General features: G+C 41.7%; 2 protein-coding genes across 5 annotated transcripts; one reads left to right on the top strand and one right to left on the bottom strand.

The window, feature by feature from the left end:
- Positions 1 to 84,021: 84,021 nt before the first annotated feature.
- Positions 84,022 to 100,717, top strand: a1cf (apobec1 complementation factor). Of its 2 annotated transcripts, none has more exons than XM_060938903.1 (11): positions 84,022 to 84,120; positions 85,541 to 85,675; positions 85,809 to 85,939; positions 86,020 to 86,258; positions 86,589 to 86,753; positions 87,352 to 87,449; positions 87,556 to 87,835; positions 88,396 to 88,589; positions 90,115 to 90,251; positions 94,658 to 94,809; positions 100,566 to 100,717. In XM_060938903.1, exons 1-11 carry the CDS (start codon positions 84,022 to 84,024, stop codon positions 100,715 to 100,717), a joined length of 1,782 nt encoding a protein of 593 aa, XP_060794886.1. The 2 variants fall into 2 exon arrangements, with proteins under 2 accessions (XP_060794886.1, XP_060794885.1); XM_060938902.1 differs by having other exon boundaries at positions 88,372 to 88,589.
- A 1,818-nt stretch (positions 100,718 to 102,535) lies between these two features.
- On the bottom strand, positions 102,536 to 143,770 carry asah2 (N-acylsphingosine amidohydrolase 2). 3 transcript variants are annotated; one of them, XM_060938900.1, is made up of 20 exons: positions 143,621 to 143,770; positions 141,685 to 141,786; positions 139,011 to 139,154; positions 138,749 to 138,925; positions 138,463 to 138,590; positions 136,840 to 136,917; positions 136,577 to 136,697; positions 136,305 to 136,430; positions 136,055 to 136,141; positions 135,879 to 135,983; positions 135,636 to 135,717; positions 123,894 to 124,009; positions 123,723 to 123,817; positions 123,587 to 123,626; positions 122,601 to 122,699; positions 121,766 to 121,861; positions 121,133 to 121,285; positions 120,979 to 121,035; positions 120,810 to 120,898; positions 102,536 to 102,926 (listed from the first exon to the last, which is right to left on the bottom strand). In XM_060938900.1, exons 1-20 carry the CDS (start codon positions 143,768 to 143,770, stop codon positions 102,728 to 102,730), a joined length of 2,244 nt encoding a protein of 747 aa, XP_060794883.1. In that variant the 3' UTR covers positions 102,536 to 102,727. The 3 variants fall into 3 exon arrangements, with proteins under 3 accessions (XP_060794883.1, XP_060794882.1, XP_060794884.1); XM_060938899.1 differs by having other exon boundaries at positions 141,685 to 141,788; positions 143,638 to 143,770; XM_060938901.1 differs by having other exon boundaries at positions 141,685 to 141,779; positions 143,638 to 143,770.
- Between the last annotated feature and the right edge of the window lie 409 nt (positions 143,771 to 144,179).

The raw sequence follows: 144,179 nt of genomic DNA, 5'->3' as shown, positions 1-144,179 counted from the left end.
GTCAAGAAGGGCAAAGATTAACTCAAGATTAATTCTCGATGTAATCACATATATGATCGTGAGGTGATAATGATCAAATATGATCCTAGGATTTGATAATAGTGATACTATTATCAAAGGGGGGGATTGTTAGGTTTATATAAGTATTATTCTTGACCAAGAAGGCAGTAATTTATTAAAATGGTGACAAAATTAAGGATTAACTTCGGTTCAGTTAAAATGACCTTCTGTCTCGGCTGGACATTGTTTGGGAACATTTTGTTTATTTTGATATGAAATGTGTATTTTTGATCAGAGATGTGTCTGAACGACGCCAAGGTCTGTTTTGATGTCAGATCGACCCACACACACTTTAATGTTAGATGTAATGGTAGCCTGAACAAAGAGTTAAGACTTTATATTTTTGGATTATTGCATATACTATGGCAGTGATTTAAATGTTTTATAGTTTTAAGTTAGTTTTATAATTACAGAATATAATTTAGGGTTGTTAAGACCTTATGATTCTAATGTTACTGTAAGACTTCATGAGTTTAATCCTGAATCCTGTTTGACCTTTCTCTGGTGAAGTAGCATTTCTTTGCTTTGCCAGACATATTCTTATTTTTTCGTATGACTGTCTTTTAGGTTTGTTCTTATTTACTTATAACATATCTTTGTTGAAAGATTCCGTATGTGCATAAGCAATGACCTTGCTATCATGTCATATGATCAAATATGTTATTATGTTATGATTATTTGACCTGCCCCAAGATCAAGCTGCTCACTTGCTCACAAGTCAACCACACACACATACATCTGAACATTTCATTAGAACAGTGATGTAATTAAGATGTGACCTGCTCTCACACACACACACACACACACACACACACACACACACACACACACACACACATAGACACAGATATCAAAATGATGTCACTCACTCACACCCTCCCATAGACACACACACACACCCCTCTCTGAGGTCACATACAAACACACACACACATTCGACAGACACAATAGCCGTTTGGAGAGATTATGATTTGTTATAAAAGGTGTTTGTAATCTTTCATCTTTGGCGAGAATACTGTGAATAAACAGCAGTTAAACCGATCTCTGCTTCTCTGTTTTTTTGCGGTGTTCCGTCCCAGACGTCTGGGTGGTACGAGGGCGGGGGTCCCGAGAAATAAGTTGACCGATTGACCGTTTCAGACTGGGTTGAACCCCAACAACAACAAAGGATAGTCATTTCAGGATTGCAACGTACACATTTTAGCCAGAGAGGATTGTGGGTATGAGTGAGGAGTTAAAGAAGCCATTTTTGTCAACCTGGAATGGCCATCACTGAACAGAGGTGGGGGTCTAAGACATCATTTATCAGCCACCTACAATGCAGTCCTTAGCACACTTCCCAGACAACTGAATGCACACCAAAACCCAGCTGTTTTCAGTGAATCACAGGAGGACAGAGGTGGTGTTTACATTAGACCGTATCAACGGATCATCAGATTAACGTTTTTAAAACGATTCGCGTGCACACAGCAACGCCAATACACGATTCGCGTGCACACAGCAACGCCAATACACGGATACGCTAATCACATGACTAATTAGACGGCATGTCACATGATCCCAGTGCATATCGGGCATGCGCAAGTCACTCACCACTTGCAAGTGGAAGGATGGCAAGTGAACACCTTCTCCAGCAGATAAACACACCTGGCTGTGATGTTCATGTTCTCACTGAGTTTAAGCGCCTGAAGGAGGTAAATAAGTTGAAATGTGTAAATAAACCTCAGTGAGGCTCAGCGCTTCCTCCTGCGCTCCAAATCACTCCGCCCTGAACAGCGAGTGCCCTCTGGAGGGTGCGCACTCCGGCCCTGCGCAGCTCACAGAGCGCGCGAGTGAAGCGCATGAGCAGTGATTCGGGACTGAGCCGCTGTGTGTGTGATCCCAACGCTAGCGAATCAGGAAGGTGGATGTCACAGTGACGTTGTCCAATGACGACGTCAGCTAGAGCTCAGCACAGCGTTTCCTCGTTCCTCAATGCTTACACAGCACCGGATCAGATACGAACTGGGTTGAATACGTGGGCCCTGGCGGATTCAAATTGTTCCGCCTGTGGAGTCGTTTCCCGGCGTTTTAATGTGCACGGACAGTGCATCCGCGACGAAAACGAGACGGATACGGTCTAATGTAAACACCACCTGAGAGAACCAGCAATCCATTGATCACCCTAACGACTCTCGAGGCCGTTCACACCCAGCCCCCAGTGACCCACACCAACAGGATGGCTCAACGACACCTTAGGATTGCTTTTCATCCATGGGAGGATAAATACCTGATACTCCCTATTAGTCAGACAGAACTGAAGAAGCCTTTCGGATGAGAGGCGAAACGTCTTCAAGAATCTTCAAGCAAGTCCAGTTGCTCTCTTTTACCACCCACAATCCTTCACTTGTGTTACTGTCTGTGTGCCATGTTAGTGGGTACACTGGCTAAACTAAACTGCACCTAGAAGTGAAGGTATGAATGTGTGTGCATTGGTGCCCTTTGATGGATTGGAGTTGCATCCAGGGTGTATTTCCACCTCATGCCCAATGTTCCCAGGAAAAGCTTCAGAGCCACAGGGACCTTGACCATAACAAAGCACCTGCTGAAAGTGAATGAGCTGTTTTCCAAGGTCTTCCGAAGCCAAAATGTTTTCACAGTTTTGTATATACCTTTTGGAATATAATGTTTTTTGAGCAATGATTTGTTCCCAACATAGAGGTCAGTTGTTTATTAATGACTACAATTGGAATTTTCATGTCCCAGTTCAAGATTGTAAGGAAATCTAAAAGTGCCTAGCCATATGAAAATATGCATTTCATGTAGCTATTCAGAGAATCATGTGATCCTGTTCATGCTGGAATATCAGATTGATTTGGTTTGATCTCAACTCCTCAGTCTTGGGCTCTATAGAGAACTCCTCAGTCTTGGGTTCTATACATTCTTCAGCAATCATATTAAATTAATTACTGGTATAGAAAAGACATTGATGCCCACCATTACTTTGCCTCTTTTGGTGTATGCTTTTCTTATGAAACTGGATCAATACATTTATAGATTATATGAGTTATAAGATAACCTATGTGGAACTTCCTCTAGTGTTTGAAGTGGCTGCTTATGTTCTACTGTTACCAACCAACCAACCCCAGGGTGAAACCCTAAACAGATGGAGTTTTAATGATCTTCAGCAAAGACACTGAGGATATGAAGTTCCCTGAAGCATGTGTGAGAACCAGCAAACCCACTAGGTTAATTTCATAGCCTTTCTGTGAAAGAGACTAAGCAATTATGACTTTCTGCATCAATACACTGAATAAACAATGACTACAGATTTATTGCAGCATGCTGAACATTTGAGCAGCACAGCGTTGTTTCACTTGTTGTACCTGAGTTTTGCATGTTCTCCCCAAGCACACGTGGGTTCTCTGGTTCCATCTCATCTCCCACAACAAGATTGTTGCTGGACTGGCTGCTTGAAATTTCCTCGAGGTGTGAATCTGTGTGTGTGTGTGTGTGTGTGTGTGTGTGTGTGTGTGTGTGTGTGTAAATAATTTACTTAATGCTATATATAGAACCATATAGAAATGATTTCTACCCTAAAGTAAAGACACAGTCCTGTAGAAAGTACTACATTACCATCTCTAGTAGACCACATCAAATCAGAATATATCGTTTGAAAAAAGGATCAAAGGCTCCCTCTTGGGGTATGAATAGAGTATGACAGCCTTACCGGATTAAAACAGTTCTCTTCGGGCCACCAAATATATATATATATATATATATATATATATATATATATATATATATATATATATATATATAAAATCTCATTATCTCTAGCCACTTTATCCTTCTACAGGGTCGCAGGCAAGCTGGAGCCTATCCCAGCTGACTACGGGCAAAAGGCGGGGTACACCCTGGATAAGTTGCCAGGTTATCGCAGGGCTGACACACAGAGACAAACAACCATTCACACTCACACCTACGGTCAATTTAGAGTCACCAGTTAACCTAACCTGCATGCCTTTGGACTGTGGGGGAAACCAGAGCACCCGAAGGAAACCCACACGGACACGGGGAGAACATGCAAACTCCACACAGAAAGGCCCTTGCCAGCTGCTGGGCTCGAACCCAGAACCTTCTTGTTGTGAGGCGACAGTGCTAAACACTGCACCACCGTGCCGCCTAAAATCTCATCTCATCTCATTATCTGTAGCCGCTTTATCCTGTTCTACAGGGTCGCAGGCAAGCTGGAGCCTATCCCAGCTGACAACGGGCGAAAGGCGGGGTACACCCTGGACAAGTCGCCAGGTCATCACAGGGCTGACACATAGACACAGACAACCATTCACACTCACATTCACACCTACGGTCAATTTAGAGTCACCAGTTAACCTAACCTGCATGTCTTTGGACTGTGGGGGAAACCAGAGCACCCGAAGGAAACCCACACAGACACGGGGAGAACATGCAAACTCCACACAAAAAGGCCCTCACCAGCTGCTGGGCTCGAACCCAGAACCTTCTTGTTGTGAGGCGACAGTGCTAAACACTGCACCACCGTGCCGCCTAAAATATTATATATATTCTAACAGATAGTTAAGCAAATCATATGAGGCATATATCAACATTACATTTTCAACTGATACTTTTTTGTATGAAAATATTATCATGATATTGTATTGTGCTGCCTTGTGCTATTATAAATTTTATCTCCAGAGCACAAACCTTTCGCTAATATGCTGCCTACCTGCTAAACCAACATCCTTGCAAATCTAACATGATTGATGTGGCAATTATTTGAAGTGTCAATTATAACAATTTTGTGCATGCAGGATAGCTTTATATATTAGCAATATTTCATTTTCTTTCCTAGCATATAGATGGCCTCTGTTTATCTCATTTCCATGAGAGCCCCAGTTTAATCTATCTCATTCATTACGGTGAATTACAGGCCCAATTAAGGTGCCGTGGCGTTCTCACTGAAGATGATCAAGGAGTCTGGGGAGCGCATCAAAGTGTTGTGGCAAGATGCAATTCAAATGCAGCAAGGGCTGGCATGACAAACCCAGGAGCCTTTTATCTGTCTCAGCAAGATAATGCCCTGTCCACACTCAGGTGCTTTTCAAGGAGCTTGTTGATTACTGTGTATAGGGAGTGTTAATTCAAACACTCAGGCCAAGTGTAGGAAGCAGACTCTCCTGAACTGCAAATATTGCCTTTTTTCTTTAGTGACAAGGCTGTGTTTACTTGGAAAATTACAGTTTATACTCAAGCTTTATTACCGTCGATCTCACTGAAGATTGAGAATATATTACATGTTTGTATGGGAAGTTAATACTTAAATAATATTGGCTGGCGTTGAGTGGTATATCAGATATATTCCATTCAGCTAGCATGATATTCAACTAATCGAAGACAAGTTAGCATGAAAAAAAGCCAGACAATATGACTATTATTATGCATACACACTCTCTCTCTTCCAGTTTTTCGATGTCCATTGGTATGTTTTTCTCTGGTAATCAAAGGCCTTTTAGGCCTTCAGGGAAGGCCCAAACATATCATCATTCTCCAAGGCCAACATGAGCTTGACTTGACTTGACTTGACTTAACTGCGAGTCGGCACTGTCAGCGCAGCAGTGAAGTCACCTTCCAGCTGGTGTAGCGTTCATCACTAGTGTTAGCAAACGCTAAAAAAGTGGTCAAGCCAGTGCTATCGAGACCAAGAAACTAAGATTTCTATCTCCAGACTCTTCTTCCACGCACACTCGCTACAGTATTTTTCACTCAGACTTAAGTATTCATTTCCCTGTGCAATTTACTTAGTTACTTTTAAACACTGGCGGCTCATTAATAGGGGCAATTTGGGCGACGCACTCCCAAACAGGGAGATTTTTTTATCTACTCCTACTACCACGGCAACAGTAATGTCATCATCCAATCAGGCTAAGGTCGCGCCTGGTGTAGCCACGCCCTTTTGGTGCGATTTCTGTCAGGTTCAGATTTGCCCCAAAATCTCCCATTGACAGTAATGGTACGTACGTTGTTTTGTTTTGTTTTTTTCAAAAAATCATGCTCCCAATGCATTTTCTATTAGGTTTTATGTGCTAGCACAAGCAGCGTGCTTTCGTCATACGCCTGTTACGCGGGAAATGTGTGAACATTCTATGAAGAAGATGGCGAGTGTTGAGTGCAACAATACGATAGCGTCTCTGAAAGAAGTTCCCTTTAGTCATCGTACCAATGAGGAGAAAACGGCAATCAAACAGCTAGGACCTCCTAGACCGAATTTAAACATCAAGCAAGTGTCTACGACGGGGGAGAAGACCTACTCAAGAGGTTTTAACAAGAACTGGTACCACCGGAAAACTTGGCTAGCTGGCTGTGATGTAGTCAGTGCTCTTTTTTGCTACCCTTGCATTCTCTTCCACCCTGGAAGTAGCACAGCAGACGGTACAGCGTGGACCATAAACGGAGTTACAGATATGCATCATCTATCCGAGAAAGTGAAGAAGCACAAGAATTTAAAGATTCACATGGACAGCTGTCTGAAATTTTCAGCCTTTGGGAGAGTAAACATTGCCACACAGCTGGATGAGGGGTATCGGCTAGCAGTTCGTCGTCACAATGATGAGGTGAGCAAGAACCGACACATATATATATATATTGTACAGCAGGGGCGATTTCTCAGAGACAACAAGGGAAGCCGAGCTTCCCCTAAAATTCTCTCCCCAAACTGCGGCATCTATGACGTTGAATTTGTTAGGGTTTTGCTGGGATTCGAACCTGGTTCGTTGGTGTGATAATCCAGCAAACCCCCACTAGGCCACCAGGGGGATGACTCAAATGCAGAGGCGTGAGGCGGAAGTAGAAAAAGAATCAAAAGGTTTATTTAAACTATATACACTATATACAGGGCAAAACAAAAGACAAAAAAAAACCAAAGAGTATAATCCAAAAGAAAAGCAAAGTGCAAAAATTCAAAAGCTAAGAAGATCAAAAAACACAGTACAAAGGAAACTGGAGATAAACATAACAGCACAAAGACTCCGTGACAAGAGGACTGAACTCAGGGGTATAAATAGACAAACTAATTAAGGACACAGGTGAAGATAATTAGGCAATTAACACAAACACAAAACACAGGAACAGTGGCGGCCTCTAGAGGCCAAAATAAACACGACATGAAAAGGAAATAACAGCGGCCTCTAGAGGCCAAAACAGTCCTAGTCCTAACAGGACCCCCCCCTCTAGGAGCGTCTCCTGACGTTCCCAGGGCGATCCGGATGGGCCGAATGGAAGTCCCGACATAGTTCTTTATCAAGGACATCCCGAGCAGGAACCCAGCAGCGCTCCTCAGGACCATAGCCCTCCCAGTCCACCAGATATTGCAACCCGCCGCGGACCCGGCGGGAGTCAAGCAGGCGATTCACAGTGAACACAGTCTGCCCCTGGAAGATGCGGGGGGGTGGGGGGTTCCTAGGGGCAGGGGCATACGTAGACGTCAGTACGGGCCGTAACAGGGAAACATGGAAAGTGGGGTTGATCCTCAGAGTCCGGGGCAACTGGAGCCGGTAGGAGACAGGGTTCACCCTGCGCACCACCTTGAAGGGGCCAATGTAGCGAGGAGCAAGCTTGCGGTTCTCCACCCGCAGCGGAAGGTCCTTAGTGGACAGCCAAACCCGCTGCCCAGGGCGGAAAGCATGTGCAGGTCTTCTATGGCGGTTGGCCTGAGTCTGGTTGGTTCTGGAGGTCTGTATGAGGGTCTTCCTGACCTTGCTCCAGGTCTTGCGACACCGTCTCACATATTGGTTGACCGAGGGCACCCCCGCGTCCTCCTCCTGGTCCGGGAACAGAGGTGGCTGGAACCCGAATTGGCACTGGAATGGCGACAGCTTGGTGGCCGATGACTGCAGGGTGTTGTGGGTGTACTCCGCCCATGGCAGCCAGGTGCTCCACGATGTCGGGTTATCCATAGCCAGGCCTCGCAGGGTGGTTTCCAGGTCCTGGTTGAGCCTCTCCGTCTGACCATTGGACTGTGGGTGAAACCCAGAGGAGAGGCTGGCAGTGGCTCCGATGACCTTGCAGAACCCGTGCCACACTCGGGAGGAGAACTGGGGCCCTCGGTCTGAGACGATGTCCTGTGGAAGACCAAAGACTCGGAAGACATGATTAAACAAAAGTTTCGCAGTTTCAAGAGCAGAGGGGAGTTTGCACAGTGGTATGAAGCGGCAGGCCTTGGAGAATCTGTCAACTAAGACCAAAATGACCGTGTTACCTTGTGACTCAGGGAGACCCGTGATAAAGTCGACTGCCACGTGGGACCAGGGACGCCGGGGAATGGTCAGAGGATGCAGGAGACCCTGGGGACGCTGTCGTGGGTTCTTGGTTCTGGTGCAAACCTCACAGGACAGGACAAATGACCTTACTTCCTTCTCCATGTTAGGCCACCAGAAGCGTCTTTTCAGGAAGTCCAGGGTCCTCCGAGCTCCCGGGTGGGCGGTGAGAGGGGAAGAGTGACCCCACTGGAGAACCTTGGCCCGGGCTTGATGTGGGACGTACAAGAGGCCTGGTGGCCCCGTCCCAGGACCGGGGTCCTGGCGTTGGGCTCGTCGGACAGCCTCCTCAATACCCCAGCGGACAGGGGCCACAATCCGGGACACAGGGATAATAGGCCCGACTTCATTCTCCCTGTTAGTGGCAGAGAACAGTCTGGACAGTGCGTCAGGTTTGGTGTTCTTGGAGCCGGGGCGGTATGAGAGGGTGAAGTCAAACCGACTGAAAAACAGGGCCCACCTAGCCTGTCGAGGGTTCAGTCTCTTGGCTTGCTGGAGGTACTCCAGGTTCTTGTGGTCAGTCCAAACCAGGAATGGATGTTGTGCTCCCTCCAGCCAGTGCCTCCACTCCTCAAGGGCCAGTTTGACCGCTAGCAGTTCTCGATCCCCCACATCGTACCGGGACTCAGCAGGACTCAGGCGGTGGGAGAAGTAAGCGCAGGGGTGCAGCTTTCCTTCCGAACGTTGAGAGAGCACCGCGCCGACACCACTGTCCGAGGCGTCCACCTCCACGATGAATGGTTGGGAGGTGTCCGGGAGAACCAGAATGGGTGCCGTGCAGAAGCGGTCCTTGAGGTCTTTGAACGCCTTTTCTGCCTGAGGAGACCAGCCATAAGATCCACCTGTCCCTTTGGTGAGGTCAGACATGGGTGCTGCCACAGAACTGAAGTTCCTGATGAACTTGCGGTAGAAGTTAGCGAATCCTAAGAACCGCTGAACCTCCTTAACAGACTTGGGAGTAGGCCAATCCCGGACGGCCAGGGTCTTGGCAGGGTCCATTTGGAGTTGGCCTGTCCGTACAATAAATCCCAGAAAGGAGACCTCGGGAACATGAAATTCGCATTTCTGGGCCTTGGCGAACAGATTGTTCTGTAGCAGCCTCTGGAGAACCTGGCGGACATGGTGGCGGTGCTCCTGCACGGTCTTGGAAAAGATAAGGATGTCGTCGAGGTAGACAAAAACGTATAGGTTAATCATGTCCCTTAAGACGTCGTTGATTAGGGCCTGAAAAACAGCTGGTGCGTTGGTGAGTCCGAAGGGCATCACCTGGTATTCGTAGTGCCCAGACGGGGTGTTAAAGGCAGTCTTCCACTCGTCTCCCTGTCGGATACGGATGAGGTGGTATGCGTTCCGTAGGTCCAACTTGGTGAAGACGGTGGCGCCTTGGAGCAGGTCGAAAGCTGTGGACATCAGCGGAAGGGGATATCGGTTGCGCACAGTGATCTTATTCAGGCCCCTGTAATCAATACATGGTCGGAGCCCCCCATCCTTCTTGCCGACAAAGAAGAAGCCGGCTCCAGCAGGTGAAGTGGAGGGTCGAATAAACCCAGAGACCAGGGCATCTTTGAGGTATTCCTCCATAGCCTTGCATTCTGGCTGAGAGAGGGAAAACAGTCTGCCACGAGGAGGGGTAGTCCCAGGGAGCAAGTCGATGGCACAGTCGTAGGCCCGGTGCGGAGGAAGAACGGCGGCCCTGCTCTTGCTGAATACCTCCTTGAGATCCCAGTACTCTGTGGGAACTTGAGATAACTCGGTGAGATCAGGGGGCTCGGCAGGAGACACAGGAGTGCTAGAGAGCAGACAAGAGGCATGGCATGCAGGGCCCCATTCCACAACCTGGCTAGTTACCCAGTCTATGCGAGGGTTGTGGCGAGTAAGCCAAGGAAGGCCTAGAATAACTGGGAACTCAGGTGAAGGAATCAGGTGCAGGGATATTTCTTCCTTGTGACCTTGAGACTGGAGGAAGACTGGAGAAGTAACTTGAGTGACTCTTCCATCACCTAACGCTTGGCCATCGAGGGCAGACACAGACAGAGGGACTTCAAGAGGTGCAGTAGGTATCTTGATGCTTTGGGCGAAGTGAATATCCATAAAGTTCCCAGCCGCCCCTGAGTCTATCAAAGCTTGACAAGAGTGGACAGACTCACCCCAGGAGATGGAGACCGGGATGTAGATTCCTTGGCCAGGGAGTCCGGGAGAGAGGGTAGGCCCCGTCACAACCCTCCCTCGGCTGGACGGGGCGGTCCTTTTCCCAAGAGTTCGGGACATGATGCTCGGAAGTGACCAGGCTTGCCACAGTAGATGCAGCACTTGTCCCTCCTTCTGCGCTCCCTCTCAGATGCGGAGAGGCGAGTACGACCCACTTGCATGGGTTCTGGACAGTCACTGAAGGAGGTAGACGGTCTCCAGGTAGAGGTAGGGAGGCTGGGGGGGCTCAAGGCTTGGTGGCGTTCTCTCATCCTGTTGTCCAGACGAATAGCATGTGAGATGAGGGTTTCGAGGTCACTTGGGCATCCAATAGAGGCCAGACCGTCCTTGATGGGGTCAGACAGACCATGGTGGAAGGCTGACACCAGGGCAGTCTCGTTCCATCCACTTACTGCTGCGAGTGTTCGGAACGAGATGGCGTAATCTGCGACGCTTCCTCCTTGCCGGATGGACATGAGCTTTTGGGCTGCGTCGGTACTGATGTCTGCCTGATCGAAGACCCGAAGCATCTCTTCAGAAAACAGCTGGAAATCAAAGCACTCAGGTCCCTGTCTTTGCCAGATAGCAGTAGCCCAGGCTCGCGCCTTACCAGCTAATAAGGTGATCACAAAGGCAATCTTGCGGCGATCCGTAGTGTAGGTGGTAGGCTGAAGCTCAAAGGTGAGTTGACACTGGGTAAGGAACTCTCGGCACTCACTGTGCTTGCCGTCATACCTCTGTGGTGCAGGAAGGCTGGGTTCGCGAGGTGAAGAAGGCAGCATTGCAGGAGGCACTGGAGCAGGAGTGGGAGCTGGATCAGGAGCAGGATCAGGAGCAGGAGATGCAGGCAGAGATGTCAGCTGTGCCAGGGTTTTCCCAATTTGCTGAAGCAGTTCCTCGTGGCGAGCGAGGGCCTCACGTTGGCTGGTGAGCGTACGTCCATGAGCGTCCATGGTCGCTCCGAAGCGTGTCAAAGCTGCCATAATTCCCTGAAGGTTGGCCGGGTAGACAGTTGAAGCAGCCTCTGCTGAGTCGGTCATGACGGAGTCTTTCTGTTAGGGTTTTGCTGGGATTCGAACCTGGTTCGTTGGTGTGATAATCCAGCAAACCCCCACTAGGCCACCAGGGGGATGACTCAAATGCAGAGGCGTGAGGCGGAAGTAGAAAAAGAATCAAAAGGTTTATTTAAACTATATACACTATATACAGGGCAAAACAAAAGACAAAAAAAAACCAAAGAGTATAATCCAAAAGAAAAGCAAAGTGCAAAAATTCAAAAGCTAAGAAGATCAAAAAACACAGTACAAAGGAAACTGGAGATAAACATAACAGCACAAAGACTCCGTGACAAGAGGACTGAACTCAGGGGTATAAATAGACAAACTAATTAAGGACACAGGTGAAGATAATTAGGCAATTAACACAAACACAAAACACAGGAACAGTGGCGGCCTCTAGAGGCCAAAATAAACACGACATGAAAAGGAAATAACAGCGGCCTCTAGAGGCCAAAACAGTCCTAGTCCTAACAGAATTCTCATTAAAACAATAACTTGCATAACATAATATATGCCCAAGATTGTATTTATGTTCATAACTATCCTGTAACTTATTTGAGTGATGTCTGACGAACTTGCAGTTCGCTACGAGAATCACCTTTGCTGCCAGGCTGTAACCAGCGTTGCCAGATACTGCTGACGTTTTCCAGCCAAAATATGTTCAAAACCCGCCAAAATGCACTTAAAACCGCCCAATCTGGCAACACTGGCTGTAACCTATTTCAATGGGCTCTATGGACTGGCAGCCGGGTATCCGTTGCAGTCTATGAGAGGGCTCTGAACAGCCAATTTTGGCTAGTTGTTATTGGTTAAAATCGACAAAATCGTCACTTCCAGGGAAGCCGGGCTTCTCTGGGACTAAACGAGACAGTGGGAGGGACAAGAAGCCGGGCTGATGAAGGATTATTGGAGGTGGTGTTTGAAAGATATGAGGAGGGCGGGCTCTGTACTTCGGCGTCGGCGAGGAACACGGTAAGCGCATGATCAGTCAGTCTCTAGCGGATGTCGAGAAAGTGTAGTCGTGTGCCAAAGTGCTGTCTGAATTTCTTTTCATATAAACGTTTCTTCTCATTGATGTCTCTGTACATTACTCTGTAAATAAATGTAAATATTACTCGTTGTGCTCCGTTAACTTTCATCCATTCTATCAGTTTGATCATTCGCGAATTCACTCGTTTATTTCATTTGTAGTTCAATCTGGTTGTAGGCTAGCTTGAGCCTTATTGGGATCTGCAGTGCTAGCTGCTAACAGAAATTGGTGAAGTCTCTGGAAAGCACAACCAGCTGGTATGACAGGGTCACAGACCATTTTCTGGAAAAGGAGCGGAGGGCAGAATTTGTGTATAAATAGTGTGCATCATATAATGTTCAGGGCGGCACGGTGGTGTAGTGGTTAGCGCTGTCGCCTCACAGCAAGAAGGTCCTGGGTTCGAACCCCGTGGCCGGCGAGGGCCTTTCTGTGCAGAGTTTGCATGTTGTCCCCGTGTCCACGTGGGTTTCTTCCGGGTGCTCCGGTTTCCCCCACAGTCCAAAAGACATGCAGGTTAGGTTAACTGGTGACTCTAAATTGACCGTAGGTGTGAATGTGAGTGTGAATGGTTGTCTGTGTCTACGTGTCAGCCCTGTGATGACCTGGTGACTTGTCCAGGGTGTACCCTGCCTTTTGCCCGTAGTCAGCTGGGATAGGCTCCAGCTTGCCTGCGACCCTGTAGAAGGATAAAGCGGCTAGAGATAATGAGATGAGATATAATGTTCATGAATCTGAAGTGTGTATATTGTTCAGTAATGTTAAGAGAATGGTGGGCTCTGTGTTATAGGTTATACCTGGGTATAATATTCAAGGTTCTGTGTGTTGCATAGCCTACCTGGTTATGAATTTCCAGACTGTGTTGCAGAAGATGTTCAAGGATGTGTTGCACAGCTGTGTTGCATATCAGGGTATGATGTTCAAGGCTCTTCGTTGAATAGCCAGTGATTTTTGGATGTTTGATATTTTTGATTAAGGATATGAGGCACTAGCCTGGCAAGCCAGACTATAACATGAAATGTACAAGCAAAAATACTTTCTGCCACTAGGTAGGGTTGTCTAGTTCACTATGCTAATGGGGCACACCTTTCTATGCTTTGATATCCGGCCTACAGGTTTTACAATGAATGTGTAAAATGGGCTTCCCCTGTTTTAAAAACCAGCAGCCGCCACTGTTGTACAGTATATCTGTGTTCATTGGAGCCAGCAGCACCTTACCTTTTTTCCAACTTGTTAAGCCAAGTTGCACTGACTACAAAACCTTGTGTAACCTTTTGTGTATATAGCTAAATAACTAAAGCCTTTTGTGTTCATTGACATGCTTGTAATACTTTAAATTTCCTTTTAAGGCATGGCTTTCTGGAGGAATTCTTGGGAAAAAAACTGCAGAATTTATTTAGAATTATTGATTATTTGTTGTTAAAATGGTGCAATTCCATATTTTAAAAAACACATAATTAAGCTGCACATGTTTGTTTGATGGTTATGCTTTTCTTCATCTTTTTCAAAACTTAAATAAACACTTGTTTTGGATTTATATCCTGCCACTTTAATTGCATTCTTTAGAATGAAGAAATTAGAATATGTTTATAATTAAGAATTTATGTGTCTACTTATTATAGAATACTGGAAAAATATGAGAAAATAAATAAGTAATGTATTATTAATTGATTGTGATGCCAAATATTTTGCTTTCAAGGCTTCACAATGAATCTTCCTTAGTTTGCCATCTTTAACTTGTTCAGTGTTGCCACCTAGTGGAGAGAAGAGATATTGTCTATATTGATATCTGAATTTACCAGGCAAAAAACAAGTTCGGCCAATTGACTTGCTACCTAGGTCAATTTACTTCAGTCCTGTGGGCATTTATGGTCCGTGTAGACATAACGGGGGAAAATCCCCCCCCCCCCGAAAAAAAATTCAGGAGCCGCCACTGCTTTTAAAATCAACATCTACAACAACACACAATGGAGCTATCTGGCACCCTGCCGCTAATCCCTTGCAAAATCCTTTGCCCTGTTTCTTTTTTGGTGTCTGGCTAAGTTTTGGCTGAGCTAAAGTCCCAGCTCTAAGAGTAACAGTCCGCCACTACTTGTAAATATGTGTGAAGAATATCCATACTTGCCAACCCTCCCGATTTCGACGGGAGGCTCCCAATTTTAGCCTCCGTCTCCCGCCTCCTGATCATATTTGTTAAAAACTGGATAATTTCCCGGTTTTGGGAAATCCATACTGCCCAGTTAAAAATACTCCCGATTATGTCCAATCAGAACCATATGAGAAACACTGCTGACGTCAACTGATTTTTAACCAATCGACAAACAGAACAGTCACTTCCGTAACGTAGGATTCACCCAGGCTGTCTGACATTTTTTTACAAGCATTCATTCATCATAGACACTAAACCAAATACCAAATGGCAAAAATATGAATGCAAATACCAGGTTGCATGGGAGAATGAATTTCCATGCAACCTGGTTCAACCAGCCAGACCAACGCATTTTGCAAGGTAAGCGATTCACTGACCGCACAGGTCAAAGTTTAGAAGTCTGTATGTTTACATCCAAGTCTCGTGAATTTATTTCAGTTGGAAAATTTTTAACGCTGGGTCGGGTGGCCGTAACTATCGAATTTGTTTGATGAGTGTATTTGAATAGTGTGGTAGTGTCTTCGTGCTATTTTGAATTTTTGTTTGAAAGTTTTAAGTGAAAGTTTACAAGTGAATTATCTGGAAAGTGATTGATTTTGATAGAGTTTTGAGGTTTTAAGTGAAAGATTACTAGTGAGTGTATTTTGGTAGTACTAAAATTTTGCATTCGAGTGAATTTCTTTGTGGAGTATATTTTGATAGTATGGTAGTATTTATAGTGCCATTTTTAAATTTTGTTTGAAAACTTTTAGTCAAAATTTGCAAATGAGCAAATTCCTTTGATGCATTCCGATAGGATTTTGATAGGATTTCTAGTGCATTTTAAACATTCTGTTGGAAAGTGTTTCGTGAGAGAGATGCATTTTAGTCGTACTAAGACAGTGCAGTATTTATTTAATTGAGTTGTTACTATTTTGGTCAAATCTTATTAAAATTTAATTTATATATGATATTATAGTTCTCTGTATTTTTACATGAGCTTACAGAAGGAAAACACATTTGATGCAATCCAATAATACTTTCATTCACTGTGACTATTTTAAGAAATTATAAACATTCTTCTAAAGCATCATTTGTGTTATTTTCTGTGGGTCTCTATATGTATACAATATTCAGGCAGGAGATTTTTCAGCTAAAAATCTGATTTAAGACTTCCCTTTCATTGTTATTATATTAAAATTCAAGATGAGTATCATTTCAGATTTTTCACTCTGAGCTATCTCATGCCTGATACATGAATCCCATAACCTAGAGTAATTTGAACAATATCAACAATTCAAAAACTCTTTAACTGTATACATTTCAAATGGTTTGCAATTAATTGGGATCCACCGTTTTTATTGTTTCAACCACGCATCATACCCTCGTCCAATTGAAAATGTTGTTCACGCACTTTTCTCCCCCATGAGAATTTTGAAAAGTTGGCAAGTATGAATATCTAATGAAGTTTTGGGAGCCTTTCAGGTGTTCAACGCATCTTTCTCTTTCCTGGCGAACAAAGAAATCCTTCTGCACATGCACAGCAGTAAACTATCTCATTGGATACTTGCATCAGCCCTGACGTGTGACGTCATGTTGTCTTGACAACGTGCAATATTGTAAACCATATTCAACGCTCATTCTCCATTGGATAGAGTGACATAATACACGTAGGATGAGCGATATGCTAACAATATTGCATGCTATCAAACCAAATGAATGAAACCCACTAGAAGGGAATAGAACACATGTTTTTATTCCATCAAAAAAGTGTCCTGTATGTATAATAATTAAATAATATTGGCTGGCTTTTTCATGGTCTATCAGATATATTCCATTCAGCTAGCATGATATGGAACAAGTCAAAGATGAGTTCAATATCATGCCAGCTCAATGGAATATATCTGATAGACCATGAAAAAAAGCCAGCCAATATTATTATTATAATACACACTCTCTTCATATCAGCATCCTCAAAGGCCAACGCTAGCTTACCCGCGACTCGGTGCTATTAGCACAGCAGAGCAGTTACCTTCCAGCCGGTGTAGTGTTCACGAAGGCTAACGTTAGCACAGTCAAGCCAAATATTATTATTATTTTCCCTGTGTAATTTACTTAGTCACTTTTAAAATCAACATCGACAGCTACACACAACGGAGCGACCCGGCAGCCAAAATTCTCTCAAAATCTTCCGCTTTTAATGAAGCAAACCTCGTGGCCATGCTTGTTTACAAACTGTCACAGTCACTTTCCAGCATGAAATTTTTACATCTCCGATGTGTCTCTTTTCCAGTTTCTCAAAGTCCATTGGTATGTTTTTCTCTTGTAAATATGCGTGAAGAATATATAATGAAGTTTTGGTAGCCTTTCGGGTGTTCAGCACGTTTTTAGTTTCAGTTTATTTATTTAGTGCTTAAATCTAGCACTGGATTAGCCTCGTCTTCTCTCTTTCCTGGCCGACAAAGAAATGATTGTGTGCATGTGCAGCAAAAACGTTTTGTCACTAGATCTTTGCATGAGCTCTGACGAGTGATGTCATGTTGTCTTGACAATGTGCAATATTATAACAATATTGCATGCTCATTCTCCATGGGGAGAGTGGTGTAATACACAGAGGATAAGCAATATGATAACAATAGTGCATGCCATTAATAAACCCGCTAGAAGGGAAAAGAATACATGTTTTTATTCCATGGAAAAAGTGTCCCGTATGTATAATAATTTACAATATTGCACATCAATGAATGAGCAGCACTATACAACATTAACACCTGAATCACTCCTCATAAATACTTAGTAATTACTCAGTAATTAATAATAGTAAAGCAAAGACTCGTTAGTTCATGATGAACTAAGCACTTATTATAGTATTATATCCTGTAACTCATATTATCTACTATAGAGCTACTAACTGATGCAAAGTAGTCTACATTTCACACTTATAATCTCAGGTGATGTTATCCATTATTATTATTATTATTATTATTATTATTATTATGAACATAAATAGATGTGCTCAGATTTCTTCTCACTGTCCTTTCTGAACTCTCTTTGAAACTTTATACAGTATGTGGCAGTATGAGTCAATTTGCACATTTGAGCTACAAATGAAACTCGAGTTATAACATTCGTGTCAAGGAGTAGGCTGGAACAGAGAAAAGCATGCACTAATTTTTCAGCAGCAGGTATTGATTACAGTGGTTTAATTTTAGCAATATTACAGAGATGGAAAATATAGTAGAGCAGCGGCTACAATTATCAACAGTCCATAATTATCGACACCTTTTCAGATTTACCAGTAGACAATTTTACCAAGGTGAGTTTCAGTTACAACAGTTATTATTGGTTAATTAATCAACCGGAAGATCCTCCTTGCCCTTTGATCTTGTCATCTGATGACACAGCTCGTTACCTGAGATGGAATTTTTTTAGCACAATCAGCAAGTTGATGAAAACCCGGACGTTATCATTGCAGGTAAACATAATGGAAAGATCATGGACGTGTTTTTACTGATCAAATTCACCGATATTTCATGGTCTCCTTGTCAAAACCTACTTTGTTTTTTACTCTTTCATTTGACAGTCACTATTTTGTATCTAAACACCCGTTTGAGAAGTTACGTGAGGTGTCGATAATAGTGATCACCTTCACTGGTGTCCACCATTATCGACATCCTGTGGAATTAAGTGACATTTACAACCCCGATTCCAAAAAAGTTGGGACAAAGTACAAATTGTAAATAAAAATGGAATGCAATGATGTGGAAGTTTCAAAATTCCATATTTTATTCAGAATAGAACATAGATGGCATATCAAATGTTTAAACTGAGAAAATGTATCATTTAAAAAGAAAAATTAGGTGATTTTAAATTTCATGACAACAACACATCTCAAAAAAGTTGGGACAAGGCCATGTTTACCACTGTGAGACATCCCCTTTTCTCTTTACAACAGTCTGTAAACGTCTGGGGACTGAGGAGACAAGTTGCTCAAGTTTAGGGATAGGAATGTTAACCCATTCTTGTCTAATGTAGGATTCTAGTTGCTCAGATATCTTAGGTCTTTTTTGTCGTATCTTCCGTTTTATGATGCGCCAAATGTTTTCTATGGGTGAAAGATCTGGACTGCAGGCTGGCCAGTTCAGTACCCGGACCCTTCTTCTACGCAGCCATGATGCTGTAATTGATGCAGTATGTGGTTTGGCATTGTCATGTTGGAAAATGCAAGGTCTTCCCTGAAAGAGACGTCATCTGGATGGGAGCATATGTTGCTCTAGAACCTGGATATACCTTTCAGCATTGATGGTGTCTTTCCAGATGTGTAAGCTGCCATGCCACACGCACTAATGCAACCCCATACCATCAGAGATGCAGGCTTCTGAACTGAGCACTGATAACAACTTGGGTCGTCCTTCTCCTCTTTAGTCCGAATGACACGGCGTCCCTGATTTCCATAAAGAACTTCAAATTTTGATTCGTCTGACCACAGAACAGTTTTCCACTTTGCCACAGTCCATTTTAAATGAGCCTTGGCCCAGAGAAGACGTCTGCGCTTCTGGATCATGTTTAGATACGGCTTCTTCTTTGAACTATAGAGTTTTAGCTGGCAACGGCGGATGGCATGGTGAATTGTGTTCACAGATAATGTTCTCTGGAAATATTCCTGAGCCCATTTTGTGATTTCCAATACAGAAGCATGCCTGTATGTGATGCAGTGCCGTCTAAGGGCCCGAAGATCACGGGCACCCAGTATGGTTTTCCGGCCTTGACCCTTACGCACAGAGATTCTTCCAGAGTCTCTGAATCTTTTGATGATATTATGCACTGTAGATGATGATATGTTCAAACTCTTTGCAATTTTACACTGTCGAACTCCTTTCTGATATTGCTCCACTATTTGTCGGTGCAGAATTAGGGGGATTGGTGATCCTCTTCCCATCTTTACTTCTGAGAGCCGCTGCCACTCCAAGATGCTCTTTTTTTACCCAGTCATGTTAATGACCTATTGCCAATTGACCTAATGAGTTGCAATTTGGTCCTCCAGCTGTTCCTTTTTTGTACCTTTAACTTTTCCAGCCTCTTATTGCCCCGTCCCAACTTTTTTGAGATGTGTTGCTGTCATGAAATTTCAAATGAGCCAATATTTGGCATGAAATTTCAAAATGTCTCACTTTCGACATTTGATATGTTGTCTATGTTCTATTGTGAGTACAATATCAGTTTTTGAGATTTGTAAATTATTGCATTCCGTTTTTATTTACAATTTGTTCTTTGTCCCAACTTTTTTGGAATCGGGGTTGTACAACTGTTATGGCTCGATCTTTGTGTAACATTGTTGAAGCAGATGAAATACTGAAAAAAATAAAAGTGCTGTGATTCATAATAACTTTTTTCTGATTCATAACAGAATGAAATGTTTATAGAGTATTTGGAATCCTACTGCAATAAATAGAATTAGACCAGAATTAAATTCCTAGCATATAAAAAATTACATGCTTGAAATATTCAAATGTTTCTATTCCATTCAGAATTTTTTTTTTTGCAGTTTCTTGTAAATATCTACCACATATTACATTATCAGTGGACATTTTATATTTTTAGATATAAAAATACAAAGTTTTGGTGCGAGGAATGACATGCGACCTTTGACCTGGATTTTCATGTGGTTACAATGTCAATTGCCTGTTGACATTTATTGGTAAACGACAAAACTACAAATTAATACAAACAACGAATGATTAACAAAATGTGAGCTATGAAAATACTTAGAAAGTGGTTAGAAAGTGGAACAAAAAGATTTTCTGACACAGGTTAAACATTATCAGTTCATTTGTTTACAAACATTCGAATTACTTCCTCATTTATGTAAGCACCGACATCGATATATTTATATAAAAAATATTTTGTATTAAATATAAGTCTATGTAAAACTAATTTTAAATAAAAACTATGTTTTTATAACTTAATACAACACACCATTTTTTTAAAAATAAATAATCATCTGGATGTCCATAATTGTGGAACAGTGTCGATAACTGTGGACAAAGGTGTCGATAATTGTGGAACGGTGTCACATGATCTGATACACTAAGTAATCGGGAATCAACTTATTTTTGTTCCAGTGGAAGTTTGAGTAATTATTCATGCACAATTTATGTACTGAAAGTCTTTTCTACTTTTGCAACGGCCAAAAAATTGTTAAGGTGTCGATAACTGTAGCTTTCGGTCTAGTGGAAAAATTTCTTGCCTTCTTAATGCGTTTGAGATCAAACAGTAAACAGTAAATAAATAGCCTGACAACTGGAATCCATATTATGTCAAGAACCGCTCAACTAAATAAAGAGAAACAGCCATCGTTACTTTAAGACATGACATGTCTTTTAATTAATAAAAATAAAGAAAAAACACTGAATTCAAAGGTGTGTTCAAACTTTTGGCTGGTGCTATATGTACCGTATGATTTCGGTATTGTCATGCATTACTTATGGGAAATGAAAACATGATTCGAAGAAGGTTTGTAAGACAAACTACTCCAAAGCCTGAGAAAAAGGCAAACTTTTTTATCATTATTTATCTCAGTCTACTAAACGCGCCCAGCTTTTTGTTCATATTGGAAGCAGGTTGATTGTTGTTCTGTGTGAAAGCCTCCCTGTATCACTTCTCTCCAGACTTACTGTAATTTGGTGCCATCTAGTGGGGCAAATATGAACTATCATGAACTGACTAGCTGATATTAATAAACATGTCCATGACTAAGGGCGGCACGGTGGTGTAGTGGTTAGCGCTGTCACCTCACAGCAAGAAGGTCGGGGTTCGAGCCCCGTGGCCGGCGAGGGCCTTTCTGTGCGGAGTTTGCATGTTCTCCCCGTGTCCGTGTGGGTTTCCTCCGGGTGCTCCGGTTTCCCCCACAGTCCAAAGACATGCAGGTTAGGTTAACTGGTGACTCTAAATTGACCGTAGGTGTGAATGTGAGTGTGAATGGTTGTCTGTGTCTATGTGTCAGCCCTGTGATGACCTGGCGACTTGTCCAGGGTGTACCCCGCCTTTCGCCCACAGTCAGCTGGGATAGGCTCCAGCTTGCCTGCGACCCTGTAGAACAGGATAAAGTGGCGAGAGATAATGAGACGAGATGAGATGTCCATGACTTTAATTCTGCATTTTTTTTCTCTGTCTTTCAAGGTCAAACAAGCAATTCATTATAGGTTCTTATATTTTATTATAGTTTAATAACTATTCTGGGGCAGCACGGTGGTGTAGTGGTTAGCGCTGTCGCCTCACAGCAAGAAGGTCCAGGTTCGAGCCCCATGGCCAGCGAGGGCCTTTCTGTGCGGAGTTTGCATGTTCTCCCCGTGTCTGCGTGGGTTTCCTCCGGGTGCTCCGGTTTCCCCCACAGTCCAAAGACATGCAGGTTAGGTTAACTGGTGACTCTAAATTGACCGTAGGTGTGAATGTGAGTGTGAATGGTTGTCTATGTGTCAGCCCTGTGATGACCTGGCGACTTGTCCAGGGTGTACCCCGCCTCTCACCCATAGTCAGCTGGGATAGGCTCCAGCTTGCCTGCGACCCTGTAGAACAGGATAAAGCGGCTAGAGATAACGAGATGAGATGAGAATAACTATTCTTCCAACAGACCTCACAACATGATACAGAATAGCAATTAAATAAAGAAACATATACACAGTATATATTTAATCTGTTAATTATTAACTGCTCGCCCTCAGATCCTAATGTGAAACTTTAATCAATGAATGCTTTAATAAAGGAAGGAATACTTGAAGAGTAAATGTAATAAGTTTATTGAGCACTCAATAACAGTGCTATTCACCGCGTTGCCTGTAAAACAAATGTTGTGCATGAAGAGCCTAATTAAAGTCATAAAGATTTTCACCTTTTTTTCTGTGTAGATTAGATGTAGATTATTCCAATAAAATTATTTCCAACATTTCTCAGTTCACTTAAGATCAAATCATAAACATGTCTCAAGTCAAAGTATCTTAAAGTCACTAAAATATAGTGTTCAAACAACTGGCAGTGTATGATGTGTAATTTCAATAACTGGAATCCAGGTTGCATATAAGGCTAAACCCGAACAAACTGCATGCCTGTATATAGCAGGAAGTTCATCTGACATTAAATATGTAACAGAACGCATTAAATATTCAGCAAGGTTAGGATCCAGGAGGTAAGCTGTGCGTGAGAGGGGAGGGAGGGAGGGGGAACTGCACAAAGATTGCTTTCACATCTGAAAGAGCATCCGTCTGTAATCTGTGGCCAGTAGCATCAGGCACTGAAGGAGATGAAGTGTTGATATTTTGCTAAAAATCATGCATTTTTCATATGGAAAATAAATGCGAGAGGGAGAGAACTTTATGTAAACACGTAAAGCAAATTTCCTGTATGGTCAGCTTGATACAATTGAATTGAATGTCAGGTATTTAAAACTTTCTCCAACAGTAGTAATGTTGCTGTGTATATGCGCCGCTCTCAGAAATAATGGTACCAAACTTGTACTTAATGGGTACCACCAATGGTGCCGGCTTAAAACGTGAATATAATGTACCTTTTAAAAAATATTAAAGTACATTATTAAAGGCCAACACCAGGGGTTCTCAACCTTTTCTACTTTAACACCCGCCTATTCATACTTGTAATGAGCCAAGGCCCATTAAAAAAGATCCCCAATTATTTTGGCTCATCTATTCTATTAGAATCTAATAATCTATTGTAAAGTGTATGAATGGGATCCAACATCACTCCCTGTTACAGATGGGAGCCCAGGAATTAAATAAATACAATAAAAACAAACCATTTTTAATTGTATGTATTGTATTTAAAACTGTATGGATGTGCCAGAAACCAAACCATGCATGCAGGGCATTCTCACTCAAAAGGGATTAATGATCCAAAAGTGGAGTCTGGTTGATTAACACAAGAACTTATTGCCATGTTTGTGCTTAGCAAACAAGCAAGTTATTAAAACCAAGAAGTACACTCAAAAGAAGTGGATATAGAAACCATTCAATGGGATTAGATCCTTACACGCTAACGCAGAGGGATTTTTCCTATGAGTTGGAAAATTATCCAGCTGTTGAGTTCCCCGACATCTCAAACTACCTGGTGCTGCAGACATCATTCTACACAGACACACAGATGAAAACCTGGAAGAGCATAGAGGCATACAACTTTTTATATGTGGCTGGGTTAAAGATCTGGGGATTAGGACACTACAAGATAGACGGCGGTAGACGGATCTGTAAGTGCAGGAAGAGTGTTTATTAGCAGGCGTGATATTTACAAAAACAAAAGCAAAACAGAAAGCAGAATCATAAAGCAGAGTATTTAAACAGCGTTATAAACATGGCTTGAAACAAACATGGCAGTGATAATGATGATACTTCGCAATGCCTCTGTGAAAACAACATATCTGCTGATTGTGCTCAAATCAGTATCAGGTGTTTCCCATAATGACTGGGTCCCAAGAGTACACACAATACGCTCCATGAGTGAGCGCAGCCGCTTGAGCTGCGCCAGGCTCAAGCTGTGCCAGACTCAAGCATGCAAAGGCATGACAGTCAAGTGTTCACCTACTGTGTGACCACAACTTTTAGCTCACATGTATATCACCACCAAAATGCCTCATTTTCATGGATAACCCATCTCAAAGCATCGCGAGCAGTAGTGTGACCATAACTTAATGAGGTGGATGTGACGTCGGATGCAACACAGCAATTGTACCCTACTACAAGTAAAAATTAGCTTCAACTTGGAAAAAAAATTAATGGCCCACTAGAAGGTGCTTCACGGCCCAGTGGTTGAAAAACACTGGCCTACACCACATGCACCTTCTTAATTAACTTTCAGCGTATCATTAGATACATTGTCAGAAATAGGGGTACGGTAGGAGTCCATTTCTGTCCCCCAAGGCACAATATACACTAATGTACCCCCTAGGGCTATGGTCACTATGTGTACCTTTCGTAGGGCCAAAACAGTACATAAATGTTGCTAAGCAGTATATAAAGGGTACAAATACATCAATCAGCCATACAATTAAAAACATAGACAGGTAAAGTGAATCACATTGATTATGTTGTTACGATGTCATCTGTCAAGGGGTGGGATATATACAGCAGCAAGACAACAGTCAGTTCTTGATGTGTTGCATGTGTTGCATTTGCATGGAGTACAAAGGCTAGCTCATATGGTCCAATCCCACAGAAGAGCTACTGTAGCCCAAACTGCTGTAAAAGTTAATGCTGACACCTTTCTGTTTTACAGTAAGTCTTCTGTGGGATTGAACCAAATGGGCTAGCCTTCGTGCTCCATGCGAATCAATGAGCCTTTGACATCCATGACCCTGTCATGACTGGTTCACTGGTTGTCCTTCCTTGGACCACTTTTGATAAGTTCCCACTGCATACTGGGAACACCCCACAAGATGTGTCATTTTGGAGATGCTCAGACCCAGCCATCGAGCCATCACAATTATCCCTTATCAAAGTCACTCAGATCCTTACGCTTGCCCATTTTTCCTGCTTCCAACACAACAACTTCAAGAACTGACTGTTCTTTTGCTGCCTAATATATCCCCCCCTTGACAGGTGCCATTGTAATGAGATAATCAAAGCTATTCACGTTATCTATCAGTGGTTTTAATTTTATGGTTGATCGGTGTAACTACCTTCAAGGGTCCTGCCCCAATGACAAGCCATTGTACCCCTAAAGGTACAATAATATACTTCAATAATATACTTTATATTCTGAGAGCGTACAAAGATGCTTCATTAGCCCCAGCCAGTCAGTGAAAGTGTATTTTTATACACAATAAAGGTAGAAATGATGTATCTTTGGTGGCATCACCCCAGGGACAAAGAAAAGTGCAGTTTGAGAAGTTTATTTTTGTAAGCTGAATCAATTAAGTGAAGTGAAGTGAAGTGAAGTGAAGTGGTGCAGGTCATGTTACTCACCCTTTTTACAGGAAGTGCAACTTATAGCCAATTTTCCTTAGTGGAAATAGCTATCAAGGTGTGAATATTTACCTGATGTGTTTCTTTGCAGTTTGTGCATAGAAATCTTAATTCAAAGTCTAAGAAACTGAGAAAACGTTACCTGAATTGAGGCGATAATTATGTATCTGTACCTTCATATGCATTCATATGAAGAGAAAAAACATGACCTCCTGGGTTTGAATTCTGAGAATTAAAAGGAGTCTTGGCAAATGAATGATAGTTGACAAGTCATCTAATGTTATATGCTTTTGTCAAGGCATTATGCTCACGTGACCTGAAGAAGTCACATTATTCTGCATTTATACACACTCCAAGGAATCTCCGAAAAGAAAAATGAACACTGTATAATTTAGAGCAATTTACTGGCAGTAAAGTTGGCAATAAAGTATTTTATATGTATTGTGAGTACTGTAAAATATACTCCTTGTATAAATACATTTATGATCATATTGTATAAACACTTGCACAAAATATGCTCAAGATCATTTGGCGACTGCAATACAACTGAGCAGAAGATTCAAGGTTTTGCTCAAGGACCCAGCTTGTCAGCGCTGGGATTTAAACACATGAGTTTCTGATCTGTCACTCAACACCTGGACCACTGAACCACCACAACTGAGGCAAGTTTTCTCAAGTTAAACTCAAGGTCAACACAGAGGAGCATTTTTACTATTCTCACCCTTGAAAACAAAACAAAACAAAACAAAAAACCCACCCAGATATCCCAGTATGTTTTGCATTTTCTGGTATTTGACTGTAAACCAATGCACTGATAATAATCCATCCATCCATCCATCCATCCATTATCCGTAACTGGTTATTATGTGCAGGGTCGCAGATGATAATAATAATAATAATAATGGGGCGGCACGGTGGTGTAGTGGTTAGCGCTGTCGCCTCACAGCAAGAAGATCCGGGTTCGAGCCCTGTGGCCGGCGAGGGTCTTTCTGTGCGGAGTCTGCATGTTCTCCCCATGTCCGCGTGGGTTTCCTCCGGGTGCTCCGGTTTCCCCCACAGTCCAAAGACATGCAGGTTAGGTTAACTGGTGACTCTAAATTGACCGTAGGTGTGAATGTGAGTGTGAATGGTTGTCTGTGTCTATGTGTCAGCCCTGTGATGACCTGGCGACTTGTCCAGGGTGTACCCCGCCTTTCGCCCGTAGTCAGCTGGGATAGGCTCCAGCTTGCCTGCGACCCTGTAGGACAGGATAAAGCGGCTAGAGATAATGAGATGAGATGAGATGAGATGAGATGAGAATGAATGTTATGAAATAAAAAAAAAAAGTCCTGTATGGAGACTTAGGCTTGTAGTGGATCATTTTCCTGTGCTCCTGATGCCACGACCCTGGTGTCAACTTTGTGGCTATGGACAGAGCCTCTAAAGTCCTGAAAGGTGATTTTTTTTTTTTTTTAAATCTTGTGTGCGCAAGTTATTATCTTGTGCGCGCGCGCGCGCGCAAGTTAAAATAATTATGTTGTGCGTCTTATCCACGCGCACAAGATAATAACTTATGCATACAAGATAAAAACATATACAGCAATTAGAGCAATGAGAATATTCTTGCCCTTGCCTGTCAGACTTGGGGATTTTGCGGAAAGCCTCTCCGGTGAGCTCGGTGAAGGAGGTGAAGCTTTGCGGCTCTGCTGAGATGCCCTGGGCTCGCCTGGTCCTCGGGCCGATCATCTGCGCGCTCGGTAACACCGACTGACATTTGTGCAGCTTCCTCTTCAGCTCCTGGATCTCCTCTTCCTTCTCGCCCAGGCGTCTTTCCATCTCCTTAATCCTCTCATCCTTCACCACAAGCAGCTTGGCCAGGTCCTCGTCCAGATCGCTCATCTTGGAACTTTGCGTTCGCGACGAAGAAAAGCCGAGTGCCAGTGATGCGTGCGTGTGTGCGCGCAGAGAGAGAGAGAGAGAGAGACGCGTCCTGATTCACCTCAAGCAAATGGAGCAAGGGTGAAAAGACGTGGTGCCCCCCCCCACACACACCTAGTTAATTAACAGTTGTGTGTCATATATTAAAAAAAAAAAACATCTGTCCAAAAAACAGCTTTACTATATACTGTACTGAGTGGTGAGTCTGGAGAAACACTAAACCTGCTTGAGCAGGCTTCCTGAAATAACTAGCATTAACATCAGCATATCTGGACTCCCTACATCATAGAATAGAATAGAATAGAATAGAATAGAATAGAGGGCGGCACGGTGGTGTAGTGGTTAGCGCTGTCGCCTCACAGCAAGAAGGTCCTGGGTTCGAGCCCCGGGGCCGGCGAGGGCCTTTCTGTGCGGAGTTTGCATGTTCTGTCCGTGTGGGTTTCCTCCGGGTGCTCCGGTTTCCCCCACAGTCCAAAGACATGCAGGTTAGGTTAACTGGTGACTCTAAATTGACCGTAGGTGTGAATGTGAGTGTGAATGGTTGTCTGTGTCTATGTGTCAGCCCTGTGATGACCTGGCGACTTGTCCAGGGTGTACCCCGCCTTTCGCCCATAGTCAGCTGGGATAGGCTCCAGCTTGCCTGCGACCCTGTAGAACAGGGGTCTTCAATCCTATCCGCAAAGGGCCGGTGTAGCTGCAGGCTTTCATTACAGCCAAATTGGAGGCTCACTTGATTGTTGACTGGAGACGAGGGTGAAATGATTAAACAAGTGAAATCAGGTGTAGCTCCTGCTTGGTTGGAATGAAAGTCTGCAGCCACACTGGCCCTTTGTGGATAGGATTGAAGACCCCTGCTGTAGAAGGATAAAGCGGCTAGAGATAATGAGAATAGAATAGAATAGAATGCCTTTACTGTCACTGCACAACAAAATTTACTTCATCACAGAAGAGCAAAGCCGCTGCGTACATGCGCGCTGCCACTCACTTCAGCCCAAGGCCGTCCCATGTTAACCTAACAACATGTCTTTGGACTGTGGGGGAAACCGGAGCACCCAGAGGAAACCCACACAGACAACATGCAAACTCCACACAGAAAGGCCCCGTCCGGCACTGGGCTCGAACCCAGAACCTTTTTGCTGTGAGGTGACAGTGCTAACCACTACACCGCCGTACATATATCATATATGTCACATGTACACTCAAGAGCAGTGAAACCCATCTGAAGCAGTGAACACACATACATACCCAGAGCAGTTAGGCTACAGCACCCAGGAAGCAGTTAAAGGTTAGGTGCCTTTCTCTAGGGCACTTCCATCATAGCCATGATACAGAGGAAGGGAAAAGTGCTGCTCACTCACTCACTCACTCACTCTTTTCCTGCCTGTCCCAGGAATTGAACTAGCAACTCTTTGATTCTAAGGCTGCTTCTCTAACCTTCAGGCCATGGCTGCCCTTAGCAAAAAGAAGTTTATTCAAGTGTACTATGAGTATACTTATTTTTTACTAAAACTGAGGACGTATACTTGAAGTTGACTTTTTATCTCATCTCATTATCTCTAGCCGCTTTATCCTGTCCTACAGGGTCGCAGGCAAGCTGGAGCCCATCCCAGCTGACTACGGGCGAAAGGTGGGGTACACCCTGGACAAGTCGCCAGGTCATCACAGGGCTGACACATAGACACAGACAACCATTCACACTCACATTCACACCTACGGTCAATTTAGAGTCACCAGTTAACCTAACCTGCATGTCTTTGGACTGTGGGGGAAACCGGAGCACCCAGAGGAAACCCATGTGGACAACATGCAAACTCCACACAGAAAGGCCCTCACCGGCCACGGGGCTCGAACCCGGACCTTCTTGCTGTGAGGTGACAGCGCTAACCACTACACCACCATGCTGCCCTGACTTTTTAAAAACTATATTTTATATACTTAAGAATAGTATAGTGAAGTATACTTGGCTTATACTGAAAAGTATAAACAAAAGTCTAAGACTAAGTACATTAATACTCAGACTTACACTTATACTTTAATACTAAAACTTATACTTTAGTATACTTTTTACGTTTTTCTGCCACAAAGTACTAATACTTAGTATAGCTTGCTCCAAGTGCATAATAAGGTCAAGTCATTGACTCATGCTTAACTTTTAATTTATATATTAATATAATATAATGCTGGAGTTTAAAACTTTACAGTATATAGTATGTGTGCTCAATTGCATTATCTTTATGTACCTTAAAATCATACACAAAAACAGAAAAACTTTTGACTTGACTTTATTGATCAAGCTAGTCCCTTTCATAAGGGTTTGGCAATGGTGTTATGTATGTACATAGCGTCAGCTGTTTCAACAAGAACACATTTTGTTTTGATCATGTCAGGCCAGACAGCATTAACAGTTTCAGTTTTTTTAACAACATATAGGAAAGTACTTTGTACATTGATTTGTGAATCTTTACATACAGGCCTGTCTGATCATAAAAGTACAGATTTTGTTTCTATCTAGTTATTTATTTTTGGTTCCAAAGGTGTGCACTTTTCTTTTACCTTTTTTGACAAGGAAGGACTTTAGTTCTCAGTTGAAGACGCTATGTTTACATTTTTACAAGCATATGCACAAGTTTTGCTTTACCACTTTTTACAAATGGACTTGATCTTGGAGAGACCATTATGTTTACATTTTTACATGCAAATGTGCACTTTTTTCTTTCATTTTCTCCCGTAAGGAAGGACATGATTTCATAGGTCTTTGTTTTTGAAATGTTTGAATTATATCAAACTTGTTTTCAACATTCTGTCTTGTGATTTTGTAAATGCATCACACTCTTGTGTACATACAGTATGAGTAAACTTTAAGAATACTTTAAGGAGTATATTTCCAGTATATAAATAATAAGCTACAAGTAATATGACAAGCAAACTTAAAGTATAACAAGTAAACTAGTGAAATAACCAACGTTTATAACAGTATACTTAAAGTATACAATAATAAACTAAAAATAGGGACTCGAAGTATATACAGTAACTAGTGCAATGGCAGTATATCAATAAGTGTACTTGTGGTATACTTTAAGCATACGAGAGGGATATACCAAGTACATTGATAGTATATAGATGAGTGTACTTGTTGTATACTTTAAAGTGTACTTTTGCAAACTTAAAATGAACTTTAAAGTATACTTTTATAAACTTGAAATGTTCCAATTTAGTCCGAAAAAGTATTAAATTTGTATACTTTCTAGTACACTAAAAGTACATGGTCTGTAGTATACTTGCTATACTTATACTGAAGCATACTTAATAAAATTAACTTTAAGTATACTACTTTTTGCTAAGGGTGCCCCGAGATGTTATGGATCTCTGATGCTGCTGTGGAGATGCTTCATGACCTCCAGCCTGTCAATGATCCAGACAAAATATCCTTCCTGAGAGCTTTGACACATCCAAGACTGGGGTAGAAATCAATACACAGCAAGCAAATTTCATCTTTGTTTTACACTCTGAGAAATAAAGCTAGCACAGTGTATCTTGTTTTCCTTGGCGCACCATCAAGGGTGTAACTGCACAGTAAAATTATTGGGGTCAGAGCACAGGGTCAGCTATAATACAGCGACCCTGGAGGAGAGAGGGTTGGCATCTCTGTATGCTGTAGCATTAAAACATTTCCTTCACTGGAACTAAGAGGCCCAAATCTGTTCCAGCATGACAATGCCCCTGTGCATAAAGTGAACTCAGTGAAGACATGGTTTGCCAAAGTTGGTGTGGAAGAATTCGAGTGTCCTGAACAGAGCCCTGACCTCAACTCAACCCGCTGAACACCTTTGGGATGAACTGGAACACTGATTGCACCCGAGACTAGAGGTCTGCGCGGGTCGGATTTTTCAGTCCCGCTCCCGCCCGCGCCCGCATTGTGCAGTCCCGCTCCCGCCCGCTCCCGCAAAGAATTATGATTTTCAGTCCCGCTCCCGCCCGTGCCTGCCTGCCATATTTTGTCCCGCTCCCGCCCGCAAATCCCGTATGATGCAGACGTTCGCGTTATTTCTCAGGAAAGTTCTTGTCTTGACACAGCGTGATGGTGCCCCGCCCCCTACTTTGAGTGGATTTGAGCATAAATATCTACAGCTCACGTTCACGTTTGTTATTATTTACCTTGTTTCTGAATTCGGAATGTTGAAATGGCAACATGTAGACCTAATAATAATAATTATTTAAGTAGGCTAATCATTTAAGTATGCGCTCTCCCGTGGTGCGTCTCCTATGAATAATTAGTGTGAAAGGAGAGATGGATCGCACTCTTGAACTTATTCTTTTAGTTACATTTCTTTTCAGTTGTTTTTAGCAGCAGAAGGAGACAAACGTTTCGGCTGTTGCCTTCGTCAGTGTCTCTAATAATAATAATAATAATAATAATAATAATAAACAATAAAAAAGACAGGTGAGCACGTAATTCCAAGTGGAAATTTGGTATTTTTATTGTTCAGCCATACAAAACATTAGGCTAACCCAGTTTACATTTGTAAAGCATTTCTAACTAGAATATCCGAGTATGTCAGAACCTTTTGGCACTTATCACAGCAAGCAAAGGGCAGCTGATTTCCCTCCGCGTCGTACACGAGTGGGAACGATTTCCGAATGTCCGATTTCAGGACTCTTGACTTTTTAATGGTAAATGTACCTTTTTTTAAAGCGGCACTTACTTTTGAAGCACTGTGAGCTTCAGTAGAGGAGCTCTGCTCTTCTGCCATGATCGGAGATCTCAAACATGGAAGAGGAAAGGAATCGGAAACGTACGAGAGATATTTATCCTCTCCTGGATCAGAATCAGAATTCTGATGACCAGCTCATCTAAAGTGTCATTGAGGCATCATGTTAGTGTGGGTCACTGGAGGCTGCACTGTAAAAAATGTCCGTAGAATTAACAGTGAATTTATGTAAAATCATGACATAAAAAAACTGTAAATACAAAAACAATGAAGCAGTGTGTAATTTACATCAATATACTGTAAAACTCCTCACCAAATACCACTGTTAATTTAACAGTAAGAATATGTTGAATTGATCATATTTTTTTGTAGAATTTACAAATTGTTGTAGTTTAAACACAGACAAACTGTAATACTAAAACAGAATGTGATAGTTAAAATTACATCATTGCCCTGTTAAAAAAATAAAAACATGCCCACCGTCATGGCTCAGTCGACTAAGGCATCATACCATGAATCTGGGGACCTAGGTTCGATTCTGACCTGAGGTCGTTTCCAGATCCCTCCCCGTCTCTCTCTCCAGCTCATTTCCTGTCTCTGCACTGTCCTATTCAATAAAGGTAAAAAAATTCTAAAAAAAATATATATCTGTCTATTAGATCATTGCTTGTAACCATCATTTTGAATCAGTTTATTGTACAATGAATATCCGTAAAATTAACAGTTATGTATTGATTATTGTACATTGAATACCTGTAAAATTGAACATTTTCAAACTGTTGTTTTTACAAGTGTTGATATACCTTACCGTAAAGCCATATACACTGTCACTGTATTTTTTACGGTGAAAAAATGGCAACCACAGCTGCCAGTTTTTCACTGTAAATTTGACAAGATTCTTTTTTACAGTGTGGGTGTGAACGGCGAGTCATTAGAGTGATCAAAGGATTGCCCGTTAGGGTGATCAATGGCAATCTGACTCTCTCTGCAAATTTAGGCATCTTAAAATGTTTTTATTAATGCCAAATAAAATATCCAGCACAAATTATATATGATAGACATAAATTAATAATTTATAAATTTTATTTTAAACACGTTTTTAGTTAGCGGGACTGCAGCTTATCACCGCTCCCGCCCGCGCCCGCATTGTGCACTCCCGCTCCTGCCCGCGCCCGCAATGAGCTTTCAAAATTTGTCCTGCGCCACACTGCTTTGCGTCGGGTCCCGCAGGTCCCGCGGGACTCCCGCGGGAGTGCAGGGCTCTACCCGAGACCTCCTGAGCTGATATCAGTGCCTGACCTCATTAATGCTCTTGTGGCTGAATGAACATAAATCCTCACAGCCACGCCCCAAAATCTAGTGGAAAGCCTTCCCAGAAAAGTGGAGTGAAATAATTATGTATGGGTGTGATGGCCAAGTGTCCACAGACTGTTGGCCGTAAAATTACAGCCAAATGACAACAGTATTATATGTTTTTTTTTTATTAAATAAGTATTTTTCTCAAACCCATCTCCAGCCCCGCCCCCCAGTCACACATGTCTGTGGAGAAAACGTTCATCAAAATTCATTTCATCATTAACACAGTAAGATGCCTCATTAAAATAAATTATTGTTGAATTATATGTGGACGTTTGGATTGACCGCCATATACATAATATTACGTAGCCAATACTATGTGAGTAAGCAAGCTAGTTTTAGCTTTGAATGTGAGCATACGAATAGGGTTGCCACTTTCTGTGTAGAGAAATAAGGGACGCCCCCAACCAACAACAAACCCACCCACCCACCCACCCACCCCAAAAAAGTGGGAGGTCTTTCTGATGTCAAAATTTTCACCACATCTTCCACTGCCTTTGGTGCAAGGACATATTTTACATGCTTCTGATTTTGTTCTCCCACAAGAAATTTTCTTGGCAATTTTTGAGTCTTGAAAGATTTTCTGGCTCAGCTTCTGTGCACAATTGGCACTGTTAACCCTAATCAGTACACTTGGGGTCCGCGCAGACCCCAGCACTACATATTTTGTAATATTTTTTATGCTACCAAATTTTTTTGTCTGCTATATTAGGTAGTTGTCACTCACCAGGTTGTCACTCCACATATAACAGATTATTGTGTTGCACGCATTTATAGAATTTCTATAATAGATTTTCATTTGAGGTCCATGTGGACCCCAGCTGGACTCTCAAATATTCAGCTATTTTCAGCCACACTTTATTCTAACAATATACTCATCAACATTAACAGGATTCATTTCACAATTTTTGTATATTTTGTTGCAGGTACCAAGGAGGTTAAAAAAAGGAGAGAGCTTGCAATTAGCACTCACCACGCGCCTTTGTTTTGCCCTGCTAGATCCTGCTGCATTCCACTGTCCGTGCGCCCCAGCGGCATCCCTTTGTATCCGATGCTCGCCGCCACCTTTCACCCCAAAACCTATGAAAATGACCCTGGCCGTGACATCATTAGCACGGATGGCATCCAAGCCCTCCCTGAGCTGTGACCGATATGCCTGGAGTTTCTGGGAATTTCCTTATTTGGGGTGCATAATTGAGCTGCGCAAAGATCGGAGTCAGATGCAGAAGAAAATGGCAGTCATTTAGACATATGAAACTGTTTGTTTGGGTTTTTTTCCCCCTGTTTTTGCTGTGGAGTTACAAGTTCACACATCATTCAAACAAATTTTGAGGCAGTTTGAATACATATACTGAATATACTGTAGATAAAAAGTATATGAAATAGTGTTGGGGTCCCTGTGGACCCCAGGTGTACAGATTAATCAGTCTGGGCATGTGTACTGGTGAGGGTTAAAGCTCAGGTTGTGCTTAACAGTGTGGTATACATGTGTCAACTCTGCAGCAGTTACTTGAAGAGGAGTCATTAATTAGATTAAAAATATGGATGGATCCTGGGTTCGAGCCCCATGGCCGGCGAGGGCCTTTCTGTGCGGAGTTTGCATGTTCTCCCCGTGTCCGCGTGGGTTTCCTCCGGGTGCTCCGGTTTCCCCCACAGTCCAAAGACATGCAGGTTAGGTTAACTGGTGACTCTAAATTGACCGTAGGTGTGAATGTGAGTGTGAATGGTTGTCTGTGTCTATGTGTCAGCCCTGTGATGACCTGGCGACTTGTCCAGGGTGTACCCCGCCTTTCGCCCATAGTCAGCTGGGATAGGCTCCAGCTTGCCTGCGACCTTGTAGAAGGATAAAGCAGCTAGTGATAATGAGATGAGATGAGATATGTATGGATTGGGCTATTAAATACTACAAGATAGTTTGAACTTTTTTTTTTTGGTCTTGAGCTAGGAAAAAAAGGTGTATTATGTTTATGGAGGATATAGAGTAGACTAAGGTTTAGATGTTTTAAATTGTACATTGTCATATTCACATATTGTATCATATTTATGAATTATAAAATAACTATCCTAACCTTATGAGAATGCATGGAATAGGGGCATAATCAATTTGCTGATTACTGCAAAGCCACCTATGTTGGATAATGTATAAGACTGGGTAACGTAGGTGAAAATATACAGTGGCGCTTGAAAGTTTGTGAACCCTTTAGAATTTTCTGTATTTCTGCTTAAATATGACCTAGGGCAGTACGATGGTGTAGTGGTTAGCACTGTCGCCTCACAGTAAGAAGGTCCGGGTTCGAGCCCCGTGGCCGGCGAGGGCCTTTCTGTGTGGAGTTTGCATGTTCTCCTCATGTCCAGTTGGGTTTCCTCTGGGTGCTCCGGTTTCCCCCAAAGACATGCAGGTTAGGTTAACTGGTGACTCTAAATTGACCGTGAGTGTGAATGGTTATCTGTGTCTATGTGTCGGCCCTGTGATGACCTGGCGACTTGTCCAGGGTGTACCCTGCCTTTCACCCATAGTCAGCTGGGATAGGCTCCAGCTTGCCTGTGACCCTGTAGAACAGGATAAAGTGGCTAGAGATAATGAGATGAGATGAAATATGACCTAAAACATCATCAGATTTTCACATAAGTCCTAAAAGTAGATAAAGAGAACTCAGTTAAACAAATGAGACAAAAATATTATACTTGGTCATTTATTTATTGAGGAAAATGATCCAATATTACATATCTGTGAGTGACAAAGGTATGTGAACCTTTGCTTTCAGTATCTGGTGTGACCCCCTTGTGCAGCAATAACTGGAACTAAACATTTCCGGTAACTGTTGATCAGTCCGGCACACCGGCTTGGAGAAATTTTTGCCCATTCCTCCGTAGAGAACAGCTTCAACTCTGGGATGTTGGTGGGTTTCCTCACATGAACTGCTTGCTTCAGGTCCTTCCACAACATTTTGATTGGATTAAGGTCAGGACTTTGACTTGGCCATTCCAGAACATTAACTTTATTCTTCTTTAACCATTCTTTGGTAGAATGACTTGTGTGCTTAGGGTCATTGTCTTGCTGCATGACCCACCTTCTCTTGAGATTCAGTTCATGGACAGATGTCCTGACATTTTCCTTTAGAATTCGCTGGTATAATTCAGAATTCATTGTTCCATCAATGCTGGCAAGCCGTCCTGGCCCAGATGCAGCAAAACAGGCCCAAACCATGTGTTAGGACTGGGACTGTTTTGGCCTCTAGAGGCCGCTGTTATTTCCTTTGTTTGGTCATGTTTGTTTTGGCCTCTAGAGGTCGCCACTGTGTTTTGTGTTTTGTTTTTGTCTTATTGCCTGTTTCCTGCCCCGCCCTGTCCTTAATTAGTTTGTGTATTTATACCCCTGAGTTCAGTCCTCTTGTCACGGAGTCTTTGTGCTGTTATGTTTAGCTTCAGTAATCTCTGTTCCGATTTCCTCGCCCGTGTCTTTGTGGGTTTTGTACTTTGCTTTCTTTTGGACTTTTTGGACTTTGTGTTTACCATTTTGGATCCCCTGAGCATTTGTATTTTTGCCTCTTCTTTTCTGGTTTTTTGGCTCGTTGTTTCTTTGAACTTTTTTTTTTCCTGGTTATCTTCTGAGCGTTTGGATTATACTTTTGTTTTAGCCTTGGATTGTAAATAGTGTAAATAAACCTTTTGATACTTTTTCTACTTCTGCCTCACGCCTCTGCATTTGAGTCATCCCCCTGGTGGCCTAGTTGGGGTTTGCTGGATTATCACACCAGTGAGCTAGGTTCGAATCCCAGCAAAACTCTAACACCATGATACTACCACCACCATGTTTCACAGATGGGATAAGGTTCTTATGCTGGAATGCAGTGTTTTCCTTTCTCCAAAAATTTGGTCCAATAGAACCAAAAAGTTCTATTTTGGTCTCATCCGTCCACAAAACATTTTTCCAATAGCCTTCTTGCTTGTCCACGTGATCTTTAGCAAACTGCAGACAGCAGCAGTGTTCTTTTTGGAGAGCAGTGGCTTTCTCCTTGCAACACTGCCATGCACACCATTGTTGCTCAGTGTTCTCCTGATGGTGGACTCATGAACATTAGCCAATGTGAGAGAGGCCTTCAGTTGCTTAGAAGTTACCCTGGGGTCCTTTGTGACCTCGCTGACTATTACACGCCTTGCTCTTGGAGTGATCTTTGTTGGTTGACCACTCCTGGGGAGGGTAACATCCATCTATCCATTATCTGTAGCCACTTATCCTGTCCTACAGGGTCGCAGGCAAGCTGGAGTCTATCCCAGCTGACCACAGGCGAGAGGCAGGGCACACCCCGGACAAGTTGCCTGGTCATCACAGGGCTAACACATAGACACAGTCAACCATTCATGCTCACATTCACACCTACGGTCAATTTAGAGCCACCAATTAGCCTAACCTGCATGCCTTCGGCCTGTGTGGGAAACCGGAGCACCCAGAGGAAACCCACGTGGACACAGGGAGAACATACAAACTCCACACAGAAAGGCCCTCGCCAGCCACTGGGCTCAAACCTAAGAACTTCTTGCTGTGAGGTGACAGTGCTAACCACTACACCACCGTGCCGGGGACGGTAACAATGGTCTTGAATTTCCTCCATTTGTATACATTTTGTAACCTTTTCCAGCCTGATGAGCATCAACAATGCTTTTTCTGAGGTCCTCAGAAATCTCCTTTGTTCGTGCCATGATACACTTCCACAAACATGTGTTGTGAAGATCAGACTTTGATAGATCCCTGTTCTTTAAATAAAACAGGGTGCCCACTCACACCTGATTGTCATCCCATTGATTGAAAACACCTGACCCTAATTTCACCTTCAAATTAACTGCTAATCCTAAAGGTTCACATACTTTTGCTACTCACAGATATGTAATATTGGATCATTTTCCTCAATAAATAAATTACCCAGTATAATATTTTTGTCTCATTTGTTTAACTGGGTTCTCTTTATCTACTTTTAGGACTTGTGTGAAAATCTGATGATGTTTTAGGTCATATGCAGAAATATAGAAAATTCTAAAGTGTTCACAAACTTTCAAGCACCACTGTACTTCTGAACCAATATACCATGTTCTTTTCAGGGAAAGTGTGAGGTGTAAGGAATTGGGTGATTCCACTCTGTGTTGTCCGCTCTTTAGCTGCTTGGACATGGGTAGCACCTGTAGCGTGCTGCTTAAGGTCACACACCCCTCCATGTGTGACTGAAAAAGCTTGAAGGCAAACTGTACAATTTGCCTTGTATTCATTGCCAGGGACAGAGCTGACCCACTGGTACTCTGCCTCCCTTTCAGCCCTATATCTTGATAGCCTCTTATATTTCATGGGCAGACTTGCAGACATAGTTTTAAAACAGCAACTGAGATGCTACTGCTATGTTTAACTGTACAGGGCAACCATGTTGATGCTGACCTCACGTGACGTGTAGTTTCACACAGCATGCAGAGCTTGTCGGTCAGGAGCTCACCACTGAAATTAAACACCTTCACTTTACTTGTAGGTTTGATTTTACTTGATAGTATGTTATTTTCAGTACTCTGAAGACAGAGTATAGGCTATGAAACCATGTGTCTGAAAATACGGGACAAATTGCGTCCCATATTGATTTGATATGGGACGCAGTATTTTATGTTCAAATACAGGACAATCCTGTATTATGTGGCAACCCTACATACGAATGTGACTGGCTTGCCTTCTTTAGTAGCCAGCTAATTCAAATCAACAAGTTTTACCATGTAGTACACTATTTTATCAATCATTGTACGACAGTTATTGAAAGCTAAAAATAATCTAAGAAATAGTGATAAGTTCCTTTCACTGTGCCTTGTGTGGGAGTCATTAATCACTGATAGAGCATACAGTGGGGCAAAAAAGTATTTAGTCAGTCAGTCACCAATTGTGCAAGTTCTCCCACTTAAAAAGATGAGAGGCCTGTAATTTTCATCATAGGTATACCTCAACTATGAGAGACAAAATGAGAAAAAAATCCAGAAAATCACATTGTCTGATTTTTAAAGACTTTATTTGCAAATTATGGTGGAAAATAAGTATTTGGTCAATAACAGAAGTTCATCTCAATACTTTGTTATATACCCTTTGTTGGCAATGACAGAGGTCAAACGTTTTCTGTAAGTCTTCACAAGGTTTTCACACACTGTTGCTGATATTTTGGCCCATTCCTCCATGCAGATCTCCTCTAGAGCAGTGATGTTTTGGGGCTGTCGCTGGGCAACACGGACTTTCAACTCCCTCCAAAGATTTTCTATGGGGTTGAGATCTGGAGACTGGCTAGGCCACTCCAGGACCTTGAAATGCTTCTTACGAAGCTACTCCTTCATTGCCCGGGTGGTGTGTTTGGGATCATTGTCATGCTGAAAGACCCAGCCATGTTTCATCTTCAATGCCCTTGCTGATGGAAGGAGGTTTTCACTCAAAATCTCACGATACATGGCCCCATTCATTCTTTCCTTTACACGGATCAGTCGTCCTGGTCCCTTTGCAGAAAAACAGCCCCAAAGCATGATGTTTCCACCCCCATTCTTCACAGTAGGTATGGTGTTCTTTGGATGCAACTCAGCATTCTTTCTCCTCCAAACACAAATAGTTGAGTTTTGACCAAAAAGTTCTATTTTGGTTTCATCTGACCATATGACATTCTCCCAATCCTCTTCTGGATCATCCAAATGCTCTCTAGCAAACTTCAAACGGGCCAGGACATGTACTGGCTTAAGCAGGGGGGACACGTCTGACACTGCAGGATTTGAGTCCCTGGCGGCGTAGTGTGTTACTGATGGTAGCCTTTGTTACTTTGGTCCCAGCTCTCTGCAGGTCATTCACTAGGTCCCCCCGTGTGGTTCTGGGATTTTTGCTCACCATTCTTGTGATCATTTCGGCTCCACGGGGTGAGCTCTTGCGTGGAGCCCCAGATCGAGGGAGATTATCAGTGCTCTTGTATGTCTTCCATTTTCTAATAATTGCTCCCACAGTTGATTTCTTCACACCAAGCTGCTTACCTATTGCAGATTCGGTCTTCCCAGCCTGGTGCAGGTCTACAATTTTGTTTCTGGTGTCCTTTGACAGCTCTTTGGTCTTGGCCATAGTGGAGTTTGGAGTGTGACTGTTTGAGGTTGTGGACAGGTGTCTTTTATACTGATAATGAGTTCAAACAGGTGCCATTAATACAGGTAACGAGTGGAGGACAGAGGAGCCTCTTAAAGAACTTGTTACAGGTCTGTGAGAGCCAGAAATCTTGCTTGTTTGTAGGTGATCAAATACTTATTTTACAGAGGAATTTACCAATTAATTCATTAAAAATCCTACAATGTGATTTCCTGGATTCTTTCCCCCCATTCTGTCTCTCATAGTTGAAGTGTACCTATGATGAAAATTACAGGCCTCTCTCATCTTTTTAAGTGGGAGAACTTGCACAATTGGTGGCTGACTAAATACTTTTTTGCCCCACTGTATCTAGCTAGCTTAAAAAAAATGCACAAGTAACAATCTTAAAGATTTTAGCTAGCTTGTTTTCATTTGCCTTTGCTAACCCATACACTTTATTGCTGCTATTAATGTGCAAATTGTTTGGTTGTTTAGGTTGGATACGTGACACGTCCTTCAAAATTATCTGCAAGGTTTGTGGACATGAAGCCTGTACAATCAAGTCACAGACATGTTGCTAATGTAGCGTTTAAGTGTGGTTTTGCTGACTGGAAAAGAACCTTCCAAAACATTCAGCATTTAAAATTCACACATATCGACACAAACACAAACCTTGTTGACTCCATTGTAATTCCTGACTCTTCCTTTCTGTCTGAGGAATCTGATATACAGATAGACACTCCTTCTAATGTTGATAAAAGTGTTGAAGTTTGCTCAGAAGTCACTGATGAAACTCTGTTCTTAAGGTGTCTAGCCCAGATTTATCTAAAATTGCGGGCCAAAGTTTTCCTTCCATTCACTGTTATACAAACAATTGTTGAACATAAGAAATACATGACATACGGGGTTCAGAAAGCTGACATAAGGACAGTTATCGATGTCTTGAAAACTGAAGATCTCTTTTAAACCTATGATTCTCACACATTGAAAACTGACCAGAAAAGGAAAACAGCTTTCGAAATAATTTCAGTTACACTGAGCCAGTTCCAGTTTGTCTGGGACAGAATAAGGCAGCCAAAGAATGTTCTGCACATTATATTGCAATTTATTTTTAATCTAAGGTTATGAATCTTTTTTTTTCTTTAGGCAAGTGCCACTGCTGCAGATGTTGAAAAGACCCTCATGCTCCCTACAAGTCGTCACCCGATCCTTCTTGGTACGTATACAATAACTTCTGTGTTTGAGAAGAACATTCATGACTGCCTGAGACTTTTAGATATTAATGTATTTGTTTTATTCAGCACAATAATGCAATCTATTAATAATGCAATATTTGAGTACAATTTAAGAAAAATACCTCATGTTCCTGGACATGTCACTCATACTTTTTTTGAGTCTCAGGTGGACCGGAGCTTGGTATTCAAGGCTGGATGATTAATCTTGAGGGTCACGCCATTTATGAGGGCATCCTACCAACATTCTTGACTGGGCTTACAACTTTGTTCGCAGTGTACTACATGCTCAGCTTACAGTATGAAGATTTCATATCACCTTTTTAGAAAAAGCCTTTATTTTGTCACATATACACTAGAGCACAGTGAAATTCCTCCTCTACGTTTAACCTATCTGAACAATGAACACATGCACACAAGTGAGCAGTGAACACGCACACATACCCAGAGCAGTGGGCAGCGATGCGACAGCACCTGGGAAGCAGTTGGGGGTTAGGTGCCTTGCTCAAGGGCACTTCAGCCATGGATACTGCAGGAGGGAAAAGTGCTGTTCATTCACTCAACTCCCCCCACATTTTTCCTGGTGGTCCAGGGACTCGAACCAGTGACCTTCTGGGCCCAAGGCTGCTTTTCTAACCCATGGCTGCCCCCAAAATAAATATTACCCCTTGCAGGATGTGAACCATCAACCTTCTAATCCAAAGTCAGACACCCAGTCTATTCAGCCACATTGCAGAATAGAGATGGTCTTGAAACCTAAACACAAGTTTGGGATGAGAGGAAAAACAATCAGCATGATGTTTTGTTTTACAGTGAGCAGCATATGCAAATGCAGTGCATATCAGTCATTATTTATCACTGTGAATGAGTCATGATGAGAATGAGAGCCATTTAAAAAAAAAAAGAGCCGAAGACGCCTACTGCATTTTGGTGTGGTGTGGCACGATTTCATCATGAAATTACGTGCAGTGATTTTCACTGAGGCGCATTCTCTTCACGTCACACAATGAAAAACAATGACTGATGCACATTACATTTCCACATGGCATGGGTTCTGCATGCTGCTCACTGTAAACAATGCATCAATGGTGAGTGTTTTTCCCCTCATCCCAAAGTTGTGTTTGCATTTCAAGTTTGCATGAAATGCTATCCATACTTTTCCCTACTCCAAAATTCACCCACTAATTGCTGTTGTATACGGCTGTGCTTCCAGTGTTTCAGTGGAATAAACCCAGACAGGAAATCAAAGACTACAGTGTCTTGCAAAAGTATTCATCCCCCTTGGTGTTTGTCCTGTTTTGTTGCATTACAAGATGGAATTAAAATGGATTTTATTTATTTATTTATTTATTTATTTACTTTTTTTTTTGGGGGGGGGGGGGGTAGCATGATTTGATTCACACAACATGCCTACCACTTTAAAGGTGCCAATTGTTTTATTGTGACACAAAAAGAGGTGGAAAAACTGGATTGACAAAGTAAAAGTCCTGCTTAGGTTTTCCTTCTGCCTGTGCTCTCAGCACAGGTGATTTCACCAATTAGCTCATCAACCTGGCTTAGGGGATGTGGTAATTAGGATCAGCTGGTTCATTGAATTGGCTGGAGCAAAAATGTGGCAGGGTTTTTACTTTCTGCACCCGGGTTTTTCCACCTCTGGACACAAACAATAATTAAGATGAAAAAACAGAAATCTGGAGTGTGCATATGTATTCACCCCCTTTTGTATGAAACCCCTAAATAAGAGCTGGTCCAACCAATTCACTTCATAAGTCACATAACTAGTTGATTAAGAGCCACCTGTGCGCAATCAAAGTGTCACATGATCTGGCACATAATGTCTGTATAACTCAACCTGTTCTGGAAGGACCCTGACTCTGCAACACTACTAAGCAAGCAACATGAAAACCAAGGAGCCTCCAAACAGGTCAGAGACAAAGTTGTGGAGAAGTGTAGATCAGGGTTGGGTTATAAAAAATATTCCCAAACTTTGAATATCCCAGGGAGCACCATTAAATCCATTATAGCAAAATGGAAAGAATATAGCACCACTACAAACCTGACAAGAGAAGGCCGCCCACCAAAAGTCATAGACTGAGCAAGGAGGGCATTAATCAGAGATGCAACAAAGACACCAAAGATAACAGTGAAGGAGCTGCAAAGATCCACAGTGGAGATGGGAGTATCTGTCCATAGGACCACTTTAAGCCATACACTCCACAGAGCGGGGCTTTATGGAAGAGTGTCCAGAAAAAAAGTCAATGCTTAAGAAACAAAATAAGAAAACACGCTTGGAGTTTGGCCAACAGCATGTGGCAAACTCCCCAAACACATGGAAGAAGATTGTCTGGTCAGATGAGACTAAAATTGAACTTTTTGGCCATCATGGGAAATGCCATGTGTGGCACAAGCCTAACACTCTGAGAACACCATTCTTACAGTGAAGCATGGTGGTGGCAGCATCATGCTGTGGGGATGTTTTTTTGTCTGCAGGGACAGGAAAGCTGGTCAGGACTGAAGGAAAGATGGCACTAAATACAGGGCAATTCTGGAGGAAAACCTGTTTGAGTCAGCCAGAGGTTTGAGACTGGGATGAAGGTTCACGTTCTAGCAGGACAATGACCCTAAACATACTGCTAAAGCTGCACTGGAGGGGTTTAAAGGGAAACATTTAAATGTCTTGGAATGACCTAATCAAAGCCCTCAATCAAATGACCTCAATCCAATTGAGAATCTGTGGCACAACTTGAAGATTGCTGTACACCAACGCACCCCGTCTAACTTGAAGGAGTTGGAGCAGTTTTGCTTTGAGGAATGGGCAAAAATCCCAGTGGCTAGATGTGCTAAGCTAATTGATACATACCCCAAGAGACTTGCAGCTGTAATTGCAGCTAAAGGTGGGTCTACAAAGTAGTGACTTTGGGGTGGGGTGGGGTAAATACCTATGCACACTCCAGATTTCTGTTTTTTCATCTTAATTATTGTTTGCGTCACAATAAAACAACAATTTTCACCTTTAAAGTTGTAGGTATGTTGTGTAAATCAAATGGTGCTAAACCCCCCATCCATTTTAATTCCATCTTGTAATGCAACAAAACAGGACAAACACCAAGGGGGATGAATACTTTTGCAAGACACTGTACCATCTCAATTTTTTTAAAATCCTTTAATATTTATTATATGTTGCCTGATGTGCATTATTTCCTCCACCAACTTTGTTGGAGGAGGTTATGTTTTCTCCCCCATTTGTTTGTTTCCAACATAAAAAGTACTGAACAGATGTTGATGAAATTTGGAGGAAAGGTGAGCCATGGACCAACAAACAGTTGATTAGATTTTCATGCAAATCCAGATATGGATGCTGATCCAGGATTTTTTTCCCCAACATCCCTCAAAAAGTAGTGAACGGATTTGGATGAAATTTGGTGGACAGCTTTAGTATTTTCCTAGGTTTAAGTGATTTGATTTTGATGTTAATGTTGATGGTGTGTGGCTTGATGGAGGTATGGACTCTACCATGTGTCCTTCTAGTTGTCACTGTGTAGCCTTTAATGCACTGTGAAATTGGCATTAGCATTTTTCATGTATTTTATTATAACTGGAAGTAACTGTAATTCATAATACAGTGTAGATGCTGTAAAAATTATGGCAAACAGCTGGAAACCCTACTTTTAATATTTTACTGTAATTTCACAGGAAAATGTTGACCTTGTAGTGTACCACAATCAGTCTTACATTCATTCATTCATTCATTCAGTTTATTACTATTCTTACAAGTATTTTTGTATTGCAAGAGTTTAAAAATTATGTGTTTATTTCTGCAAATGTGGCTTATTCTAATTCAATATGCAAATCTGCATACTTAATAAGACCAAAAATCCAGTCTTTGGGTGATGTTAATTAAGATAAAATGTTTATTTCACTGTGAAAACACTCCCAACAAAAATACTTTTACAGACCAGTGTTGGAAAATCTTTTTTTTTTTTTTATTGATGTACCATTAAAACACCACAGGCTGGTGTAAAGGTTTTGGTTATTTGTTCAGGATAAAATCTAACATCCATGAATGACCAATATTTTGGAAACTGTCATGATTGCAGATCATCTAGAAACAGGGACTTTTTGGTATTAAAATAATTTTAAATGTGGTTTAATTTGTTTCCACTATAGTATAAGGAGTTCCTAAGGCTTATTTCTGTCTGTATTTGTGTAGTGCTTAAAATATTTGCATCTGTATCCGGATTTGGATTTGAGCCTGAAGTGGGTGTGGCCTGAACTAGCCACAAGTATTTTTACTTGGATTTGAATGATGCGTTTTGATTTTTTTAAAATTAAATATGAACCATACTTCTATGCCTTTGGATACACTGAAAAACACAAGGAAAAAGAAAAACCTTTTTTTCTCTCAAAATATATACAAACTAGTGGCCTAATTTAAACTACCATAACCATGGCCAGGCAGTTACTACGTACATACAATGTCCAGCACATGATAGTAAAAACTGTTGGATCCAATGGGATCCTAGTTCTGATGCATACTTCTATCCTCAACTAGATAACCTGTGAACCTTTCTGGCAATTTCCCCATTGCCATCAAGGAAAATGCTAGTCTGATTATCACATATTACTATAATTGTATATTTCCTGGTGGCCAGCTTCTTTTAAAAACATATTTCTGCATATTTTGTTTTCCATAATTCATTCCACGAACACTGATGTGCCTGAAATTCCCTAAACATTGACTAAAGTTAATCTTTACAAAACCACTGGTATGGCAAAACCTTCCACTTCATTTCCCCATATGACCTCTGAAAAATAGCTCAGTGTAAAGCCTGGAGCTTGCTTTTATAACACCTTGTATCTGAGTTACTTTGTTCATGTTTGATGCTCCAATAATGGAGACTTGACCTTGCTTTTTTTTCTTCTGTCACACGACTCCGTCCTTACAAGCAGGTCACATTGGCTCCAATTCACAAAATTTGAGTGTCTCACATCCTGTGAATGTGTGTGTTCTCTGGGGAGTGAGCTCAGCTTTCATTGGCAACCTGGCAGACATTAGTCACCGGCCTTCCTGTAATGCATACAGTTTCTCTTGTCGGAACTGTGGAGGGTCTCTAATGCGAAGACAGGATGCTGCAAAATCGATAATGTTTATCTCAATCCAACCATCTAGATGGAGAGAGAGGAGGAGGGAGTGGAAGCATTAGCTGGTTGGATGCTGCTGAAAGGCTCTGTGTGTGTGTGTGTGTGTGTGTGTGTGTGTGTGTGTGTGTGTGTGTGTGTGTGTGTGTGTGTGTAGATTTACAGCTATGGGACAACAGCATGAATGGACATGCATTAGCTTACATCGTCATGGGTCTACAGTACAGAGAAAAGAAATGAGAGTTAAAGGAGAACTGAAGGCAAATTTTTTTTATTATCAAAATTCTATTTATCTCATTTTATTAAATATAGGAATGCATTTTTGATAGCTATTTTGTCACTGCTATAGTAAGTTATGAGTGTTTGAAATACGTTATGTAACATATCAGTCCATATGTCAAAGCAATGGCCATAAATGAGATTCGTTGAGACCTGTGCGAGATATCATAGGATGAAATTAAAATGTACAGCAGAAATCAAAGTGGCCAACATTTGCCAACGTTGTCAAAAGACGCACGCGCCTTCTTTTGAATGCTGATGTAATCAAGCCAGAAGTTTTGTTTGTTTTGATAGTAATCAGGAAAGTTTGAAAAAAGTAGGCAGTAATTATCATTTAAACTCATTTTTGTACAATATTTCATTTGGAAAACAGTTTTCAAAATGGCGGCACTGACACCTGGCTGACACGTCACGTTTTGAAGTCTCGCACAAGTCTCGTGAAGATCGCGCGGATAAGCGACGCCTGCCATGGACCAAATGAGCTAAATTCAACATGGCTAAAATCCGAATAGGCCAATAAGTATAATATTTAATTGCAATTAGTTGCCAATACGAGTCACAATATAAGGTTACTAAAACCAAAAACGTACAGTAATTGAATAACACATTAATTGAGAAATAAAACAAGTTTAAAAATTACTTAAGTTCTCCTTTAATGAGATGCTTGAGAAATAAAAAAGCCCCATTTAGAAGTATTTCTGTTATTATTATTATTATCTCATCTCATCTCCTCTAGCCGGTTTATCCTGTTCTACAGGGTCGCAGGCAAGCTAGAGCCTATCCCAGCTGACTACGGGCAAAAGGCAGGGTACACCCTGGACAAGTCGCCAGGTCATCACAGGGCTGACACACAGACAACCATTCACACTCACTTTAGAGCCACCAGTTAACCCAGCCTGCAAGTCTTTGGACTGTGGGGGAAACCGGAGCACCCGGAGGAAACCCACGCGGACATGGGGAGAACATGCAAACTCCGCACAGAAAGGCCCTCGCCGGCCACAGGGCTCGAACCTGGACCTTCTTGCTGTGAGGCAACAGCGCTAACCACTACACCACCATGCCGCCCCTATTATTGTTGTTATTATTATTATTGTTTAGATTTATTATAAGTTATTTCTTTTGATTTGTATCATTGCAGCATTGATAGTGGTTCATTATCATGTATACAGCATTTAATTATTTTCAGGCCCTCAAACACACTCAGGTGATGAGGAGGTGTTTATTTTTAGGGCTACTCTCTCATTCTCTTTTTGTTCTCCCTCCAGTATAATAGATTACTTCTGCACTTGCCACAATTACCAGGGGATCAGGTTCATATTTTCAACACCTCTCTTGTCTGCATGCATCACGTACAGGATTTTACACTTTGTGCCTGACTGTTGCTCCCCAGAGCTTTCCCAGCCAACTGATAGAGACAGAAAGCTGCTGACAGCCTGCACATGGGACAACACTGCACTGCACCATCTGCGTTGAATGAATCCATGTTGTGTTTCAGCTACTTGACTTGGGCAGCTTTAATATGCACATTCTTGCCTGACACCGCAAGTTGGCCTAGTGGTTTGCGTGTCCGCCTCTTGACCGGAAGATTGTGAGTTCTACTTGCGGTTGGATCATAACAAAGACCATCATAAAAATGGTACCTACTGCCATCTGGTGAGGCACACCACAATACAAATGTGAGTAGGGAATTAAATTCTTGTGGTTACCAGAAGACTAGCCCTTCACTGTAACCCCAGCTATATCATAGGCGAGATGCTGAGGGCTATAGAAACAGAGATCAGCACCACCCAATGCACCTTAAGGGCCTGGTTAGTACTGGGATGGGAGACTGCCTGGGAAGACCAGGTCCTGGCACAGGAGGGACTTTGACTTGCCTGACAGTAGAGGAGCTACGTGAACCAAATGGTGCCATTAATCTAAACACCTTAAGCGCAGCCTGCAATGTAACATAAAGCAACCCATCAAAGCTGTCCCCATTGGATTATTTTTGTTTAGACTTTGAGTTCTCCCAAATATTTGTCCCTCTGTCTGGTCCACCAACTCCTTCCTCTTAGTTTGTGTCTATCTTCCATTGTTCCACTTCTTGCAGGGGATAATGAAATGAGTGAAAAGGTCAAAACACTTGTGTCCCATGATATTCTATAGCAGAATCTGAATGAAACTTTCAGAGCAGATGAGTTGTCATCTGTTATTCTGGAGGAGAGAAGAAAAAGGCTGAGGAGGGGAAGATTGCCAGAGAGAGGGAAAGGGAGGGAGACATTTCTTGGATTTCATTTCAAATCAATAAAATCATTTTTAAGTCAATATTTTCACTGTACATTATCCCTAACATAATAGACTCATTTCATGGTGGTACAACCATAACATTTCCACCTCACAACTCCAGGGTCCCCATGAGATCGTAAGTTCAGGTCTTTGTTCTCTATGTGTCCCTGTGGGTTTCCTCAGGGTTCTCCGCTTTCCTTCCACCTCTCAGAAACATGTGGGGAGATCAATACATTTTCCAGATTGTCTCTTGTGGTGAAAGTGTATGTGCATGATGCCCTGCAATGGACTGGCATCCCATCCTACTGTATCCCCATATCACGCCCAGTGTTAATGGAATAAGCTCTAGGTCTAACATGACTCTGGCCAGGATAAAGCACTTACTGAAAAAAGGAGTGAATATAAGTGTAACCTGCTCATCTTTGCTCAGCTCAGTGCTAAGGAATAGAAATGAAATTGCTCAGCAAAACTCTTGATGTGGCTGCTTATCAATCAAAAAATTGGATGAGCTTTAGTCAGTCTGTCAGAACCTGATCTAAGAACTTGATAACTTTTTCCAATATCTCTTTAGCATGAGCCGTACTGTCTTGTGTTTCTTGGCAGGAGACTGAATTGCTTGGCTGCTCTTGCTGAAGCTCCCAAAGATGCAGCATGTATTTCTTGGCATGGTGAATACAGAAAATAGCACTTGACGTTAGTTATTCTGAGGTTAGTGATACATTTAACCCCCCCAAAACAAACAAACAAACAAAAAAAATTTCATCTTGAGAAAACTGATGCAGCAAGTCAAACTCTTTATGAATGAATTTTGACTGAAACTTAAAATGTAATGCTGTGAAAACCTTGCACAAATCTATTATGACACATCATAGTTTTGATCCATGGACGTTGTGGAATGTCCATGAAATTATTCTTCTTTCTCTCTCTTGAAATAAATAACATTTTTTAAAATGCTTGTCATGCTTCGCCAAAAAAAACACAAAGATATCTACCTGTTGGAAAGCGCTCACAATGGAGACTCATTCAAAAAATCCATCCATTATCTGTAATCGCTTATCCTGTGCAGGGTCACGGGCAAGCTGGAGCCTATCCCAGCTGACTATGGGCAAGAGTTAGGGTACACCCTCATTGTTTTTTTTAACCCTTCTTAATGAACTGCTTATAATAGAATAACCACAATAGCCATACATAACATGGCTAAAGTAATAACATCCAACTACATTACATCCTTATCCAGAACAACATACAACACACTCAGAGCAGCCTGGGGAGGTGCCTTTCTCAAGGGCAATTCAACTATTCTTGCTGATCCAGGTAATCAAACCAGCAACCTTTTGATCCCAAAGCTGATTCTCTAACCATTTGGCCATGGCATCCCCAAACTAATTTACAACTATTACACAAGACCCTGATGTGATACTGCATGTTTGTTTCTTTTTTGTAGTTTATGAAAAGCCATTTTATGTTCATGGCAATCAGTTCTGTATTTCATTTTTATTTGGTTATAAAGAGAGGCTAAGAATAAAATCTTGCCTGAAGCTGAACCTACAAAGCAAGGAGCCTTTAGAATTAAGTGCAATACCAATTATTCATATGGATGAGTAGAACAACACTTCAAACTCCTTGTTTTTTTCTAATTATTAATTATTCCTTGAATTATTATTCAAGGAAGGTAAAGCTGCTTTCACCAGAAAGCACAAATTACTGTTTTCCTCTTGTTCCTGGGTTATCAGGGTATATACTGAGTATCTATCATAAACACAAGTCAGGAGATGTAGCATTTATACTGAAGAGAAAGGGGAAAGGCGAAACACAGAGAAAAATACAGAGAGACTAAAAGCAAAAGTGGAACTCATCATGAAGCCTGGTCAGATCAATAAACTCAGCATGAAATGATGCACTCTGTGTAATTTGCTTTCTTGGATGTATGCAGCTGCAGTAGTGGTTTGCCTTCACAGCCTGAGACAGACTGAATCACTATCTACAATTTGATCTTTTCTCAGTGGTGAAAATTTACATTCAATATTAGTTTTTGGTAGTGTTGTAGTACTTGAGTCCAGTCTTGGTCTCAAGACCACTTTTTGAAGGTCTCGGTCTCGTCTCAGAATCGACCACATTTTTACTTGGTTTTGGACATAGAGACTGGGGATTTTATTTAAGACTAGTCACGACCCTAACTGTGTGGATTTCACGAAATTGCCTATGCATTGTCTGATTTATGTAATTGGATGTAAAACTTCATGCTTCAAATGTAACCAATAACATGACTCGTTGTGGATTTGAAATTTTCATTACTGTTAAAAGCCGTCACCCCTCTCTGCCCACTTCATGCACACTGACCTTGACTCGGTCTTGCCCTGGTTTGGTCTTGGCCTTGACTTGGTCTCAACCCCTCAGAGTCTTGGTCTTGTCTTGGTCTCGATACACTCTGGTCTTAGTCATGACTTGGTCTTGGTTTATGTGGTCTTGACTACAATACTAGATTTTGGTGTACAGTATATCCAGTGATAGCTGGTCAGATAGATTAGATAATACATATAATGTTTATCAAGCAAAGCTATTAAGTTTGAGCACTGTGTTATACCACAAGGACTTATTAGCAGTATAAAAAGAATGATGCAAGGCAAATAATGACACACAGACACACATTAAAGGATGATACATCGATTGGTGATTTGTAATTGTCTAAATGTTTCAAGACCATAATGTCTGACTGGGTGTATGCCATGTTTTCTCAGAATACCAATCAAAAGTTTTAACCAATTCATTCAAACAAACAAACAAACTCCAATAAACCTACATATTTCTGTCCTTTAATGTAATAAGTATTTTTGTATTTGTAATTTGTATCTACTTCATCAGTTTTGTTGTACTTAATGACTTGTCCAAAGACACTAGAGGGAAAAAGGACTGTAGAATAAATAATCCACATTGTTTGCTTTCATTACACCCTCAACTATATTTTGCATTCACCTACTCAAATGAAAAATACACATGAAATCTACAGGGAGTGTGGATATACAGGAAATGGGATTATTATCCATCCATCCATTATCTATACCACTTATCCATCAGGGTCACGGGGGAAACTGGAGCCAATCCCACCTGACTTCAGGCAAGAGGCGAAGTACACCCTGGGCAGGTCACCAATCTATTGCAGGGCTAACACAGAGACGAACACCATGAATGGAAATATCAATGTCTTTTTATTGTAAAAAGATGGGGTGAGCTTAAACCTGCTAGTACATTTATACCAGCCACCCCTGAATAGAAACTCTCTCTCTCTCTCTCTCTCTCTCTCTCACACACACACACACACACACACACACACACACACACAAAGATATGATTCAATAATGTGAACATACCAAAACATGAGACATATAAAAACAAACAAACAATAAAACATAAAGGAGTTTCAGTCTCCTGATATAAAGTTCTGATATATCAGATACTGTATGTGTACTGAAAACAAAATCCCACTTGGTCTGACCAGCTACCAAAACACAGGTAGAGATGGTCAAACTGGTAGACCAGCTTTACCACTGGGAAGTTATTTTGCTGCTTCCTTATTACTTGATTAAACTTATGATGTCAAGTCAAGTTCCTTCCCGTGCCAGGACCTGGTCTTCCCAGGCAGTCTCCTGTCCCAGTACTAACCAGTCTTTTGAGGCACACTGGACAGCACCGATCTCCGTTTCTATAGCTATCAGCCTCTCCCCTATTATATAGCTAGGGTGATGGGGGGGGGGCAGTCCTCTGATAACCACAAGAGTTTGACTCCTTACTTGCATCTGTATTGCAACATGCTTTGCCAGATGGCAGTAGGTACCATTTTTATGATGGTCTTTGGTATGACCCAACTGCAAGTAGAACTCACAATCTCCCAGTCGAAAGGCAGACACACAAACCACTAGGCTAGCTCACTGTAAGCTTATGATGTAGAACAAGTAATTCGGAACTGTCTACCAGCTAAAGCATCTTATCCTGTGTTTTAACAGCTTGTGGCAGCGGGGGCATGGCCAAGCGTCAGTTTGTGAATGGAGGGCGGGGTCGGGGAAGGTGAGTGGCCAAGTTGTTACACCTGTTGTCAATTAATGTGTGTGTGTGTGTTTGTTGCAGTGATGGGGGAGCATAAAAGGAGTAGAAGAGCAGAGAAGAGTGCCTGGGACCAGAACATGACTGTGTACCGGTATGTGTACATGCGTGACCTAGAGTGAGCCAAGTGAAGCTGAAAAGCTGCCAATAAACATGTATGCGAACTTTATCTCCTGCCTGCCATACTTCTGTACTCCACCCACATCAGGGAAACTATTACAGTGGTGCTGAAACCCAGGAGTACTGAAGGGAGCCAGCCCCATGGAGTCCTCGCTGTTCAAGGACCTCATCCATGCCCTCGCTACTGCTCAGCAGAACCAGAATCAAGTGCTGACTGCCCTCTGGAAGGAACAGGAACAATGCTTCGAAGCCTTGATGCTGGCCCAGCAGGAAGATCGCCAGGCATTCCGGTACCTGCTCGCGTCTGCGAGGTCCTCGACCACCACTGCAGCAGACCCTCCCCCCATCATCCTAATGAAGATGGGCCAGCAAGATGATCTGGAAGCCTTCCTAGTGCTCTTTGAGCAAGCAGCCGAAGCGTGGGGGTGGCCGGTTGAACAGCACGCAGCGCACCTACTTCCACTGTTGACTGGCGAGGCACAGCTCACAGCACTGCAGCTCTCCACTGACAGCCAGCTCACATATAACAACTTAAAGCGAGCAGTCCTACAGTGTGTTGGCCGCTCCCCGGAACAACAGCATCAGTGTTTCCGGATGCTGAAGTTGGAGGAGGTCGGTCGACTGTTCGCATTTGGCCAACAGCTCCGGGATGCCTGCCGACAGTGGCGGAGGGCAGGTTAGATTAGATTAGATTAGTTAAACTTTATTGATCCCTTTGGGAGGGTTCCCTCAGGGAAATTAAGATACCAGCAGCATCTCATCTCATCTCATTATCTCTAGCCGCTTTATCCTTCTACAGGGTCGCAGGCAAGCTGGAGCCTATCCCAGCTGACTATGGGCGAAAGGCGGGGTACACCCTGGACAAGTTGCCAGGTCATCACAGGGCTGACACATAGACACAGACAACCATTCACACTCACATTCACACCTACGGTCAATTTAGAGTCACCAGTTAACCTAACCTGCATGTCTTTGGACTGTGGGGGAAACCGGAGCACCCGGAGGAAACCCACGCGGACACGGGGAGAACATGCAAACTCCACACAGAAAGGCCCTCGCCAGCCCCAGGGCTCGAACCCAGGACCTTCTTGCTGTGAGGCGACAGCGCTAACCACTACACCACCGTGCCGCCCAGACCAGCAGCATCATTACAGATAAACAGAGAAAAGAAATAGAGGAAAACTTCTAGATAAATTAAAATAAATTAAGTATTTACATATACAAATATAAAAAGAATAAGATATGGGGAAGAGAGGAAGGGGGAGGAGGGAAAAAGGGGGGCAGGAGAGATATTGCACATTATATTGCACATTGTCCGGTATTGCTTATTGTTAGGCTAGGCTACTGCTCCTTCCCGTCCTCTGTCCTCCTGCTACCCCTACTCCCCCCCCAGAGAGGAGTTGTACAGTCTGATAGCATGAGGGACAAAGGAGTTTTTGAGTCTGTTCATCCTGCACTTGGGAAGGAGCATTCTGTCACTGAACAGGCTCCTCTGGTTGCTGATGACGGTGTGCAGAGGGTGACTGGCATCGTCCATGATGTTCAATAGTTTGTCCATAGACCTCTTCTCTGCCACTGTCACCAGAGAGTCCAGCTTCATGCCAACCACAGAGCTGGCCCACCTGATCAGTTTGTCCAGCCTGGATGTGTCCTTCTTGGATGTGCTGCCCCCCCAGCACACCATGGTGTAAAACAGGACACTGGGGACCACAGACTGATCGAACAGCCACAGGAGTTTCCTGCAGATGTTAAAGGACTGCAGCCTCCTAAGGAAGTATAGCCTGCTCTGTCCCTTCCTGTATAAGTGTTTGGTGTTGCAAGTCCAGTCCAACTTGCTGTCCAGCCACAGCCCGAGGTACTTGTAGGAATCCACAGCCTCCACCTCGACTCCCTCGATCAGAACTGGTTGTGGCCTTGGTCTGGACCTCCCAAAGTCAATGACCAGCTCCTCGGTCTTCGAGGTCCCTCACCAGGCTCCTATACTCCTCCTCTCTATTGTCACTGATACACCCAATGATGGCTGTGTCATTGGCAAACTTCTGAATGTGACACAGCTCCGAGTTGTAGCAGAAGTCCGTGGTGTACAGGGTGAAGAGAAGAGGGGCCAGCACCATGCCCTGGGGTGCTCTGGTGCTGCTAATCACAGTGTCAGACATGATGTCCTTCAGCCTGATGTACTGCGGCCTGTCAGTGAGGTAGCTGGAGATCCAGGTGACTATGCAGGGGTCCACTCACATTCTGTTCAGTTTGTCCTGAAGCAATAGGGGCTGGATGGTGTTGAAGGCACTCGAGAAGTCCAAGAAGAGGATCCTCACTGTGCCATTTCCCTTATCCAGATGCAAGTGGGCTTGGTGTAGCAGGTAGAGGATGGCGTCTTCCACACCGACACCTGCCCGGTACGCAAACTGCAGACAGTCCTGGGCATGTTGTACCTGGGGTCTGAGGAGGCTGAGGAAGAGCCGCTCCAATGTCTTCATCAGATGTGAAGTGAGTGCCACCGGTTGGAAGTCGTTCAGCTCACTGGGCTGATTCTTTTTGGGAACTGGAACGATACATGATGTCTTCCAGAGGGTGGGCACTCTCCCCAGCTGCAGGCTGAGGTTGAAGATGCATTGGAGTGGTTCACCCAGTTCAGCAGCGCAGGTCTTCAGTAGTCGGGGACACACCTTGTCCGGGCCTGCTGCTTTCCTGAGGTGAAGCTTCCTCAGTTGACCTCTGACCTGGTCTGCAGTAATGCATGGAGGAGTCTGTGTTGAGGTGGGAGATGAGGGGGAGGAGGGAGCTGCTGTGATGACTGGGGGGAGGTGTGTTGAGGGAAGAAGGAGAGATGGCTGCAGTGAGGGAGAGGGTGGGGGGGACGTGGGCTGGTTGAACTGATTGAAGAAGTCATTCAACTCGTTTGCCCTCTCCACTGTCCCCTCAATGACTCTGGTCTTTGTATTGTGGCCTGTGATGGTTTTCACACCTTCCCAGACCTCCCTCATGCTGTTCTCCTTCAGCTCCTGCTCCACCTTTCTCCTGTAGCTGTCCTTAGCTTCCCTCACGCAGTGTTTTACCTCCTGCTGTGCTGCTTTCATCGCCTCCCTATCCCTGGTCCTGAAGGTGGCCTTCTTCCTTTTGAGGATAGCTTTTGACTTCCTGTGTTACCCATGACTTGTTATTAGGGTAACACCATACAGTCTTAGTGGGGGAGACCACGTCTGCACAGAAGTTGAGGTAATCCGTCAGACAGTGTGTCAGCCCCTCTATGTCCTCACAGTGTGGGCTAAGCAGCACATCCCAGTCCATGATGTCATAGCAGTCCCTGAGGACATCTTCCATTTCAGGGGACCACCTCCTAATGGAGCTAGTTGTTGCAGGCTGCCTTTGAACCAGGGGGGTGTACTTCGGCTGTAGAAGAACCAGGTTGTGGTCAGACTTCCCTTGTGGGGGGAGGGGTGTGGCTCTGTATGCATCCCTCATATTAGCATACACCAAGTCAATTGTCCTGTTGTTCCTTGTTGGACAATCCACAGCCTGGTAAAAAGCAGCCAAAGTAGAGTCCAAAGTAGCATGATTAAAGTCACCAGAAATTATGATAAATGCCTCAGGGTGCTGTGTCTGCAGCCTTGCTGTGACAGAGTGAATCCTCTCACATGCAGAAGCTGCATCTGCCCTCGGAGGGATGTGAACACAGATGGTGATCACATGACTGAACTCCCTTGGCAGATAATATGGCCGCAGGCTAACGGCTAGCAGCTCCAAGTCCGGACAACATAAAACTGTCTTTACGGAGATATGTCCCGGGTTACACCAGCGGTTGTTAACATAAATGATGAGTCCTCCACCTTTGCTTTTCCCGCATGTGTTAGTGTCTCTGTCAGCTCTCACAGCAGTGAATCCCCACAGGTCCACGTTAGCATCCGGTACAAGGTGTGTTAGCCATGTCTCCGTAAAGATAAATAAGCTGCTCTCCCGGTAAATCCGCTGGTTGTTCAGAGCGGAAAGCTCATCGACTTTATTCGGCAGCAAGTTCACATTCCCCATGATAACGGAGGGAATGGATGGTTTGCAGTGCCGCCGTTTGTCTGCTAGCCTAGCCTTTAGCTTAGCTCCAGCTTTGCAGACCCTGGGTTTCCTCCTCAGCTCCGCTGGGATGGGGTGTCATATCCTGGCTCGTCCCATTGTTTTCAGGGCCAGCAGCTCCTCTCTCGAATAAGTGAGAAAACTGGCTCCTGGTTGCATGTTAAAGTTAAAAATATCCATGTTATATAAATAAAACACACTATGTCTTCATAAGGAGAGCAGAAAAGTAAAAAAGGTGGAAAAAAGAGGTTTAAAGAGCTAAAAACTACAGGGCTACTGGACACGCAGCCGTCTCACACAGCGCCCATTTGACCGCGATGCAGAGGGAATCATTGACCTGGTGACACTGGAGCAGTTCATAGTGTGACTTCCGAGAGGAACGGCAGAATGGGTCCAGTGTCATCGCCTGGCATTGCTGGAACAAGCCATCAAACTGGCGGAGGACCACCTGGCGGCAGTTCCAACAGCAGGAGGACATGTTGCCTCTTCTCCTTTTTTCTCTCCTTCCCCCTCCTTTTCTTCTTCCCTTCCCCACCCTGTTCCCCCACTGCGGAGGGATGGGCCAGCTCCCCCCCAGCTGGTCCGATGCACCCGTGGTGTCCTTCCATTTTTCCCTTCCATGTCTATGTCATCTCCCCCTCAGGTGAGTTACATCCATAACACCAATGCAGAGGGAAAGCCTGGGCTGGTGTGCTGGTGCTGCAGGGAGCCAGGACATCTTCAGGGTCAGTGCTCCCCAATGGAGGTGGGAGCAGTGGTCCGGATCCCTGATGCACCAGAGACTGCCCTCGATCAGGCCGGAACGTATTGTATACTGGTAAGTGTACAAGGGGATATGTATCAAGCATTGGTGGATTCCAGCTGTAACCAGACCTCAATCCACCAAAGCCTGGTGCAAGGTGAGGCATTGGGGAGAGCACAAGTGGTGAAGGTGCTGTGTGTGCACAGGGATGTTCACAACTACCTATTAGTGTATGTCCACATTCTATTTCATGGAGAAAAGCATAGAATAAAGGCAGCAGTTAATCCTCGTCTCACCCACTTGCTGATTTTGGGGATTAATTGGCCAGGGTTTAAAGAACTGATTGAACACATAATAAGAGGTGGGTCCTGCACTAGTATGTCATGGGAAGAGCCCGGTGTGGCATTGACTGAGGAAGCTGTCACAGGGCCATCTACGTCAGCACCGGGTCAGGGTGATACGAGGAGTGAGGAGCAGCTCACCCCTCCTCCCTCTCTCAGGGATTCCCTTGAGGATTTCCTGTTAGAGCAGTTGCGAGATGAGACTCTGCATCATGCTTTTGACCAAGTGAGAGTAATCGATGGTCAAACTCTCCAGCCAAGCGCAACACTGGCCTTCCCATATTTCGCTATTATTAAGGACAGATTGTACCGAGTGACACAGGACACTCAAACCGGTGAACAAATAACCCAGTTGTTAATCCCAAAGAGCCATAGGGAACTCGTATTCCATGCGGCTCACTTTAATCCCATGGCCAGACACTAAGGGCAGGATAAAACACTAGCCCGAATAATGGCCCGGTTCTGTTGGCCAGGGATTTGTGGGGATGTCCATCGGTGGTGTGCAGCATGCCGCAAATGCCAATTAGTAATCATGGTTTCCCTCTTGGCTCACACACGGCCTTGGGGTGCTCCTGACTAAGTACACAATGCAGCAGCTGCATAAACTTCACTCTATCCACTATGGTCCTTCTAGCCTGCTGTGCATCAATGCTCAGCAGCCTTTCTACTCTATTCCATATCCTTCTTGAATTTCTCATGTCGAACAGCACCTGCTTCTGGGGTTCGCCGTTTTCCAGCTGGCATACATGACCTATATATTTGAGATGTTGCAGATAGCAGAAGTCACGAATTGAGGGTGTTCTGGTTATATCCTGTTGCTGTTTATTGGATATCTTAAAGCTCCAGTTAATATCACCCTCCACTTTTGTGTTTGGATCCTTATCCTTTCTACGATCAACCCAACTCGGAGCATTCTTGCGCTCAAAACCTCCGTGGACCATTTTTCTAAGAAAGCCATGCCATATCACTTTCACTTTGCTGAGCTCATACTCTGACAGTTCCCACACTTGGACACTACAGAGCAGGCATGATCGTACACATGTTGTCAAAAATTTAATTCTAGTCACCAGCCATATGCTTTTGTTGGTCAACACATGCTTTAACTCATTCCATTTTTGGAATGCTGCCCTGATTCTTGCATGGACAGAGAATGAGGTGTGTTTAGAGTTCGTGATGGTTTACCCAAGATACTTGAAACTTCTGACATTCTTTATCCTGTTTTCTCCAAGAGTTATGAGACTCTCTCATTGCATCAGTTCTTCACCTATATTGAATGCCGTTGTCTCAGTCTTGTCATAGGATAACTGCATCCCAAATTGTTTGAAAGTGTTGTCATAGATCGAAAGAACGCTCTGAAGTTCCTCTGCTGAGTTTGCAAAAATATCCTAGTCATCAGCATAGAGTAGTTCAGTGATTTGACTGTGACCTGATTATGGTACTTTGTGACGTAGTTCTCATGGTGATACTTCATTTGGAATGCAGTATTTCAGCCTACAACCAGTCTCTGGGAACATTTTCAGTATTTCACTGTGGGCTACTCTCACCACAAAGTCCATGTAGATGTTAAAGAGCAGAGGGGACTCTAGAGCATCTTGTCGACATCCTACTAGAGCTTCAAAGAGGCTGGTGGTTCCTTTAATACACGTCTTGGTGCCAGTGTACAGGGCGTGTAGTATAGCTATCAAATGAGGACATCTGAGTTGAATCTCAAGGCAGCGAAATAAGGCATCCCTTGGAACCCTGTCGTATGTGGCCTTGAGGTCGATAAAGGCTACAAAAAGTGGGACTTTTGATTTCCTTGAGATTTCCAGTATTTGGCGTAGGATAAATATAGCATTGCTTGTCGATCTATTCGCTCAGAATCCAAACTGAGTAGGCAAAAGAAGTCATTTGTACGCTTCTCTGAATCTGTCATTGATGATCCCTGACACCACTTTGGAAGTTGCTGCAATTATGCTAAGGCCTCTATAGTTTTTAGTGAGTGATTTTAGCCCTTTCTTGTGCAGACAGGTTATACATGCCATTAACCATTTGGTGGGAACTTCTAAACCAGACCATATCATACACAATATATTTTGTGAGCTCCTCTGACCTCAAGTATTCAGCTGTTCTGAGCACACTTTGTCTGTGTCTTGACATCTTCCATTTTTCAGTCTTTTGATACTAGCTTCCACTTCCGCACGATCAGGGGTAGAGGCCTCAGTAATAGGTAAATCATCTGCCGGTAAGAGATGTGGGAAGTTCTCAGGATGTTCTAGTTCTGGTTGTGGGTCGTAAGGGTGTGCAGCAAAGTGCTTTGAAAAGTGTTCTTCCAACTTCTTTGGCTGAATCAGTGGCCTATTCGATCGTGACAATAACGTGTGTGCCTTCATCAATCTAAACTCCTCCTCAGTGTCACATTCTTCACTTGCAAGGTTGCCATGTATTTCCTTAGTAGATCTTGGTAATTGCTGCTTGCCCATGGTTTTTCTATGTCACCCTTTATTATCTGAGGAATTGCTTCTGTGGAGGCCTGCTGTATGGCATTTGTCACCAGCTCTTCAATTCCATCGACTGTTAGTGCTGATGGCTCTGTCGATAGCAATGCGTCAAACCTAGCACTGTATGACTCTTGAATGGAGGAGTCATCTCTGAGACAATGGAGATCTGGGTGCTTTGTAAGAGTTTTCTTTTTGCGAAAGATCTTTTTAACCATTTTTATTGTTGGGAAGTGTGCATCCATGATTACAATTTGATGGTCTGAGTCAAAGGGCTGGCTTTGCATAGGGTATGCTCAGCAGTTCTTGGTGGCTCGTTTGACATACCCTTCAGCCATTATATAATCCAGTCTTCTTTTGTATCCAAGATTTGATTTAAAAGACCATCTGTGCTCATCTGATCTTGTTGCAAACATTGTGTTTAAAATGTATAGTCCATTGCCTTCTGCAGTTTCAGTGAGCTTCATTCCATTAAAACTTGATGGATTTTCATCATGATATGGGCCCACAGCTTCCCAGCTATCAGGATCACAGTTGTGACCAATGGTTGCATTGAAATCTCCAGCAGCAATATGATGGGTGGTCTTTTTTCATCTTCTGCATGGTCTTACTGAATGTTCAGTAGAAGGCTTCCTTCCTTGAGGAGGAATGTTCCTCCGTTGGACAATAGCAGCTGTAGATTGCCAGCTTCACCCCCATTCACTTTCACTTTCACCATAGTTAGTCTGCCCTCGATAGTATGTTGCATGTCTGATAATATGACATGTGGGGTCAGGGCAATGGCAACTCCTGCCCATGCAACCTTCATACTGTTGTGCACTAAGCACCACCCTCTCAGAACATAATCGTTAAAGCAGATTTCTCCTTCACCTTTCTGTCGGACTTCCTGCATGCACATAATATCATGTCCCAGTCTCTTGCATTGTGTAACACAGTCTGCCAATTTACTTTCATGCTTGCAGGTTCTTACATTGATGGTCCCCAGTCAGAATGTGTGATATTTCTGCTCCATTAAAGTGTATCTCACTTATTTAATAAACCTTAAACCTTAAATCACTAAACAATATATCAAAACAGCCAATCACACATATCCTGCTAGTCAGGATCTCAGAACCAAACCAAGCTATAGAGTATCAGATCAGTTGCCTTTAATAACATTGAATTATTCCAGAGGCGACTTCACCTTCTGGCATCAGTGCTCCATTATATCACTCGACCGCAAGGTCAGGCTCCCTGAGATGTACCTGCCACACAAGGTGACAGAAGTGGAGCTGACTTGAGTGTGAGAGGTGATTAGGCTTATCAGGGCTTATAAATGCCTGTTTGAGTTATTATATAGGCGTAAGCCACATGGCATTTTGGACATGCTATGAGAAAACTGGGAGGAGGGCCCTTCACCTAGCAAGAATGAAATTCAATACGTTCTTGATCTGTGCGCAAAACTCCACACCCTCATGCACTTAACCCAGGAGAATTTACAGCAGGCACAAGAACATCAAGTCTGGCTATACAACAAGTGCATGCACCTTAGAGAGTTCACAACAGGAGACAAAGTGCTCATATTATTGCCCACGTCAAGCTCCAAATTAATTGCCAAGTGGCAAGGGCCCTTCAAGATCACATGGTGAGTCAGGGACATCGACTATGAGGTGAGGCAAACATATAGGGGTGGGTCATTGCAAATTTATCACCTCAACCTGTTAAAACGTTGGAATGAGGGGGTCCTGTGGCAATGGCGTCAGTAGTCCCAGAGAAGGCGGAACTGGGGCTGGAGGTAAAAAATAATAATAATAACATCTCAAGCCACTCTGGTCCCTTGTGGAAACCACCTCTCACCGGCCCAACTCACAGAGGTGGCCAAGTTGCAGAAGGAATTTTCCGATGTATTCTCACCCCTGCTCGTCCACACCCACTTCATAGAACACCATATTGAGATGCCCTGGGGGGGGTGGTGCATAGCTTACCACTTGCCCAAACACAAAAAAAGGTGGTTCAGGATGAACTCAAGGCCATGCTTGAAATGGGCATAATTGAGGAATCCCACAGTAACTGGAGCAGCCCGGTGGTCCTGGTTCCCAAGACCGACGGATTGGTCCAGTTCTGTGTGGACTATAGAAACGTCAATGCGGTGTCTAAATTTGATGCTTACCCAATGCCTCACATTGATGAGTTGCTCAATCAGTTAGGCGCTGCTCGCTTTTATTCGACACTGGATCTAACGAAGGGCTATTGGCAGATCCCCTTGACTCCTCTATTCTGAAAGAAAACAGCCTTTTCCACACTGTTTGGGTTACACCAATTTGTCACGCTTCCTTTTGGGTTATTTGGGGCTCCCGCTATGTTCCAGCATCTCATGGACAAGATCCTCTGCCCTCATGCCGCCTACGTGGCAGTGTACTTCGACGAAATCATTATTTATAGCAATGATTGGCTGTGACACCTGAAACACCTTAGGGCCACCCTAAAGTCACTGAGGCATGCGGGTCTCACAGCTAACCCAAAAAAGTGTGCAATCAGGCAGGTGGAAGTACGGTATCTGGGTTTCCACTTGAGTCATGGGCAGGTGCGTCCCCAAATTAACAAGATTGCAGTGATTGCAGCCTGCCTGAGGCCCAAGACCAAAAAGGGGGTGAGACAGTTCCTGGGGCTGGCTGGCTACTAATTAGGTTCTTACCTAATTATTCGGACGTCACCAACCTGCTAACTGATCTCACTAAAAAGGGAGCACCAGATCCGGTCCAGTGGACAGAGCAGTGTCAACAGACTTTCACTAAAGTAAAAGCTGCACTGTGTGAGGGGCCACTTTTACACTCTCCTGACTTCTCTCTCCCTTTTGTTTTACAGACAGATGCATTGGATAGGGGGCTGGGGGCCATTCTGTCCCAGAAGGTGGAAGGCAAGGAACGTCCCATGCTGTACATCAGCCACAAACTCTCGATGCATGAAAGCAAGTACAGCACTATCAAAAAGGAGTATCTGGCCATCAAGTGGGCAGTCCTCTCCCTCCGATACTACCTGTTGGGACACCCTTTCACCCTCTGTTCGGACCACGCACCCCTCCAGTGGCTCCACTGCATGAAGGATGCCAACGCGCAGATCACCCGTTGGTATCTCACCCTCCAGCCATTTAAATTTGAGGTGGTCCACAGGCGGGGAGCGCAGATGGTGGTGGCGGACTTCCTGTCCCGTCGGGGGGGGGAGTCTGCTGCAGGCTAGACGGCTCCCTGGTGGGGGTATGTGGCAGCTGGGGTGTGGCCAAGCATCAGTTTGTGAATGGAGGGTGGGGTTGGGGAAGGTGAGTGGCCAAGTCGTTGCACCTGTTGTCAATTAATGTGTGTGTGTGTGTGTGTTTGTTGCAGTGATAGGGGAGCATAAAAGGAGTAGGAGAGCAGAGAAGAGTACCTGGGATCAGAACACGACGGTGTGTGTGTGTGTGTGTGTGTGTGTGTGTGTGTGCGCACACGTACGTGTACGTACGTACGTATGTACATTCGTACGTACGTACGTGCATGACCGAGAGTGAGCCAAGTGAAGCTGAAAAACTGTCAATAAACGTGTGAACATTATCTCCCGCCTGCCATACTTCTGTACTCCACCCACATCAGTGAAACTATTACACAGCTGTTTGTTGTTTCTATCATATAACTTGCATCAATGTTCTCTGTTTCTCTCAGTGCCTGTGTAAAATCCATGTCAGGATTTCCAGAGGTCCAATCCATTGTAGTTCACCCTTTGCTTTGGTCCAACTTCCAGATTTTCCCTGTGGCTCAAGAGTTTATTTGAGTTGTTGGCATATTGGACTTGTTAATGCTCAAGACGCCATTGTTGCTTGCCTTGTGTGTAAACCCTGTGTTTGTTTTGGACCTCTTCCTCATTGTTTATGGTTGCTAGATCTTTGTAGCATTGTAAACTGTGTCGATATTCTGTATATAGTGTGTTCGTGTCACTGGATGTTGAATGTGACTTTATATGTGTTTTGTATTGAGAGAGGTTTTTTTTTTTTTTTTTTGGGGGGGGGGGGGGGTGTTGTATTGGGAAATCAGCTACTGCAAAATATTTTAGCATTTAATTGTGCACCAGATTTATAGTACCAGTAAAAAAGTTTGGGCACACCTTCTAATTCAAATGCTTTTCATTATTTTTATTCACTAAAAGACACATAATGTCTTAAAGTAATAATAGATGTCATTTCTCTTTACTTAGTTGAACGGTTCTTGACCTAATATGGATTACTACAGTTGGGCTATCCAAATAGGACTATTTACTGAATTTTTATTATTTCCTGTTTACTGTTTGATTTCAAACACATTAAGAAGGCAAGAAACTCGTCCACTAATTACCTTTTGACAAGACACACCTGTTAATTGAAAAGCATTCCAGGCAACTACTTCATGAAGGTATCCTTCATATAGGATGAACAATATCCTATATTTTTAGACATAGGTAATTATCTTGTAACAAATGCAAATATAATTGCACATACCTTGAATGTAAGTTATGACTCAACAAAACTGCATTTGAGATCTGACTAGTTTTGACTAATTTGATTTATGACTAGTCAAAAGTCATTTTATGATATCTCTAAAGAAATGCTGGATATTTTGAAAATATTGTTATCTAGAGAGCTCTCGTATTTCAAATATCTTGACTCCTCACTCTGACTAGTCAGAATGTGTTTGTGGAAATCTTGCGGAAATCATTCTGAATAACGAAAATGCAGATTTACTTATCAGCTTTTTGCATTCATGTTGATTCAAGCACTCGATCTTACTGATTGCTATTGCAAAAAAAAAAAGCTGTGTAGTGGCCATGCCAAGGCTGCAACTTAACAATGTTTCCATTCTTCACAAGTTCCATATTGATAAGCTTTTTCAAGATCATAGTATTTTCAAACATACAAGCATTTTTTTTCTGTAAGAACAGTGAATACGATTGTAGCCAATTAAAATTGTGCATGTTACAGTTTAGAAGCCCTGGATGAAATGTGTCACAGGATACACATGGCTTCTAATTCAAATATCTGAAAATTGTGAATTATTTTGACCAGATATAAGAGAATTAGAGCGAAATTGTCATTTAGGATTTTCGATGCTTCAAATTTTGATTCTGGTGATACAACTTAAAAGAACTTAAAAAGCTTTTTTTGACATGTCTAGATATAATTGCAGATCTTAATTACAATTCTCACTTGTAATTGCTAGTAAACTAGCAATCATTCTGAACCATCAAACTGTAATTCTTACTAGAGTGGCGGCTACAATTATCGACACCTTAACGATCTTTTGGCCATTGCAAAAGTAGAAAAGACTTTCAGTATGTAAATTGTGCCTGAATATTTATTCAAACTTCAACTGGAAAATAAGGAGTTGATTCCTGATTACTTATTAGATCACATGACAAATTATCGACACCTTTGTCCACAGTTATTGAAACCGTTCCACAATTATCGACACGCAGATGATTATTTATTAAAAAATTATTGGCATGTGGTAGTAAGTTAACAAAACAAAGTTTTTATTTAAAATTTGTTTTATATTGACTTATATTTAGTATAAAATATATTTTATATAAATATATCGATGTCGGTGCTTACGTAAATGAGGAAGTAATTCTAATGTTTGTAAACAAATGAACTGATAATGTTTAACCTGTGTCAGAAAACCTTTTTGTTCCACTTTCTACCCACTTTTTAAAGTATTTTTGTAGATCATGCTTTGTTAATCATTTAGTGTTGTTTGTATTAATTTCTAGTTTTGCAGTTTACCAATAAATGTCAACAGGCAATTGACATTGTAACCACATGAAAATCCAGGTCAAAGGTTGACTTTTTTAAAATGGGATTTTAAATTTACATCTAAAAATATGTCTACTGATATTGTAATATGTGGTAGATATTTACAACAAACTGCAAAAAAAAATTTTTGATGGAACAGAAAAATCTGAATATTTCAAGCATGTAATTTTTTTATATGCTAGGAATTTAATTCTGATCTAATTCTATTTATTGCAGTAGGATTCCAAATATTCTATAAACATTCTATTCTGTTATGAATCAGAAAAAAAGATTATAAATCACAGCACTTTTATTTTTTTTAAAGTACTTCATCTACTTCAACAATGTTACAGAAAGATCGATCCATAACAGTTGTAAATGTCACTTAATTCCATAGGGTGTCGATAATGGTGGACACTGGTGAAAGTGATCACTATTACTGACACCTCACGTGATTTCTCAAATGCATGTTTAGGTACAAAATGGCAACTGTCAAATGAAAGAGTAAGAAACAAAGTAGGTTTCGACAAGGAGATCATGAAATATTGGTGAATTTGATAAGTAAAAACATGTCCATGATCATTCCACCATGCTTACCGATGATAACGTCCCAGTTTTTCTCAACTTGCTGATTGTGCTAAAAAAAATTCCATCTCAGGTAACGAGTTGTGTCATCAAACGACAAGATCAAAGGGTGAAGGGGCACGGGCGCAGATAGAGGGGGGGCGGGGGGGATTCGTCCCACCCAGATTTAAATTCACTTCGTTCGGTCCCCCCCACTTATAGGGAGGAAAAAACGTCTATGCTGTCTTTCTTTGCATAAGGCAAACCTCACGGAAAAATCAAAAGACTAATTACCATTCGGTTTATTGAGGTGCACGGCAGTGTATACATAGTTGCAACAACTCACATAAAACAAAACAAAGACTGATACTCGGTTGGTTGAGCTGCGCAGACTGCACAGGTTGCGAGCTCGAGCTTGTTTGCTATGGTAACCCACAACAAGTTTGACAGGCATATCGGGGTTGGGGTTGGTTTGCTGGCAGCTTTATCCCCCCCAGTTTTTTGTCCCCCCCCCCCAGTTCAAAAAACATATCTGCGCCCCTGTGAAGGGGGTCTTCTGGTTGGTTGATTAATTAACCAGTGATAACTGTTGCAACTGAAACTCACCTTTGCAAAATTGTTTTTCACTGATAAATCTGAAAAGGTGTCCATAATTATGGACTGTGGATAATTGTAGCTGCCGCTCTAGTCAAAATCCATTTGCAGATGTTAAACTTAATTATTGGTTCTCCCATAATTAACCCATTTTACGTTAAAACATCTTGCCATACATCTTCTGATGTCTAATGATCCTTCAAATTATGGATAAGAATCCATACGCAGAATTCCATGAATGCAGCTCATTTAGAAACTGATATTTCTGTTTCTGAAAAAAATAAATAAAAATGAATCTGAGAACAAACATGAATATGATTTCACATATTTCCACACTAGAAAGTGTTGTTTACAAGGTTTATAAAAGAAATAGATGTTTGATATAATGACAAAGAATTCCTTTAATATCAAGAAATATGGTTTTCTAGGATACATGGTATGAGGTGAATGGGCCAAGTAAGCAGCGCTCAAGCCTTTTTCAAAGCTGAAGTTTTAGATTATGCAGTGGTTATGAGTGGGGAACAAATTTAAGTAAACAATTTACTACTGATTTTTTGAAATTTGTATAGCTTATGAGTGATTTTTTTTTTAATCAGAAAAATAACTGACATAACCAAAATCAATTTCTATTTTGCCTCTATGGCTTGCATTAAAATGAAAGAATCACCACATGGGAACAAGAGAATGATATTAATGCAGCTTGCTACTTGGTAATTTATGATGACAATGATTTGAGTTATATACCAATAATTCAAAAATAGGTCAAAAATATCTTCTCACAGTAAGATTCATTTGATATCCATTTCTCAACCATGTATACATTAATGGATGGTCTTATACTGTACCATTTTATGCCATCATAGACAGAGATCAGTTCAGGGAACCTTGAGTCTAAAGCAGATGAAACTGAGATATGAATCAGCGGAGTACAACTACAGCTCATAGCATATTAGTGATCTATCTTGTGGACGGGTCTTTCCTCTTAGTTGTAATTACTTATTGATGCCTGACCTTGAATCTATAATCTTACTATGGTTCCAAACCTCCTTCAACAGGATGCGACATTGTCAGGGCAACTAACATGAGTTTCCTCCGGTAGTGATATTTTTACGACTACTGTGAAAAATAGCCATTGTTTTGAAAGGAAACTCTCGCAAAGTTATCAGAATATAGTGTAGTTATCAAAATTGACTGGTGGGAATAAACCAAGTTCATTATTAGGCTCAAGGGTATGAACACATTCAATGATTTGTGTTATAATAGGAATTAATAAAGCTAGGATAAATTAGGTCTATTAGAATCAACATTTCAATTTCTTTGAGGCTTTGGGATATCAAATGATTTTGAAAATGGCATGATGAGATGGGAGAGTCCACTATACAAATAATTTCTGGTCCATGTGTTTCTATGGTGGTGTTTGTTCCACTGATGGTCGAGGAAGGCGAACAAGTAGTACATAATAACAGTTGGTACTTGCATAGCTATAAAAAGCCATCTGTATTGTAGATAAATCTGCAAAAGTGGCCAAGGTGAGTAGCTACAAACAAGGGCTGATCTTCAGAGATAGATGCAAATCCAAAATTGATATCAATATTGTGAGAAAAGTTACACATATTCAGAGATGTGTTACACAACTACTTCTGTGTGTGCCAATCATATTGTGCAAATCACCTGTACTTAGTTCATGCCTTTGAGTTCACTAGATTTTGCATCAGAGAGGGGTCCAAAACTCTGCCTTTAAAACCAAACCAGAAAAAAAAAAATCAGGAACAGAATAGAATACAATAAAAAGACTAATATGATGAGATATACAAATGAGACACACTGAAATAAACATCTAAGAAGCATATAAGGTCACTATATTGCTGCATGAAAAATGTTATTCAACAATTATGCACTGAGCCTGAGGTGGATCATTGTTTTAGTATGAATACACAGGTGATTATTTGAAAAAAAAAATATTTCAAACTTCAAAAGCAGCACACAAATATAATGTGCACAAAGTTGTGTCACTTATCTCTGCCTTAACTCACATACAATACTTTGTTTTGAAATAGACAAAATAAATTGTAATTCCACTTTACCTTTGAATAGTTTTAGACCAAACTTCGTAGCATCTTTAGTGCTTTTAGGAACAGCATTTTCTTTCATCATTTGTAATTCTTCCTCACTTACAGTGACAAAGCAATTGGCCACCATTTTGCCGAGTCGCTCATGGTGATTATCGAGAAATAGTCTGAATTTCTCAACCAATCAGCATGTGCGATTTTCTGTCATCACCTGCGTATTTATACTAATTATAATTATTCCATTAATCGCTTATAATTACATTTAATTTAAAAATACACTTGGCTTTCACAATCATTACCAGTAAACTGATAAAATAGCAGTTGATCCAGTACATCCTAATACTGTATTTTGCCTTTTCATGTGCCAACAGTTAATTATGATTTTATCATGAAATTGATTTGCTCTATAGAGATGTTGAATGAATAAAACAACACTGTAACAACTCTCTAACTTGTGGGAAACAGAGGAACTGGAAGCAGGCTTCAGAACATGTGTGTTCTTTTTATTTTTCACTTTTCAGTGACAACTAACACACATACATAAATACACACGTGGGGTGATGCAGCTCTCTCTGTTGTTCCTGGCTGTCTGAAAGACACACAGACACAGGTTAACAGACAGCCAGTAATTAGACACAGATATAACTCATCACATTACCTGCTGGTTCAACCTGCCTCCTCACCATTCACAGCCGACGTTCGACCACACCCCCACTATCACATACCCCCACTGCCCAACTCAGACCAGACAGCCATCTAGCCTGCAGCTGTCTCCCCTCACTGGTGGGAGAGGTAATCTGCCACCACCATCTGTGCCCCCAGCCTGTGGACCACTTCGAATTTAAAGGGTTGAAGGGCCAGATACCAACGAGTGATCCGTGTGTTGGCATTCTTCATGCAGTGGAACAACTGGAGTGGGGCATGGTTGGAACAGAGGGTGAATGGGCATCCTAGCAGGTAGTACCAGAGACTGAGGACCGCCCACTTGATGGCCAGACACTCTTTTTCTATCATGCTGTACTTTGACTCTCGCATGGAGAGTTTGCAGCTGATGTACAGCACTGGATGATCCTCCCCCTCCACCACCTGGGACAAAATGGCCCCCAGCCCTCTGTCCGATGGGTCAGTCTGTAAAATAAAAGGGAGAGAAAAGTCAGGAGAATGCAACAGCAGGCCCCCACACAAAACCGCCTTTACTTGAGCAAAAGCTTGTTTCCACTGGACCAGATCTGGTGCCCTCTTTTTGGTGAGGTCAGTCAGCAGGCTGGTGACATCTGAAAAGTTAGGCACGAACTGCTTATAATAGCCAGCCAGCCCCAGGAACTGCCTCACCTCCTTTTTGGTATTTGGTCTCAGGCAGGCCACAATCGCTGCAGTCTTATCAATTTGGGGACACACCTGCCCAAGACCCAAGTGGGAGCTCAGATACCATACTTTTGCACATCAAATTGCACACTTCTTTGGGTTTGCTGTGAGCCCAGCGCACCCCAGCGACCTCAAGACCACCCTATGATGCTGTAAATGCCACTCCCAATCATTACTATAAATGATTATGTCATCTAAGTAGGCCGCTGCATACAAATTGTGGGGACAGAGAATTTGGTCCATGAGACACTGAAAAACATCGCTGGAGCCACAAACAAGCTGAAAGGAAGGGTGACAAATTGGTGTAAGTCAAATGGAGTGGAAAAGGCCATTTTCTTGTGGGACAATGGAGTCAAGGGGATCTGCCAATATCCCTTTGTTAAATCCAGTGTCAAATAAAAGCAAGCCGTGCCTAACTGATCAAGCAGTTCATCAACACACAGCATCGGCTATGCGTTAAATTTAGATGCCGCGTTGACTTTTCTATCGCCCACACAGAACTGGACCGACCCATTGATCTGACTGCTCCAGTCACTGTGCAACCCCTCAATTACTCCCATCTTAAGCATAGCCTGGAGTTCATCCCAAACCACATTTTTCTTGTGTTTGGTGAGCTGATATGGGCAGTTGCGCACCACCACCCCTTGGGGAGTCTCAATGCGGTGTTCTATGAGGTCAGTACAAGCAAGAAGGGGTGAGAACACATTGGAGAATTCCTCCTGCAACCTAATCACCTGTGGTCTCTGGGACGGTGAGAGTTGGTCTCCATAGAGGACCGGGGTGAATTGTGCCACACTTTTTAGACTTACCTCTGGTTCCAGTTCCGCTCTCTCCGGAACTATCATCGCCAGAGCCACAGGAACTTCCTCTCTCCATGGTTTCAGGAGATTGAGGTAGTAAATTTGACATGTGTCACCCCATCTGGCCATTTGACCTCATAGTCGACCTTGCCAATTCGTCGTGTAACCTCAAAGGGCCCTTGCCACTTGGCAAGCAATTCTGAACTTGAGGTGGGCAGTAAAATGAGGATTTTATCTGTCAGTGCAAATTCCCTTAGCTGTGTCCCTCTGTTGTACAGGCGAGCTTGCATTCTTGGGCCTGTAGCAAAGTCTCCCGGGTTATGTGACTCAGTGTGTGGAATTTTGCTCTCAGGTCAAGAACATATTGAATTTCATTTTTGCTTTGAGAAGGCCCCACCTCCCAATTTTCTGTAATGATGTCTAAGGCATCATGAGGCTTGTTCAAATTCAAATGGGGAAAACCTGGTGGAGGCTTGTGGGACCTCATGCACTGCAAACAACAGAGGGTTGAGCCACCTGTCCCCATTTTTAGTATCCCCATGAATGAACTTATGAATCATGCTCTTAGGTGTTTGGTTAAATTGTTCGACCAGCCCATCCATTTGCAGATGGTAAACACTAGTAGGAATCAATTTAATCCCCAATAATTCATACAATTCATGCAGTGTGCGTAACATAAAAGTAGTGCTTTGATCAGTCATGATTTCTTTCGGAATCCCGATTTGGGAGATAACACTGAAGAGTGCCTCTGCAACAATGCGTGCTGAGATATTGCAGAGAGGCACTGCTTCCGGATATCGTGTAGCATAATCCACTATGACTAACACAAAGTGATATCCACATGCAGATCAATCTAATGGCCTGATGAAATCCATGCCAATTCTTTCAAAGGGGATCTCCATTAATGGCAATGGGCGCAATGGCACTTTTGGTGTGGCCACTGGATTTACCCGCTGACATTCGCAACATGCCACACACCACCTGCGAACATCGGCATGAAACCCTGGCCAATAGAAATGGGCCATGAAACGATTTAGTTGTATCCTGTCGCAAATTCCCAGCCATAGGATTATGATGAGCCGCATGGAATAAAAGTTCCCTATGATTCTTCAGGACCAACAACTGTGTCATCCTTTCTTTTGTTTGAGTGTCCTGCATCACTTAATATAGCCTATCCTTAATAACCCAAAAGTATGGGAAGGAAAGCACAATGTTAGGCTGGAGGATTTGGCCCTCAATTACAACCCCGATTCCAAAAAAGTTGGGACAAAGTACAAATTGTAAATAAAAACGGAATGCAATAATTTACAAATCTCAAAAACTGATATTGTATTCACAATAGAACATGGACAACATATTAAATGTCGAAAGTGAGACATTTTGAAATTTCATGCCAAATATTGGCTCATTTGAAATTTCATGACAGCAACACATCTCAAAAAAGTTGGGACAGAGGCAATAAGAGGCTGGAAAAGTTAAAGGTACAAAAAAGGAACAGCTGGAGGACCAAATTGCAACTCATTAGGTCAATTGGCAATAGGTCATTAACATGACTGGGTATAAAAAGAGCATCTTGGAGTGGCAGTGGCTCTCAGAAGTAAAGATGGGAAGAGGATCACCAATCCCCCTAATTCTGCACCGACAAATAGTGGAGCAATATCAGAAAGGAGTTCGACAGTGTAAAATTGCAAAGAGTTTGAACATATCATCATCTACAGTGCATAATATCATCAAAAGATTCAGAGAATCTGGAAGAATTCTCCAGGTCAAGGCCGGAAAACCATACTGGATACCCGTGATCTTCGGGCCCTTAGACGGCACTGCATCACATACAGGCATGCTTCTGTATTGGAAATCACAAAATGGGCTCAGGAATATTTCCAGAGAACATTATCTGTGAACACAATTCACCGTGCCATCCACCATTGCCAGCTAAAACTTTATAGTTCAAAGAAGAAGCCGTATCTAAACATGATCCAGAAGCGCAGACGTCTTCTCTGGGCCAAGGCTCATTTAAAATGGACTGTGGCAAAGTGGAAAACTGTCCTGTGGTCAGACGAATCAAAATTTAAAGTTCTTTATGGAAATCAGGGATGCCGTGTCATTCAGACTAAAGAGGAGAAGGACGACCCAAGTTCTTGTCAGCGCTCAGTTCAGAAGCCTGCATCTCTGATGGTATGGGGTTGCATTAGTGCGTGTGGCATGGGCAGCTTACACATCTGGAAAGACACCATCAATGCTGAAAGGTACATCCAGGTTCTAGAGCAACATATGCTCCCATGTAGACAACGTCTCTTTCAGGGAAGACCTTGCATTTTCCAACATGACAATGCCAAACCACATACTGCATCAGTTACAGCATCATGGCTGCGTAGAAGAAGGGTCCGGGTACTGAACTGGCCAGCCTGCAGTCCAGATCTTTCATCCATAGAAAACATTTGGTGCACCATAAAACGGAAGATATGACAAAAAAGACCTAAGACAGTTGAGCAACTAGAAGCCTACATTAGACAAGAATGGGTTAACATTCCTATCCCTAAACTTGAGCAACTTGTCTCCTCAGTCCCCAGACATTTACAGACTGTTGTAAAGAGAAAAGGGGATGTCTCACAGTGGTAAACATGGCCTTGTCCCAACTTTTTTGAGATGTGTTGTTGTCATGAAATTTAAAATCACCTAATTTTTCTCTTTAAATGATACATTTTCTTAGTTTAAACATTTGATATGTCATCTATGTTCTATTCTGAATAAAATATGGAATTTTGAAACTTCCACATCATTGCATTCTGTTTTTATTTACAATTTGTACTTTGTCCCAACTTTTTTGGAATCGGGGTTGTACTTTCACTTGGTCAAAAGCGTGTCTCAGAGACTCATCACACGTCTGCTCCAATGGGAAGTCCCCTAAGGGATTCCCCAGAGAGGGAGGAGGGCTTTCCCCACTCTCTGTGTCATCATGACAAGGAGCTGATGCAGACGGCCCTGGGACCGCCTCCCCAGCTAATGCTGCAGCGGGATTCCCCTGTACTGTACTACTGAAGGACCCACCAACTACCATCTGTTTCATTAAAGTTTTAAACCCTGGCCAATTGATTCCCAGGATCAGAGGGTGGGTGAGGCTCGGACTAACTGCCGTCTCCACACTTTGCTTTTCTCCCCAGAAATGAATAGTAATGGGCATTAGCAGATATTTGTGGATATCACTGTGCACACACTTAACCTTCACTAAACATGCATTTCCTAGTACCCCACATTGAATCAGGCTTTGATGTAGGGAGGTCTGATGACAACCTGAATCCACCAAAGCCTGATGTGTATCCCCTTGAATACTCACAACTATCCTGTACACCCCCGCTCAATCAGGGGAAGCCTGTGGTGCATCAGAGATGCAAATGAGTATCCCCGCCTCCTTGCAGAAACACTGATTCCCTGGCTTACCTCTGTTCCTACAGACCTCCCCGGGCTCACTCTCGGTTCTGGTGGGCATGGATGAGTTCACCTGTGGAGAGAGAGAGGGGGTTAATGGCGGCACAGACACAGAAGGAGATGGGAGAACAGAAACATGAGGACAGACACAAGTGCGGGGAGTGGGTTTCGGGGGAATTGGCCCCTGTTTCCATGGGGCTGGAGTAGGGGAGGGGTGAGGAGAGGGAAAAGAAGAAAGCGAAAGTGAGAGAGATAGCAGAGAAATTGTAATAGCACCTGTTCCCAGAAACACTGTCAGATGGTCCTCGGCCAGCCAGACCGCCTCCTCCAGTGACGCCATTCGGTGACACTGGATCCACGCTGATGTCTTGCTCAGCAGCTGGGCAACAAACTGCTCCAGTGCCACTCGCTCGATGATGGACTCAACATCACACTCACTGACCAGTAGCCACTGCCGGCAGGTGTTTTGGGGCTGTTGTGTGAACGCAAACAGCCGGCCCACTTTGCCGTATGCCAGTGAGCGGAAGTACTGGCACTGCTCTTCTGGGCTACAGCCGACCCGCTGTAGGATGGCTCACTTCAGGTGAGGGCACTCCAGCATGTTGGTGGCTGGGAGCTGCCGAGCCATGAGCTGGGCTTCCCCCAACAGAAGTGGCATTAGGTGATTTGCCCACTGCAAGGTTGGCCATGAGCTCACCTCTGCGACATGCTCGAACAGCTCAAGGAAGAAAGTGAGGTTGTCCTGTGGCCCCATCTTGACCAGCTGGATGGGCACGCTTGCCACAGGGACGACAGCTGGAGCACCTGTGGACTGGATCCAGTTCCGGATCACCTGCCGGTCTTCTGTTTGGGCTTCGAGCAGACCCTGGAAGCGCTGCCCTGGTCTACTGACAGTGTGACGAGTGTGTGCTGCTGGCGCTGGAGGTTGTTGGCGAGCATTTGGAGGAGCTCTCTGACTGGTTCGGACTCCATAGCAGCGTTCGTTCCTCAGTCCCGGGTTTCGGCACCAGTATAGCAACTCTCTAACTTGTGGGAAACAGAGGAACTGGAAGCAGGCTTCAGAACAGGTGCATTCTTTTTATTTTTCACTTTTCAGTGACAACTAACAGGCATACACAAACACACACATGGGGTGACACTGCTCTCTCTCTCATTCCTGGCTGTCTGAAAGCCACACAGACACAGGTTAATAGACAGCCAGTAATTTGACACAGGTGCATCTCATCACATGTTACCTGCTGGTTCAACCTGCCTCCGCGCCATTCACAGCTGACACTCAACCATGCCCCCACTGCCACAAGCACCATTCATGTTAAGCATCTTTATATAAAGAATATAAACATTTCCATGGTTTGAAGGATATGCTGACTAACTACTCATCTGTCATATTTATTTATGTAATATTGGCCTCAATTGGCACTACATTTTTTAAATTGTATTTATAACCCAAAACATACTTACATTACAGCATTACTGTACATATTACAATTAAATCAAACTGTTATATAATGGTACAGGGCTTAATAATAGTCCTCACTCTAGCTGATATCGTGCAAGAAAAATGTACCAAGTCCAAGGTCAGAATTGCAACTGACTGAGACATGGTTCTGTTTTCCTTAAACTCCACCCCACTCACAAATAACTTCTGCAAAGAGAATAGGTTTGTAGTTCTGTCTGAGGTCTAAATATGTACATAATTTCAGTATTAAATCTTCACTCCATGTGCTTAACTCAGCTCTGAATCTGTTGGTAACTGTAACTCATGTCATGGCCCCCAGACATATCTGATGCTATCAGTCGCGTTGCATTTCCCTATGTACTTTTGTTTACAATGTGTAAGCCTATATTTATGTAGTTAAAATTATTCCAAAGGTTTGTTTGTATGTATCTGCACTCGACAGGACCAATCAGAATAACAGAAAGAGAAGCTTTGGAATAAGAATCCCAGAAATGAATGAGAAATAAACTGTTGGATCTTTCAGCCAGATATGATGCATGTCTGCATGAAAACATGCAGCTCAGAGATAAAAACACAAGCTCTGTAATGTTTCAATTAGATCAGGTTATTAAAAGCCACCCAGTGTGTGTGTGTGTGTGTGTGTGTGTGTGTGTGAGACACTTTGTTCTGAAAAACATGCCTGTAATGTTTCAGAAAGACTGGTCTGCTCTATCCCATAGGCATTGCAGCTATAAATTATTTTTTTTCATAATCACTTATTTGTCTCATAAACAAATATATATATATATATATGCTTCTGTATTCCTGAGACTCCTCATATAATGACATTTTTTTAGCTGTGTCCTCATCAATGCATTTGCATTTTAAAGGGTGTCGAATGATGGGATTTGAGTCACTGATCAATCAACTCTTTTAAACTTTGAGTGTCATTTCAGTAAAATTGATGGTCCTTGTAAGCCTGTTAAAAACTGAGATAATTCCTCAGATAGGGGCACGACAGTTCACATCAAGTGTCACATGCATGGACCATTATTCTTTTACTGATATTACATTAGATAATACAGTATATTTCAACATTGTCTTCCAAGCAGTGAACCATTCAACAAATGGTAATCTATATAGTCCTGATTCAAGTCCTGATCCAGAACTTCATACCTTTTTAATTCTGTTCAAATATTAATTACGGGCGGCACGGTGGTGTAGTGGTTAGCTCTGTCGCCTCACAGCAAGAAGGTCCGGGTTCGAGCCCCGTGGCCGGCAAGGGCCTTTCTGTGTGGAGTTTGCATATTCTCCCCGTGTCCGCATGGGTTTCCTCCGGGTGCTCCGGTTTCCCCCACAGTCCAAAGACATGCAGGTTAGGTTAACTGGTGACTCTAAATTGACCGTAGGTGTGAGTGTGAATGGTTGTGTGTGTCTATGTGTCAGCCCTGTGATGACCTGGCGACTTGTCCAGGGTGTACCCCGCCTTTCGCCCGTAGTCAGCTGGGATAGGCTCCAGCTTGCCTGCGACCCTGTAGAACAGGATAAAGCCGCTAGAGATAATGAGATGAGATGAGAAATATTAATTACCTCTTTTGAGTTGCCAGTGACTTAAAAATGTTGTCATTTGACTTATATATAACCTGATTTTCCACTGATTTGCTTTCATTTCTAGATGATCGAGAGGGTCCTCATTGCAGCTTTTGGGATGGGGTGGGGTGGGATGTGGGCGGAGCAAAATGTCACACACTTACCATATAAGGACAATTACAGGATACACTCAAACTCTTACCATAACCCTTGTATGTCATAGCCCCCATATATAGTGAGTGTGCCACATCCCGCAGGCTGCAGCCAGGGGAACTTGAGATGTTGCGTGTTCATGGGGCAGAGCGCCCCTCCCCAGTTAACTTCCATAGACTTACAGTGTTATTAAACCTAGTGGTCAACAACAGCAACTACATCAAGTGCTATTAGACATCCATATGGGCAGACATTCATTTTTTTTCTGCCCCATGCTCTCTCTATGCACATTTTCAAACTAAGAGAAAGCACAATTGTTAATGACAGGGTTGCTAGATTGGGGCAGTTTTAAACACATCCTGGCCACCAATATCTTGTTTTCTAGCAAATAATCTGAATTAAATATAATACTCAAATAAATCATCAAAATGATATGCATAATGTAAACAGTGTTTTTATGTGCAATAGTGCTTTAAAGTGCAAAGATTGAAAGAGGGAATGGAGTGAATAATGTCTGCATGTCAAAAATGCATTTGAAATATTTGTTTCTTTGGAAGGCTAAGAAAAAGAAGAAATATTTCTATTTGCTGATGAACAAATTTTTAGGGCTGGTTACAGATATTCTGTGTGGGTTTTGCGCTGTAGTTGAGCTGGAAATATTGTTGAAACCTGTTAACCCTACTTGATGATAGTACTTCAAATACAGTGCATCTAAAACCACTCAAAACAAGCTGCTAGACTGCACACTGGATGACTGTACGGTATGTTGTCGACTCTTAACTGCCTATTACTTGGTTACTCACTCACTCACTTCTTCCAACTTGTCCCACTTATGCATGTGGGGTCGCTGCCATGTGGACTTTATTAATCTACATTTCATATTAATTGGAGCATAGTTTTATGCCAAAAGCCCTTCCTGCTGCAACCATCCCATTTCCAGGCTTAGGAAACAACCATTCACACCTTTAGAATAGCCAGTTAACCTAACTGCATGTGTTTGGACTGTGGGGGAAACAAGAGCACCTGGAGGAAACCCACACAGACACTGGGACAACATGCAAACTCCACACAGAATGCTCCCCATCAGCCACTGGGCTCAAATCCAGAACATTCTTGCTGTGAAGTGACAGTGCTAACCATTGCACCACCATGCCACCCCACTTGGTTACTGTAAAAATGAATTAAATAATTGTTTATAGCATAAGCCAACCATGATAGCCTCTCAAATGTCATCCTGCCCCACCAAAATATCTGACCACAAGCCGATGCTGCTCCCAAGCACAGATTCATTTAAACGCATTTTGATCTCTTTCTGTTTGGGGTAAGAGATGAGCTTTGGGGTCAACAACAGCTCAGTCAGTGGCTTGGGAATTCAGGAAAAAGAGCAAGTTCTGTTTCCTGGACCTCAGCAACTTGGAGGAACCCTTAGGAATTTCAATTCATTTGAATGTCTTTTGTATCGTATTATTAAATTGTCACAAAGCAGCTTTATTTGTATGTGGATTTATATTTAGGTCCCTAGTGAGCAAGCCTGAGATGACAGTGGCAAGGAAAAATTCCTTGAGATGACATGAGGAAGAAATGTTGAGACTCAAAAGAGATTGCAATTTTGTACTCTTTTTTACAACTGTAGAGTATAAAGTGAAAACAGTATTAAGTGTGTTGAAAGGATGTTTAGTATGAGCATTGCAGTCTTTATGATTAAAGCAAATATAAGTCAATAGTATCCAGTATCCACTAACCAAAGGCGGAGTCTTGGGAACAAACTGTTTTTTGGGAAGTGCAATCATAGGGCATCCTTATGAGTTTGTATCTCTGAGTAACTCTGCTCATAACAGAGCTCCTTTCCCTGAGATCAGGGGCCCTCAGGCTCAGACAGCTTGGCGTCACACAGCGCAACATCAGCAGTAGCATGTTTACCTGATCAATAATTACACTGACGTCACCGAAAAGAAAATCACATTGAGTCAGAAATTAACCTATATTGTGAAACTCTGCAAATAGGTCCTTGGTTGGTGCGACTGCTCCTAAGTAATACCATGACAATCTGATATTTTGTGATTAGTATTTACTATAGCTATTTTTGCTATAAATAAACACATAGACTCTAGCACATTTGCTATCAAGTACAACTATAAGAACAACGTAAAATCCACATCTGCCATTTAAAAGTTGCAACCAACCTTAACACCAAAGAAACTCTTTTTGAGTTCAGTCAAATGAGCAAGCAGGTAGAATATAAAGTGTTTGGAGACATCTTGCTAAAGGCCTTGGCTCCAAAGGATCACCATGCTGGAGGCACCAAGATCTTTCTGTTCTTGGACTAAGCGATTTGCATGGACAGAGAGAGAGAGAGAGAGAGAGAGAGAGAGGCAGGGAGATAGAGCTGGTTAACGTTTAACCCGCCCAGCTTGTAAAGTAGCTCCAGGACAGTGAACCTTTGGAGTTTGATATGATGTGATTACAGAATCACCCCAGTGACATGTTGCCCAGTTCACTAGAATGAAGATCTGAGTCTTCCATGTCGTGATCTCTGAAAATTGCTCAGGTAAGTCCCTACTTTCTTGCTTTCAGGCTTGGTACAATTCAGTGAGACAGCTTAGGAAGATGTTTGACTGACACACTTTCAGGATTGTGCTAGTATTTTGCTTTTGATTGTCACCTAATGCTGGGCTCCATTATGATTATTAAGATAGGACATAAGAGAGGGCTGAGGCCCTTGCATGGCCACCATAATGAATCAGCTGGACTCACGGTAACAGATTGGATGTAAAGAAAATGAATCAATACTTCGTTTATTATGGCTACCACTGACACATACACTGTCAATCACATATTTGCTTAGTCTAGCTGATAAAGGGGAGTATAGTTGTTCCTCATTGTGGATCTACACAGCTGAATCTGAAATACATCTAGTATCCATGTACATAGTAGCTATGTGTTCACTTGCTAATCAATTCTTGCTGATAAATTTTGTAATGGAAAAAGATAGGCGCACAACACAATGGTTGTGAAATTAATGGCTTGTTTATTACAGACATAATGCCATTAGGCATGGATTTAACTTCCTTGAAAATTAAATTTTCACAGACAAATAAATGAGTTACACAATTAAAAAAGAAAAGTCTTCATATCTTCATATCATTAAAATTGCACACTAAGCAGAGTAAGTGTTGTTTTCAGGCAGTACAGGACGTGCTGGCCTTCAGTTCAGTGTGTATTTAAGCTTTGGTCAACAAAGCCCCAAAAAGCAGGTACTGATCTAAGCCAGATAAGCTGCCGTCTAGTTATCTTGTTTATGCAAACAGTAACCAGGCTAGAGTGGAGAGCACCGCAGATAGCCCGGATTTCACTAATGGACCTTTCTCCTACTGTATTATGCCCATCTCTATAATGTGCAGCTTAATGCTTGGCCACAGAACAGATTCTATTATCAAAGGTGTTTGCCTTCATGGCTTTTTTTTTTTTTTGGTCAATAGAGTACAATCCTTGCAACAGTCATAATGATTTTTTTTCTGTTTGACTCAATTGCTATGGTTGCTAATTGCCAGCCCACAGTTTGTTTACCAGTTAGTCATCAGTGTTTGTTCTTTTTTACCAGCTTGAAAAGCCTATTTTCAGGATGCTTGAAGTATTCAGGATGGGCTCTCGTGTGTCTATTAGTGATGCGGGATTAATGCTTATGTTCAGGAGGATCAGTGAGGTAGCTGAAGTTTGTGTGTATCATGGCAAGGTGAAAGAAAAAAGAGCTTTTCCATATATTGGTGTGCCACGCACTCATGACATGTGAAATAATCATGACGCTTAAGTGCAAATATGAATTGACCATGAATGGCAGTCTTGTCTCATCTGACCTTTATGCTGGAGGAGTCTGCCTGGGTTTCATGTCCATGTACTTGCTTTGATCAAGTAAAGCTTAAAAGGGACAAAGACAAGCACTTCATTCATTGATTATTAGAAGTAGTCCATGTTCTTCATATGTGATTCAATAACGCTGGTTACACAACAGGCTCATCTGCAGTTTGGGTTTATAATGTTTGGCCTGATTGGCTGAATGAACATTTCTGGCAGTGATCACTAAGATATTTTATATTTTTATGGTTTATTTTCCAAATGCTAATTTTGGGGGTTGGGACAGAAACATGGTGTTATGCCATCAGTTTAAGCAAATACAGTCGTCCTGGTTGACTTCAGTTAATAATTAGACAGCAGTCCTTGACCTGGAGCTGAGAAAAATGTCTTTCTCTGCACTCATAATGCTAAAACTAGCCATTGGAAAGAGAATATACACAAGATATTCTTTTTCATAAATATCTGACAGGAAAAGTGAGACTGACATGGATACATGTACACATCCTACCAGATGTTGGTACATAGCTTTAACTGTTTGTAAGGTCGATTTTTCTGTTTATTTATTTATTTGCTGAATATACAACACGGATAGACAGTTCTGCAATATAACCTGATATCTGTTTCCTCGAAGTTAAAGTTAAAGAATTATCACTACTTGCATCCTGACAAGGCGAAATAAAGAGCTGGTATGGCTTCTGAGCATGGATCAGCATCTCTGCCTTGTCATTCACGTGTGTTTGAACTTTGATTTAATTTCAGTGAGCACCCCTAATTTTGCTGATTTATTGCTGATAATCACTCACAATGGAAACCAATCAAAAATGCGAGGATGGACTGACTGGCACGCAGAAAGAGGCTGTACTGCGCGCTCTCATCCAGAGCACAGGATATCAATTGCATCAGGTAGGAGCCACCACCGACAACAAACTACAATACCCAGCATGCCCTGCCTCAGGCCAAAGTCCAGAGAGAGAGAGAGAGAGAGAGAGAGAGAGAAGGAGATGGGTTTGGGATAAAGGCACTGTGAGATTATTCTCTTTTTATGCTTGTCCAGTTAAAAAAACAAACAAAAAAACAGTACCATAGAAAATAACATATGTTGGAAAAATGACCATCTTCAGGTTTTCCTGCATCAAATGAGATGGCAAAACTACCACTAATACAAAGACTTAATGTTATATTTTCATCTTATTTTAAAGAACAGAAAGAATTTAGTGTTACAACTCAGCTTTGTAGTCATTTCACCATAATGGTGTGTTATCGTATTGTACAAAAGTCTGTTTAATCTAAAGCAATTCAATAACATGAAGATGCCTTGAAAAAAGAAAAAAAGAACTATAAGCTTTTAGGTGTGAAAAATATTCAGTAACACATTCAAATAAAATTAGAAATTTAAATTGTAATCAAATCATATTATCACATTTGCTAAGGAAATGACTCAATAGGTTATTCCAGGTTTCTTGGAGAACTCATGATAGTTATTTATGATGTATATGAAAAACAAAATTGTTGGAAAGACCTGGGGTGTCTAAGATACACTTAGTCATAATTCATACTGAATCCATAATGTCATAAGAATGTTTCCATACTTGTAAATTTTGTAGAACATTGGAGATCTAATTTCAAGTGGAAACCTAGAGGAGGTAATTTTCTACCATGTTTTGCTTTGGAAGCACACATTTCACAAAAGAAAAGGAAAGAAAATTGCTTTAAAATACTGAAAGGATTTTTTTTTTCCTTTAAGGCATCCGAATTCAGAATTCTGTATTGTTCAGGAGCTTTGAGCATAAGAGGCTTGTCACCGATTATATTACTGGTGTAGAAATACCACTGGGAGATATTCAAGAGTACTTATAGTCATAGCACCACCCTGTGCTGAAAAATGAGCACTACGGTCCATATCTGTCAAATTAGTGAATCTAAATGTGTTCAATGCCAACATTACAATGACTACCAATACCTTCTCCACTGTATAGATTCTCAGTGGTTCCTATTTTTCTTATCACCATGTATTATTTGCTCATCTCACTTTACAGATTACACTGACTGTTCTTAAAAACAGGACAAAATCACAATAGTGATAGTAAGTAAGTGAATTATGTGAGCCATCAATGAGCTGGATGAGGTGTTATAAGTAGTACAGAGGGACTCTACTGGTGAGACGAAATCTCTCAGCTCAATAATCCTCCATCACTCCATCCTTGCAGTAACAAATGGTTTCTTTCAGAGCACTGTGGTAATGAGTTGATCTCTATCTGCTGATCTTTAGACGTTGGGTTTTGTTTACACGGCTGTCTGTCACAGTTCTTATTCTGTCCTATAGGAAAACGGCCAGAGGAGATATGGAGGTCCACCGCCTGGTTGGGAAGGCCCACCACCAGAGAGAGGCAGCGAGATCTTTGTGGGCAAATTACCTCGAGACCTCTTTGAAGATGAGCTGGTACCACTTTGTGAAAAAGTAAGACATTTTTAAAGCCATTAAACCACATTTGATGGTAGACCACACCTGGCCAAATAACCTTTGGGTTATCTGAACATCTTCTGAAAGGCTATGGTGCTGGTAGTTATTATTTCTTTTTTCATTTTTACAGTTTGGCAAAATATATGAAATACGGATGATGATGGACTTCAATGGGAACAACCGAGGTTATGCTTTTGTCACCTTCAGTACCAAACAAGAAGCCAAGAATGCCATGAAACAACTCAATAATTATGAAATCAGGTAAGATCAAGTCTCAGAAAAAAAAAAGATTGATTTTGAGTGCACAGCTAACTGCAGGTCATTTCCTTACTTGGCTGAAGGAACGGTCGTCTCCTGGGTGTGTGCGCAAGTGTGGACAACTGCCGCCTGTTCGTGGGAGGCATCCCAAAAACCAAGAAAAAAGATGAGATCCTGGCTGAGATGAAGAAGGTGACGGATGGTGTGGTGGAGGTGATCGTTTACCCCAGTGCCGCTGACAAGAGCAAGAATAGAGGATTTGCCTTTGTGGAGTATGAGAGCCACCGTGCTGCAGCCATGGCCAGGAGGAAACTGCTGCCAGGTAAAAACACACAGAAATAGAAAGGGATAAACTGGTCCACTAGCATGCTCTTAGAAAAAAAAAAGACTGCTTGAGGGTTCATTGTATTGTTGTAGGTTATGTCTTTCCAAAGAGATTTCACTTGGAGCTTTTTCTGAGTGGAAGACCTTTACACATTTCAGGGTTTCCTCAGAATATCAAACCAAATATATCTTAAAGATGTAGTTTTCATGCTTAGAAAGTGAACTCAGAAAAATTCAAAGCTTTCAGCAAGTCTATGCACACATTGGCTAATTCAATGAACCTTCAAGGCCCATGCATGGCACAGTTTGAGACTCTTTGTGTCTACAGGCCGGATCCAGCTGTGGGGTCATGCCATCGCTGTAGATTGGGCAGAGCCAGAAGTGGAAGTGGATGAGGACACAATGTCCACTGTGAAGATCCTCTACATCAGGAACCTGATGCTGGCCACAACAGAAGAGACCATTGAGCAGGAGTTCAATACCATCAAACCTGGTAAAATTCACCATCTGAATACAAATATATACATACGCACAGTTATGCTTACCAATCTCAAGCCAGTGTTTTTGGATTCTACTGAGTTGGATCAGATTAAAAAAAAAAAAAAAAGAGTAAGCGAGTGGCATGGCAGTGTGGTGGGGATGCATCTCCAGGGTCCCTGCTTCAATCCTGAGCTTGAATTACCAAGTGGGTTTTCTCTGGGATTTCTAGTTTCTTCCCATTTCCCAAAAAAACATGCATGTAAGTGGACTGGCTACTCTATATTGCCCCTAGGTGTGGCTGAGTGGGTAAATGGGTGTGTGAATGGTGGCTTGCCCTGGACTGGCATCCCAGGCAGGATTTATTCTCAACTCATGTCCAGTGTTCACAAAGTAGACTCCATGGTGCTCCTGTCCAGGATAAAGTGCACCTTTGTAGCCAAAGTTTTAATAGATGTACTATTAAATTGCTTAATTGCATTAGCTTGCTTTTCTTTGACTTTTGCTCCTACCAATCATAATATGTTATGTTTTATCTCTTTGGTTTACACTTTTAAATAAAATCATGGAGGAATCTTGGTGGCAGGATTGAAATATATATGACGTCTTAACAGGTGCAGTGGAGAGGGTGAAGAAGATCAGGGACTATGCTTTTGTTCACTTCGCTCAGAGAGAGGATGCCATTGCTGCTATGAATGCACTGAATGGAAAGGTGATAAACTTGTTGTCATGGCTGCAGCATTCAAATTTCATTCCATATAATGTAGCACACTTTGATCAAATGACACAATGGGTAATAAAAAACTTTAACCCTTCAGGTGATTGATGGCTCTCCTATAGAAGTGACGCTGGCCAAGCCAGTGGATAAGGACAGTTATGTGCGTTACACTCGTGGCACAGGGGGACGAGGGGGCGCTCTGCTGCAGGGTGACTACACCTACACACTGGGTCAGATCTATGACCCCTCAGCCGCATACCTGGGTGCACCAGTGTTTTATGCTCCTCAAGCTTACACAGCTCTGCCCAGTCATTTCCGCTTCCCCACTGCTAAAGGGCATGTGAGCACTCGGGGTTTGGTGCGTCCGCCCTCTGTCAGAGGTGAATGTCTTACACAAGTACTTACAAATCAGCATTTCTGAGTGAGCCGATCTCTGCAAATTATATTTATATCACAAAATCAAATTACAAATCAACAACTACTGATCAAAGGTATATTATTGTATTAAACCATGTTAGCTGAGTTTAAATTAATTCTCATTATTAATTATAATATTATTATTTATAATTATTACATTTTTAGACAACAAGTCCAAAAGACTAGTCTGGATATCTGAAATAATCAAAATGTTTTATTTTACTGTGTGATATTTGCTTGTCAGATGAACTATGTGTCATTTGGTGCAGCACTTTTTTTTTTTTTAATTTGTTCTCCATGCCTGCATAATACAGTCATGTGATTACTTGAAATTTGGACATCAGAATCAGTTTGCAAATAAAATGACATCACAAATCAGTGCTACTTAGACAGTGTATCAGAGCCTGTACTGTGCTGGCTTGGAGCTTTCTGAATCTTGATCGAAGCCCAGGTGATTTCTGGTGATTTGATTCGATTCAATGCCTTCTTGCATTCCTAGAAATTTACATGAATATGCCTGTAGGGGCGGCAGGTGTGCGAGGGCTGGGCGGTCGAGGCTACCTCGCCTATGCGGGCGTGGGCCGTGGCTGCCCCACATATCAGCTAAAGTCTGACAAACACCCTGAGGACAAACTCTACGACCTTCTCCCCGGCATGGAGCTCACACCCATGAACCCCGTCACCCTGAAGCCACAGGGAATCAAACATGCTCCACAGGTAAAACACACAAAAACACAAAACATCACTTCAAGCAGTCTGTTCATCATGATGGAATGGCAATCATCTGATTTCAATCAGACACTACTGGATACTTAGTTATCAACAAATCTACCAAAGTGTAAATTAAGTAGGCAGAGATTTATTTTTTTATAAAGCATGGTATAGAGTATGGGATACTTTATATCAGAGGAAACCAGAAACCAAGATATGCAAAAAGTTTGACAAAACTGTCTGATATTTTCTTGTCGAATGAATGGTGTCACTCTTTAGAAATATGGGGTAGTATTTTTTTAATCTGTATGTCATCCGTTATAGACTTCACACACAGTATCCTCCACGATTACTGGCACCCCTTGAAAGATTAGTAAAAAGATAAAGATTATTTCAGTTAAAGGTTGGATTTTTCTCATTTTTTTCCAGTGTGAGATGAAGCTACTTCACCAAAAAGGTGATTTTTTTTTCTAACCATTTTTACTCATCTTTACAAGGGGTGCCAATAATTGTGGAGGGCACTGTACTTCAACCCATCCAGTACACATGGGGAAAATGGCTGTTTAAAAGCACTCTCGACTTTATGAAACTGTGTAAAACTCTTGAAAAGTTTATGATTTATCTCATTCTCATTATCTGTAGCCGCTTTATCCTGTTCTACAGGGTCGCAGGCAAGCTGGAGCCTATCCCAGCTGACTACGGGCGAAAGGCAGGGTACACCCTGAACAAGTCGCCAGGTCATCACAGGGCTGACACATAGACAACCATTCACATTCACACCTACGGTCAATTTAGAGTCACCAGTTAGGCAGCTGGGCCATAGAAGGTTCACGCTGCACGCTGCATGCTGCACTCTACACGCTACACGCGTGTAAAGAAAAGTGGACAAACGTAGCATGACTTGCTCTGGGCCATAGAACAGCGTTCACGTTGCACGCTGCACACTTCACGCGTGAAGCGAGAAATGAACATGCACACTTTTTTCTAGGCGTGAAGATGGAAATTCCAGTCAATGCATGCACGACCCCAAGGTCACCGCCGCGCCAGCCAATCAGAACGGGTCTAGGGAGTTAAAATGGACGACTACCGAGAAAAGTTGAAGTTTAATGGCCCAGGGTCCGGTTCTTCACGTGAACGTGTAGCGTGCAGCATGCAGCGTGCAGCGTGAACCTTCTATGGCCCAGCTGCCTTAACCTAACCTGTATGTCTTTGGACTGTGGGGGAAACTGGAGCACCCGGAGGAAACCCACGCGGACACGGGGAGAACATGCAAACTCTGCACAGAAAGGCCCTCGCTGGCCACGGGGCTCGAACCCGGACCTTCTTGCTGTGAGGCGACTGTGCTAACCACTACACCACTGTGCTGCCCAGTTTATGATTTTAAAAACCTTTTTTATTTTATTGGTAAATAAAGTGTGGAAATGCAAATCAATTTATCAGGGGATATTCATAAAACCTGTGTTTCATGAGGAGGGGAAGTGGAAGCTTTAAGTGTAAGGGTATATATATATTAATGCCTTCCATTTTACAGATCTTGGAGGATATTTGCCAGAAGAATAACTGGGGACAGCCAGTGTACCAACTTCACTCTGCCATTGGTCCAGATCAAAGGCAACTGTTCCTGTACAAAATCACCATCCCTGCTCTGGCCACTCAGTACCCTAACATGTAAGCTGAAGTCTTCTCAAGTCCCTTTTTTGTATCTTCACCTATAGAAAAGTCTAAAAATGTAAACCTGCTGCCACTGTTTTCATTTTGATCTTAAATGATCTTTTTTCTAAAATTACATACAACCCCGATTCCAAAAAAGTTGGGACAAAGTACAAATTGTAAATAAAAATGGAATGCAATAATTTACAAATCTCAAAAACTGATATTGTATTCACAATAGAACATAGACAACATATCAAATGTCGAAAGTGAGACATTTTGAAATTTCATGCCAAATATTGGCTCATTTGAAATTTCATGACAGCAACACATCTCAAAAAAGTTGGGACAGGGGCAATAAGAGGCTGGAAAGGTTAAAGGTACAAAAAAGGAACAGCTGGAGGACCAAATTGCAACTCATTAGGTCAATTGGCAATAGGTCATTAACATGACTGGGTATAAAAAGAGCATCTTGGAGTGGCAGCGGCTCTCAGAAGTAAAGATGGGAAGAGGATCACCAATCCCCCTAATTCTGCGCCAACAAATAGTGGAGCAATATCAGAAAGGAGGTCGACAGTGTAAAATTGCAAAGAGTTTGAACATATCATCATCTACAGTGCATAATATCATCAAAAGATTCAGAGAATCTGGAAGAATCTCTGTGCGTAAGGGTCAAGGCCGGAAAACCATACTGGGCCCTTAGATGGCACTGCATCACATACAGGCATGCTTCTGTATTGGAAATCACAAAATGGGCTCAGGAATATTTCCAGAGAATGTTATCTGTGAACACAATTCACCGTGCCATCCGCCGTTGCCAGCTAAAACTCTATAGTTCAAAGAAGAAGCCGCATCTAAACATGATCCAGAAGCGCAGACATCTTCTCTGGGCCAAGGCTCATTTAAAATGGACTGTGGCAAAGTGGAAAACTGTTCTGTGGTCAGATGAATCAAAATTTGAAATTCTTTATGGAAATCAGGGACGCCGTGTCATTTGGACTAAAGAGGAGAAGGACGACCCAAGTTGTTATCAGCGCTCAGTTCAGAAGCCTGCATCTCCGATGGTATGGCATTGCATTAGTGCGTGTGACATGGGCAGCTTACACATCTGGAAAGACACCATCAATGCTGAAAGGTATATCCAGGTTCTAGAGCAACATATGCTCCCATCCAGATGACGTCTCTTTCAGGGAAGACCTCGCATTTTCCAACATGACAATGCCAAACCACATACTGCATCAATTACAGCATCATGGCTGCGTAGAAGAAGGGTCCGGGTACTGAACTGGCCAGCCTGCAGTCCAGATCTTTCACCCATAGAAAACATTTGGCACATCATAAAATGGAAGATACGACAAAAAAGACCTAAGACAGTTGAGCAACTAGAATCCTACATTAGACAAGAATGGGTTAACATTCCTATCCCTAAACTTGAGCAACTTGTCTCCTCAGTCCCCAGACGTTTACAGACTGTTGTAAAGAGAAAAGGGGATGTCTCACAGTGGTAAACATGGCCTTGTCCCAACTTTTTTGAGATGTGTTGTTGTCATGAAATTTAAAATCACCTAATTTTTCTCTTTAAATGATACATTTTCTCAGTTTAAATATTTGATATGTCATCTATGTTCTATTCTGAATAAAATATGGAATTTTGAAACATCCACATCATTGCATTCCATTTTTATTTACAATTTGTACTTTGTCCCAACTTTTTTGGAATCGGGGTTGTATATATTATATATACAGTGTCTTGCAAAAGTATTCATACCCTTGGTATTTGCCCTGTTTTGTCGCATTACAAGCTGGAATTAAAATGGATTTTTGGAGGGTTAGCACCATTTGATTGACACATGCCTACCACTTCAAAGGTACAAACTTTATTGTGACACAAACAATAATTAAGATGAAAAAACAGAAATCTGGAGTGTGCATAGGTATTCACCCACTTTTGTATGAAATCCCTAAATAAGAGCTGGTCCAAACAATCCACGTCATAAGTCACATAATTAGTTGATTAAGATCCACCTATGTGCAATCAAAGTGTCACATGATCTGTCACATGATGTCTGTATAAATCAACCTGTTCTGGAAGGACCCTGACTCTGCAACACTACTAAGCAAGCAACATGAAAACCAAAGAGCCTCCAAACAGGTCAGAGACAAAGTTGTGGAGAAGTATAGATCAGGGTTGGGTTATAAAAAAAATATTCCAAACTTTGAATATTCCAGGGAGCACCATTAAATCCATTATAGCAAAATGGAAATAATATGTCACCACTACAAACCTGACAAGAGAAGGCTGCCCACAAAAATTCACAGACTAGGCAAGGAGGGCACTAATCAGAGATGCAACAAAGACACCAAAGATAACACTCAAGGAGCTGCAAAGATCCACAGTGGAGATGGGAGCATCTGTCCATAGGACCACTTTAAGCCATACACTCCACAGAGTGGAGCTTTATGGAAGAGTGGCCAGAAAAAAGTAATTGCTTAAAAAATATTTTTTGGAGTTTGCCCAAAAGCATGTGACATACTCCCCACACACATGGACGAAGGTTCTCTGGTCAAATGAGACAAAAATTGAACTTTTTGGCCATCATGGGAAATGCCATGTGTGGTGCAAACCCAACACCCTGAGAACACCATCCCTACAATGAAGCATGGTGGTGGCAGCATCATGCTGTGGGGATGTTTTTCATCTGCAGGGCCAGGAAAGCTGGTCAGGACTGAAGGAAAGATGGATGGCACTAAATACAGGGCAATTCTGGAGGAAAACCTGTTTGAGTCAGCCAGAGGTTTGAGACTGGGATGAAGGGTCACACTAAACATACTGCTAAAGCTACACTGGAGTGGTTTAAAGGGAAACATTTAAACATCTTGGAATGCCCTAGTCAAAGTCCAGACCTAAATCCAATTGAGAATCTGTGGCATAACTTGAAGATTGCTGTACACCAACGCAACCCATCTAACTTGAAGGAGTTGGAGCAGTTTTGCCTTGAGGAATGGGCAAAAATCCCAGTGGCTAGATGTGCTACGCTAATAGAGACATACCCCAAAAGACTTGCAGCTTTAATTGCAGCAAAAGGTGGCTCTATAAAGTATTGACTTTAGGGGTGTGAATACCTATGCACACTCCAGATTCCTGTTTTTTTTTCATCTTAATTATTGTTTGTGTTACAATATAAAAAAAAAACAATTGGCATCTTTAAAGTGGTAGGCATGTTGTGTAAACAAAATGGTGCTAACCCCCCTCCCCCCAAAATCCATTTTAATTCCAGTTCGTAATGCGACAAAACAGGACAAATACCAAGGGGGATAAAAACTTTTGCAAGACACACACACACACACACACACACACACACACACATGACTATTTTATGAGTCTTTTGTGAAAATTGGTTTGATGCCATTAAATTTCATAAAAAATTTAAACTTTCACATATCACACAGTACAAATTGTCACCATCTTTTAACAGTGAACACCATTTATTGATTCATCTTGTACAGTTTTCTATGCCATTATCATTGTCTGTGGTACCATTATAAACTTTTTTCAACTTTACCTTTACTAAAGTATGAGGTCATCTTATTTGAGAAGCATAATTTGAGAAACAGCCCTGTGATGACCTGGCGACTTGTCCAGGGTGAACCCCGCCTTTCGCCCGTAGTCAGCTGGGATAGGCTCCAGCTTGCCTGCGACCCTGTAGAAGGATAAAGCGGCTACAGATAATGAGATGAGATGAGATGAATTTGAGAAACTTTTATGATTAAATAAACAAAACTAGAATGGCATTCAGTAGAGTCCATACCTCTACCAAACCACATATCAACATCAAAATCAAATCATGTGAACCTAGGATAATACTAAAGCTGTTGATTAAATTTCATCAAGATCTGTTCACTACTTTTTGAGTTACATTGGGAAAAGACAAAAAAAAATCCTGGAACCATATACATATCTGAATTTTCATCAAAATCTTATTAATTGTTCCTTGGCCCATGGCTCACCTTTCATCAAAATTTTATCAAAATCCATTCACTACTTTTTGAGTTACATTGTGAAAAGTCAAACAAACAAACAAACAAACAAACAAACAAACTGAGCCAAAAACATAACCTCCTCCAACGCAGTTGGTGGAAGTAACTAGTCATTGGTTGCTGGATCAGATTTTTGGACCTTGTCATAGTATCAAAACAGATGACTACACAGTAAAAAGGCTTATTTATGTTTAATATTATTATAGTGAGATACAGTTAGCAGATTGGTGTAAATCAAAGGTGTTCTGTTGGAAATTGCAGTTGTCAGAGGTCTTGGGGTTATTTATTCATTTTTACTTTTTTAAATGGTACTTTATGGATTGTCAAATAACCCGACTAACATGCAAGGTGCCTAACCATTAATCCTTCCCATTCTTTATTTATAGACACCCATTCACCCCAGCTAAACTGTGTGCAGCAGTGGATGAAGCCAAAGTCCATGCAGCGGAGCACACACTGCAGACTTTGGGTCTACACACAGAGGGCGCCAATACTTCTGCTGTTGCTGCTGCAGCCACTGCTGCTGTGGCATTTCCAGGTATGTAAGGTCTGTAATATACTTTTTTATGATTTTATTAACATCACATTACTGGGATAGACACTTTCTGAGCTTAGGTTTGAGCAAGTCTTCTTGACTGATCAGACTGGGACTTATTAAACACTAGCAGGTTACCCAGCATTGCCCAGGTTTTGCAAAATTCTGGGTTGCCTCCAGACTTCCATGTCAAATTTGTTGAAGATCCATTGAGAAATGGTGATGTTAACCCAAGACAAACAAAAATCCAAACATCCACCACTCAGGGGCCCACTGGAGACCCCATGGGCCCAAATATGGAATTTCTGAGTTCTGCCAAATTGTGGCTATCGCCTGTACCTACATGCCAAGTTTAGTGAAGATCTGTTGAGAGTTCATCTCATCTCATTATCTCCAGCCGCTCCATCCTTCTACAGGGTCGCAGGCAAGCTGGAGCCCATCCCAGCTGACTACGGGCGAAAGGCGGGGTACACCCTGGACAAGTCGCCAGGTCATCACAGGGCTGTCGAGAGTTTGTATTGATAAATGTAACATGAAAGGCATTGAGGGAGGGGTGTGTGGATGTTGTGCCCCCCAGGGACCTCCCTGGGGCCCGTACATGAATTTTGCTTATATCTGCAAAATTCCAGGTCATCCCTGAACCTACTTGCCAAATTTGGTGAAAATCAGTCTCGAAATGGCGACATTAGCTCAAGACAAACAAACTTTGCTTCTTATTATATAGATGTATATCTTAAAAAGAGGAAATAGAAGAACCAACACTAAGATGTTGAGAAGGTTTTTGAAATGTTATGGCAAATACCTAATATTACTAACTGGACTGGGTCTTTTTCAGGATTTTCAAGATGCCTCAAAAAATTTTGGTTGCAAGAAGTTTCTGGGGGGTGGCATGGTGGTGTAGTGGTTAGCACTGTCGCCTCACAGCAAGAAGGTCCTGGGTTCAAGCCCAGCAGCTGGCGAGGGCCTTTCTGTGTGGAGTTTGCATGTTCTCCCCATGTCTGTGTGGGTTTCCTCTGGGTGCTCCGGTTTCCCCCACAGTCCAAAGATTAGGTTAATTGGTGGCTCTAAATTGACCGTTGGTGTGAATGTGAGTGTGAATGGTTGTTTGTCTCTGTGTCAGTCCTGCGATGACCTGGAGACTTGTCCAGGGTGTACCCCGCCTCTCACCCATAGTCAGCTGGGATAGGCTCCAGCTTGTCTGCGACCCTGTAGAACAGGATAAGTGGCTACAGATAATGGATGGATGGGATGGAAGTTTCTGGGTGTTTTGAGAATGTTTTCCTACAATGTTGCTGCAACATTTAGCATACTCACTGTCACTAATGTCTGTGGAGTCAGGCATCGCCAGGCCATTTACAAATGAGGAGGTCAGGTTAGATCCAACTAGTTTATTAGGGTGGCAGTCTCGGGTGGGGTGAAATACGAACACATATTCATAGAAAATGACAATGTGGCTACTCCTATCCATGTATGGCATTAGAATCTCCATCACATGTAAAAAGCACAGAAATATTTGTTTCTTATCTATCAAGCAACAAAAAAGTCATCACAAACATAGACAAAAGTATATGAGCCTTCTCCAAACTGTTGCTACAATTTTAAAAGCACGCAGTTACCTAAAAGGTCTTTCTAGACTCTAGCATTAAGACTTCCCTTAATTCTAACACAAAATGAGGTCCATGGAGATGTGTTTTACCAAAGTTGCTGTCGAAGAACTCAAGTGTCCTGGACAGAGCACTGACCTCAACCCTACTGAAGACCTTTGGGATGAACTGCACCCCAGGCCTCCTCACCCAACATCACTACCTGACCTCACTAATGCACTTGTGGATAAGTGAACAAAACAAATCGCCACAGCTACACACCAAAATCTAGTGGATAACCTTCCCAGAAGAATGTTATTATCCACCGGCATATAATGCGAGGGGATATAGCTATCGCTGTGTCCGTCTGTCCGTCCATCTGTCTGTCTGTCTGTTTGTAAACATTTTAGTTTCCAGAATGTAACTCAAAAACTATTAGGATTTTTTTTTTCACAAAACCTCACAGTTATGTTAAGTAACTAGAGGAGTTGTGCCTTTTGACACTTTGGGATTTTTGTGATTTTTATTTTTTCCGTATTTCCATGGCAACCAATTCAACTTCGGAAAATTTGGAGTGGGGTTTCTTGTGGGGGCCGGGGAGATATGTCATCTCCTGATGACTCTTGTTATTTCCTCACCTGGGATGGAGTCCGCCAGGGGGTGAGGTATTGTTTTCAGTTGGCTTTCTGTCTTTCTTTCTTCTTTTGTTTTTTTTTTTGTAAACAATATTACAGGAAAACAGCTAGATCAATCTTCATGAAACTTTCAGGATAGATGGGCATTGGTCTCAAATAGAACCTCCAACATTTTAGGGGACATCCGGTCAAGGTTTTTGTGGCTACTGCTTCATATAGAGGCAATAGCCACGATGTCATCGTGCTGTAAAATGTAAGAATGTAACAATCACGCAGTACGGTGTGAGAGCAGTATGATGTGTTCTGATTGGCTGAGAGCAGTAAGCAGTAAAGTGTGTTCTGATTGGCTGAGAGCAGCAGAGAATCAGAATCAGAATCATGTTTATTGGCCAAGTATGTTCACACACAAAGTCGAAATCAAGGTCAAGGTCACCAAAAAGGTCAATCGTTTTTTCACGATATCTTCCTTCATATTCATCAGAGGTGTTACCAGGTGAGGTTTGTTTTGTCTGGGAACACTTGTTATAATAGCAACAGAGGGCCAAATGTGGAACATGATCTTCTTCTTTTGGCTGCTCCCGATTAGGGGTCGCCACAGCAGATCTTTTGTTTCCATTGCTCCTTGTCCTCCACATCCTTTTCTACCACACCTGCTACTTTCATGTCCTCTCTCACCACATCCATGTATCTCATCTTTGGCTTTCCTCGTTTTCGTGTGCCTGGCAGCTCCATCCTCAAAATTCTCCTTCCAACATGCTCTGCATCTCTTCTCAGGATGTGCCCATACCATCTCAGTCTCATCTCTCTTAGCTTAATTCCCAAGCTCTCCACATGTGCTGTCCCTCTGATGTGCTTGTTCCTTATCCTGTCCAACTTTGTCACTCCCATTGCAAACCTTAACATCCTCAACTCCGCCACCTCCAACTTTGCCTCCTGTCTCTTTGTTAAGGGTACCGTCTCCAATCCATACATCACAGCTGGTCTCACTACTCTCTTATACATCTTACCTTTCACTTTTGCTGGGACTTTCCTATCACAAATGACTCCTGAAATCCTTCTCCAACTGCTCCACCCTGCCTGCACTCTCTTTCTCACCTCACTATCATAGCCTTCATTTTCCTGCACAGTTGACCCCAGGTATTTGAACTCACCAACTTTCTTTTACATCTACTCTTTGCATCTTCACTACACTCTCATCCACATTCTCATTGATGCACATGTATTCTGTTTTGCTACTGTTCACCTTCATTCCTCTTCATTCCAATGCATACCTCCATCTCTCCAAACCCAGCTCAACCTCCTTTCTACTTTCACCACATATCACGATATCATCCGCAAACATCATGTTCCATGGTGGCTTTTGCCTCACTTCATCTGTCAAGCTATCCATCACTATGGCAAACAAGAAAGGACTCAAAGCAGATCCTTGATGAAGTCCTACCCTCACCTTGAACCATTCAGTCATTCCAACTGCACACCTCACTGCTGTTTCACTGTTCTTATACATGTCTTGCACCACTCTAATATACTTCTCATTCACTCCACACTTTCTCATACAATACCATAACTCATCTCTTGGCACTCTATCGTATGCCTTCTCCAGGTCTACAAACACACAATGTAGCTTTCTCTGGCCTTCTCTGTACTTCTCCATTAACATTCTTAAAGCAAAAATTGCATCTGACGTGCTCTTCCTTGGTATAAACTTGTACTGCTGTTCACAGATTGCTACCTCTCTTCTCAATCTCGCCTCCAATACCCTTTCCCATAGCTTCATGGTGTGGCTCATTAGTTTTATCCCTCTGTAATTACTGCAGCTCTGTACATCTCCCTTATTCTTGTATATTGGGACTAGCACACTCTTTCTCCATTCATTCAGCATTTTCTCATTCTCTAGGATCTTATTAAACAATCTCTTTAGGAACTCCACAGCCGTCTCACCCAAATATCTCCAAGCCTCAATCGGGATACCATCTGGTCTGACTGATTTCCCAGTTTTCATTCTTTTCATGGCTGCCCTCACCTCATCCTGACTAACCAACTCTACTTCCTGATTTGCTGTCTGCAACAAATCTGACCTTTTCTCTCTTGGATTCTCCTCATTTAATAAATCCTCAAAGTACTCTTCCCACCTTCTTAATACACTCTCTTTGTTTGTCAGCACATTTCCATTTACATCTTTCATCATGCTTACCTGCTGTACATCCCTTGCTTCCCTGTTTCTCTGCCTAGCTAATCTGTACAGGTCTTTCCTTCTTTGTTCTCCAGTCTTTCATACAACTCCTAGTATGCATCTGCTTTCGCCTTCGCTACCACTCTTTTTACCTTCTGTCTCATCTCTCTATATAACCGGCTGCTTTCCTCATCTCTCTAATCATCCCAATTCCTCTTTGCTAGCCTCTTCTCTTTTATAATTTCCTGCACTTCTTTGTTCCACCACCATGTCTCCTTGTCTTCCTTCCTCCTTCCCGATGACCACTCTAGCACCTCCCTTGCTGCCTCTCTTACTAGTACAGCAGTAGTATCCCAATCTTCTGGCAGACTTCCATTACCACTCAATGCTCGTCTCATTTCTTCCCTCAACTCCTTCTGATGTTCAACCTCTTTTAGTTTCCACCACTTAATCTTCTGCTCCACTATTTCACGCTTACTCTTTTTCACTTTCAAGCTCATCCTGCACATGACCACTTGATGTGGAACATGATGTTTAAAAAAAAAGCATGCATGGGTTTGATTGGGGTGGCATGGTGGTCTAGTGGTTAGCACTGTTGCCTCACAGCAAGAAGGTTCTGGGTTTGAGCCCAGTGGCCAAAGGGGGCCTTTCTGTGTGGAGTTTGCATGTTCTCTCTATGTCTGCGTGGGTTTCCTCCAGGTGCTCCAGTTTCCCCCACAGTCCAAAGACATGCAGGTTAGGCTAATTGGTGGCTCTAAACTGACCATAGGTGTGATGGTTGTTTGTCTCTATGTGTCAGCCCTGTGATGATCTGGTGACTTGTCCAGGGTGTACCCCACCTTTCGCCCGTAGTCAGCTGGGATAGGCTCCAGCTTGCCCGCAACCCTGTACAGGATAAATGGCTACGGATAATGGAGGGATGGATAATGGGTTTGATTGTTGAGGTGTCCACGTACTTTTGGCCACATTAGACTTTGTTTTATGAAGTATGCTTGCATTGCAAATGCAATATTTTAGCTAATGGTCACTAATAACAAACTAAAGATATATAATATTAAGCATCCAAATAAAGAATATCTTTAACATAATTTAAAAAAAAAGTTGATCAGTTTGTTTGTGGTCTGTGGAGACAAAGAATAAGTTCACTTCTGTGTTAAACCTGTACACTTCTTGACAGTCCTTGCCATTGAACAATGATGAATTGAACTTTGAAATTTCTCAGAGACAGTGAATAATTCTGTTGTTCTTCAAACTAGCCTGTCTATCATAGCAAGCATGGTAAGCATACTATAAACTCATGAGCGTCCATAAATACTTTTCTGTCTCATACAACAGTTAACTCTTATTTCTCCCAATGTCTATTTCTAGGTTATGCAATCGCCAACACTGCTGGCACTGTGGCTGCTTCTCAGCTCAAACAAACCCTGTCTCTGGGGCAGGACCTGACAGCCTACACCACCTACGAGGGTTATCCAGCATTCACTGTCACCACCCGTGGAGATGCTTACGGAGTGTTCTAAAGACCCAGAAGCAGCACAGTGTCTGATGTGGCCATTCAAATCTGGAACATCCATTCTGTATGAATGAGCGTGTTTTGTGTTTACTGTAGTCGAGCAGAGATGAATGCTAATGTTGCCTGAAAGCCACCTTTTTTCCAGTTCACCTTTCATTATATGCAGCACAAGTCAGTCTTAATATATATTTTATATAAGTTGTTTGGGAAAAATAAGTCATTAGCTAGCATTCATACAGTGCTTAAGAGCTTGTAAAAGCTGCCTGTGTCTGGGATCAGAATTTAAATCAAGGTATTTTAGGGTTATTAAAACTGTCTTTAAATGTACAGTTAGGACTATAATATACCAAAACAAACACACTGCTCCATTGCTAAGGATGTCCTATTGCCAGATAGCTTTGATAGTGATTTATTTGGTATTTAAAGTTTTGTGCTAGTTGTACAAGTGTTTTAGTATTTACTTTAATAAAAGATAGATCATACAGTGATCAGCCATAACATTATGACCACTGACAGGAAGTGAATAACATTGATTATCTCATTACAATAGCACCTGTCAAGGGGTGGGATACATTAGGCAGCAAGAGAACAGTCAATTCTTGAAGTTGATGTGTTGGAAGCAGGAAAAATGGGAAAGCATAAGGATCTGAGTGACTTTGACAAGGGATAATAGTGATGGCTAGATGACTGGGTCTGAGCATCTCCAAAATGACACATCTTGTGGGGTGTTCCCGGTATGCAGGGGTTAGTACCTCCCAAAAGTGGTTCAAGGAAGGACAACTGGTGAACCAGGGACAGGGTCATGGGTATCGAAGGCTCATTGAGTCGCATGGGGCATGAACTGCTGAAAAGGTTCATGCTGACACCTTTTTTGTTTTAGCCAGCATGAACTTTTTCAGCAGTTTGTGCTACAGTGTCTTTTCTGTGAGATTGGACCATATGGGCTAGCCTTTGTGCCCTATTTGAATTGATGAGCCTTGGCTGCCCTTGACCCTGGAGCTGGTTCACCGGTTGTCCTTCTATGCTGGCTATCACAATTATCCCTTGTCAAAGTCGCTCAGATCCTTACGCTTGCCCATTTTTCTTGCTTCCAACACATCAACTTCAATAACTGACTGTTCTCTTGCTGCCTAATATATCCCACCCTTCGACACGTGCTATTGTAACAAAATAATCAATGTTATTCACTGAACCAGTCAGCATTTTTAATTTTATGGTTGATCGGTGTGTGTGTGTGTGTGTGTGTGTGTGTGTGTGTGTGTGTGTGTATATATATATATATATATATATATATATATATATATATATATATATAAAGGAATGTTTATTATAACAAAAGCCTATACATACACTTTCATGTTGCTTTGCTATGCATTTTGTCTGTTCTTTTTTTAAAAGAACATTATAAGATTTTATTTTCTCTGTATTTGACATTTATTATAATATTTCCAAGCTTGCTACCTACTAAAACCTTTGAATATCCCACCTCATCTTTTGTTGGATAAAGAATGTGACATTTTGTCAGATATCTAGATGCCTAAACAGTGACAGTATTAAAGTGTGTTAAGCACTTAGAACTTATTTTTATACCTGAATTCCAACGCTATTTGTAAGACGTTGTTTTAGGATATTGCAAATCATCTGTCCCAATGACTGGCAAGAACTAGAGGGGAATCAAAAGTGGGTGATCGGGAAGTTTGATCAATTCAAAACATCATTATGCTAAAAAACAAGAGGGAGAAATGGGATAATTTGGATGTGTCGATGGACCATCAATAAATTCCGTTCAATTCTGTGTCTGTTATTTATTTACTTACTTACTCTGTGGAGATGATCAACATTTATTCTTATTTTAGGAATAACTACAAAGAATACATTTCATACAGCCCAAATACAATGATGTTACTTGACACACATACACAGTGATCACAGCAATCATTACAACATAACATTCATTTGACATCAGTAGAATGTCTGGATGTCGTGGTTGTCTTACTATGAAGGCACTATTGAGCATTCAAAATGAATAGAGTGTTTTGGTGACGCTGAATGTATCTGACATGCCCTCATATGGAGTGATCACAGGAGTGAAAAAATTTAACTTTTTGGAATGTCCAAAGTGACGAATCCTGTATTTGCCAGTCTCTGCTGAGAGAGGGATATGCCACTCCACTGTGGCATTGCTCTGACCACGTGTCCCTTTAATCCAGTGAAATCTGAAAAACACACACACCCACACGCACAGACACAGAGCTTAGTCATGATCCAATCTCTCTGTCATCACTCTTGACCTTTAAACCTATCTTAACTCTTCACAGAAGCAATTTCAACACTATAACCACAAAATGCCACTTCAAACATGGCATACTATGAAACCTACTCAACCTAAGCACAAGAAGGACAAAAAACAGGTCCATGGACTTTAAAGGTAGACTGCCTTTTAGATTTTTCAAGTTTAGGTCATAAAAAGAATTTTCCCTGACACCCAATTATTTTCGTTTAGTGGACTGAAAGCTACTGAATTCGAATCAGAGACTTCCAATTTTATTATTATTATTATTATTATTATTATTATTTAATAATAATAATAATTATTATTATTTTATTTTATTTAACAGAACAATTAACGAACTTAGGGCCATGTGGCCCTAAATTCTCCACTATTTTTTCCTGCTTCACCATTACCCAATTCAAGATACTACATCATGCATCATGTAGTGGCCTTTCCCCATTTGCACAAGGCATTGTGGGATACAAATTTGAAACAGGAGAGAAAAATGGAAGACGTGAGTGTGCAAATGAAACGTGAAAGACTGACTATAGTAACAGAAAGGGAGAAGAAAAGATTTTATGTTGCAAAGGAAAGGAAACGCAGGACCAAACTAATAAATATCGGTGGTCAGCAAGCACCTTGGTGTGATCAGCCGTTTGTTTAATGACAGAATGATGTAACTGTCAGTGCACGGTCAAGGTAAACCTGTAGATGGCAGTAATGCAACACTGGGTATGCCAGCTGCTGTAAAACCCAAAAGAAGAAGGTAAACCTGTGCATGCGAACACAGACTTCCTCTGTCTGCTTGACTGTGTGAAGCGAGTGATTTCATGCACATTATTTGCTCAGGAATCCCCTCAAATTAAATAACTTCTCAGCCACAAAATGGCCTGCGTTTGTTTGTTTGTTTAGATATTGAAGAAATAAGCATATAATCACAGTGACCAAATTTCAGAGGGAAATAATTTCACAGATTTTATGAAATCAAAAGGCCATATATCTTTAATAATAGCTCAGGTAAGAAAGAGAAATGAGGCATTTGTGCTTGAATTTTAACATGAGCATGCTGAGTTAACTGAACTGGAGTAGATTGATTGATTCCCCATATCATATTCTCAGCATATGCACTCAAAGGCAAGAGCAATATTGTCATGATGGATAATTTGTTATGTATTGTCAGTAGATGGCAGTATAACAGGCAATACCTGATGGAGAAGACAGATAGTAAGATAATGTGTATAGATGTACAAAGATGACACTAATAAAGACTAGTTGCTTACAAGAGCTTCCTTTCTATTGAAGAAGAAACTTTACAAATATTATTTCTGGGTCTGAAACAAGGTCAAAAAAGCAGCAATAACCCATTAGGTCAGTGATTCCCAACCACTGTGCCGCGGCACATTAGTGTGCCGTGAGAGATCATCAGGTGTACCGTGGGACATTAACCAATTTCACTTAATTGTTCCAAAAATTATTTATTTACTGCAAATAATTTGTCTTCGTTCGTCTATGCCAGCGACGTATAGTGACCGACAGAACAATTAAATACTCTTCCAACAGATGGCAGCAGGTAGCTAATTAACCTGTGTATCTACCTGTTGCCATTCAAACAATAGAATTAGTAATGCTTTGGGTGTGACAGCGGTGATAGCGATAGCAGGGATGAGAGTTTTCCGCTTTTCGGCGGATTTCCGCTTTTTCTGAGTAAAAATCGACCTTTTTATGTTATGCCAAATCGGTTGAGAAATTTTTTTTTCATTTATTGAGGGGGGTTGGGGTATGTTCCTTCATGATACTCAAGCATAATTCATTCCTACGACGATGTTACATGTTTACATTTTCGCCATCTTTAGTCTCGCTAAGTCTTGTGGTAGAATACGTGTTATCTACAATGTAATTGGCCAAAACATCGATGGCGAGAGCATGATAGCCAATCATAACAGTTCTTACAAAAGAGAGGACTGACAAGCTTTTGTCTTTGGCCAAAAAGCTGAAGAAGTCGAAATTATCAAATGAAAATGAGAAGTGACTGTGAACTATAAATAATTGTATAAAGTGTACATAGACATTATCCCATAAACTTAGCATTCATTTGATTTAATACATTGAACATGTATATGATAGGTAGTCAGTAAATCTGAATTAATGCTAACAGTGAAAACTTAAATATTTCAAAAGACTTTTTGAAGAAATCATATGCAACTAATGAGGACATAGGGAGAAAAGGTCAGTCACCCTAAGAAATTTTATTTAATATATGAACATTTTGATAATTAATAGAACTTAAGTTTAATGTGAATTTAGTTAGTCATTTTTGTTGATCATGAATTATAACCATACCCTTGAATGTAGAATGTGATTTTATTTTGAATTCAAACAATACTCCTATTGATTTGGAACATATTTTCATGTAAATATATAAAAAAGACAACAGATTTTTTTTATCTACTACAGCTCAGATTGAAGGAAAAGTGGTTTGTAAGGCCTTATTTTTCAAAACTTTATTTTGAATTCAAACAATACTCCTATTGATTTGATACACATTTTCATGTAAATATATAAAAAAGACAACAGATATTTTTTATCTACTACAGCTCAGATTGCAGGAAAAGTGGTTTGTAAGGCCTTATTTTTCAAAATTTTCCTGGGGGATATACCTCCCAGACACCCCCCCGTTGGCTTTGGGCACCTTCGGTGCCCTCGCATACCTTTATCTTGTTTTCTGCCTTTTTGATGACCACCCACTCTCATCCCTGGATAGGTAAATATTTGAAAAGAAAAAGTACACAATCCAAACTGGGCCCTGGAGAAAATTCTGACCCAGATGAAGGCCCTAGTATGAGTAGAGGTCAGAAGAAAGCAAAAAAGGTGATTTTCCACAACCTATCTATGCGAGCTGGGCTTTTCAAGCATGACTGCTATAAAAAATAAAAAAGGAGAGAGACTCAGCTGTTGAAGATCTTCGTGTGTGTCTTTCTTCAATTCCTACGAGTATATCAGCTTTGTGTTCAACTAAACAGGCCTGGGTTTCCCACTAAGGAAATTGTGAGTAAATTGAGACTAGATTTTTCAAATGTAAAATATGTACCATGGCTCAAGAAAGGTTGGGAAACACTGCATTAGGTAACTGTTCCAGAGAAGCAGGTGAAGATTTACAGGACCCTAATCTGACTTTTATCGATGTGATTTATAATATTCTTGTGATTGTGCTTGATTTTTTTCATTTCATGTCACATCCAGAAATAGAGGATTAATTTTTAATTTCAAGCCCATGTCCTTCCCACCAGCACCAGTTTACAGAGTAAAGTTACAAACTATGGACAGTGACAATCATAACACCTTGCTGTTGAATTTTCAATTCTGATTGGTCAGAAGGTGTTGATTGGACACGGTGTCAGCTGTAAGGCATATCACAGGTTTCTACTTGTTCTACTGTCATACATTATTATTATGTTTCTCTAGTAGGCATATCAGACGCTCGCTGGCCAAGGTGTGAAAATTGTGCATGCAGACACTCATTTAAGTTTCAAAATCTGTCATTGCTTAACTCTTGAATATTTTCTATCATGAATATGATCATTAAAAAGCTTATAATTTCTGCTTTCCAAAGAAATTTCTCTCATTAAGACCTGTTCAGTACTTTGGGAGTAACGGCAGATTGAAGTTGGTACAACAGAGTAAAAACTCTCTGCTCACATGACGTCAGGAAACTGCCGGTGATTTTTGAGTCACGGGAAAGTGGTCAGGCTCTCTCTCTCTTCTGATCAGTTTCCCACTGGATTACTTGTGAATATCAATCAGACAACTTTTATAGGGATGTTCTCTCACTCTCACTGTTTCTGATGAAGTATTCAGCAAAATTTTCCATCAGCTAGTTTTGATGTTATGATTCACAGGAGACTTTGAAGTGACTTTTCATAGATTTACCTACTTATTTTTTCAAATCGAACTGATTCATGTAAATAAATAACTATTTAAGAACATAAGTGTAGTTGTTTTGATGAAAAATATTGAGATCTTTGTCGTCAGAATGATATTTAAAAAAACCGAAAGTCAGAAACTTTTTTAAAAAAGGGGACCGGAGAGTGTGTTCCAACTACAGGGGGATCACACTTCTCAGCCTCCCCGGGAAAGCCTATGCTGGGGTGCTAGAGAGGAGAGTCCGGTCGATAGTTGAACCTCAGATTCAGGAGGAACAATGTGGTTTTTGTCCTGGTCGTGGAACACTGGACCAGTTCTTTACCATTGCAAGGGTACTGGAGGGTGCATGGGAATTTGGCCAACCGGTCTACATGTGCTTTGTGGACTTGGAGAAGGCTTACGACCGTGTCCCTCGGGGTGCCCTGTGGGGGGTGCTTCGGGAGTATGGGGTTTGGGGCCCACTGCTGAGGGCCATTCAGACCCTGTATGACCAGAGCAGGTGTTTGATTCGCATTGCTGACAGTAAGTCGGACTTGTTCCCGGTGCATGTGGGACTCTGTCAGGGCTGCCTTTTGTCACCGGTTCTGTTCATAACTTTTATGGACAGAATTTCTAGGTGCAGCCAAGGGGCGGAGGGTGTTGGCTTCATCATTTCCTGTCTCTACACTGTCCTATCCAATAAAGGTGAAAAAAGCCCCAAAAAAAATCTTTTAAAAAAATCTGTGACCTACAGCATGCGCTGGGATGGTTTGCAGCCAAGTGTGAAGCAGCTGGGATGAGGATCAGCACTTCCAAGTCTGTGGCCATGGCACTCAGCCAGAAACAGGTGGAGTGTCTACTTTGAGTCAGGGGGGAGTTGCTACCTCAAGTGGAGGAGTTTAAGTATCTCAGGGTCTTGTTCGTGAGGGTAGGGGAGAGCAGGAGTTGGACAGATGGATCGGGGCAGCGTCAGCAGTGATGCAGATACTAAACCGGTCTGTTGTGGTGAAGAGAGAGCTGAGCCAAAAGGCAAAGCTCTCAATTTACTGGTCCATCTACATTCCCACCCTGACCTATTGTATTTTTTGTAGTGTATATAATTTTTTTCTTTTTTTTTTTCCTTTTTTTTTCTCTTTGTGTTTTGTAAATGGGGCTTACCTTATGGGACCTCGAGTCCGTTAGTTCGCCCCTCATCTACGCGCATATTTAAGTTTTGTTAGTTATTTATTGTATGTCTCTGTCTTTGTCTTTATTACTGTATTGTGTAAAGTGAGTAGATGAAATCTAATTTAAAAAAATATATATGGTCATGAGCTGTGGGTTGTGACCGAAAGAATGAGATTGCAGATACAAGTGGTCGAAATGAGTTTTCTCTGGAGGGTAGCTGGGCTCTCCCTTAGAGACAGGGTGAGAAGCTTGGTCATTCAGGAGAGACTCAGAGTAGAACTGCTGCTCCTCCACATCATAAGGAGTCAGTTGAGGTGGTTTGGGCACCTTGTTAGGATACCCCCTGGATGCCTCCCAAGGGAGGTTCTCTGGGAATGCCCCACCAGGAAGAGACCCCAGGGCAGACTCAGAACATGCTGGAGAGATTACATCTCTCGGCTGGCCTGGGAACACCTCAGTATTCCCCTAGAAGAGCTGGTAGAGGTGGCCAGGGAAAGGGAAGTCTGGGCTGCTCTGCTTAGGCTGCTACCCCCATGACCTGGACCCGGATAAGTGGCAGAAAATGGATGTATGGAAGTCAGAAACACGAGTGTCAATTTCAATTAAATTAACTGGGATTGTTTATTGGATGTGGCTCACACAGTTTTTTCGAGGTTAGCCTTGAAAGCTGTGAATATTAATCGAAATAATCATTTATATTCTTTCATATAAAACACTAGTAGGTCCTACTTTTGAGAAATGCAAAGGCCTACAGAGCACAAAAAGGGTATTAGAAATAATCTTTTATTACTTTTTTATTGAGTGTTCCAATTTAATGTTTTTGGTGTTTTTTACCTAATTAGCATAATACTAATTAAATATTAATTTGTATAATTGGTTTTTTACTACTTTTTCAAATTTTGTATTCGGTGTACAGCCATCTATGTTCCTGCCAATTTCCAAAGTAAATATCTTGAACAATAAAAAAAAGTTATTAAGAAAAAACATTTGATCTCATTTGTTGATGAGGCCCATTTTGGACTGTGTGATCCTAATACATAATATTATGGCAATTTTCTGAAAATTAAGCCATTTCTTCAATTTTTGATTTGTATTATCTCAAAAATGGATAAACATATTTTGATTTTGTAAAAGGTATGTTGTTCAGCATTCAATTCTGAATTCAATGAGAACAGTTTCAAGGAATTATAACTGAATGTAGATTTTCACCTGATATGCCTGTCTATAGTAATTATTTACACAAGGTCCTGAATGGAAAATGCTCGACTTAAAAGCTGTCAGAATGCAGGCACTTATGGATGTACACTACCGTTCAAAAGTTTGGGGTCACCCAGACAATTTTGTGTTTTCCATGAAAAGTCACACTTTTATTTACTACCATAAGTTGTAAAATGAATAGAAAATATAGTCAAGACATTTTTTCTGGCCATTTTGAGCATTTAATTGACCCCACAAATGTGATGCTCCAGAAACTCAATCTGCTCAAAGGAAGGTCAGTTTTATAGCTTCTCTAAAGAGCTAAACTGTTTTCAGCTGTGCTAACATGATTGTACAAGGGTTTTCTAATCATCCATTAGCCTTCTGAGGCAACGAGCAAACACATTGTACCATTAGAACACTGGAGTGATAGTTGCTGGAAATGGGCCTCTATACACCTATGGAGATATTGCACCAAAAACCAGACATTTGCAGCTAGAATAGTCATTTACCACATTAGCAATGTATAGAGTGGATTTCTGATTAGTTTAAAGCGATCTTCATTGAAAAGAACAGTGCTTTTCTTTCAAAAATAAGGAAACTTCAAAGTGACCCCAAACTTTTGAACAGTAGTGTATGTGCAGCAGAGAGCAGGGCACAAATTGTAGACAAAGCCAAACTGTGAGACAGGAAGCATAGTCAGAAAACAGGCAAGGGTTGGTCGATCAGCAAATGGGGTAATACAGGCACGACAGGTAACGTAAGCGAAGAAAATAAGCGAAGGTCAGAATAACGAGAGGCAGGCAGAGAATGAGAGGCTTGATATGAACTGGAGAAACACAGAACAATACTTCACACTGAAGGTGTGTGAGTGAGGAGCTTAAGCAGCGTGACTGACAATTAGTGGAATGAGCGGCAGCTGTCATCAATAAACCGGTGACAGAGGGTGCTGTGTTTCTTGGGAGTTGTAGTTCAAAGAGTCCATGTTTGTAGTTTGGTTATTGCTGTTCTCAGCGGGTTTACTGACACTTATGCCGCTTTTCCACTACCAACGCGGCTGAGTCAGGCTGAGCCGTGCCATGCTGAGTCGAGCTGAGTGGGGCTGTTGGAGTTGCATTTCGACTACAACCGCGCTGAACCGTGCTGGCTGGAAGTGGGTGGACACATTGGGTGGAGTTAGCGAAAGTGGGTGGACGTCACGTGATGTCGTTAGGTGGCGCAAACAGTGACATCAGTGACCTTTTAAGCGGTAGTCTCACGACCCGGATAGTAAACAATAAACATGGAGGACATGGAGTCGTTAGTGCTGCTGGTCTTGGTGCTGTGGCTTGTTGTCACCGACAACGCCAACAGATACTGGCAAGAGCATATAGATGAGGCGAGGCGCATAAGGCTTCAGAAATTCTCGTAATTCGTAATTATTATTCTTCCGGGTTTACGGTGTTTACAGATCCCAGCGTGCTCGCGGGGCGTGTGTGGGCATGTGAGGACACTCCTCCTCACCAATCAGTGCACAGGGGAGTGTCTCCTCACGCCCCTAGCCCCACTCGGCTCGGTTTGGCTCGCTTCAGCCCTACTCCAAAACCGTGCGAGTTTTGGGTGCTAAGCAGGGCTGAAGCGAGCTGAGTCGTGCTGCTCTGAGGTAGTCGAAACGCGAGCTGTGTTGGGCTGAAGTGAGCTGAAGCGAGCTGAAGTGAGCTGAAAAAGGGTAGTGGCAAAGGGCCATTACTTTACTGGGTATGCCAGGTAATGGGAGGAGTTTCAAAGCTTTGGAGAAACAGTCAATGGTTACCATGATGGTGGTGTTGCCTTGGGAGGGGGGAGGTCTGTGATGAAGTCAATGGCTAGGTGGGACCAGGGTCTTTGAGGTATTGGGAGGGGACACAGTTTGCTGGTGGGAGGGGTTCTAGGAACGTTTGCTTGGACACACTCAGAGCAGGAGGTGATGAACTGGTTAATCTCTGTGAGCATGTTCTCTCATCAGTACTTATTCCTCAGCATCTGATGTGTTCGTTGACTGCCAGGATGTCCCGTGGTGGGAGATGTGTGGGCCCAAGTCATGAGTCGGCCTCGGAGATGTTTAGGCACATAAAGGAGGCCTGGTGGGAGATTAATGGGGCTTGTCTGTGGTTGAGAGTTTCTTATTTCTTGGTCCAGGTCCCAAGTAATGGATTGCATGAAGCAATGGGACGAGAAAATTCAAAATTTTCACTTTCGACATTTGATATGTTGTCTATGTTCTATTGTGAATACAATATCAGTTTTTGAGATTTGTAAATTATTGCATTCCGTTTTTATTTACAATTTGTACTTTGTCCCAACTTTTTTGGAATCAGGGTTGTAATATGCTTTCATATCTTTTAGGGAGCACAACATAAGTGCAGGGAAGGCTGCTCCAATATATCTCAGTTCTTTTCATCAGAAAAGCAGAGTCTCATTGAGAAGGTTACTACACCTGAGGTGTATTTCACATCTTTTGCTGCTGAACATAATGTGCCATTCCATGTGTGTAGGCACACTGGCAATTTCTCATCTCATCTCATCTCATCTCATCTCATCTCATCTCATCTCATCTCATCTCATTATCTCTAGCCGCTTTATCCTGTTCTACAGGGTCGCAGGCAAGCTGGAGCCTATCCCAGCTGACTATGGGCGAAAGGCGGGGTACACCCTGGACAAGTCGCCAGGTCATCACAGGGCTGACACATAGACACAGACAACCATTCACACTCACATTCACACCTACAGTCAATTTAGAGTCACCAGTTAACCTAACCTGCATGTCTTTGGACTGTGGGGGAAACTGGAGCACCCGGAGGAAACCCACGCGGACACGGGGAGAACATGCAAACTCCACACAGAAAGGCCCTCGCCGGCCACGGGGCTCAAACCTGGACCTTCTTGCTGTGAGGTGACAGCGCTAACCACTACACCACTGTGCCGCCCACACTGGCAAGTTATTTAGGAAAATGTTTCCAGACTCGGAAATAGCAAGAAATTATGCCTGGTCCTCCACTAAGACAGCAGCTATGATGAACCTGGCACTGGAACCTGAATGTTCAGAGGATGTGTACAAATTAATCCGGACAGAAAAAAGGCTATACAGTATTTTGGTTGATGAAAGCAATGACATCATGTGTGAGAAAGAATGTGCTATTTTAGTCAGGTACTACAGTGAAGCACAGGATAAGGGGACAGGTGGATTTGTGGATATGCCAGTGTGCAATGATGCCAGAGCTGAAAATATATTCAACTGCATTGCATCATCCATGCATGAAAAAGGTCTTGAATGGTCTAATTGCATAGGATTCAGCAGTGACAACTGCAATGTTATGATTGGCAAAAACAACTCTGTCTTATCAAGACTGAAAGCACAGGCCCCACATATATACAGTGTTGGCTGTCCTAGTCACTTGGTTAACATATATGCCAAAATCGCTGCTAAAGAGCTCTCACCTGAAGAATTGCTAATTGACAGCTACTACTACTTTGAGAAAAGTTCAGAAAGGAGAGAGGAACTTAAACAGTTTCAGGACTTCTGTAATGTAGCCCACCAGAGAGTACAAAAGCACTGCCCTACACGATGGCTTTCTTTGGGAAAATGTTTGGACCATCTACTTAACCAATGGCCTGCCTTTACTTCTTATTTTGAATCACATAATGAGAATCAGAAGTCCTGTGATATTCAGAAGAGGCTGACAGACCCAATTATGAAAATTTACACTTGCTTTCTCCACAATGTCATACAGTGTTTTGACAAATTTAATTTGATTTTTCGAAACGAGGCACCCATTCTTTTCAAATTAAATTACAGTGTTGAAGAGCTCCTGCGTGACATAGCAAGCAGATTTATTGTGCCAAAGGTGTTGAGAGAACAGAAAGTGCAGGAGATAGATGTGGGTAACCCTGAAATCCACTGTGAAGATGAAGAGCTTTTTGTTGGGTTCTTGACAAGGAGGCACTTGCTAAGTGAGGAAGCCCTCCCCCCTTACAAGACAAAGCAATTCTTCAAAGATGCCAGAGCATTCTATGTCAGGAGCTTCCAAAAAGTAAAGGAAAAGTTCCCAATGAGAGACCAAACCTTGACAAATCTGTCAGTGGTTAATCCAGAGATCCAAGATGATATGAAACCAGAGCAGATTTTGACTTTGGCTGAGAGATTCCCTAATGTGATGAAGGCAGATGCCAGAGAACAACTCCACTTGGAAATCCTGGATTATACAGTACCTCTACCAATTTGGAAGCACTGGTCCCAAATTACAAGAATTTGTCAATCGATGAGTTCTGGGGGAAGCTGTCCAAGGTAAAATCAGTAAGCTGAGGGCAGGTCAGATTCAAGGAGCTCTGCCAGTTAATGAAGGTGTTGTTGGTTCTGCCTAATTCCAATTGTGATGTGGAGAGAGAGCATTCAGTTTGGTGCGTCACATCAAAACTGAATTCAGGTGTCAGATGTCTCACCAAACTCTTGTGAACCTGATGTCCTGTAAAATCAACAAATTCATTGACACAGAGTGCTATGAGCTTGAAGTTTCAGGGAAATTGCTCAAGTCTGCAAAGCAAGCAGCATCAAAATACAATGAAACCCTGCAAAAGTCACATGAAAAGGAATAGGCCTACCGTACATTTAGGCTAAACAACAGTGTTCTATTCATGTGAAGACATGAAAGGAAATTGGATCCTAACATGGAAGAGACATGGAAGTAGGCCTACGTTCCGGCTATGTCCAACCTATGTACGTAAATAGTTACTGAAAAAGTTGTGTTCTATTCATGTAAAAGCAAAAATGAAAGGAAATATCATAAGTATTGTTTTGTATGGCTTGCTCTGTAACATGCTACTAGTTAATTACAATTTGTTGAAGTTACATCGCCCCCCTGTTATGTGCATCTTTATTTATTTATTTATATTTTTCTTTTGGGGGGGATGACTTTTTTCCCCATCAGCGGGGGGGGGGTCACGACACCTCCCTGAAATGAGTTTCTGCAGGTTGGGATGTCTGCATTCATTTTCAAGCACAAAATTAAATGGTACAGAAAAAAAAGTTTGTATCTGAGCAGCATATTCCATAAGAGAGCATTTTTCAATTTAAAAAAGAAAACATAATGAAGGCTGCTGGGTTTTGGTGCAAAATTAAGAAGCAAGTGTGACAGTGAAAGTGTCCAGAAGAACTGTGGTTGGTTCGGCAAGATGCTCAGTAAAACCTACAGCTCATTTCCTTATAAAACTGCACTCATTGTACCTGAGACTACAGTAGTGCTTGAAAGTTTGTGAACCCTTTAGAATTTTCTATATTTCTGCATAAATATGACCTAAAACATCATCAGATTTTCACACAAGTCTTAAAAGTAGATAAAGAAAACCCAGTTAAACAAATGAGGCAAAAATATTATACTTGGTCATTTATTTATTGAGGAAAATGATCCAATATTACATATCTGTGAGTGGCAAAAGTATGTGAACCTCAAGGATTAGCAGTTAATTTGACGGTGAAATTAGAGTCAAGTGTTTTCAATCAATGGGATGACAATCAGGTGTGAGTGGGCACCTTGTTTTACAACCCCGATTCCAAAAAAGTTGGGACAAAGTACAAATTGTAAATAAAAATGGAATGCAATAATTTACAAATCTCAAAAACTGATATTGTATTCACAATAGAACATAGACAACGTATCAAATGTCGAAAGTGAGACATTTTGAAATTTCATGCCAAATATTGGCTCATTTGAAATTTCATGACAGCAACACATCTCAAAAAAGTTGGGACAGGGGCAATAAGAGGCTGGAAAAGTTAAAGGTACAAAAAAGGAACAGCTGGAGGACCAAATTGCAACTCATTAGGTCAATTGGCAATAGGTCATTAACATGACTGGGTATAAAAAGAGCATCTTGGAGTGGCAGCGGCTCTCAGAAGTAAAGATGGGAAGAGGATCACCAATCCCCCTAATTCTGCGCCGACAAATAGTGGAGCAATATCAGAAAGGAGTTCGACAGTGTAAAATTGCAAAGAGTTTGAACATATCATCTACAGTGCATAATATCATCAAAAGATTCAGAGAATCTGGAAGAATCTCTGTGCGTAAGGGTCAAGGCCTGAAAACCATACTGGGTGCCCATGATCTTCGGGCCCATAGACAGCACTGCATCACATACAGGCATGCTTCTGTATTGGAAATCACAAAATGGGCTCAGGAATATTTCCAGAGAACATTATCTGTGAACACAATTCACTGTGCCATCTGCCGTTGCCAGATAAAACTCTATAGTTCAAAGAAGAAGCCGTATCTAAACACGATCCAGAAGCGCAGATGTCTTCTCTGGGCCAAGGCTCATTTAAAATGGACTGTGGCAAAGTGGAAAACTGTTCTGTGGTCAGACGAATCAAAATTTGAAGTTCTTTATGGAAATCAGGAACGCCGTGTCATTCGGACTAAAGAGGAAAAGGACGACCCAAGTTATCAGCGCTCAGTTCAGAAGCCTGCATCTCTGATGGTATGGCGTTGCATTAGTGCGTGTGACATGGGCAGCTTACACATCTGGAAAGACACCATCAATGCTGAAAGGTATATCCAGGTTCTAGAGCAACATATGCTCCCATCCATACGATGTCTCTTTCAGGGTAGAACTTGCATTTTCCAACATGACAATGCCAAACCACATACTGCATCAATTACAGCATCATGGCTGCGTAGAAGAAAGGTCCGGGTACTGAACTGGCCAGCCTGCAGTCCAGATCTTTCACCCATAGAAAACATTTGGCGCATCATAAAACGGAAGATACGACAAAAAAGACCTAAGACAGTTGAGCAACTAGAATCCTACATTAGACAAGAATGGGTTAACATTCCTATCCCTAAACTTGAGCAACTTGTCTCCTCAGTCCCCAGACTTTTACAGACTGTTGTAAAGAGAAAAGGGGATGTCTCATAGTGGTAAACATGGCCTTGTCCCAACTTTTTTGAGATGTGGTGTTGTCATGAAATTTAAAATCACCTAATTTTTCTCTTTAAATGATACATTTTCTCAGTTTAAACATTTGATATGTCATCTATGTTCTATTCTGAATAAAATATGGAATTTTGAAACTTCCACATCATTGCCTTCTGTTTTTATTTACAATTTGTACTTTGTCCCAACATTTTTGGAATCGGGGTTATATTTAAAGAACAGGTCTATCAAAGTCTGATCTTCACAACACGTTGTGGAAGTGTATCATGGCATGAACAAAGGAGATTTCTGAGGACCTCAGAAAAAGCATTGTTGATGCTCATCAGGCTGGAAAAGGTTACAAAACCATCTCTAAAGAGTTTGGACTCCACCAAGCCACAGTCAGACAGATTGTGTACAAATGGAGGAAATTCAAGACCATTGTTACCCTCCCCAGGAGTGGTCGACCAACAAAGATCACTCCAAGAGCAAGGAGTGCAATAGTCAGCGAGGTCACAAAGGACCCCAGGGTAACTTTCAAGCAACTGAAGGCCTCTCTCACATTGGCTAATGTTAATGTTCATGAGTCCACCATCAGGAGAACACTGAACAATGGTGTGCATGACAGGGTTGCAAGGAGAAAGCCACTGCTCTCCTAAAAGAACATTGCTGCTCATCTGCAGTTTGCTAAAGATCATGTGGACAAGCCAGAAGGCTATTGGAAAAATATTTTGTGGACGGCTGAGCCCAAAATAGAACTTTTTGGTTTAAATGAGAAGCATTATGTTTGGAGAAAGGAAAACACTGCATTCCAGCATAAGAACCTTATCCCATCTGTGAAACATGGTGGTGGTAGTAGTATCATGGTTTGGGCCTGTTTTGCTGCATCTGGGCCAGGATGGCTTGCCATCATTGCTGGAACAATTAATTTTGAATTATACCAGCAAATTCTAAAGGAAAATGTCAGGACATCTGTTCATGAACTGACTCTCAAGAGAAGGTATGTCATGCAGCAAGACAACGACCCTAAGCACACAAGTCATTCTACCAAAGAACGGTTAAAGAAGAACAAAGTTAATGTTTTGGAATGGCCAAGTCAAAGTCCTGACCTTAATCCAATCAAAATGTTGTGGAAGGACCTGAAGCGAGCAGTTCATGTGAGGAAACCCACCAACATCCCAGCATTGAAGCTGTTCTGTATGGAGGAATGGGCTAAAATTCCTCCAAGACGCTGTGCAGGACTGATCAACAGTTACCAGAAACGTTTAGTTGCAGTTATTGCTGCACAAGGGGGTCACACCAGATACTGAAAGCAAAGGTTCACATACTTTTGCCAATCGCAGATATGTAATATTGGATAATTTTCCTCAATAAGTAAATGACCAAGTACAATATTTTTGTCTCATTTGTTTACTTGGGTTCTCTTTATCTACTTTTAGGACTTGTGTGAAAATCTGTTGATGTTTTAGGTCATATTTATGCAGAAATATAGAAAATTCTAAAGGGTTCACAAACTTTCAAGCACCACTGTACTCCATCCATCCCTCCATTATCTGTAGCCGCTTATCTTGTGCAAGGTTGCAGGCAAGCTGGAGCCTATCCCAGTTGACTATGGACAAGAGGTGGGGTACACCCTGGACAAGTTGCCAGATCATCACAGGGCTGACACATAGAGACAAACAACTATTCACACTCACATTCACACCTACAGTCAATTTAGAGCCACCAATTACCCTAACCTGCATGTCTTTGAACTGTGGGGGAAACCGGAGCACCTGGAGGAAACCCACACAGACACAGGGAGAACATGCAAACTCCATACAAAAAGGCCCCCATTGGCCGCTGGGCTCAAACCCAGAACCTTCTTCCTGTGAGGCAACAGTGCTAACCACTACACCACCGTGCCAGCCCTGAGACTACTTTTTTTTTTTTTTTAAAGCACCGGGTCGTCACCAAATACTGACTTTGTTTCATTTATTATGGCTTACTGCTTACTGTTATAGTATTTTTTTATGTTGAAACATTTCATTTCATTATTTTAAGCCATTCTTGGTCTCCAGCATTTCTTTACATGTGCCAAAGACTTGCACATTACTGTATATCTGCTATAAAATAATAAAGCTTGTCCAAAACATTAAACATAACTATAAACTGGTGCATGTAAATGTATTATGTATGATGGTTTTTTTAATAAATTAAAAATGTAATGATGGGAAAATTCTGTAGCATAAGAGGCATTAAATACTTCAGGACACGCTGTTATCAGAAAATAATCAACCCTTGGTTGAGAACAGTAACTCAGTATTACACCACCCTGTCAGTCACTACATTTCCATGCACAAAATATTCTGGGTTTTTGCCCTTATTCAGAAAAAGACAATATTCCTTCAAAGCTGTTTACGTGGCTAATGAAAATGAATATTACACTAATATTCCTGTTTACATGCAGGCATGCATACTCTGATTGTCTAGCTGGTTTGTGTGACATGAGCATATCTCACATCTTCATCGAAAAATGCTAAATTCAGATTAATGCCAAATTTGGAATATCCAAACGGAATATGCTCCTGCATGACCCATATCAAATTTGGAATATTGTCATAATTGAAAGAACAGTGGAATATTAGTGTGCACGTAAACATACTGATTGTTTATTCTCCTATAACAGCACACCCCTTTATGTTTTATTCATTGCTTACTTTCTGCCATTGGTATTTTTTATACTCATGAAACGTTCTCACCTACAGTCATACCACCTGATACTTATGAATGCTTCTATAGGCAATATAGAAAATTATGTCCCTCGTCAAAAAAATTCCTGTGCAGGGATTGGCCAAGGATGGCTCATGTGATATAAAACAGTTCGACCATTGATTAAAGGTAGACTGCCTTTCAGATTGTTCAAGTTTAGGTCATAAAAATAATTTTCCCTGACACCCAATTATTTTTGTTTAGTGGACCAAAAGCTACTGAATTCAAATCATAGACTTCCAATTTTATTAATTTTTTTTTTTTCAAAAATAGAACAATTAATGAATTTAGAGCCATGTGGCCCTAAATTCTCTGTTATTTTTTCCTGCTTCACCATGACCCAATTCAAGACACTACATCATGCATCACATGGTGGGCTTTCCCCGTTTGCGCAGGGCATTGTGGGATACAAATTTGAAACAGGAGAGAAAAATGGAGGACGTGAGTGTGCGAATGAAACATGAAGGACCAATGACAGTAATGGAAAGCGAGAAGAAAATATGTTATGTTGCAAAGGAAAGGAAACGCAGGACCAAACTAATAAATATCGGTGGTCAGCGAGCACCTCGGTGTGATCAGCTGTTCGTTTAGCAACAGAATGATGTCACTGTCAGTGCACGGTCAAGGTAAACCTGTAGATGGAAGTAATGCAACACTGTGGATGCCAGCTGCCATAAAACCCAAAAGAAGAAGGAAAAGAAGAAGAAGAAGAAGAAGAAGAAGAAGAAGGTAAACCTGCGCATGCGCACACGGACTTCCTCTGTCTGCTTGACTGCATGAAGCAAGCGATTTCATGCACATTATTTGCTAGGGAATCCCCTCAAATTAAATAACTTCCCAGACACAGAATGGCCTGGGTTTTGTTTGTTTGTTTCTTTCTTTCTTTCTTTCTTTCTTTCTTTCTTTCTTTCTTTCTTTCTTTCTTTGTTTTTTTGAGCTATTGCAGAAATAAACATACATCACAATGACTACATTTCAGAGGAAACTAAATTGCACCGATTTTTATGAAATCAAAAGGTTGTCTAGCTTTAAGCAATGTATCTCATGACATCAAAAATAAAAAAAAAATGGATATGGTGTGAATCAGTCATGGTATATCCTGGATATACCATGAACTGACATTACAATTTCAAGCTATACAGCCACCTCGAGTCACAGCTGTGGCTCCACGAGCATTTCTGTGTGTGTAGATTTATATATCATGATCATGCCTTGTGAGGCAGGTGATAGCATGGTATATTGCACATGCACAGGTCGAAGATCATGCCGACATAAACAACAAACATGGCTGCCTCCAGTGAGTTTATGCCTAGATTAAATCTTAACATTTTTCGTTTGGAATTTTTTGATGAGGAATATACATTTAATATACCATGCACTGAGATGCACCGGAAATTATGGATTCTCTTCAGTGACTGGCGTAGTACTGGGCTGAGTCCCTCAGAAAATAGTGCTTTGGCAGTCACCTCGGAGAATCCATAATTTCAACTAGAGCCACTCAGTGCATGATATATTAGATTACTATATGCTTAGAAAAAAAAACAAAACTTCAAGCTCAAAGATTCTTGTAGTCTTTGAAATTTTGGACCTTTCAGTCCAGCTAGCATATAAACGCTTTGAAAACAGGTTCCTCAAACATTCTGTTGATAATCTTTTATTTGGCCTCTGTTTCTTAGTGGTGCAGTGATATCTCACAATATGGTCCTGACTCAGCTTCTGCCTTATCACTAAGTCCACCTTGTATGATAACTTGGTCTCAGAGTACACCACTGGCGAAATGATCTTATAACTGGCCAAGGTTATGATATTAATAACAGCAAGTACATTTCTAAACAGAACATTATATAGTATCTGATAAATAAGGAAAATAACACTAAAGACCCCCTACCTAGTCTCCCAGGATGCATCTGTATGAACAACCTTCCATGTCCTGGTAGTCATGAGAAACTTCTCCACTGTGACGAAGGTCTTGTCTCTCTGAAATCAGAAGGCTCATAGATTAGCAGGTAGCAGGTTAACATGTATAATAAGTGTGGCATTAATTTCAATAATCTCACCATGTCTCCAGAGTTTCTGGGGTTTCCAGCAACAAAAGTAACAGATGCGACCTCTCCCTGCACAAGCACAATATTAGTCCGGCAATGAAAGCTTAGTCTGAATCACTTAGTCTGTGTAAGTAGTTAGAGTAACTAGCAATCACCACTGACTCACCACTTTATAACGAGGCTTGACCTGCTCCAGGACCTGACCGAAGGTAGTGTTAGTTGGTGTTTTATCTGCTGGCACAGCTGGTAACAGTGAGATCAGCTGACTGTCTTTGAAGAAAGGAGGCTCAGGACCTTTCGGTAATTCTCCAGTCTTACTCTGTTATAAAGAAGAGCATTCCATCCCACCGGATTTAAAGCACAAATAAGAAAATATGATCAGAATTCATTCATCGGTAACTGCCTTTTCCTGGTCAGAGTGGAAGTAGATCTGGAGCCTATCCCAGGAACACTGGACGTAATGTGGGAATACAACCTGGATGGGATGTCAGGCCATAGCAGGGCACTATGCACACAAACATTCACACACCTGGGGCAATTTAGAGCAGCCAATCCACCTACTGGCATGTTCATGGAAGACAGGAGGAAACTGGAGAACCCTAAGGAAACCCACATAGCGACAGGGAGAACATGTGAAACTCCACACAGACAGTAACCCCAGCTCAGGTCTGAACCCTGTGAGATGGCTGTATAGTGGCAACACTACCTGTTACACTAATGCTCACCACCAGGAGGAGAATTTCATCTCAAAAATCTCTTGGGAGTTACAAAAGCTTATATAATAGTCATATGTTCTTGCCTCTGCGATGGCTTTAGCGAGGCCTCTGAAGTGCTGAATGTAGGCTGAGAGAGTGTGAGGCCCATAGATGGTGGAAGCACCTTCATAACGCTGCACCTATGAATGAACATTAACTCAGTGTCCATGAGATTAGATACAAAAATAAGCATAATGACCGAAATTTCAAAGAACTTATGTAACTTCATTACTGAACATAATTCCAGTTTAGTTTCAGGGGATTCCTACTTTACACTTGTGTTCCTATTTAGACGTTACACAAATACCAAATCTTATTTTATTTCTTTTGCCCGGCTATCAATTCAAGTAACTGGATTTCTGTGCAACTTAAATTTTTTTGTAACCTTGTATGGATCACACAACCAATCATCTTTGCACAAAATCTACTTGCCCGTTAGTCTTAATCGCTTTTCATATATTAAAGCTACTTTACTAAAAAGAAAGAACCTGATCTTATCTGAAAAGTTGTTCAAATTTGAATGACCAAAGTTGAGTTTCCTGTCAAGTAAGAAAAAGTACAAATTTGATCCCCTCCCCTGACCCCAGTCTTAACTATTGTATCTTTTTTTTTTTTACAACTTAAGGTATGCGAATGAATTTCCAACTATAATACAATTTTAAAACTACCATGACTAATTTCATCTAGAATTACTCTTTTTGTTTTTAAGTGTTTCTAAATGTTAAAAATAAACAGCTACTTCTACACATGATTGTGAGACACGCTACCTCCATTATCATGATCTCAGTTATAATTTTTCTGTATTTTTTTTGGCCCCTTCTTTCGCCTTGGTCCACTGAGAGTAAGCCAAAATAAAAATAATTGGCTACATGCTGATACCTGGTACTCTTCGTAGGTGGTAATGTAGTGTGTGTAGATGTTGCAGAGACCAGTAACAACCACTTCAGCATTGGTGAAAGCATTTTTTGTCTCCAGTTCCTAAAGCAGATGAATATAAAACATCATTATCCCCATAACCATAAGTGCCTTCCAAGTGTTGGACCACAGTGCGCACTAAATAGATTGATATGAACGGAGAAGCCTATAAGCATGATTAATTAAAAAGAATGGAGATAGTCACGATTGACTAACTAAGTGTATACTTAGTTAGACACTGTAGTTTAAAAGAACAATCTTTTTTGGTCTTCTTGTTAGGACTTTTGGTTCTTAGAACATTCAATCTGTCAGGTTTTCTGTGTTCCATAACATTTGGCAACATAACATTCCTACAGTGCTGCTGTGATGTTTAGTTATAATAATGTTACAACTTATAGTGTCTATAAAGTTTTTATCTGACAGGTAACAGTCTTTTCGTTTTTAATTTTTTTTACCAACATTTTCACCAAATTTGGTTATTTGCCAATTTCTACCCAACTACTAACTGGGTAACATCTTTTCGAACTTCTGCTCATGCTACATCACAGCACAGTTTAACACACCCCAAGAAAAGCACTAACTGTCCTCTTCCACATACATGACATTACAGACTATTACAATTGGTTTTGCCTCTTTGATTGACAGGACAGAATGTATGCTGTCCCTCCAACACACAAAGCACACCCAATTTATTATTATTTTTTGAACTTCTGGCTGTGGCATTGTTATGATTTATCACAATCTCACAATTTCCTGATGATAGGGCAAATCCAAAACACTTGAACAGCACTAGGAGGCAATTCATTACTTCTGTTACTGTTTTCAGAACATTGCAGAAACCTTATTTCTGTAACATTGCAGCCTAATCTTCTTAGAACCTCTTAACCCTTAATAAGCATTATGGTTACATCTGGTAATGTTTGCTGGGCAGGATGTGTGCATGTTCTCACCTGTTTAACCGCCTGTCTGATCCTTCTTCCTGACATAGTGCTAGAAAAATACAAAAGACCACATCTCAAGCGTATACTTGACATGCCTTTGCTTGTTTAACACAAATCTAATGCTGGTGTGTCTTTCTCAGTTTACCTCACTTCTCCTGGGACTGCCACAATGGCTACTGATCCAATAGAGATGATCTGTACATCCACTATTTCTGGGTGCCAAGGGAGTGGCCATGTCATCTGGAAACAAACCATTTCTAGATGAAGGATATACAGAAAGTGGTCTGGCCATTATTTTGTTATAACTTGTTCTTACCTCTCCAGTGCTAAAGAGAATGGGTTTGGGGTTTTGGCAGTCCTGAACTTCTTTGGAAGGTTTGCCCAAGAGGGTGTCCCTAATTCCATCCCAGAATGGATCTCCTTCAATTGCCCCTGTATATGTAGATATGAGATGCAAATATTTGTACTGTTATATCCAATACCTATGGAAGTAATAGAAGCAAAATAAAAATGCAGTAACATTTTGAAGGGATACTACTGCCATGTATTACTGTATTGAAATGAAATTGTGCTCTGTATTGAAACTATAGCTCTCTTACTATAGAAGGGTACTTCTTTGGTAATGGAATTACATTCACAGCAAAATGTGGTAACTTTTTTAGTTGCAGTACTCAAGATAATGGTATTAAATAAAAATTTCACACTGTATGGGGTATCTTTTGATCCTAAAAAGCATAGAAAAATTGGCTATGTTTAACTTTGAACGCAAAATCTTTTATGAGGAAAGAAAAGTCAGTAACGGAATTACGTCAGAAAAAAGCCCAACTTTAATTTCTTAAAATTCAAACCAAGATTTCTCTGAAGCAACATTGCTATAATTGGGGTGATGATTTTTAAATATGGTTTCCATTGGATTCTATGCTTTAGCAATATCACTGAGCTGACAAGTCAAGGCAATCTTAATCATTTCATAATTTTGGTCTCTCTGCTGAAGAACTGCCCAGATAGAGAATAAAAGCTGCTGCATGTGCCCAGTAACTACACATCGATTGTACTCCAAAGCTGCATCGTCAGCATACAGACTACTGTAACTGTCGAGTCATGTTGTTTCAGATAAGAAATTACTGTCAAACTCTATACAAGCTGCCCTTTTCATTTCTAATTGGAAGACCTTTGATATCTCTAAAGTCCTGAGAACTCTATTAAAGACCAGTGACAAGAAGTGGATTGCTGTTCAGTAACTGTCACGACTTCTTAGGAAGATAAAAAAGGGGAAAAAAACCCACATATATTCTGAAATGTTCTGTTTCTCACTGACTGGTTCAATAAAATGTTTCCCAATAAGAAAGATGTGTCTCAATTATGCATGACTTTGAATAGTCCTTTTTATACTATCACACAAGGAGCAGTATTAAGCAATAGTAAACACTATTAAGTCTATTTGAAGTAATCACAGTATGAAATTTGTGTTTTGAGCTGCAAATACACTAGCAATATTAAATACCATATGAATATTTATTAAGAGCACATTGAATTGAATTAACAATAACACTGCCATTCATTTATTAATTCAACAAATGAAAATAGCGAAATAAAACAGTGGGGAAAATAATGTCATGGTCTTGAGTGTCTCATGGTTATATTAACTTGTGCTCACAATATAAAATAAATAAATCTTTTGTGTGTGTGTGTGTGTGTGTGTGTGTGTGTGTGTGTGTGTGTGTGTGTGTGTGTGAGAGAGACTTGTCCAGTTAGTGCTACATCTCCAAACAGTTCATACAATATCTTTCACATCTTTGTGCCCAAGCTTTATATTTTCTGCTGCTGTACATCATGCAAAAAATAAAATAAAAATAAAAAAGAATATGCTGGATTGAGTGCTATTTTATAAGCTATCCTGATAAAAAATGAGCATGAAAGTGATACTGTTACATAATGACATTTTCAGGGCTTATCATTGATAGTTCCAAGTAGCACTCCTATTACTATTCATCTATCATTGGATTTGTCTTTCTTCTTTCTTTTTTTAATGACATCTTGGTTTTGCTTTCCATTTTATTGTATTTGACAGCAAAGAAAAAGTAGATGTACTTCTTTGGCCATATTTTTGAGTTCCTGTTTTCAGGTCGGGTGGCACGGTGATGTAGTGGTTAGCACTGTTGCCTCACAGCAAGAAGGTTCTGGGTTCGAGCCCAGTGGCCGATGAGGGCCTTTCTGTGTGGAGTTTGCATGTGCTCCCCGTGTCTGCGTGGGTTTCCTCTGGGTGCTCCGGTTTCCTCAACAGTCCAAAGACATGCAGGTTAGGCTAATTGGTGGCTCTAAATTGACCGTGAGTGTGAATGGTTGTGTGTCAGCCCTGTGATGACCTGGCAACTTGTCCAGGGTGTACCCCGCCTCTCGCCCATAGTCAGCTGGGATAGGCTCCAGCTTGCCTGCGACCCTGTAGAACAGGATAAGTGGCTACAGATAATGGATGGATGGATGTTTTCAGGTCTAGTGCAAATAGAGCGAGTACTTGCTGTTAAATGCGGTGTATAAGGTGTATATTACACACATTTCCAGCAAATGTTTAACTAAATTGGTAGACTGTGGAGAGGCTTTCTTTGCAGGCATTACTGTTATTTTGTAGGAATAACAATCTGCTTGGTTTTCGCTCATTAACCCATTGGCTATTACTTGTCACACTTCTCACAATGCGCAAAATACCCCAGGATATTTCAAACTCTGACCCACATATGATGAAATCCATGTTGGGTTCTCTCCGATCACGGCATTGCCAAAAAACAAAAAAAATCTCCAGATATGTTCCAGATATGATCCAGATTCTTGTAAGAATTTAAAAAGATATCTCTGGATGCTTGGGGTTTTGGTGCAGTGTCATTGTTTATCCCACATTGCTCACATTACAGCATTTCAAAAATGCATAAAATACAGTTGCAGTCAGAAGTTTACATAAACATGAATGTCATAAGCTTGCTATGGGACATTTAGCTAAATATTAGGTTTGCTGTATGTATAATTTTGATTCTGTGTTGATTACAGAAAATCCTAAATTAATTACAGCCTGGGAACTAAATTCTGGGTCTTTTCTATTATAGATGTACACTCACTGGCCACTTTAACAGGAACTTGTTCTTGATTCTAAGATTCCTGTTCTTGGCTGGCAAGAGCAGAACCCAATGTGGTCTTAGAAGATGTTTTTCTGTTCAACATGGTTGTAAAGAGTGATTATATGAGTTGCTATATATTTCCTTCCTGGCAGCTCAAACTAATCTATCCATTTTCCTCTGACCTCTCTTATCAACAAGGTGTTTGTTTCCACCCACAGAACTGTCGCTTCCTCAATGGTTTTTGGTTTTCACGCCCTTCTGTGTAAACTCTAGAGAATGTGTTGTGTGAAAACCCCAGGAGATCAGCAGTAATTGAAGTGATTGAACTGCTTCTAAAAATAATAAATTCTTCTCTTATAATTGGCTATGTACCCAAATCCTTTAAACTAGCAGTTATCAAACCCCTGATTAAAAAACCTGACCTTGATCCCTGTCAGCTGTCCAATTATCGGCCAATATCAAAGCTCCCCTTTATCTCCAAGATCCTTGAAAAAGCTGTGGCACAGCAGTTATGCTCATATTTACATAGGAATAACATCCATGAAATGTATCAGTCAGGATTTAGACCTCATCATAGCACAGAGACAGCTCTGGTTAAAGTAGTAAATGGCCTACTGTTGGCGTCTGATCAGGGCTGTGTCTCGCTGCTTGTGTTGCTTGACCTTAGTGCTGCATTTGATACCATTGATCATTCCATTCTTCTGGACAGACGAGAAAATGTTGTGGGAATTAAGGGAACGGCCTTCTCCTGGCTCAGGCTTATTTAACTGATCACTATCAGTATGTTGATATAAATGGTGATATTTCTAGACGTACTGAGGTAAAGTTTGGTGTTCCACAAGGTTCTGTCTTGGGTCCACTGCTTTTTTCTTTATATATGTTACCTCTGGGTGATATTATTCGTAAACATTGTATTAGTTTCCACTGTTATGCTGATGACACACAGTTGTATGTTTCTGCAAAACCTGATGAGAGACACCAGCTTAATAGAATCGAGGAATGTATAAAGGACATTAGACACTGGATGCTTATTAATTTCCTTCTGCGTAACTCTGACAAGACTGAAGTACTTGTACTAGGACCACATGCAGCTAGAAGTAAGTTTTCTGATTACATAGAAACTCTGGATGGCCTTTCTGTTTCTTCATGTGCAGCAGTAAAAGACCTCGGAGTGATTATTGACCCCAGTCTTTCATTCAAAACTCACATTGACAACATTACCCGGATAGCTTTCTTTCATCTCAGAAATATTGTTAAGATAAGAAATTTAATGTCACTACATGACGCAGAAAAACTAGTTCATGCTTTCGTTAACTCCAGGTTGGATTATTGTAATGCCTTACTGTCTGGATGTTCCAATAAGTGCATAAACAAGCTCCAGTTAGTTCAAAATGCAGCAGCAAGAGTCCTTACTAGAATTAGAAAATATGACCACATCACTCCTGTCATATCCACACTGCATTGGCTCCCAATCAAATTTCATATTGATTATAAAGTACTACTATTGACCTTTAAAGCACTGAATGGTCTCACACCACAGTACCTGAGTGCACTTCTGCTCCTCTATGACCCGCCACGCCTACTTAGATCAAAAGGTGCAGGCTATCTGCTGGTACCTCGTATAGTGAAGGCTACATCAGGGGGCAGAGCCTTTTCTTACAAAGCCCCACAGTTATGGAACAGCCTTCCAAGTAGTGTTCGGGAATCAGACACAGTCTCAGTGTTTAAGTCTAGGCTGAAAACATATCTGTTTAGTCAAGCCTTTTGTTAATGGTGTTTATGAGGTAAAGGTGTAGATCTGGAGAGTCCTCAGACATAGTGTTTTGGTAAACTGGGATGTATGGATGCTGTCAGTCCCCACTCACTTGCTCACTTGAGTTTGTTGATGGTGTAGTGGCTGGCTGATTTATGTCCCGGGGCTCCCTCATGCCTGTGTTACCTTCTGGCTCTCCCTTTTAGTTATGCTGTCATAGTTAGTTGCCAAAGTCCCTGCTTGTACTCAGTGGAATATGTATACTGTTCCTATTTATTCAGATGACATTGGGCATACCTAACAACCTGTGTTTTCTCTCCCCCCACCCCCAAATCTGTCCCTCTGAGTTACATGTCGGTCCTGGGATCGAGATGCTGACCTCTTCTGCTCCTCGGACCTGCCTGATCCATCCTGGTGCCCTGTGTCTGGTTGGAGTCTCATCACATCGCTCCTGTGGAGGGCGGCCCCATGTGGACAGTTGGGGGTTGCGCCTGGAGGACACTCTGGACTCTTGCAGTGGTGCTTTTGTGGCTGGAAGTCAGTTGACTTGCTGACTTTAGGACTGCAGTTGACTTGCTGACTTTGGGACTACGGTTGTCGTGAACGGTTTTGCACTCAGGTTTCCGTCGGTGGGGGGTTTATAGCATCAACAAAGCTGACTTTATGTTAGGACTGTTAATGTTATCCCAGCAAACACAAAACGTTTATAAAACGTTTCATTTGGGTTGCATTAAGGTTAGGTTTTATTAAACGTTTATGAAACGTTTATGAAACGTTGGTGAAAATTTAATAAAGTCATATTTGCTGACCCGTGGCACATTTTTTATCATCTCTTGGTATTTTTAGATATTAAGATGTCATAATGATTGTAGTACAATTATCAAAATAATCAGTAAATGAGTAACATTTTATTGACGTTTTATAAACGTTCTCTTTAAAACGTTTCATTCACAACGTTTGTGAAACGTTTATAAAACGTTATACATATTCGGAGACTTCTGGCTAAAACAGATAATATTAAAATTTCTACAATTAATTGTGTGATTATAAACACTACATGATGACGTTTTTAAAAAGTATCAAAAAACATGGGAATAATTTTATGGAAAATAAGTGGTTGTATAAACGTTTAATAAACATTGAAAAAAAACCTTCGATCTAGCTAAATATTTTTTAGATGTAGATCTAGATAGATAGATAAATCATTAAATGTGTGGCTCTAGTCTCGTAATTATCAAGTATGGTTTGAATAATTTGGATAGACGACCATTCGTCGTTTTATATTTGCTAAAATACACGCCCTATTGGCCCTGGCATTTTGTTCGCTGGTTCCCTGCGCCTGCACGACCTACGTCTTTGCGCAGGCGCAGGGACCGGAAGTAGCGCCATTTTGAGCGTGTTGCTGTTGGGACAAGATCGAGAAGGCCGGGTCCATTTAGAAGTTATCTTAGAAAATCTCCTTCATCGAAGGCTCGCAGCTTTGGCCAAACAACTTATTTGATTTAATTTGCTTTTTTATTTCAACTTTTAACTGATTTTGCGCATTTGCTATGATTACGTTAACTTTAATGTTTTGGTTCTTAGTAGCAAGACTTCTTTAATAAATTTAGATAAATTTTTAATACTAGTATCTTTATCATTTTTGCTGTTCATGAGGGCTTTATATGTAAATGTGAATATTGTCTATGTAAAAAAACTCTGCTCTCAAATCGGTTTTGTTGAACTTGCAAAGAGGAATGAAATAAACTTAAGTGCAATAACAAAAATGTGTTGTTATATTATAAGTTTAACAGGTATTAACATGGGCGGCACGGTGGTGTACTGGTTAGCGCTGTCGCCTCACAGCAAGAAGGTCCTGGGTTCGAGCCCCGGGGCCGGCGAGGGCCTTTCTGTGTGGAGTTTGCATGTTCTCCCCGTGTCCACGTGGGTTTCCTCCGGGTGCTCCGGTTTCCCCCACAGTCCAAAGACATGCAGGTTAGGTTAACTGGTGACTCTAATGCCGCTTTTCTACTACAAACGCGGCTGAGTCGGGCTGAGCCGTGCCGTGCTGAGTCGGGCTGAGCGGGGCTGTTGGAGTTGCATTTCGACTACAACCGCGCTGAACCGTGCTGAAACGCGAGCCGTGTCGGGCTGAAGTGAGCTGAAGCGAGCTGAAGTGAGCTGAAAAAGGGTAGTGGAAAAGGGCCATAAATTGACCGTAGGTGTGAATGGTTGTCTGTGTCTATTGGCCCTTTTCCACTACCCGTTTTCAGCTCACTTCAGCTCGCTTCAGCTCACTTCAGCCCGACACGGCTCGCGTTTTGACTACCAAAAACCAGCACGACTCAGCTCGCTTCAGCCCTGCTTAGCCCCTAAAACTCGCACCGTTTTGGAGTGGGGCTGAAGCGAGCCAAACCGAGCCGAGTGAGGCTGGGGGCGTGAGGAGACACTCCCCTGTGCACTGATTGGTGAGGAGGAGTGTCCTCACATGCCCACACACGCCCCGCGAGCACGCTGGGATCTGTAAACACCGTAAACCCGGAAGAAGAAGAATTACGAATTACGAGAATTTCTGAAGCCTTATGCGCCTCGCCTCATCTATACGCTCTTGCCAGTATCTGTTGGCGTTGTCGGTGACAACAAGCCACAGCACCAAGACCAGCAACACTAACGACTCCATGTCCTCCATGTTTATTGTTTACTATTCGGGTCGTGAGACTACCGCTTTAAAGCTCACTGATGTCACTGTTTGCGCTGCCTAACGACATCACCTGACGTCCACCCACTTTCGCTAACTCCACCCAGTGTGTCCACCCACTTCCAGCCAGCACGGTTCAGCGCGGTTGTAGTCGAAATGCAACTCCAACAGCCCCACTCAGCTCGACTCAGCACGGCACGGCTCAGCCTGACTCAGCCGCGTTTGTAGTGGAAAAGCGGCATTTGTGTCAGCCCTGTGATGACCTGGCGACTTGTCCAGGGTGTACCCCGCCTTTCGCCTGTAGTCAGCTGGGATAGGCTCCAGCTTGCCTGTGACCCTGTAGAAGGATAAAGCGGCTAGAGATAATGAGATGAAGTATTAACATGTTTCTAATAACGTTTCTAAAACATTAAAGAAATGTTTTACTATTGTTTTTAAATGGTTTTAAGAAACGTTTATACAATGTTTTAAAAAACGTTTCTGAAACGTTTCCAGAATGTTGTATGATGGTTTCCAGAATGTTTTTCAAACGTTTATATAACGTTTTTTCAAACGTTTATAAAACGAAAAAATTGTCCACAAATTTTTGTTTTATAAACGTTATTTTGTAACGTTTCTGAAACGTTAGCCAAACGTTTATACAACGTTATATAAACGTTTTTGTGTTTGCTGGGATAGTCACGTTGTCTGTTGTTGCCTGGATGGGGATGGGTTCCCTTTTGAGTCTGGTTCCTCTCGAGGTTTCTTCCTCATGTCGTCTTTGGGAGTTTTTTCTTGCCACTGTTGCCACAGGCTTGCTCATTGGGGATAGATGAGGGATAAAATTAGCTCATGTTTTAAGTCATTCAAATTCTGTAAAGCTGCTTTGCGGCAATGTTTATTGTTAAAAGCACTATACAAATAAACTTGACCGTTTCTGAAATACTCAAATTTGATTTGAGTTGGAGCTTTGATCTTTTTTTTTTTTTAAACCCTTAAGGCCACATAAAAGTGTCTTTGTCTGGGTCTCATTTCTGATCATCTGGTCTGTATTTGGATCCTTGCTTTCAGTCTCAAACTCCTTCCTGAATGCTATCCAAGCTGTTTCTTTACTGCCACAGCGAAGTCTTTTTACATGTACGTGTGCATGATTTTCATGAGAAATTTTTATATCTTCTGCAAAGTACTCCATTTTTTGTTTGTTCTTTGCATAAAGGAAATTGTGTAATTTATTTACAATCTGAATTATATTTTAATGGTTAGAATGGATTTTTTTTTTTATTTGAACCATACAGGACTGTATGTTAACTTTTTTTTTCTTTACACAAAGCACTAATGCTACTGAAGTTGATAGATTTATAATACAGGTCACAAAGTTTGCGAGCTGGCCTAGTGGTTAGCGTGTCTGCCTCTCGACTGGGAGATTGTGAGTTCTATTTGCAGTCGGATCATATCAAAGACCATCATAAAAATGGTACCTACTGCCATTTGGCAAGGCATTCTACAATATAGATATGAGTGGGGAAGTCAAACTCTTGTGTTTACCAGAGGACTAGCCTCCCATTGTAACCCTGGCTACAGTGGTGCTTGAAAGTTTGTGAACCCTTTAGAATTTTCTATATTTCTGCATAAATATGACCTAAAACATCATCAGATTTTCACACAAGTCCTAAAAGTAGATAAAGAGAACCCAGTTAAACAAGTGAGACAAAATATTATACTTGGTCATTTACTTATTGAGGAAAATGATCCAATATTACATATCTGTGAGTGGCAAAAGTATGTGAACCTTTGCTTTCAGTATCTGGTGTGACCCCCTTGTGCAGCAATAACTGGAACTAAACATTTCCGGTAACTGTTGATCAGTCCTGCACACCGGCTTGGAGGAATTTTAGCCCATTCCTCCACACAGAACAGCTTCAATGCTGGGATGTTGGTGGGTTTCCTCACATGAACTGCTCGCTTCAAGTCCTTCCACATTTCGATTGGATTAAGGTCAGGACTTTGACTTGGCCATTCCAGAACATTAACTTTATTCTTCTTTAACCATTCTTTGGTAGAATGACTTGTGTACTTAGGGTCATTGTTTTGCTGCATGACCCACCTTCTCTTGAGATTCAGTTCATGGACAGATGTCCTGACATTTTCCTTTAGAATTCGCTGGTATAATTCAGAATTCATTGTTCCATCAATGATGGCAAGCTGTCCTGGCCCAGATGCAGCAAAACAGGCCCAAACCATGATACTACCACCACCATGTTTCACAGATGGGATAAGGTTCTTATGCTGGAATGCAGTGTTTTCCTTTCTCCAAACATAACACTCTTCATTTAAACCAGAAAGTTCTATTTTGGTCTCATCCATCCACAAAACATTTTTCCAATAGCCTTCTGGCTTGTCCACATGATCTTTAGCAAACTGCAGATGAGCAGCAATGTTCTTTTTGGAGAGCAGTGGCTTTCTCTTTGCAACGCTGCCATGCAAACCATTGTTGTTCAGTGTTCTCCTGATGGTGGACTCATGAACATTAACATTAGCCAATGTGAGAGAGGCCTTCAGTTGCTTAGAAGTTACCCTTGGGTCCTTTGTGATGTCGCTGACTATTACATGCCTTGTTCTTGAAGTGATCTTTGTTGGTCGACCCCTCCTGGGGAGGGTAACAATCATCTTGAATTTCCTCCATTTGTACACAATCTGTCTGACTGTCGATTGGTGGAGTCCAAACTCTTTAGAGATGGTTTTATAACCTTTTCCAGCCTGATGAGCATCAACAACGCTTTTTCTGAGGTCCTCAGAAATCTCCTTTGTTTGTGCCATGATACACTTCCACAAACATGTGTTGTGAAGATCAGACTTTGATAGATCCCTGTTCTTTAAATAAAACAGGGTGCCCACTCACACCTGATTGTTATCCCATTGATTGAAAACACCTGACTCTAATTTCACATTCAAATTAACTGCTAATCCTAGAGGTTCACATACTTTTGCCACTCACAGATATGTAATATTGGATAATTTTCCTCAATAAATAAATGACCAAGTATAATATTTTTTGTCTCATTTGTTTAACTGGGTTCTCTTTATCTACTTTTAGGACTTGTGTGAAAATCTGGTGATGTTTTAGGTCATATTTATGCAGAAATATAGAAAATTCTAAAGGGTTCACAAACTTTCAAGCACTACTGTATGTGTATGTGTGTGTGCATACATGTGTTCAATGCACATACTCGTGTTTGCATGATCATTGCATTGTTTAACCCACGCAATGTCATAGTCATATGGAAATGCTTATGTGGCTATGTGTCACCTTGGCCTTAGACATGTGCATTCAATGCGTACAAGTCCACATTGATACAAAATTAAATTAAAAAATACTTCGGCCTTTAGTTTTATTTAGACCATAGTAGAAAGATCCGCTGAGCTTAAGCTTCAGAAATGCTCAGGAAAATGTAGCTTATGCTACTATGCTACTTGATCAATAAAAGAGCTTTGCAACTAAAAAAGCTATTTGATTCAAAGCTACTGCCCAACACTGCTAACCAGCTGGACTTGCTGAGGAAATGGGGATTGTTCATGAGACATTGTGGGATGTGGAGTTGGATTTATGAATTCTATGCAGACAGGGACGTGACTTTTAATTGCATGATAGACTATCACTATGAAGTGGAATAGCGATGCTCCATCAATTCAATTCACCCTCAAGCACACAAACCCACACTGTATAGCCCTGGCATAGTTTTGGTTTAGATATGGTCTTTGGCTGGAGTAGTCTCGGTCTGCATCTCAACCTTAAGCAGACTGATTTGGGTCTCAGGTTCTCAGTCTTGACAGGATTGGTCTGGATCTCAACCTTGAGAGGGATGGTCTGGGTATGGGCCTCAGATTCTCCATGTTGACAGGACTATCTAACTCTGAGACTTAGTCTTCAGGGGGTTGGTCTGGATCTGGTTATTAGACTGTTGGTTTTGGGAGATTTGGTCTAGTTCTGGATCTTGACCTTGAGAAGGCTCAACTGATTCTCAAACTTGAGGAGACTGGTCTGGGTCTGGGGCTCAAATTCCCCATCTTGAAAGGCTTTGTCTGGAGTCCTGATCTTGACCTTCATGGAGCTGGTCTGGGTCTTGGTGTCAGTCTTAAGGGGACTGGCCTGGGCCTGGGTCTCATACTCTCCATCCTGAGAGGCTTGGTCCAGGTCTGGATCTCAACCTTCCAGGAGTTGGTCTGGGTCTGAGTTTCAGTCTTGAGGGTACTGGTCAGGATCTCAGTCTTGAGGCCATTGATCAGGTTCTCAGTCCTGAAGGGATTGGTCTGGTTCTCAGTCTTTTGTGGATTCATCTGGGTCTCAGCCTCATGGGCACTGCTCTGGCTCTTAATATTGAAGAAACCTCAATACCTTCAGGGCACAAGTCTTGGTCTGGATCTACTGTAGGGCTTGATTACACTGGTCTGGGTTTTGTGGATTGATCTTGATTCAGGGATTCTAGCTCTACTAAACATAACCCATACATGAACTGAATCATAAAATGGAAATTAATGTACCTTGTGTGAAGTTAAGGTCTCCTCCTCCATCTATTGTTCCTGCAGCAAAGCTGTGGCCAAGTGCAGGCTTACATGTCTTGGCCTGGTAGTGGTACAAATCAATAAGTTCACATTTCATGCTAAACTATACCCTATATTATGAATTTGCTGATCTAGTCTATGTGATTTTCTGTCCTCACTTTTATTTTTTACAAGAACTAGTGTTAAAACCAAGGTAAATCTGGTTATTCAGAGGTTACTCACACTGTGGGTGGAGTTAATTGGTACAGTTACATCTGTCATGTTGACCCACTGATGAGCAGTATGGAGACTTCCATATACCTCTTGTTGAGCACTGTCGTAAAGTTCCTGCATATCAGTACACTGTGTTAGTGGGGAAGTGTACAAAATATTAAAAACTTTCGAAATATTCAGGATACCTTTGCTTTTTTGTAGATACGTTCTCCAATAATTTTGGTGCTTTGAAACATGTCATTACCCGGTCCAAAAGCAACACACATTTTAGTCTGCAAACATAATCAGGGAAAGAGTTGAGACTGAAGCAAGAAAGAATTGACAACCAATATAGAGTTCATTTTATTCTAAACACTAAACTGTGCAAAACAGGGATGGCAAAACACTAAAGGTTATCATGATTTCCTTACATGAGTACATTTAAAGGTAACTCACCCCACCAATGGGACAGGAGCTGTTGAGATAATCACAGCTTTCCCCAGTATTCACACAATATGGTCCACGAATGTTGGGAGACACATCTCCACTGTTACTGGTGGGAAACGCTGCGACAAATGGGCCCTAAAGAGTGATGATACAAGGCACTCTGGAAATGCTTCCCCTTTTGTTTGATAGTTGTTATATACAGTATTATACACATCACAGTTGTGAGCTGTAGGCTTAAGAATCAAACTTAATAGAGTCTATAAGGAAATGAGACATCTCACCTCACCAGGCAAGGAGCCATGGTTCTTCTCTTGTTCAAACAGATAGGAGGCATAGCCAAGATTGTCTGAGCTTACCATATGATTGGTGTAATTCATACTGACTGGATGAACGGCGAACCAACTGACAGAAATCCCAAATAGAGTGTGTACATTTAAATATACATTTCTTTAAGCATTGTAATTTCAGATCACAACATATAAATACAAAATGTGAATTTGTGTTTCAAATGTCAGTGTGTAGAAATAGTAATTTGAAGCCATACCTGAATATTCCCAATCCAACCCCATCCAGATCTGTGAACTTCAAGCTTATAATCTGCTCATCTGTATTGGTTTTGTACCTGTCGATAAAATCTTAAACAGTTATCGCTCATCGTTACACCTGATACGTACTGTATCTCAACAGACATTTGTATTTATGCATACAATAATCAATTAGCTAAAAGTAAGGTAATAAAAGTAAAAGTAAGGAATAAAACCAGATGGGTTTCACATTGGGCTGTATCACACTGTCTCCACTGTATCACACTATTTACGTAGTGTGATACAGTGGTTACCACTGTGTTGCATCACCTCTACTTTTAACAATGGTCTGTAAATATTTGGGAACTGAGGAGACCAATTACCATAGTTTTGAAAGAGAATTGTTGTCCCATTCTTGCCTCATATACAATTTCAGCTGCTCAACAGTTTGGGGTCTCCTTTGTCGTATTTTGCACTTCATAATGCGCCAAATGTTTTAAATGGGAGACAGATCTGGACAGCAGGCAGGCCAGTTTAGCACCTGGGCTCTTTTACTATGGAGCCATGCAGTTTTAATATGTGCAGAAAACAGTTTGGCATTGTCTTGCTGAAAGAAAGAAGGCCTTCCCTGAAAAAGATTTTGTCCAGATGGCAGCATATTGCTCTGAAACGTGTATATATCATTCAGCATTAATGATGTCTTCCCAGATATACATGGGTAGATGTCTACCATGTCATGTGAACTAATGCAAAGCCATCACAGATGCTGGCTTTTGAACTGTGCATTGATAACAAGCCGGATGGCCCCTCTCCTCTTTAGGCTGGAAGTTGTGGTGTCCAAGAATTTCTACTTTTGATTCGTCAGACCTCAGGACAATTTTCCACTTCATCTCAGTCCATTATAAAAGAGCTCAGGCCCAGAGAAGGTGGCAGTGTTTCTGGATATTGTTTATATCTGGTTTTAACTTGCATTATGGATACAGTAATGAACTGTTTTCACAGACAATGGTTTTCTGAAGTGTTCCAGTCATTTCCACTACAGACATGTGTCTGTTTTTAATGCAGTGTTGCCTGAGGGCCTGAAGATCAATGGCATCCAGTGTCAGTTTTCAGCCTTGTCTCTTGCATACAAAGATTTCTCCAGATTCTCTGAATCTGGTAATGATATTATGTACCATAAATTATGTGATCTCCAAATTCTTTGCAATTTTACATTGAGGAACATTATTCTTAAATCGTTGCACTGTTTGCCCACACAGTCTTTCACAGAGTGATGAACCCCTCCCCATCTTTACTTCTGAGAGACTCCATCTCTCTGGGATGCTCTTTTTATACCCAATCATGTTATTGACCTGTTGCCAATTAATTAAATTATTTTTTTTTAGCATTACACAACTTTTTCAGTCTTTTGTTGCCCTGTCCCATTTTTTCTGAAACGTGTTGCTGATATCAGATTCAAAATGAGCATATATTTAAAAAAAAAAAAACAATAAAATTTCTCAATTTCAACATTTGATATGTTGTGTACTATTTTCAATGAAATATAGGGTTTCCATAATTTGCAAATTATCACATTTTTATTTACAGTTTACACAGCATCCCAACTTTTTGGGAATTAGGGTTGTACATGTTACACATAATACCTTTTTCTTTCCTCCTCAGGGTTGTTCATGTATGAGTGTGGACTCCTGTTGAAGTTGCTGTCCACAATGTCTCCTTTATTCAAAAAGATTCTCCCAGGCTTCATGCTTTTATGCGCCTCATCAATGCTCTGTCGAAGCAGATCATGGACATTGCATAAACATTAGACAATCAGTACATATTACTATTCATGATGACAATGAGGCCAATTGTACTTGTTAATGGTTTTGATTAAACAGTCTGTACAACAGACAAGGATAGAATTGATGTGATGAAGCTGTAACACACCTTCACAATTCCATTCACAAGAGCTTGGACAGATGGTTTGATGTAGCCTTTACTGGTGATCATAAAGAGGGTGTACTGGAAATAGCCTGCTGGACCAGAATGCGTGTGTGTGCCACTCAGAACTACATTGTCTTGCCTGTAGAGAGTCCCATATTTCGCCTCAAGTGCCTTGAGCACCTAGAAGAGTCCCATCAGTGTGAGATATGAAGCAGCCAAAGAAATAAATAAATATTGTAGATTTTTCTTTGTATCTTTGAATTACCTCCAGTCTCAGTCTTTGTGAAACCATGCCTATGTCAGCACTCACAAACACCACTCTCTTGCTGCCATCATCCACAATGAAGGCCCTGCTGAACAAGCGAGTGTGGATTCCTCCTGCAGTCTGATCAGGGTTAGCATAGCCCATCTTTTGCCAAAAAAAAAAAAGGATAGTCCTATGAGTTTGGACAGCCTTTTTGATTAAAACACCACAGACTTGTGGTGTATGCATCTTTCACTGTACATGTTCACACAATATTTGGGTAATTTCAGACAGTTGATATATTATAGTGTCTTAGGGTGTTTCAGACTTGCCTTTTTTTTCTTTTCTTTTTTTTACTCAACCAACATTGCATGTTTTATATGTATTCTTATAGAAGGCGACCACAAGGCAGACAAAATGCAGCCATTTTTCTTTTTCAAAGTTGGAAAAAAATTTTCAGAAGAGCAGCAACTGATGTCAAGTGCTCTTGTTTCTAACCTCACAACCAATTAAGCGCAGGTTGAGGAGCAAGTGGTGTTGCTAACTTACCAAATTTGTCGCTAGATTTGATGGCTTTTAGTGGTGACTTTATTTCAAAAAAGAGCCTACACTGTAAAAAAAAACCTGACTGTAAATTCTATGAGGTTGCCAATAAAGAACTATAAATAAATTACAGTAAACAATATACAGTACCAGTCAAAAGATTGGGCACACCTTCTAATTCAATGGTTTGTCTTTATTTTTATTAATTAAAAGACACTTCATGTCAAACTCTTGCAGTTACCAGAGGACTGGCCTCCCACCGTAACCCTAGCTGTGTAGGCAAGAGGCCGAGGGCTATAGAAACGGAGCTCGGCGCTGCCCAATGCACCCGATTGTATGTCGCGGGAAGGACTTTAGACTTTTAGATGTCTTAAAGTAATGATGGACTTTCGTTTCTCTTTATGAATACAATGATTTACGGTATTTTTATTATTTACTATTTACTGTTTGATGGTGACCGTGAGTTGGCCTAGTGGTTAGCGTGTCCGCCTCTTAATCAGGAGATCGCGAGTTCTACTCGTGTTCGGGTCATACCAAAGACCATCATAAAAATGGTACCTAGTACAACCATCTGGCAAGGCACACTGCAATACGGATGTGAGTAAGGAAGTCAAACTCTCGCGGTTACCAGAGGACCAGCCCCCCATTGTAACCCTAGCAATATAGTAGGCGAGAGGCCAAGGGCGACCGAAACGGAGATCGGCGCCACACCCATGCGCCTCAAGGAGTTGGGTAGTACTGGGACAGAAGACTGCCTGGGAAGGCCAGATCCTGGCGCGAGAGGGACTTTGACTGTTTCATGGTCTTAAACGCATTTAGAAGGCAAGAATTCCAAGAATACTGTAAAACCTTACAAAGTATAAAATAACACATAGCCCTATATTTGCTCATTTGGCTGATGCTGAAACTCGTTGTAGTGGTTCAATGGTTAAGGCTTTGAGTTGCAGATTAGAAGGTTGTGTGGTCAAACTCAGCAAAGACAAATCTGCTATGGTTGGGTCCTTGAACAAGACCCTTAACCGTCAGCTTAGTTGTCTCATCTCATCTCATTATCTGTAGCTGCTTTATCCTGTTCTACAGGGTCACAGGTAAGCTGGAGCCTATCCCAGCTGACTACGGGTGGAAGGCGGGGTTCACCCTGGACAAGTCGCCAGGTCATCACAGGGCTGACACATAGACACAGACAACCATTCACACTCACACCTACAGTCAATTAAGAGTCACCGGTTAACCTAACCTGCATGTCTTTGGACTGTGGGAGAAACCAGAGCACCCGGAGGAAACCCACGCGGACACGGGGAGAACATGCAAACTCCGCACAGAAAGGCCCTCGCCGGCCACGGGGCTCGAACCCAGAACCTTCTTGCTGTGAGGCGACAGCGCTAACCACTACACCACCGTGCCGCCCTCAGCTTAGTTGTATTCTGTCTCATTCGTAAGTTGTTTTTTAAAGCATCAGCCTGTTGAACAAATACACTGGGTTATCTCATCTCATCTCATCTCATTATCTGTAGCCGCTTTATCCTGTTCTACAGGGTCGCAGGCAAGCTGGAGCCTATCCCAGCTGACTACGGGCGAAAGGCGGGGTACACCCTGAACAAGTCGCCAGGTCATCACAGGGTTGACACATAGACACAGACAACCATTCACACTCACATTCACACCTACGGTCAATTTAGAGTCACCAGTTAACCTAACCTGCATGTCTTTGGACTGTGGGGGAAACCGGAGCACCCGGAGGAAACCCACGTGGACATGGGGAGAACATGCAAACTCTGCACAGAAAGGCCCTTGCCGGCCACGGGGCTCGAACCCGGACCTTCTTACTGTGATGCGACAGTGCTAACCACTACACCACCATGCCACCCCTAGATTATTATTATTATTATTATTATTATTATTATTATTAGCAACCCTGTTGATATATATGATCTGGCTTGCCTTTTTGCTTGAACTAAAGGGAAAGTGTGAAATTGCCCTTACACTGTGACTGTAGTTCCCTATTTCAGTCTTCTAAATGTATTAACCTTTGTTCTAGTTCAATACAAAATGCAGCAAAAAAATCTTGGACTAAGCTCATGCCAAAGGAAAATGCCACAGTTAGTCAAGAAATGGATAGTTCATGGAAATTTAAACTATAACCCTCTCTCACCAGAGGCACATCTGCAACTGGTCCAGTGCAGTCTGCTCGACCCAGTCCAATCAGATAGGGGTTTTCTCCAACTTTTACAGAAGCAGTGGGATTTTCTGTAACCTCTGTGTAAGACATTCAAATATCATATTAATTAGGTAAATCGTACATACTTTTAAAAAATGCAAGCTTTTCTTTAAAGTGTATGTGATGCCTCTAAACTTTCGCCACTTTTTTCCTTGTACAAAGCAACAATCATTATGTTGATTGACCATGTGTTTTCAAACCATAGTTGGTCCAAAAGGCCATAAGTTGATGGATAATCAATAAGATCAGCCAATTTTCATGGAATGTGCTGAGAGTCATCTGGAAGATCCTGAAGGGGTGCGTGATGTCACATGTGTAACAAAGATGCAGGTATCAATTTCATTCATGTGTGCAGCAGTGGTTAGACCAGTCTCGATATGGAATCATGTTTTGGAGAGAATTCTGATAATGATTGGGATTCTTATATGTCAGAGGAAGGGGCAGATGATTATCAAGGACATTCCGGAGTAAATGGTTATCTTTTCAAGCCCCCAAGACGAGAAACTGCCAGTTCACTCAGTTCACAACAGTCTTCCTCTGTAGCATGTGCAAGATAGATAGATAGATAGATAGATAGATAGATAGATAGATAGATAGATAGATAGATAGATAGATAGATAGATAGATAGATAGATAGATAGATAGATAGATAGATAGAGAAAGAGATGTGCAGAACACGGTGGTTACCTTTCATCATGTTTTCCTGAACAAAACTAAAAACAAATCAAGTCTTGCAATATTGCAATCTGACAGCATTTAACACATTTCAGTTAATAATTAATGATGATGATTGCATGTGCACATTTTTCTTCCTGTCAAAGTGCATGAGATATGATAAGATCAGATGTCATGAGTGTGTAAATGTTGCTCATAATCCTGCTTCTGGCGCACTGTGTGTGATAATAGGGGAATCGATGAACTGTCCAAATGTCAGATCAAATGTCATTTATTAAATAATTGGGTTTCTTTTTGCTCCAGTTATTCCCCATGTGGTCGTTCTGGTGGTGATGAACACTTGATGAATCAGATTTATTATTAGTAGGTGGCACAAAATCTGCCCACTTCGTTTGCACAAACCTCACCCAATATTGGGGCAGCACGGTGGTGTAGTGGGTTATCACTGGCACCTCACAGCAAGAAGGTTCCGGGTTTGAACCTTGCGGCCGACAGGGGCCTTTCTGTGTGGAGTTTGCATGTTCTCGCTGTGGCTGCATGGGTTTCCTCCGGGTGCTCCGGTTTCCCCCACAGTTCAAAGACGTGCAGATTCGGTACAATGGGGCCACTGTAATTGGCGCAAGCTGTAGTGGTTTTCCAGCCATAATGTATGTACATATATAGATCTTACTATGGCAAAAATTAAACTATCGCTTTAGATTAGTGTTTTTTCTTGGAAATTCATGAATTAGTGTTTTTTTCTTGGAAATGTCCTGTTGTATATGGATTTGAACATCCAAACACTATGCAGCGTTTTCTCATTGTTATTTTTTGTAAGATTTCTACAGCAATATCCAGTTTCAGTGAGTAAACAAGCACAGAGTCAGATGAACGGAAATGACCCAGATAATCAGGGTTCCACACTTGACGTTATGTGAGATTAGCCCTGGGACAAGGCTGCCTTTTTCTGGGCTCCAGAAGCCACAATTTATCAATAGTTTTGTGCTTGATAATAAAATAACAAATAATTAATATTATTTTCCCCCCACTTTATTAATTAATTTTGGTCATTACTAATGATGTATATTAATTTTAAAGCATTACAACAAGGCATTACATACACTTTAAAGCATTCAAGTATTGCATTTTATCTTCAATAAGGAATTACAATATATAATTTATACATCCAGTAAATATCATTAGATATAAATAACGCCAAGGAACAGGACTTACTATGTTCTTGGGAGTTAATGTAAAGAGCTAACATGGTCATAAGTCCCACTGTGATTCCAGTCATCAACACAAACAAAACTATGAGCAGAACCTCGAGATTGGTGAGGTAACAGCAACCAGATTTACGAGCCATGCTTTTGCCCTGGATGAAGACAGTACCTACTCAGGTGGAAACACACTGCAAAACACAAAAACATAACTAATGACAACTAACAAACACGACCTGAACATAACTCTATGTAGCAAACAGCAACTCATGGCTCAGATACTTAATAATAATAATAATAATAATAATAATAATAATAATAATAATAATAATAATAATAATAATACTTTAATAATAAATTGGATAGATATTTGTAAAAGGATATAGAGAAATCCAGAGAGTATCTAATATTACTTAATATACTATATGTATAGACTAAAAAAAAATTGTAAGTTGCAAGATTGTAAATGACTTACAGTGAGTAAGCAGGCTCCTCAACCAAATCAATATTTCTGATCTGAAATACAAATGGCTCGTTGCCCTGATAGAGCAAAGA

This window comes from Neoarius graeffei, chromosome 14 (genome assembly GCF_027579695.1).
Source record: "Neoarius graeffei isolate fNeoGra1 chromosome 14, fNeoGra1.pri, whole genome shotgun sequence".
NCBI classification, from domain to species: Eukaryota; Metazoa; Chordata; class Actinopteri; order Siluriformes; family Ariidae; genus Neoarius; species Neoarius graeffei.
Note: the sequence above shows the minus strand (reverse complement) of the source record. Positions and strands in the feature narration are given on the sequence as shown.

What these genes read in the sequence shown, in the direction of transcription:
- asah2 (XM_060938900.1), bottom strand. Translation starts at nt 143,770, where the DNA reads ATGGCTCGTAAATCTGGTTGCTGTTACCTCACCAATCTCGAGGTTCTG. An exon ending in GTTGGATTGGGAATATTCAG is followed by an intron (nt 136,698 to 136,839) that starts GTATGGCTTCAA and finishes GATTTCTGTCAG; the next exon opens with TTGGTTCGCCGTTCATCCAG. An exon ending in TCAGACAGGCGGTTAAACAG is followed by an intron (nt 122,700 to 123,586) that starts GTGAGAACATGC and finishes CATCTGCTTTAG; the next exon opens with GAACTGGAGACAAAAAATGC.
- a1cf (XM_060938902.1), top strand. Translation starts at nt 84,022, where the DNA reads ATGGAAACCAATCAAAAATGCGAGGATGGACTGACTGGCACGCAGAAA. An exon ending in GAATCAAACATGCTCCACAG is followed by an intron (nt 88,590 to 90,114) that starts GTAAAACACACA and finishes TCCATTTTACAG; the next exon opens with ATCTTGGAGGATATTTGCCA. An exon ending in GCCACTCAGTACCCTAACAT is followed by an intron (nt 90,252 to 94,657) that starts GTAAGCTGAAGT and finishes CTTTATTTATAG; the next exon opens with ACACCCATTCACCCCAGCTA.